Source organism: Dermacentor variabilis, chromosome 9 (genome assembly GCF_050947875.1).
Source record: "Dermacentor variabilis isolate Ectoservices chromosome 9, ASM5094787v1, whole genome shotgun sequence".
NCBI classification, from domain to species: domain Eukaryota; kingdom Metazoa; phylum Arthropoda; class Arachnida; order Ixodida; family Ixodidae; genus Dermacentor; species Dermacentor variabilis.
In genome coordinates, this window is record NC_134576.1 from 129,725,715 (window position 1) to 129,869,893 (window position 144,179).

Here is a 144,179-nt window from a genome sequence, read left to right on the forward strand (position 1 = left end):
TTGCGAAGACAAGGAGGTCGTCGACGCTGTCTGCTTTGGTAAGAATTGTGACTCTAGCTGTCCTCCTGAAATGTTGAAGCACTGGCACATCCGTCTGCTTTCGTAAGCATTGTGACTCTAGCTGTCTTCCTGAAATGTTGAAGCGCTGGCACATCCGTATGCTTTGGTAAGCATTGGGGCACCAGCTGTCCTCCTGAAATGTTGAAGCACTGGCACACCCGTCTGCTTTCGTAAGCATTGTGACTCTAGCTGTCTTCCTGAAATGTTGAAGCGCTGGCACATCCGTCTGCTTTGGTAAGCATTGTGACTCTAGCTGTCTTCATGAAATGTTGAAGCGCTGGCACATCCGTCTGCTTTGGTAAGCATTGGGGCACCAGCTGTCCTCCTGAAATGTTGAAGCACTGGCACATCCGTCTGCTTTCGTAAGCATTGTGACTCTAGCTGTCTTCCTGAAATGTTGAAGCGCTGGCACATCCATCTGCTTTGGTAAGCATTGTGACTCTAGTGGTCTTCCTGAAATGTTGAAGCGCTGGCACATCCGTCTGCTTTGGTAAGCATTGGGGCACCAGCTGCCCTCCTGAAATGTTGAAGCACTGGCACATCCGTCTGCTTTCGTAAGCATTGTGACTCTAGCTGTCTTCCTGAAATGTTGAAGCGCTGGCACATCCATCTGCTTTGGTAAGCATTGTGACTCTAGTGGTCTTCCTGAAATGTTGAAGCGCTGGCACATCCGTCTGCTTTGGTAAGCATTGGGGCACCAGCTGCCCTCCTGAAATGTTGAAGCACTGGCACATCCGTCTGCTTTCGTAAGCATTGTGACTCTAGCTGTCTTCCTGAAATGTTGAAGCGCTGGCACATCCATCTGCTTTGGTAAGCATTGTGACTCTAGTGGTCTTCCTGAAATGTTGAAGCGCTGGCACATCCGTCTGCTTTGGTAAGCATTGGGGCACCAGCTGCCCTCCTGAAATGTTGAAGCGCTGGAACATCCGTCTGCTTTCGTAAGCATTGTGACTCTAGCTGTCTTCCTGAAATGTTGAAGCGCTGGCACATCTGTCTGCTTTGGTAAGCATTGTGACTCTAGCTGTCTTCCTGAAATGTTGAAGCGCTGGCACATCCGTCTGCTTTGGTAAGCATTGGGACACCAGCTGTCCTCCTGAAATGTTGAAGTGCTGACACATATGTTTGATGCCGTATAAACATTTTGACATGCTTGTATAACAGAAAAGCACTTAGCACGTATGAAGGTTGGGAAACATAATATATTTTATTATGATATTCGAAGTTGGTCTCAAAAGGCCAGCCAGATGTCATCGACTTTATAACGACGTCATGACAGAGCGAAATTTGCTGATGTTGTGTAGCAATAATGTTAGGCACCTGCCACGTTGGCACAGTGGCTTTGGTGTTGTGTTGCCATGCATGGGATCGAATCCCGGCCTTGGCAGCCCTGTTTTGGCAGAGGCAAAATGCAAAAAAATCCCAAGTACCATGCATTGGGTGTATGTTAAAGAACACCTGCTGATCATAATGTGTGGTCTCCCACTATGGTGTGCGTTATAAAGAGATCATGGTTTTGGCTTGTAAAACTCCAAAGGTTGCAAATGAAAATTTTTTTTTGGTAAAATACAATGACGGTACAATGGTGTATCTCATAAAAGAATATCAACAAGAGGGCCTGCGTGCATTTATTCCAGATGCACTTGTGTGCAGCAGCCACACCGATCGCGAGTACGAAGCGAGCGAGCATATCGTGACGTCACGACCTACCCACCTCCTGTGTACCGAAACTAAAGCTAGTTAGTAGAAATAGGTGTCATAGTAAATTATTTAGGACGCTCTTGTGCTTGCCCGTAACTTTTTATAGGGTTTAAAGTGCTTAAACATCCATGTAATTCAATAAGAGGTCTAGTCAAAAATGTCGCGTCAGCACTAATTTAAGTCTTAGGACATAGCCAGATATCAGCTTGGAACTTCAGGTTTTGTTGACTTATCTAGCACACTGGCAGACAAGTAATTCACTCTTGCACACTTATGCTGCTGATGTAGGTGCGAATGTTCCTTTATGCTAGTTCACAATGTAGTTGAACCTCAATATAACAAAGTAGCATTTTGAGCAAAATTTTGTTTGTTATATCCGTTAGTGATTAAAAAATAATGAAGGTCGCCAGCAGATCTGCAGCTTGGGCCATACCACAGAATTAAGCAAACCAAGCCAGTCTGAGCTGAGTTTTTGGCCAACACAATCTCTGTGCGCTTTTCATTGACGGTGCCAATGACTAAAGTGCGTCTTTTTGCGTCTAATGACTTAAACGTACTGAGGAGCACATTTACAAGGGTTTTATTTTTTTATACTGTTGGCTTGTTTAGTAACGTTTTGAGCTATGTGCCAACAAACGCTTTCTTTGCTATGACTGATACCACTTCACATTGTGCATTCTTGGTTTTGTCGTCATAGTAGAGTACTCATTGAAATAAACCACAGCCAGCCAAATTCTAGATTTACATGTATACTTGTGCAAATACCGGACTTCTTTTTCACAATTTTGGTGAAGTTTGGCCGTTACACAAACGCAGGCTATCTTGGTCCTAGTTTTCCTGTCATATGAGATACCTGTGATCTCCCTGTACCAGAAGATCGAGCACTATTGTTTTCATAACGAATTTATTTGTTCCTGCGAGGTCCTATTTCTGGATGGGCCACCGAAGTGTGCAGTTTTTCGCAACGCCAAAGTTGTGCTCGGCTGCACACTTGGCGCGCTGCTTGTCATACACCACAAAGTTTAGCTTGACTGCAGCACCGTACGCCATCAGGCACTTTCTTCTGGCAGCTTCACATAAAAATACGGCTGGCTGCACTAGGTCTAATCGAAATGTGTGCTCCTCTTTTTTAATGTTCTTTTCCACTTTTCTTTTTTGGAATTTTGGGCTGAGAAGTTGGGGATGCGGCTCTTACTCAAGTATATACAGTGCCCATTATATCTGGCAAGTCATTACATTTGTATTCGTTGTGTTGAGGTTCAACTGTCATATGTATGAAGGGCTGGTGACATGTGAAGCAGGCTTTAACATCAATATCAAGAAACTAAAGGAACTGAACACAGTGCACAGATTACTTAAATTAGGCAAGCACCCTCTCTGTGTACACATATGCTGCAGCGAACTAAAATCCTGTATCCTCCAAGAAAAAAATCTGCGCATTGTGTGAATGAAACCTCGACTTGCATCTTGCACGTGAAACTCACTCACGTTTTGAGAAGCAAGCAAAAAGAAAAAAGACATCGTGTGCTTTTTCTTAACTGCGTTTTTGTGCACTTTCAAAAACCAGGTCATGCTCTGTTTGAAATGGCTGCCGGCTACGAAATGTCCACAACGAAGCCTACAGACAAAAACTATGCTGATGTTGAACACTGCCCCGAAGTGTATCAGGTTTGTGCTACCTTTTTGTTATTTCACCTTTCTTAAAGGCCTCAGACCTGCTCAGTTTGTTTCCGGTCAAAGCCGTGTTAGTATTCACTTTTGACGAGCCTGCCTCATAGAGTATATTAGAACACTGTTGCCAAGGTATCGGATGAACCAAGTGCGTATAAACGTCTCATATTTACCATTGCATGCAACAGATTGCAGTACAGATCTGTACTAGAGGTGTGAGAATGTTCGAAATGTAAGTATAGCAAATTGAATATTACCGTATTTGATTTGCTCTTCAAATCAAGTTGTCATTATATTCATAAATACGAATATCTGTAGTTCGAGTAGTTCTCGAATATTTCAAATCACATTCGTGTTTTTAATAGACAATGCTTCGTAATGTCCAGTGTAATGGCTGAAACTTGCTAGCGCTGTGAATGTACTAGGATGTAAAAATCGTTTTATAATGGTGAGAACAGTTGTTCATTATGCAACAATTATTCAAAAAGCATTAAGTATCTCATTCGAATGCCATTCGGTCTCAAACAATTACTATATTTGCATGCTACAGTCGACTCCCGTTAATACGAAGTTCACGGGGACCGCAAAAAACTTCGAATTAAACGAACTTCCAATTAAGCACAAAACACAAAAAACAGCACTTTATTTGTGGCGAAATCCAGTATTTTCTCTAAGAAAAATAGTCGGTCATCTTGCTTTGCTTCTTCTTGCCGAATCGCGCTGCTGAAAGCAAGTTCTGCAGGCTGTAGATGTGGCGGAACGCTTCTTCCGCGTTACCTTCAGCGGCAAAGAAGCGCCCTGCAAGAGCAAGGCCCGCAGCTACATCGGCAGCCTTAGGTTGCGGCTCGCCTTCAACGTCATCGTCGCTTTCGTGGGTCGCTTCCTGGGGCCGAATAATCTCTACAATTTCGCTATCCGTCAGCGCACCGCACGTTTCGACCGCCTTGTCTACGGCGACGTAATCTTCAAAATTGACGTCCCCGAGAGCATCACCAAAATCAGTGCCGTCAAGCTCGCTTGTTGACGCTTCCTCCGCTGAATTTTCAGAGGCATCCTCCGAAGAAGCTGCCACAAAACTGCAAGCCCTGAAGCAGTTTGCGATTGTTTCTTGCCTCACACGATCCCATGCTCGCGCCAACATGTGGATGGCACTAAGCAGGCTCACCTCGTACTTTGTGGAGCTATCCATACACAAAATCATGCGCTCGAGGAGGTGCCGCCTGTACAGGACTTTAACATTCTTGATGATGCCTTGGTCCATTGGCTGCAAAACAGCCGTTGTATTTGCAGGCAAAAATGCGAGGCGTATTGCACTCAAGGCTGGCACATTCACGTGAGCACTGCAGTGATCGACAAGGAACAACACCTTGCGGTTCGAAGCAGCAAACTTGCGGTCCAATTTGCTTATCCAGCTCTTGAAGCTTTCGGCCGTCATCCACGCTTTTTTGTTCGCCTCATAGTCCACAGGCAGCGTCTTCACGCCTTTAAAACATCTCGGCTTCGCGGCTTTCCCGATCACAAGTAACCGACATCGTTCCGTGCCAGTCATGTTTGCCGCGATCAGCACCGACACTCTCTCCTTGCTGCGTTTGCCCCCAGCACAGTCGTCGTCCTTGAATGTCAGGGTCTTCTCTGGTAGAAGCCGATAGAATAGTACAGTCTCATCTGCATTGAAGATGTCTTCCGGTCTGTATTCGGCGAGATATTCACGCAGCTTTCCGTCCTTCCACGTGGCGCATGTTTCCTGTTTAACGGACGCCTTTTCACCACACGCGCTCTTGAAAACCAGGTCATGGCGATCTTTAAAGCGCGTCAGCCATCCATCTGACGAAACGAAGTCATCGATCCCCAACATTGCTGCACGCGTTCGGGCTTTCATCGCAACGATGTCTCCGCTGAGAAGAAGTTTGTTGCTCCTGGCCTCCCTAATCCAAACCAGCAGAGCCTTCTCCAACTCTGGGTAAGCGCCGGTGCGCATTCGCTTCCGAGAAGTCTTGAACTTGTCGTTCTCAAATGCATCCATTATTGTGCGCTTGTTCTTGATGTAGTTAGAGAGTGTGTTCGGCTTGATCCCGTACTTCCGCGCTATGTCTTGTTTGGCGGCACCTCCCTTCTCAACTTCCTTGAAAACCTCGACTTTCGTTGCCAGGTCGAGCGTGCGATAAGAGCCACGGTTTGCCATGGCTATAAACTGCGCGACTAGGTACAGTCAATTCCGAATCACTCGTGGAACAACCTAGCCTACGGGCTTCCCGCACAAAGGCGCTCGACCAACACACGCCTATACGCTGCGCACGCTGCAAGACTAATCTCGCACAATCTCGCCACTGCCAGTATGCAGCGCTACGTGCACCTATGGCACCCGCGTGGCCTCCGCGATCAGCTCCGGCCATGCGCGGCAGCCGTGCGTGGCCTCCGGCGGGGGCCGCTTCGCCCCCCACCAGAGTTGATTGCGGAGGCCACGGCAGCCGTAGCAATGAATAATCGCACCGCTCCAAGAAGGATGGCGTTGCGGGCGGCTGCGGTGGCGATGACACCAACGTGGAGCACGGAACTGTTGCAACACTTGAAAAATTGCACATTCTACCAAAGAATGATGGTCACCTCGAGGATCCCGGCTGAAAATTAACTTCCAATTAAACAATATTACTGGATGAGGACTTCGAATTATCGAGCGATTTCTTCTATAGGATTACATGCAAAACTGACGGGACCAGCACTTCACTTCTAATTAACCGAAAATTCCAATTAAGCGGCTTCGAATTATCGGGAGTCGACTGTACTAGTTTATACCTGTTGAACTTGAAATGGTCTGTAGAGGGAGCTTATAGGGAGGCATAAATTATATAGCTTGAAGTCATAAACACCGATGATATTTTGGCGCTGTTTTTGTTGGCCATTACAAGGTTTGCATTTTAGCTTTAATGCTCTTCAGTTCAAGAGTGAGAGGAGCTCTTTAGCGAAAACTGGAGAGATTTGCCTGCCGTCACGCTAAGCATGCTTCTCCAAGCGAATGCACATAAATGAAATGATACACGCAGGACACACGGCAGACACCCAACACGCACAAAACATGTAACGCACAACATACAGGACGGGGAATCTCGGAGTAATGTGCGCGCTTGCTTCTCATGGGAGGTGTTGCCCCGCTGTAGCACCATCTGCAATGAAACCATCGCTGTCGGCATCAGTGGCAGTCAGCATACCAAATGGGGGAGGGAGAAATGTTTATTAAAAATAAATAAGAAGCAACCTCTGTAGTGCTTCAGTTGAAGGGCCTAGAGTTTAAATAGGTTGTATTGCTCCTCAGTAGGTATAACAGCACACTAGGGCAAGCAAGTAATGCATATATGACGGTATGCTTAACAGTGTGTGATAACGACGGAGTGCATGCTTCAGTGATAAACTTAAAGCACAAGCCGTTGAGCAGCCAGAACATCCTTGGTGGTGATTCTTAAGTGCATATCAGTGCCACACAATGGAGCTGAAATTATCAAGTGTTTCAGTGTGATACATCTAATAGATAAAATATTACGCGTTCATGTTCAACTCGTATCAGCCATGTATCATCACTGTGACATGTAGATTAGCTGTTTTCGATTAGCTTCTTTCATTTTGCCGACTTTCACATTCCTTCCTTAGTTTTGTTAACAGCTTTTTCATGAGGTAATACTGTTGTTAAAGAGAAGAAATGCGACTTCTTATGTCAAGGTGTTGATAATAAATTACCTGTGCTTCTCAATTAAAGAGTTCAAATTATGTGTATCTAACTTCATGCAATGTGCTCAAATGCATTGTTTTAGCTATGTTTTGCTTGTATGCTGAATCATCTGCCAAGATTGTACTTTAACATGGCATTCTCCTTGTCTTCTCATTTAACATATAGGTTTTGAGGTTCATCTTTGAGAATGAAAATCACCACTATCCAACTCTAGAAGAGGTAAGTTTCTGCATTTTTTCTGTGACAACTGTGTTACAAACTGCGAACATTAGTTTGTAATGTTCACAGTTTTTACTATCATGTTAACCTCAGGAATATATATGGACAGAAAATCCTGTCATGTTGCTAACATGGATCAGTGAAAACATGAGTAGTAGGCAGCTGTGGCGGCAGGGAATAAAAGGCTGTTATGGCTTCATCTATGGGAACATTCCTGTGGAAGACAGTGGATAAGTGGTTTCGTGCGGCCCATTATGTGTTGCTTTCTTTTTTAATGAGGACTATGCATGAATGAAATCTGGATGCAACTTTGTGTTGCCAGGCTCCTTTGATAACTTTGTATGTGGTCACGAAACTTCTGTGAGATGACTCACTATGCCGTCCAAAGTAGGCACAACATGGTAGTATCGTATTGTTTAGAGGACAGTAGCCATCTGAAGAGGAGGTTTAGTTGCGCGGTTATTTGGACCAGCTGCATAAAGTTTCTATACAGCAGCGTTAAAGAAGGTGAAAAAAAAGCATTTTGTTCGCTCAGTGATCACAAGAGGCACAATTATTGAAATCCAAGACTGCTAGAATTTCACTAAATTGTAGATTTTACTTCAATCATAAAGACTGCTGAACTGGTGCCATGTTGCTAGAACTTTTCAGTGGTGGTAACTGTGTCAATTAAAGGATGGGCCATATGTTTGATTACTACAAATAGTAACTGAATTGAAACCTTTGCCTGTAGTGCAGTTTTTTATTTCAGAAACGCTAGGCCACTTGTGGCCATTACTTGAATGCAACACTTTTTTTTGTGCCGACTTTTAAAGGGACACTGAACCACTCTTTACTGAAGTGGAGAAAGGCATCTGAAGTGAAAAATAGGCTATTTCAGAAATACTTTGCCGCAAAAAGTACTTCAATGTGTTCAGCAGAAGCGGAGTTATTGGCAATCAAACACAGTCTCTGCTGTGCTCTCTTTCATTCTTCAATGCCTTGCACTGCGAAGGCTGCAGCGCATTGGGACGTGCCCACAACACTCCACCTTTGAAATATTACCGTGGCGCGCAGTTCACATTTCATTTTGGATGTTAGCGTAGACACCACGACTTCCGCTTTGGGTGCCTACGACACACCAAACATATGCCAAACGCAGTGGTCCTCAGCAAGCCGCAGTGCACTTAGCCAGTGAACCCGTGGCGGCACTCCACGGTGACTGTGGTATCTACAACATGTAGCCGACTGCAGCTTTATATCAGCTATCAGCCAATAGCAGTTGTCTAAGGGAATGAAGAAATAAAGCATCCAGAAGAGAGTGAGGACAGGGCCTTCTGTTGAAGTTGGAGCGTTTGAGAGAAAGATGACTTCACGATCCACTTGCGAGTTCCACGCACCGCGTACGACAGCAAAACTTGGCCGAGATATTCACAGCAGCGTAGGATACCCGCTGACTATGTTGTCTCACCAAGCTCGAGGGGTAGTTCAGGGCCCCCTTTAACACAACAGTATTGAAACATTACATAACTTTTACAGTAGGTGCGCATCGTCACCTCCTCATGCTGACATCTAGTTCCTTCTGAAAGGCTACTTTCAGAAGGAACATGGCTACTTTCGGCAGCATAGTTAACTATCACACAGATGTTTTATGAACAGCAGAAAAAAAAGATGTTGTCAGAGGACTCTGGTGTTGTGTTGGCATGTGAATCAAGCACTCCTGTTCTTTTGCAGGTTGCCACGCTGGATTTTTTCCGCAATATCGACCTGCGCGAGCTCACATCTCACACTGTGCCTGTGAGTAATGGGATAATGTTATTACACTCAACCAGTCCTTCTAGGCACTGTTATGGTACTCCTAGCAAGACTGAGACAATGCCGTTTCTCTTTCACGTTTAGCAGGCAGCACCGTGGAAGCTGTGCAAATAGTGCAGTCTCGAAAGTCTTGCTATACACATTTTGCAATGCAGTTACTTTTGATCTGCAATGGTTACAATGGAATACTTGATATATTAAAACTAAATCTTGTGGGTGTGAGGATGTTTCAAATTGGTTTGAAACAGGTCCTTGAAATCCTTGAATACCCTTGAAATTGCAAATTGTGTTTTCAAAACCTTCAGGTACCAGATTTTCTAGAAAATGAGTGACTTTATTTCACACGGGGCCAAAAGGGGTATGCCTTATTCCCGGATCGGCACTTTTGGGGATTCCTTCAATTACACATCGCTGGCGCAAGACACATCGGCATCTATGAGCAGCAGTATTCTTGGCACAGTGCGAAGCACGCTATTTTATCACAGTGCAGGAGTGCAGCCGCCTGTCAACGAATCCAGTGCTAGTCATACAGGAAGCAAAAGTATCTTTGGAAGCAATGACTGGAAAACATGGCCCAAGTTTGTCAGCGCTTGCACGCACATGTGCGCTTCCCTTTGACCCAAGTAGTCCGCGATTTCCTAGCGATGCATATTGTGCTATTCTTTTTCACACTTTTCGTGACTCATCAGTGGTCAGAGCAACACTCCACCCACGTTATCAGCAGGATCAGCCGGCCATGAATGGTGGATGATAAGAGTGGAATGAAACTCGCACACAAATCGGGCAAATTGCGAATGCAGCTTTTACAACTTCGTGGCTTGACTTTTACTCTGGTTTGAGCGAAGTCAGCGACTAGTACATCATCTATGCCTTTATTTTTGGCTCCCCCTTGGGCTAGCAACCCATTAAGTCCCTTCGATTTGCCTGCGCCAATGTAAAGCAGCTCACGGCGGTGCACAACAACTTCAGAAATTGTGGAACTTGATTTCCGTGGTGCAGGCACAATGAGACACTCAAAACAAATGCCAAGGTGCACAGAAGGTGCTAGCATTATCTTTGGCTTGTTTTACTAATGTTTTGTCCTACTAATGTTCGCTGTGTGCATAAGTTTGAGAGGTCCTAAACCACAGGTATGGTCAGCTTCTGAAGCGCAAGCGGGGTTTGAGTGACGCGTGCGCTCGTGTGCAGCGTCATCTGTCGCGCTGCTGCTTAGCACATGCAAGTCTGCACCAAGTCGACACCGACAGTAGAGAGGGTGTAGCAAAATCGTTAACCAGCCCAGCACGTTTACTGCACCTTTTGAAACGAATGGCGTGGATCAGAGGGCGCCGTTGCTGTGCCATTGAAGTGAATGGCAGGGTGCAGCACCTCGCAAACTGGTTCAGGTGGTGCAAGAAAATCGAACAGACCTGTTAAAAAAGATAAAATCTTAACAGCATGAGCATCAGCTGCTGGCCACATTGTGCATATCCGATCCGGGTTGTAAGTGTTTTTTTCCTTGCGTGTTGGCTATGGTGTTGCAGCGCACATAGTTAGCAAGTGATGCGCACAGCCTTTTCTTCCACGCATACAGCTGGCAGGCTTGAGAAAAGTAGTAATCTAAAATTTTACGCGTGCGCTGCCGTGGTATTCGCAAAATTTCTTCAAAGGTCCTTGAAAAGTCCTTGAATTTTGTCTCGGGAACCTGTACGATCCCTGACATTATTTGTGCAGCTATGAGATTCTAGTATGCGACATGCCATGTTTCGGTCGTAGGCTCTAATGGTGCACTGTAGCCTCTGGTTGCAGAGACATGTCACTTCAAACATAGAGCAACACATTAAATCAATCAGTCACACACTAAATGTGTGATTGATTGATTGACTGACTGAAAAGTGGCTTAGTAAGAGGATGTTTTAAGACGTGAATTTGTGAGAACATGACAACATTTAGTGCCGCACCTACATCTTTTTATTTTTTGCTGATGAATATTTTTCAGCAGATTCTCACTGTCATTAGTTTATCACTTGGTGCAACCTGCTGCATCTGAAATTTCTTGGATGTTGTCACTAATTCACAAGCAAAACAGTGTTTTCTAATCGTTTAAACGTGCAACATAAATAGTGTTGCACATTTTCACATGTGCGTACGCGAGCACCGGTGATTACTTGGGAATATTCAGTGCAACTTTTATAAATAGTGTTCATACTTAAGCTGCCAGTTTAATTTTGATGATCGTGCTCGCTGCTATCATTGTACTTTGAGTGTAGGTTGTTTTTGAAATCACGAGTTAACGCAATAAAAAGTTAGAGTCTGAACTAACAGTTTTGGCTCTGTTCACTTCTTCATCGTCCCTATGAGGTGACGTAAGGTGGAGGTGCCATGCTCAACAACATAACGACAATGTGACGCTATCAAAGTAATTGTGTTAGCCAACAGGCACTAGTACGAGCAGGAGCTGCATATTTAGTCACACGCATGCAGCTCTAATGTCCTGGTTATGAATGTATGAAGTTATTTTTTCAGATTGTTTTTGAATAGGACGGCCAGTCGCTCACTTTATTTCTTGTCCCTAATTTAAACAAACGCCTGCATCCCTTTGTGTTTCAAATTAACGCAGTGAAATGTACATACGAGTTCAAATTCCAACTTTATTTTCCTTGATTTGTGTTACCCATGGTATTGCATGTTGTTACTATAAGCCCCTTTTGTCCGGTGACTACATTTCAGCCCATCCTAAGGACCAACCTGAGCTCAACTGCCAAACACCTCCTACGAGATGTTCAAAAGTTCTATCGCAATAAAGGGTATGTTAATAGCTTTTGTACACTTGCAAATCCGTGCTGAAAACTGCTGTGACATTCATTGAAGAACGAAATTTCCGTGAAGGACACCACGCGTCTTGCACACAATGCCATGGCTTGTCACAGAAAGTCTACGGCAGCTTGCTGTTCTAGGAGATGCTCCTCTGCTGCTGAGAGTTTTCTGAACTTCAGGGATCATTATATGCGGGGACATTTTGATGAGATGAAAAAATTATTATTATTGTTGTTGTTGTAACAAAAACTAACACTGTTTCATGCAGCTGTAACTTAACACCATCATCATTGAAAATACCTTATAAAAGATGGTGTGCCATATGGACAAGGAGCAAGAGAAGCGCACATTCCTGTCTGTAAGGTCTTGAGAAAGTAAGGCGGCTTGAGAAATGTGTGGTCACTGGTGTAAACAGTTTCAATTAATTTACTTATGAAGGAAGGAGGTTTTCTTCGTGAAAAGAAAATGACACATAGAAAATTCTTGCCCTCTAGTTCTGCTGCAGATTTTGTGAAGAGATATTGATCTCTTTTCTGAACATACTAATTTTTCTGTACTTCGAGCTGCAGGTGTATTCTCCCGAGGATGTCGAGAGGTTGGCTTTTTTTGCTAGTATCAATCGCATAGTGGCAGAGCATGCCTTATATTGAAGTGAGAAAGGAAGGACACATTATATGTGGAGCCTGGTTCCAAATGTAATGCGATGTGCTTTCCCAAGTTGGTAATTATAGTAAATGGTAAGTTCATGTTATATTTGTGAAAGTAAACTGTAATAAATGGCAAGTGGCCATACTGACAAAACATTACTCAAGTTGAAAGGCAGTGGGCTCACTTATTGGGCAGCTATAACAACTGTTATTTATGAAAGTTTCGTTAATAAAATATGAGATTAAACCAGCCTGCATACGTTTTGTATGTTACGAACAGTCAGCCCACAGCATTTATGTTTTTATGAATTTCAAGGAAAGCTTGTTTGCTTATCAGAAGCATAAAAACAGATATTTATACCAAACTAGAATGTTTCGAAAACCTAGAAAAAAAAAAGAAAAAGGTTGTTGATGATTCATTGTCTTTCAGGCATACTCCTCACACATGGTCGTTTTCTTTTTCAGAAAACTCAAGACGTCACGATCTATATCAGTGTCTTCGTGTGATGGTGGAGAGTCTTCTGACAGCGAAAAAGCGTAAGCCTGCGACATTCTTTTTCTTTTCCATGTGCCTATCTAGTACCATTCTAAAAGGAAAAAGAAAGGAAAGGAGCTGAGTTGAACTAACTTTAGCTAATTTGCTGCACTTCTAGAGTATGTTACCGTTTCCAGCAACACCTAGACTCACCTTGTTGCAGTGCTTTGTGTTTTGTCTAGCAGGGTCACCATAGAGCAATGTAAATGTGCACATTACGTGTCTGGCTGTGTTTGGCACATCACTGCAGAGGCCTGTTGCCGCGTGGCATTCGGGCCAAGCGGCGACCGCCGATGAGCCCCAGCCAGGCACCACTGGTGCTCAAGAAACCGTGTCCGCCGCCACCGTGTTCTTCAGAGCTGCTGTCTCCGCCTGCCGGCTCCTCTTCTTCTCCACCTCCCGAGTTTTCCTCGTCCCCTCCGCAAGCGGAGACTCCACCTCCCGAGGGCACGTCAACGTTCCCGCCCTCGAAAGCCTCGGACACGTCCCCTGTCGACACCGAGGCCACGTCTCCTCTTGGCCCTGTGGCCACGACCCCTCATGAGCCTGAGGCAACGCCTGCTCACAACGGCGTCGGTGATGCTGGTGTCACGGTCACCACCTTCATGACGCCTCTTGTTGACACCCCGCCTCCCAAGGTTCCGCCCCGTCCACCTGTATGGGTCCAGTCGCAGTCCAGCGTGAGCACTTGCGGCTCGCTTGAATTTTGCACACCACCGTCCAGTCCGCAGATTGACAGTGCCGAATGGTGTAGTTCGGAGTGCATTACGTGATCCTCTGTGCCATAACTACATAGTTAAAGCAATTCAAAGCAGTTTTCTAATTCTTCTTGCACACTGAGGTCACACCTGCGAATGATGGCGCTTAGTTACTCTTGCAGGGAAGTATATATATGCAGTGTTCACGTTGGCCTTGCTGTCAGATAGTGGCACGTTGAGTGCAATTAACAATTGGCCTTGGTTTCAGTGTAGATGTGAGCTGGCATTCATTCATCCCAGAAGTGCATATGGGACGAGCATGGGCCAAAGATGGTGCACTTATCTGTACAGTGATCACCAGTCCAATGCCACAGCTGAATGACACTCACACACAACACACACGTGCGCACACACACACGCACACACTCTCTCTTGTGCCTCTGCTGTTCGCTATTACTGTGGTCTGAACTTCCTGCATCAATTAGAGGGTCCCTGCAACATGTTTTATGAAAGGCACAGAAAGTGTGCGGAATCAAAAGGTATCTCCTAACGAACCGTTTTGAACAAAGGGTTCTTTAGTGTACCTTGTATGAGCAGTGTTGTCGGCAGTCACAATGCTGCCGCTACCACACACTCACGACCTATTCCTCCCTTTTTCCTCATTCGAACTGTGTTCAAGTTGAGCCATTATGCCATTGTAGAGTGATGCCCGCTGTGCTTCGCCCATGAACATTCCAAGCATTTGTATCAGCGTGACCTCGAGATTGTGTCGTACAGCCCTACACAGCTTGCACTGTCTTGGAGGACAAAGTGTCAGCGTGGCGGTATCGTTCTTCTCCACCAGATGACGCCACTGCTATATCGGTGGTGCGATTTTTCTGCTTTTGCCTTTGCCAGAGGTAGTGCAGATTCGTGATGTAACAAAATCTGGCCAATTAGCATCACTTCTAAATTTGTGTAGGAATGCACATGAAGAGTACTAGAGATGTTAGAAAGTTGGAGGAAATAGCAGGTGGAGGTCATTTGGACCAAATGGTAGACTGTCTGCTGCACTTACAGGAACAATGCAGTCGAATGTGATTTAACAAAGTTGCTTCCAACACAAAAATACCTTCGTTATATCTGATATGTGTTATAAGTATATATTTCTTACATGCTGATATCTGCGATAAACATTGTAGATAATTCATTACATTGATGTTTATTATGTTGAGGTTCTACTGTACTGTACAGGCCCAGATGTTCATGGTAGTATTGTCCAGTGAACTGGGTACTGGAACTGTCCACTGGGTTCAAAAAGTGTTGCAGACCCTTTCAAACAACCGAAATGCTAACAAAAATTCCTCCACTTGCTCTCTTCAGAGACGCTGGCATTATCCGTTTCTTCTTCAAAGTACGTTACATACTGGCAACACAAAGCAAGCTTTCCTTGTCACCAAGCTTTCAGCTTTGCCGTTGACCGTTGCGGGCAACTTTTGCGGACAGGAAAATTTGTATGAATATTGAATGTCTGTACAATAGCAGAGTTACATTTAAGACGAAGGTAAGGCTTCTCTCCCACTCTAGAGGTAGTATCACACTTTGGATTAACATTAATACAAATTCCAATGTTTTGACTGGAACCTTGTCTGAATGTTGATGCCAGTCACACTTCCGTGCCTGTAATTTTGAGAGAGCCAGCTAGTCTGGTCGGCAGCCCCTGCACAGTCCCCTGATTTCGCTGTTGGCCAGCTCAGATGCCTGGCAATTAGCAGAGGGATGTAGCTACGAGACAACCTTATTTAGGTTTCTCATACGGCCTTATACAAAGTAATTAGAAGTTGGCATCTTTCTCAGAGGGTCTGCAGTGTTGCTGACATACACAGAGGGTTCACTGGAAGATGACTTGAAGTGGCCAATAGTGAGCAAACAATGGAGGCCTCAGCTTGGAGCCAACATTTCAACAGAGAAATTTGCCCTTGTAGGTCGCCAGGGTAAGCGGATACTCGCACTCACTCAGAAATATTTTTGCAGGCTATGTTGTCACTCAAGTTTCTGCTCACACCTGCTCGCCAATGCTCACACTTGTTCAGAGTCACTTCCATTCACATCAACACCCACTCACACTCATGCTAGCATCCACTCCCACTCCCCGACAGTAACTCAGGTTCATACTTACATCCACTCAAAGTCACTGTCACTGACTTTTTTTTTTCTACTCGCGTTATCCAGCACTCACCCTTCTTCATGATCATGTTCACTCAATGTCGCCGACACTCAGTCCTGTTCATTGCTCACTTTCACCCACACCCTTCAACCCTCACTAATGCTCTATTTTTCACCTGCGAAATGAGTGTGGAGCAAGTACGAATCACTGTGCTCGTGACTGAGCGTGCTGACCTATGCCTGTCTTCGCCAGGACCCAAACTAAAGCAGGTGTCTCTTGTAAAAGATGTTGGCTCTGGCCTGAAGCTTCCCTTGTTGTCCTGCTGTTGATCATGACTGCACATGTGCCATTGACTCCTGCTTTATTGTCACTTTAGGTGTCAATCTGTGGACTTGCACCCGCATTTATTGAGCATTGAATTGTTCGTTGAATGTAGTAACTTTCCTGCGCAATGCTAGGTATCACACTATTGTGTGAGAAGGCCTTCTGTTCTTTCAGTGCACGTAATCTAGCAGACGCAAATTGTGAGAATTTTCTATTTTTTTGGAAAGACGGACTTGTAATGTTTATGATGTCGTCGAAGTGGATGTTAACAATCTCGTCGTGGGTGGCTAATCGAACAACCTGCCTTGATGTCCCCAAGTGCCCGTGAACACTTCAGCCAGGAAATTGAGATTGTTATGGGTGTCAGGGCCAATCTGCTTTTCCACTGGCATAGAAACAACTGTAAAGTGTGCTGTGACTTTCCAGAAAGTTCGAATTAATTGTGGTATCTATACAGTAATCTCTCTCTCTCTCTCTCTCTTGCTTGTTTGTTTGTGTTTTGGCATTTATATTACTGTCACTGAAAGGTGCAAAATTTTTCAGTCCTTACTTGGCAAGTCCTTTGAAAGGAAAGCACACTTAGGTCCAGACCACACATATGTTTGCAGAAGCGTGCCAGCTTACGTCTATGCGCCTGCCGTGCTGTCGACGCAAGGGACACACGACATCACATGCTTACTGGGCTCACTCATAGATATCCTGGCAAGCGCCACTTCATACTTCATTATTGATTGCGTTTCAAAGCGCTTCAAATATCTTTAAATGTAATTGTTATATTTTTAGAGCTGTTGGATAAGCACAAAAAAAGTAAAGAAAAAGCAATTTCTCACATCATATAACTCTGCCTCACTGAGAGTTGATTGTACCATGCCATAGCTGCGTAGCCAGACGTGAGGCAGCCCAAGCGTGCGATAACAGAGAGGCGCTGTTCACTGGGATTGTGCTGCGTTTTGATGTTTTTGATGCATGCGAGCCGGGCCGCACCATCTTTGCATGCGTGGCTGTGCGGACGCAAGCTTGTATGCATCCGCAACCGTACGTGTGGTCTAGGCTTTATTCAATCCATAACTCCGGAGGCAGCAGAATGAGTGCCAAAATAAAGTTATGTGAGCTTTTCCAGCACTCACATTATGAAAACAAAAAGAAGAAAAGAAAGAAAAAAGACATTTCCACAATTCAGAAATTCCGCTTGCCTGCCGTTTGGAAAAACATATGGCGATATTTTATAGCCTTTTCCGAGTGCACGACTCTTGGAATTTCTGGTCCTTTATTTAGATGTGGTCTCAGTGGTATCTCGATCAGTCTCTGTTTGCATCAATTTTTACCATTGTTGTTGTTGCAACAAGTTGCTAATCTGTTACTGAAACAAGGTTAGGTACTACAGAAGTCATTAACGTAATGCTGCAGAGAAGTAGCTGTTCTACAATGCTCACACATTGGCTGTGTTTCATTTATTGGGATTAATTCAGTCCCAATAATGATCCTTATCATTACTGGGACGAAATCATAATAAGAACAACTTTGTCAAGAGTCTCTTCAACTGTCTGCAGTAATACTCGTGCCTCTATCGAATTGCTTGTGGCAGGAATCAAGTTAAAAAATATCAGACTTCGGGTTCAGTGATTAAGCTTTGAGTAGCCCCCGACTGTGAATGATATTTTGAGAGAATAAACCCACTAAAGTGGCACATGAAAGCAAATGTGCACTACTAACTGTTAAAGAGCTGGGCTGCAGGAACCAAGTAGTTAACTAGTTGAGTTGGTGCCTGTTCAAAGATAGGATTCCAGAGTATCAAGGGTGATTATGCACAGTGCTTTGTCTGTTATGCTAACACTTGGGCTGAGTCATGCTATTCTGATATTCTGTCCTTGGTCGAGGTGAGTCTCAACTACTGACACTTCTAAATGCTTTTTTTTCTAAGAGCCATTATTAAGCTTAAAAATTTAGAGAAGCTGGGCTGCACCCCTCAATGGTCCACTTCACAGGAAGTAGCCAAAGTGTTGAGCAAATAACACGCTTGTAGTAGTGCTGTAATATGTCAAGGCTCTGCATCGATAGAAGACACTTCAAGATGGATTGTAGCTAGCCAGCATGTTTTGCCAATGCAATAAGGCTTGCATGCACTCCGATGATAGCAGGATTCACTCATACACTCTTCTGTTTGGCCATGCTTCAATAGAACAGGAACTTCTCAGTGGACTTGCAATTAGTGGCTGGTGGAAGGGTAAAGCAGTGTGCTTGAGTAGAAGCTGTAGTTGGGCTAGTTGGAGCACATCTGCTTCCAACGAGTTTAGTGCAAAGCAGACGACCACATATACAAAGGCACACAAGATGAGTGCTGGTAGGGCTCATCTTGTGCTTTTGTATATGTGGTCCTTTGCTTCACATGAAATAGCTATTGTAGATGTTGTAGGGGTGAAGCATGTCTAAAAATTATTGTAGTTTTTCTGTCCTATCTCATTATAATGAAGTCACATCTGACATAATGGTCCTTCGTTATATCCAATATTCATTTTAAGTGCACATGCTGGTAAAATTATAAAAACTCACTACATTGGGTCCATGCGAAATAGATGCAAAGGTGATCCCTCCCACTGGCCAAGATTTTGGCAATTCGTCAGCAACATGCCAAACCAATGTGTGGCATGTGAACAAAGTTAAATTACGTATGCATGCTTCACACCATCATTAATATGCAAACGTGCAGTAAGATCTTGTTGGCTTGCCAGCTGCAGGCCAGTCAAGCCAAGCTGCTAGCTAAAACATTCACGCATATTTAGGATTTGTCGTTTCAAGTTTCTCTTGCTCATTATTTGACATTTTCACTACCAGAATAAATATATTTAGCTGCAAGAGAACAAATATTTGCTTTGCTGTAACCAGTATTATCTTGGATCTTGCATTTGTGCTTTTGTTTTTGGCTGTAGGATACTCGTTGAATTAAGGCATGGCCAACCAAATTTTGGATTTAGTAACTTTCCTTCATTCATTAACTTCATTATATATCTACGTTCGTTACATCAAAGTTCAACCTAAAGGTGAATGGCAGGCATACCAAAAGCAATGCAGAGGCTTTTGTAAATAGTAAGCTAAAGGCAGTAAGAGATAAGCAGAAGCTTGCCGAATACATTCAAAGAGTACATTCTGTGGCCAGGTTACAGAAAGTTTTGAAGTGCTGTTGGCTATTGTCTGTCCATTGTATCGCACAGCGCTGATAAGAAGCTGCAAATTTATTTCCCGGGGGTGCACAGAGAAGCGCTCCGCTTTCCAAAGTAGAATTATCGGTGGCACACCTTTGCAAGCGTGGGTTACATTCGTAAGTGAAGAACAACTCCATCCTCCATAAGCACAGGAAACGTCTTCTTGTTTTTCAACCTCCCCGCAGAAGTGTCTGGACTATAACCGCAACGAAGGATGTCCTCCGGGGTGTCATTTCATGGCTGTAGAAAACTGATGAGAGTCTTTGGTGCTAAACCTGTGGCTTTCCTTAACACCGGCCACAGAAGCTGAAGATAAGTATGTGCAGTGTGGTCCAATATTAAAGGGAACACATGAGCTTAAAGCATGTGCGAATTCATCCTTCTGCCAAGTGTACAATTGTCCGACTTTGCAGAAGATTACTTTCGGCTAGCTGACACGGGCAACTTTCGACACACCTATGCAGTGCGTGTGTCATGGCTTCAGCTGGCACTCGCAGCTAGAGTGCCGGTGATAGCCAAACACTAGAATGTTCCTTTTACCAGTGGGCTGCACTGTACAGTGTATTTTATTTCTAGACGTAGTGCCGTAGAACCATCTCTAAGCATTCACAGTTTTGTGTGACTTTCCTTGTTTAAACATTTGCACCCTGTGAACATTTAAAACGACCTATTCTGATTGCGAAGTTTCCCAGACTGTTGCTTTCTTTCTGTCAATTTTTTTCTTCTGCTAAACGTATCGACATTTGTACGACATATATTCAAGCAACATTTCCGCTTTTTTCCTAAAGAGGTCAAGGTGGCCTATTGGCAAAGAATCTATGAAAGACTAGCTGGCAGACTTTTTTATCTAGTCCTAGCTATGGTCAGTGCTGAAAGACTCTTCAAGGTGCCTCCCCCCACAAGATACATTGTGTGTTGTTGACTTTCCAGAAGCTTAAGAGCTCAGATTGGAGATTTTGGGAGCTGCTGTCCTCATATTCCATCCTTACTGAGCGAGTGAAACAATCTGGAGCTGTTGTTGGAGGTCACTCTATGTGGGTGTGCTTTATTAATGAGCAGCTGTTTTCTTCTGAATCCAGAAACCCCAAACACTTTTTCATGGTGCTAGATTACTGGTATGTGATAGTGCCGTGTGCTTGCCATCACAAGTGGCATGTTCTGATGTCTGTAGGTGTAGAGATTGCTACAAAAATTTCTATAGGGAACTCTGGGTGCTGCCATTGTTCGCCTACCATCAGAATGATGGTTAGTACACGTATTTGTCTAATCATCATAATTTTGGCTTCCGACATTCTTTTGGCATCATCTATTGCAACTGTATCCTTTCTAAATTTCCAGACGGTCATACTTTTCTTTAAATGCACGAAGGTTTCTGTGCACAGGTATGATCATTACAAAGTGCTGCATTTATAATGCAATATGAAAATGGGCGATTTGCATACTCATGAACCACTTTAAGCCAGAAAGATTAAATTTAGGCAAATCTATGTACTACTCGTATTCCCTTGCTGACTGAACCACCGTTCTTGCAGCTTCCAGACACACAGTGCCAGAATGCCCTCTAGTAATTTTAGTAGTAAACTCGAAGTCTGTATGTTCGACTCAACACACGTAGTTTGCCATGTACACTTTGCAATTGTGTGCAAGTTTACTTTCTCCCCTACTTCTGCTGGTCATATGTTCAGTGTTAAAGGAGTCCTGAAGAGAAATATCATAGTCAAGCTGACCTTAAGATTCAGTTTCCCCATTTCAGTCTACGCTGTTGCCTTAAAACGCGCTTATTTGATATTGTAGATTGTGTGACTGGTCAGCGTGAGAGTCCATGTGGTGACGTAATGACTTGGGCGGAAGTCTGTGAAATGGTGGGACATGCACATTTTGATTGACATCTTCAATTAGTGGAAGTAGCTGACGAAAAGCTATGCACTGATCTTGGGCACTAATGAGCTGGAAGATTGCAAAAGCACCCTGTGCCTCCAGTATCAGAATTGTCAGCAGACATGCGACACATAAAACATGGCAAGCAAGATGCCATTACAGTGAAAAAGACAGCTCAACCAAGAATGTGACACCACGTGGCATCACACTCTCCTGGCAATCAAAATTGAAACTTATTTTTTGCAAACAGTGTCAGAATCACCATAGTGATGCTTCTTCTGTCGCATTGATTTGGTGGTGAGGATTTTGTGTCCCAATGACATCTGACAAATTGAAAGGGCGCCTCAAGAGTAACTGTCAGGACTCCTTTAACATAAACAAGTTTGTTGTGCTGACATTGCTGTGCTTGCCATACCACAAGTGATCTTAGCACTATTTTATGCATGGCTGCATATTGACGGGAGGCAGCTGTAGGCAAATTAAGACATGTACTAGTAGCAGCATAAATTCAAATGCAAACAACTGTGAAACTACTCCATTGTGTTGTTTTGTTTCCAGGTTTTAAGGCTTAATTCAGATTCCAAATTGTACTTCCAGTTACTCTCAGCTTAGAAATCTTCTACAAAGCAATTAGACATCACACTTCCATATACTTACGTTTAACAGGCATTTTGATCAGTTATATTGATTTTGCATTTCAATATATGCTGGTGGTACAGTACTGTCCTCTTTAAAGTGAATGTCCAGCAGGTATTGAAACTAATATAACAGATACACATCTAGTTCATCGAGAGAAAAAAAGAAACATCTATGCACTAAAATATAGTCTGCATAACTTCATGTTATAATTCAACTGTAGTTCGCAGCCAAGTACTAAGTTGTTGTTCCCTTTAACAATGGGCCATACTGTACAGCTGTACTTTGAAGCCACAGAGATCAAGGGAGCCATGAGTTTGTGCCCCCTTAGTAACTATCAGTGGATTAATTGCATTTTTTTTTTCGTTTTTTCCAGGCAGTTGCAAGTTATTCAGTTAAGAGCTTGGCTGTATCCCCTGCACACATTTGCCTTTTACACAAAGGAGCCCTTTGTGTATTGCTGCAGAACATTGTGCATGGAAGGTTACAAAAGACAGTGTTAGGTTGGGATAAAATAGTAGACTAGGCTTGTGAGATAGTGAATTGGACACTTTCACTGTGGTCCTGCTACATAGCACGGGGTCACGGTTTCTGTTCCCAGCCATCACTGCTGTATTCTAGTGGGTATGAAATGCAGAAACGCTCACGCAATTATGCAGATTTAGAAAGAAGAAATCCCGACTTGTCTGAATGGATCTAGGGCACTTCACTGCACTGCGTCTCATAGCCGCATTGTTGCTTCTGGATATCAAATGCCACAAATTAATCAACTACTTTTAGTGAGAGCGGAAGCTTGACATGCCAGAATAAGGTGGTATAGTGAAATACTGACGGCAATATTACTTTCCAACTCCCGAGGGAACTTTCTGAATTGTCATAAATTCTGGAAATGGTTGTTCAAGGTGATTTAATTTGTTGATGCTGAAGCTTGGTTCAAGCAACTTGATTGTTTAATACTCTAAAACTTTATTAGCATTCTGTAGTTTTACTGAAAAGCCAAACAGTTAATCAGCTGAGATGCATGCTGTGGTAAGGAGCCTTAAGATACACTGTAAACACAGAACGGCAGCCAAAATCTTGAGATTAGCTTGAATTATATCGGAAGTCTGTAGCAGCCTATCAGTTTACCCTCACTTAGCACTTGTCCTTTGTGCCTCTAAGATTTGAATGCATTGCTGTGCAACACCCATTGCATTCCTTTAGGCCTGAGCATGGATGTGGTATTTTTACCACACGAAATCTTGGGGTGTTTGAGTGGGAGAGAAAGGTGCTGGCTTAAGTGAGAAACTGGATGTGTTAACCTTAAATACTACAGCCAATTTCTCGTGCATTGCTGTATGGAGCTGATCTTCAAAGGCATACAGTATGCACCTTTATAGTAAAGCACTTGGGCTGAGCCTTTTGTAGTGCAACTGTGGTTGTAACCAGTACCACTTGAAAACTGTTGCAATGACATTGTTTCCTCTGAGGATTGAAACACAAGTTTACACATTGTTGACAAATGGAGTGGATTCATGAGCATCGATAGCTTAGCTAATATGAGTCAAATGTGCCTGTTGATGTATGTGTATTCGGAAATCAACAAAGTGCGCAACCTGGAGCTGAATGTTGTAAGAATTCTTTTCCTTTTGTTCTAGCATATTATTCATTGCACAAAGTGACTCATCCCCATGACAGCAGGAGCCCTTAATGATGTAAAGGGCAAATAGAATGGAAAACGGATATAATTGTTGCAGAATGCTGCCCCTGGAGATGTCAGCTTTCCGCAACATCTGAAATGTGAAGTTTCCTCACAGAAATGTCATGACATATATTATTGGTGCACCAGCAGCTAGTGCTTAGAGTCTGGGTGCCGGCAGCACAGTTGCTTCATGGGTGGTGCATTTTTGTTGTGTAATAGACCCACTAAATCCATTCGTGTACGCTGTGATTTGGCAATGGATTTATGCTGTGATTTGGCAATGGATTTGTGGGGCTTGGCTGATCAATATGTCAAGCTTCTTGCTGTGGATGTTGCAGGAACTCAATCAAGACTTGCCGCACGCTGTGTTTACTCTAAGCAGAGTCGCTGTGATGAGTTTCAATAGTGGACTGTGATGCTCTGTAAGGAACACTGCACTGAAATTATTGTCATGGAACAATACCAGCAGCTGTTGTTATGTCAATGTTTTTCCCCTTAATTATGCACACTGCAAGCTCGTTCCTTTTGCATTGCTGGCACCATGCGAACAAGGGTGTGATCGCAATGTAATGAGATTGCTGTTAATTACCACCAAAAGGAAATTTGTCTGGGATCCAATGATGTTTCTAGGCTTGTGATAGAAGCGGACCAACACACTTGCTTTAATGTCGGAAAAAATCTGAGAGAAACGTTTGTGGAGTGGATAGAAATGTCGATGTTTTAGATTGAACTGCAGTTTCAGCATGTCGTGGCTTGGAGGTTACAACAACAGAGCATTGTCACTTGTACAGACACGCTCCGGTTTTACAATACTCAAGGCCTAAACTAGTTCACTTCGCCCATTGCCCGAAGCACAGCTATTTCTACAGTTCCCTACGAGCTCTCAAGTTCCGTGCATATGCCCCGCCTGTAGTGTAGTTGAGTTGAACGCCTCTTCTATGACACGAGCTCTCTACGATGTTTCAATACGCTCACCTTGCCTTGTCAGACACAGTAGGGAAGTTCTTTCCGTAATGAAGTGACCTCTATACAAAGCCTTTGCTGTTTTTTTGCTTGTGTTTTGTTATAGTACGAGCATTTAACTGCGCAAGGCAGAAAAAGAAGTTGCTCCAAGATGGGTGCGTTGCTGGCACCAGCCAGTTTGTGCTAAGCCTTTTTTTCTCATCTGATGTAGTTGTGCATTCATACTATGTAGTACAGTGGGATAGAACGCCACACGATTTCCTTTGCAAGTGTCATGCAGTGATCGAGATGCCTCTCTCACATGCTTGGTGTGCCCTGCAGAATGCAATAGTTCATGGAAATTGGCGATTGGAATTGACCAGGGGCAGTATTCTCAAGCAGTTTCTTTCGGGGATACGATCATCACTGCGAGATTTCATGTGACTTGGCATTGAACACGTTGGAATACAAGTCGCATGAAATCTCGCAAAAGGTATTTGTATCCCCGACAATGATGGCTTGTGACACAGCTCCTAGAATGGGTGCATTCCAGCAAATAGCATAACAGCATGCCGCTACTTCAGCCATGGAAAATGGGTGGTGTTTCGTTTTGTTCACCACCAGCTGAGTCTGTGTCTCTCTTTATCACGGTGCATTTTCGTTTATTTTTGGCTTGTCTACTTATGCAGTTAAAATGGAACCTCGTTACAACGAATTCGCATCCAACAAGCAAATACTTTCGTTATGTAGAATTTTCATTGTAAGCATACATACCAATAGTAAATTTTAGACTTTGTTATACCTGTAATGAAGAAACCAGAGGCCGTCCCTCCGAACGCCTGGTTTGGTTTTTCTCTCTCACTCCCACATGCTGCCATGCATATTTTGTTTTTACATAACTGATAATTTGTTGTGTCCATGTTTGTTATGTTATCGAGGTACGAGTGTGCTGCAATCCCTTGACAAGTTTTCCAACCCTCACAGCGTGTGCCTCACACAGAAAGATTCACACAAGTGCTAGTTATGCTCATGAGAAATTTTTATCATTAAAGCAAATAAATTCCGTGGAAGTCCATAAGGTAGAAAAAGTTTCACATAGTGGGGGGGGGGAGGGGGGAGGGGGGTTTGTTGTCCACCCAAAAGTAGTGCAAGGTTATCAAGATTAAAAACACAGTGTTTTCTTTCTGAGAAACCGGTATGGATTTCTCTGTAGGTTTGTGCTATCCTCGCGTGGATGACTTTATAAAAGATAATGGCATTCCTTTGGCTCACTTGCACATTGGGTCAAACAACCTTTTCCTAGCCAGAATCTGTAATCGGCAATAGACAGATGCAAAGTGTCGAAAGCCCAGAAGTTGGATAAAGGATGCGTATGTCCTGCTACAATCCTGGACTGCCCACAACAGTCCTGTTACACTTGATGCAATACAGTAGAATGCGTTAACCGTCTTCAGCAGAAAGCTGCATCAACCGTGGAAAGTAGCCTTTCGTGACAAAGCTACACCTATTTTGGTGTAACAATTCCTTGTAGGATAGTCTACTGATGCCTCTCCTCACTGCCTTTACTTACACAGTGTGGATCATCAATATGGCATGGAAAGCCTAATTATTTATTCAAGCAATGATTTTTTTTACTGCTAACGGCATTTATGCACTAAGAAATGGCTTGACTGTGTTCAACATTTATTCCACACAGTTTGGTTGAGGCTTGCCTTCACATAACACAATAAATTATGTCTGAGCAGGTGTATGTCTGATTGTGAACCAGCGATGATGTTGTGGTTTCGAGCCTAGCGTTGCCAACACTGCGATGCAGCTGTAGGCAAACAGATGATACCTGCTTTGTTAAATCACTCTTCATTGATGGAAATTACCAGAAACAGTGAAGTCAACAGTGTTTTGAAATTCGGCTTGCCTATACAGTTTGTGCGAATGAAATTGTGTGGATGGCACAGCCATGAAGAAATCTGCTCGGAAAACAAAAACTTGCACTCGGTATCATATAGATTTAAGGCATTGCTCAGTAAAAAAGGAGTAAAGTGGGTAGAAGTTTAAAAAAAGCTTTGTGTGTAACCGTTTGTCGTACTAATCGAGGCATCAAAGAGTCTCTACAGTCTCGGGCTTCTTTTTTTCTCCAAAACGAGGCAACCATTGCTTGGTTATCCACGTGTGTAGCTTCCCCACTCAAAAAGTAACTCAAAAAGCTTCCCCACGTAAAAAGTAACACTCAAAAAGTAACTCGCACGGTCGTCTCTTCAAGTTCAAAGCAGCGCCAGGGAGCTTTTGAATTCTAACCTCAGCATTGCCCGTCATATTGCACTTCACTGTACAGTGCTTTCAAGGGAGAATGCCCGTCCATGAACCAACGTAACTTGCATTTTATCTAGTCATAATATATATATATATGCCACCTTGGAACAGCCACTTGCATCGCCCTACTACTGCTAGGCTCTTCTTTTTCTTCGCAGTTTTTCACATTGTACAACAAAACTCTATTGCCTTAGTGGCTCACTTTTTGCCCGAGTCGTGCTAGTCATGTTTTTCCACCTCTTGTACAAGTTTCTTTTTTTGCTAATAAAAATGTTTCAAAAAAAAAAAAAAAGGAATCGGGTTTCCATTGTTTCATGAACCTTGGCTGCTTGGGTTTGAATATTTTGTTGCTAAAATGATATTGCCTATGTCATACCATCATCATCATCATCAGCCTGTCGTACCATATTAGGCCACGTATCAGCATGAAATCGAGTGCTAAGCTTTATGCTTTTCAGAAATTTGGCAACACATAATTGACACGGACCTTGCCGATGTCGTACCATTTTAGGTTGCATATCGGTGCTAAAGTGTGCTCCAAATTTGATGCTTTTCAGAATTATGCGACAAATTATTGACATGTAGTTTGGTCATGTCGTACCACGCAAGGTGGTTTCCATTGACTTTTTTTTTTTACTGTGATGCCCACCTTACCCACTGCCTCATAGGAGGCCTGTAAGGAATTTTAAACAAGTAATAAATAGCGTTAAACTGGATACTAAATTCAATACTATTCAGAAATTAGGTGATACAATTTGTTTGAAGCTTGCTCTCGTAATTTCCTATTAGGTTGCATATCTGCTGCATCCAATAGGGCACTACGTCTGCTGGAACATGAAGAAGGCATGTACGCCAGCTTTATCCAGTACACAGATGTTGAGCAGGCATTAGTCAATTACGACAGCTGCCAGCATGAATGTGCTCTTCAGGATGAGCATTCTCCATTGCCGCAGCATCGGCAGAGTGGCCAAAAGGTAGAATCCTGGGTTGCCTGTCTTTGGTCGTTAAGTTTGAATCCTCACAAATCCTCGCAACACAAGGAGAATTTTTTTCATTCTCCGTAATTTTCTCGCGAAGGATTTTGGGGATTCCAGTGACAGCACTGATGGACATAAAGATGACCTGAAGCTCGAGCCAATAACAGCTACTGCTGCGAAACAAACAAAAGGAAACCCCAGTGGTGCTAGTGGCAAATTGCCTAGATTAGGCCGATTGCGTCACTCCTCAACAGCAGCAAGCTATCGTATACAGCTTTCTAGTGGTCGGGGGTTCCTCTTGTAAAGATCCAGTCATCTAACGTAATGACTGGGCATTGTAGCCCAGCAAGACGGGCTTTTCACAGTGCAAATGGGCCGGCTTGTCCATGGCAGTTGGTGCTCTGTGGTTCGGTTCACCTGTGACGAAAATATGCCAATTTCTACAGTAGGAGCAGAGTTAAAAACATTCATTTCCACTCATGCACTTGAAAACACAACGGCATTCTTATTTATCTTTATTTATCAGTACCTCAGATTCCCCGGAAACGGGGTCCTGCATGAGGGATGGGCCATTATTTAATGATAGAATGATTCAATGGCAACGTTATGGCAGTCTTGAAAGCATGTGGGTCGAAGTGGAGCACAGCGTCTTGGGGAGGAGTGTTCCAGTCAACTGCAGTCTTCAAAAAAAAAAAAAAAAAAACGGAATGCAGGCGAGCTGGTCTGCGTCATCAGGGGGTAGACTGCCTTTGCATGGTTCACGCAACAGGAGGGATGGTGAGCAAGTAAAATTACCCAGGGGCTAGATTAATTTTCTTTAGAAATGAGAAGATATTTGGTAATTTATTCTATATTCAAAGTCTAGGTTAGGAAGATCCGCTTCCATTTAATTTAGCGACGCTGGTGTGACGGAAGTAACCAGAGTAAACGTAGGGAGCTGCGGGATTTAGGACCGATTCGAGTGAATTAGGTTAGATTGGTGCGAACACCAAACAAAGCATGCATATTCCATCTTAAAGGGGCAGCGCAGGACGACGAAGACAAAAGGCAGGAAGCACGCAGGACAGCGCTGTCCTGTGAGTTTCCTGCCTTTCGGTTTCGTCGTCTTGTGCCGTCTCTTAAAGATGTTGAACAAGTACCAACTCGCCCAAATGTCGATTCTTCAACATGCATATCCCAACTTGGCCCGGACAGGTTGATAACCTGCTAGTTTTATGGGGGGAGGAGCAAGATGCAAGTACCATCGAAGGTATACAAGGGTGCAGTTGGCTTTGTAAGAGATATTTGCTATACAAGAGGACCAAGACAGATTACTTGAAGGGGTGACAACAAGGTACTTGCATGTGTCAACAGAAGAAATCTGTGTTCCGGATGACATAGTTTGGTTGATGGAAATCCTTTCTGAAGGTAAAAGAAACTAGTAATGTTTTAGTAGCGCTCATTGACATTAACCATTGACTGCACCAAGCAGTTAACTTATTGAGATCCTCTTGAGTGATTGGGAGTCATTGTCATAGTTGATGGGACACTAAATCACACAATTGTCTGCAAACAAAGGTATGTTAGAAGAGATGTCAGTAAGATTGTTAATGTAAATTAGAAAAAGGAGGAGTCCCATGCCAGTGCCTTGAAGTACCCTGGAGAGAACAGGACTTCTAACAGAGGAATAATCGTTAGCATAAACAAACTGCTATTAGTCAGGAAATTATGGATCCAGTCTAAAACAAAAGGGCTAAGGTTTAAATGAGAAAGCTTCAGGTGAAGCCATTGATGTAGGAATTCGTCAAAAGCTTTTTCGAAATAGAACAGGGCGTTGAGTGGAATGCTTAGGTCAAGGTTGGAGCTTATGTTAATTAAGAGCATTGTGGGTCACAACATAAACGTTGCGGAAAACACGCAGAGATTAGGAGTGAAAAAGTTAAAGATTTTATAGTACACGAGTAAATTACATGTTCCACTATTTATAACACATGCTGCTTAGGGAGAGGGGGCAGTAACATCAGCACGATGACTGTGCATTCTTCTTTTGTACTGGAATAATCTTGCACACCTTTTGATCGTCTGGCACCACTCCTAATGACGATGACTGCTGAAACAGATGACATAGGATTCCGCTGCACGTGTTTTGTGTTTCTTAGAACACTTCAATTAATGCCTCTGATGAAACTGATAATGAACATGATTAGCTTTATGGTCAGGTTCATTAGTAAAACATGCAAATGAACGGTTAAGTGCTTTGGAAGTTTGACAGACTCAAGAAAGCGCTGGTTTTGGTCATCATATTGGACCAGTGGTGGTGAGCGACAGAGATCAAAAGCTTCTAAAAACTGTTTTGGGTGAAGAAGCATGTCTGGAAGAGTCGACGAGAAAAATAGAGTGCGTTTAGTTACCCTGGAAAGCCATTCGAATGTTTTTTCCACAGCGTGATATTTCTGCCACGCGCTCTCGTTAAAGCGTTCAGCAGTGCAGAATGGTCTTTTCTCTTTTGTTATTCGACCACTTTGTTCACCTCGGCACTGCCCTCAAGGTTTCCACGAAACCGAAACAACAGAAAATATGGTTGGCTTCCACAAGGCAAGTCCATGCATGTCTGGAACGTAGAGCGATCCTATCCTTGCTCATAGCATGGAGCTTGTATCAGATGCATAAAAATAGGCGGTGCGCAAATTTTTCACATTCGAATAAGAAGCGAATAGTACCACGAATTCACTACGGTTCGAATATATACCTTGTAACGAAATCACATAAACATGAAGATACAATTACATCCTATATCTGTTGTACACGTTTTTGTTACATGCTTGAACCAGCAAGAAACATTCTAGAATTACTTTGTTATATCAGAGTTATAACTATGTTCAAATGTGTAAGGAATAACATGTACTGGAGTCTACCGTGAGAAATTCAGATGCAAATGGGCGACCGTTTCCAACAATTCTGCTGCAGGGAAATAATCGTTCTTGGGAAAAGGCACCAGTTTCCGAGTAAACGAAAACAGTAGCTAACCGTCGCTCAATAATTTCTGGTCATTCAGTGGGTTTGCCTTGTCTTTAGGCAAACCTGGAATTCTTTAAAATTTTATTTAGGCAATGCAATTTGTTATTTCTACATGTCGCCATGTTTGCATCACATTAAAGCAACGTGCAGTGCTGTAGTGCTGCTGGTTATCTGCTGTTCCTGCGTTTTATTACTGTCATCATCATGGTGCACTAGGTTTGGTCATGTTTTTAGTTTCTCATTCACAAGTTCCTCTGTTGACCCAAAGTTTTGGTGTGAACATCATTACAGGCATCAAATGACGTAAATAAAAGCTTATATATACTTTTTCCCCAGATGTACTTTGTGCAACCTTAAATTCACCTTGTTTAGAAATGAGAAGATATTTGGCAATTGATTCCATATTCAAAAGTTGTTTTTCTCTTATAATCGTATTTCATTTGATCTGAAATTTTCACTACAATCGAACCCACTTAAAATGCTGCCGGTTTTAACCGTATATCAGTTACAACAATGAGAAGCTGCTGCACTGTCAACTAAAGATAACCCACTTACTACAATGCCCTGGTGCCGCATTATCGGTTATAACTATGAATTCTGGCTCCTGGGTGTCCATGCTGAAGGGTAGTGAAATGTGGAATCCTTGAAAAGAAAGGAAATGAGAAATTCTAGCCGCTGAATGATGACCCGCTGCCCGAACAACCGCCGGGCACTCGTTTTCCAGCCTTCTCCACGTGCCCCTCTCCCATTGCCCTTCCACCTCCCTGAACACGAATGGGCTTCGCCCATAGCTCTACGCCACACCACCGTCTGAAAACGTGAATGGACGACGCCAACTGCGCTGCTCCCAAGATTGTTCGCTGGCTCCTTACTCAGCGCAGTTCTGCAAACCAGCTTAATCGCTCGCGTTCGTCTTTGTTGGTTGCGTCGAAATCGTTCCTGGCCATGTGATCTCTCAGCCTTGTCTGACTTGCCGCTAAAGTGGAAAATGGCTGATCCCCCCACCGATCATCAGCAATGCACAACGTTGCCGGTGAAAAGAAAGCCCACGGCTATAGATTTGGAAACTGGGTGCTTCTAACCGACAAAGCAATCGTCGCGAACGTGCCTGCACCGGATAGCAATGGCAACGATGACCCGGTAGGGCAGACTGCCTCAACGTTGTCCTCACAGGAGGCCCGGAAGTTGATTCAGTCCCTCCAATGCTTTGTTTCTGTGAGGAACTTCCCGCCGCACTACGTGGAGCACCTGGATGCCTTGAAGGTTTTCGGCAACCTTCGTGCAAAGCCTGCAAGGTTGACGGACACGGGGTTTTCTGCAAGCCAGTGAGAAGTATGTGGCGAGATGCTTGTGCCAATCTCGCCTCGGCATTTCTTCTGGATTTTTCAAGCTGACAGGCTATCGCGGCAACCTTCTCGCATTTTTTAAAAAGCCCCTTTTAGGGCTGCCAAAGCGATGCCTCGGCAGAGCTTGCATAGCGCTTGCCGCCCGCGACCCCTCTTTGCAGTTGTTATAGCAGTGATTTCTTTAAAGGGCACCTCACCAGGTCTGACCATTTTGAGCTGACAAGCGCAGAGCACACATTGCGCCATAACAGTCGTGTCTGCAAAGTATTACATTGCTACGCGTCATGGAAAGATCTTAAATTTCAAACCGAACGTCATTTTTCCTCCTCGTGGCCGCTGCGCTCCAAGCCGGAGGATGACGTACTCGTGTACCTGCACCTATGTAGTCATGTCCGCAGTGTGACATCGCTGGAGGTGACACGCGACTTCAAGAATTATGCAAGATATCTGCTATCTGTGTGATCTGTGGCTTGAATTGACGAATTCAAGTTTAGAGAAATAATAAAACACACAAACGGAATGTCTGCGTGTTTTTTGCTTTACTTCCCACCGAAGCAAGAGAGATCTACTTCCGCTTCGTCTGCTTGTTTCCACGGTCATGCGGTCATGTGCGCAGGTACAGAAACTGTGCCATTTTTTATCCGTGTTCCAGCGCACGTGATCATGCTCTGCAATCCGCTTGTTCTGCCCAAGTATTCGTGTAGCACTGAATTACACCACTAGTCATGTGTCCTTGTGCACAGTGCGCAAAATCGTGCGCTGCACGAAACGATAACAGCTCGCACACAACGCCGCCAGCAGAAGTGTGCATCGCCGAAAAACAAAAAGCAAGGAGAAAAAAAAAAAGGTGATGGCGGGGCCCGTGACGTATGTGTCACGTGATCCTCGAGGTCCAGCATGGGAGAGCACAGGGAAGGAATTTCACTTGCGGAGGCTAGATGGGGCGAGGGGAGAGAGCTTCACTATGCAGCGGAGCTCGCCTACTGAAATAATGGGTTCGCAGCACTGAAATATTTATATCGGCTATTAACGAGCGGATTTGAAAAAATTTTGCGGCAGAACGCTCCCTAGAGGACACGTAACAACTTCCAGCATATAACCAAAATTTGCAATGGGGACTGGTGAGGGGCCCTTTAACGCAGTCAGCCGCAGCTTGTTACAAGCGATAGGAGTGCCCAAGTAGCAGTTAAATGAATTAACACAGTCAGCAGCCAGATGGAGGAAGGTGGTGGGGAGGGGCACTGGCCTCCCCACCATTACACTTTTCTCACAACAGCTCTGCCATTCCCCTATTTTGATTTTTTTCATGCAACCTAGCAATAACAATTATTGGTTATGACAATGCAATTTTTATGGCACTTGAATATTGTTATAAGTGGGTCCGACTGTACTTTAATGCCCCTGACCAAATTAAAAAACTTCAGCTGTTGTGGACTTCACAGTGCGTATCTGTGTACCATTTCACACATGAACGGACAAGAATTTCAAAGCATGCAAGTTCCAAAAGGAGCGACACATCTTTCCTTGCAGCTAACTCTTTTACAGCACACAAATTCCTATTTACATTGCGGAGTTGCATGGGATTTTCCGACTGCTGTGAGCAGCTGCAAAGACCACATTTCGTTTCCAAGTTCTTTTGTTTTAGCAGCTGTTCTTGCACACATTCCAACACAACGTATGCTATCATCTAAGAGCTCCAGTTGCATAAGTTCACACCATATCGCTGTTATTGTCCCAAATGTAGCCATGCCCAGGCTTTGCGTGCACATGCCACGAACGTACAGCATACCTTTGCGTTTCAATTTGCACCAATCGTCAAGTCACAACAATAGATACTTTTGTTTGTGTTCACAAGGTGGTCTTTTGTCCGTCGTCAGTCTATGGGCACTATGTACAAGCCACCCAAACAGCAAATGCTTTACAACAAAACTTTGTGCGTCATCTTTTTGTCCGTCATCAGTCTATGGATGCTATGTACAACTCACCCAAACAGTGAATGCTTGACAACAATGAAACTTTGTGCATGGAAAAATAAAACACACTGTCACCATTTTAAAAATAAAACCGTGATGACAAATACAACCTTCAACAGTTCCAACTATGTCATACACAAGATGGCAATGAGGTAAAGGATGAAGACAAATTAACAGATTTGAACTGCCTTGTTTTTGTTTGCAACAGGTCATCTTTTCGAATCACAGATTCGTTCTTGTGCATGTGTGTGCAGGATGCAACAGCCACTGTTCTGTCTCACTGGCGCTTCAATGTGTCGGAATGCTCCCACCGGCTTTCATATCTCTATTAATACAGCTACCATGCACTGCAATTTCATGCCCTAAGCCTCGCACAAGTCAGAATTCACTTGAAAGAAAAGCACGCTCGTCCAAGAGAAAGTCACATTCTTTGGCAAAGTCTGCAATTGTTCTACTAGAAGCATAAAACAGAAGTCTTTTGAAAGAAGTTACTCAAGTTCGCAAAGCCCCTTACAATGGTCATTTCCAGCATGTCCTTCCAAGTGTAGGGCGGCATTTGAGGTCCTTCACGAAAGAACTACGATGCGTTTTAAGAGAAAGGTTCTTGCATGTGTAATAGAGAAAATGTACTGCAAAGCGCTGCTTTCACCAAGACAATGGCACCAATGAGCAACATGCACCATAGAATGATACAGCTCTTTTAATGCGCACTCACTGGCTCCAGCAAGGAAGCTGTGGCTCCCCTTCACATATGCAGTGGCGTCATGAATCAATGAAAACCTCTGACATACAGCTCTTGGTGTGTGCTCACTGGCTGTAGTAAGGAAATTGTGGCTCCGCACATGTCCGCTGCTGCATCATGGCTCCTGGAGGTGTCGACGGAGGTGGTGGCCCGGTGATGGGCCGAGGCGGCATGACTGACGAGGGCCTCGGAGGTGGCATGCTGGTTGTGTTGCTCCAGTGAAATGTGGGCGGGTGGCTCTGCTCCTCGTAAGACATGGCCGTTGTGAATCGTGGTGGCTGCGGGGGCGGCGGGTGCGCAAATTGGGGTGGTGGCTGGTGCACAAACTGTGGCGGAAGCGGACGAGCCGGGGGTGGCGGAGGTGGTGGTGCCGAGGCATTGTACGTGGCAGGCGGGGGCAGGCCTTGGGTGTACGGAGGCTGCGAAGGATTGTAGGCCATGGGTGGAGCCGCAGGAGCCTGCGGTGGCGGGTAAGACTGCTGAGGCGGGGGTGGTTGGCTCATGTGCGGTGGCTGTGGGGCATACTGCGGTGGCGGGGGAGGCATCTGCGGAGGCGGCATGTTTGTTGTTGCGGCGCTTGCCGCTGCAGCCACCGCGGCTGCTGCAGCAGCCCTCTTGTGGCTGTCGTCCTGAATCTGGACGGTGATGAGGTTTGGTCGGCTGACGGTGGGGTTCTGCTGGTTCTGGTATGCCCGGGGTGGCGGTGCCACCATCTGCTGCGGTGGCGGCTGCTGGCTCGCCATCACGGGTGGCGGCATGTCTCGGTACTCGGGTGGCAGGGCCTTCTGGGGGGGTGGGGGTGGTGCCTGCTGCTGAGGCTGTTGCTGTGGCTGCTGCAGGACGCTGGTGCGGGACACTTCGAGGGGCGGGGGCGGGTGCTGTGACACCGGTGGCGGGTGCTGCCGGGGGTCGCGAACCATGAGATGCTGCGGCGGCGGCGGGTGGCTCGCCACCATTGCTGCCATCTGCTGCTGCTGCTGCTGAGAGGGCAGGCCGTGCGACAACGCAGACGACTGTGAGGCCGCTGCAGCGACAGCTGCTGCCGAGGCTGCGCCCTTGAGGTGGCGATGGGTGATGTGGGCCTGCAGTTACACCATAACGGCACTACAGCTGACCGACCGGAGCAGCACTAATGCAATTCACGCTGCCTTACAGCCAATCTGAGAGTGAGCGGCCCACCACAGTGTAAGAGCCACATAATCTAGCTTGTGGTTATAGGTAGAGCTTACCATAGCGCAACCTGCAGTTTACCAGTGTCACTCATTATCTGTTACACATCACTGCACGATAGCTGCAATTCATCTAAGCAGGCTATTCACGCAGAACTTGATAAAAGTTATTTCCTGACAGCTCAAGCAGATGTTAACCACTTCAGTTGCTCGGCATTCGTGCCAGAGCGTCATTTCGAAACAAGTAAGTATAATTTAACATTAGCTACTGTACTTAACCATACAGAACTGATGAAACCCAATAATGACAAGATTAAGTACAACCCTGCTTTCATGTGTGAAAGTAAGGCAACACATAACCATAAATTGTTGAGGTCAGGCCCAAAGAAGCTAATTGTGCACATCATGTCCTAGTGAATTTTTCCACTGAAGCATGTGTCAGAATGGAGTAAACGTGGTACACATTATGAAGCAGTGAAAAGGAAGATCAGGCAACAAACTTTATGCCAACTCGGCAAACAAGCAATCACCTGCAGGTCCCGTTGGCTAAGGTATGTCCGTCGACAAGAATCCTTGCCCTGGCGACTCCCACCATAGGTACACATGAACACTGTCCCAAGGTTGCTCTGCTCGAGGCGCTGAACTTTGTCGTTGCACCTGTAGATGAACAATAGCCAATGGGCTCTGAAGGGCAGCTCACCATCTTTTGGCATGGCAAACAAACAAACACTGTATGTAGAAGCCACATTACCTGCTGCGTGACCTGGTAATGTGGGCAGTCACGCACACTAGCTTGGAAACTGACGTACCTGTAACACGTCTTGTCAGCCTTTTTAGCACAGTCATAGCAAAACACATGTTTACACGGTATCTGAAAGAGAAGGGAAGTGCTGTAAGTTCATCTGGTATTGGCTGCAGGTTTGCATTGCACTGGCATGAATGATTTTTTTTTGCTTCAAGTACACAAGGAAATGTGAAACAATTGCTAACTGTAAGACTAACTGAATTTTCTTCCAAGCACATGCAGATGTCTTTTCATGGTATGCTTGTGTAACTGTTCTTCCGGTGACAAAGTATGCTCATTGTTCTCATCAAAACATGTAGGTGCGGCATTGCACTCGCATTAATTGCCATTCATCACATGGTGAACATTAAACAATCACATGGTGAGCCGACATTGGCTGCCTTCAATTTTGACATGCTACACGACTTTCACATGACTGGTTGCATTCAATGTTGTCACATGATGCGTCATCTGCTTTATTTCCTTCCTCTGTAAGACAAGTGCTCCTGCTATTTCGCACTCACGGAAGAGTTACTGCTCTGAAATCGCTTACCATCCGACCGTAAGTCAAAATGGGCAGGGTGCATTTGTCACAGCAGTGGATCATTGGGTTGATGAGCTTCTCACCAATTAGATTCACCTGCAACAGAACCGAGGCAATGAGCACGAAAGGCACAGTGATCCCTTACACAAGGTATAGAGAGATGCTATCAACTACATGTGGTGGACAGGGCATGAACGCGCAACCTCATACTAAAGGATAAATCGCAACATTATATGCAAGAAAGTTCACTCCAACAAGAACATTAACCTTAGCACTTCACGACAGGCTACATAAACTGCGACCTGATACTGTTTAACAAAGCGATCGGCTGCGGTGGTTCAGGGCTTTGGCATGTCGCCTGCAAGCACGGGGGTCGAAGGCATGATTCTTTGCTATGGAACCTGGAAGCAAAAATGCTGTTGTAGTTAGATTTAGGTACACATTAAATAATCCTAGCTAGCTGAAATTACGCTGAGCACACCGCAATGGCATCTCTCATAACCTGTGCTCTGCTGATGGGTGTTAAACCCCATAATTATGGGTGTGCATTTTGTGTTCCACCAGTGCGAGCAGGCAGGCAGGCACACCACCTTTCCATGGTTTCACTTCCCCACGCATTTAGACCAGCACACACTTGGTGCCAGGAGCTTCATGCAAGAACTCTTTGCATCCACAAAAATATAAGGCCGATTCAGGACCTTCAGCACATTGCAAGTTCACCAACGCGGGCATCAGCATTTCACTCCTTATGGCTTTTCTCAAAAATTCATTTCCCGCACCTTGTGGTCCCATCTGAGCTTCTTGTTCTGGTGCAATGGCTCCGGTGGCCCCGTTCGACCCAACGGTGAGAACGTTGGGGGCTCAATCGTGTCGGCCAACAGGCTTCGCTCCTCATCTTCCTCCTCAAACTCTGCAAGAGTGTTCAGGGAAGACCCATGTCTCATGCAACAAACAGCACAATGACACATATTTTTTCGAGCACAACGTACAAAATGGGCATGCTATGACTGATGCCCAACCCAACCTCACTCACCCCTGCGATGCGGTCGGTTTATGATCACGCCAAAGCAGTTTCGCAATCGCTTGAAAGGATCGGGAGCACTCGCGGCGCTCGTACCGTGGTGGTAACGGGCAAGTATCGAACTCGTTCTAGTCGCGTCGCCGTTCGGCAGCCCGCTAATGAGGTGCCTGTTCGGGCTCGCGGTGGCGAACTGGTAAACATCGCGAGTTTGACCTCTGGACGCCGAACTCTCGCGAAACAAGAACCTGCGCGGCGGCGGCGTGCGGTACAAGTACATCGTAGGCCGTCAATACCTGCTGCGGTCCCTGGAGCCAACGCGGCACGCGTTTACAGCACAACACTTCATAGCGCGGGCCGGCCCGTTCAAAGCGAGCAAGATCGCCGTAACTACGCGGCGTTCGACATTCACGCGTGATGCACAGAAGAAGAAAAGGGGGCAGAGCTGAAAGCGCGTGCACGTTTAAAACACCAATGCGTCTGCTCGTACCGAAGAGGCTCCGTGGCGCGCGCAAGAGCGGCACGAGCAGCACGCGCCAGACCACGAACACGACGCGCACAACGCTCGAGAAGTGAGCGACACTCGGGCCCGACACATTTCGTGCGCGGAGTACGCGAATGATCGGTGATGAGACAGCGATGAACATACTGGTGCACCGGGAGGGCTCGCCTTTTGCGTTGTTCTCGACGTCGTCTTCGGCGGCCGACAGATTGTGCTCGAGTTCTTCCTCCTCTTCGATGGCGGCGGTGGTCTTTTTGCCAGCAGTGGACGAGGCTTTGCGGCCGCGCGCGCTCTTGCGACCGCGCCCGCGGCCCTTGGATTTGCCCGTTTTCTTCGCCGTTGTTGCTGGAAATCGTGGCAAGCGCTGGTTACTAGGCGAGCAGCGATCGCTGGATTTTCGAGCAGCTGCGGCCAGCTTTTACGTCTACAAGAAAGAACGCGCCGCACGGCGCGGCGACGTGGAAGGCAAAAAAAAAAGTGCGCCGTTGTTTGACAGCTGCGGTTCACGTAAGGGAACAGCAGCAGCTTCGCAATGAGTCTGGGAAAATATGAAATCGTTGCTACTACGTACGAACTGGCGAGCGCGCTCGAAAGTGACTTCGCAATTAGTAGACAAAAAATATTTATGTGTAAGAGAGAGGAAAAGCTGGCAGGCTCTTTGGGAGGCCCTACAATACCGTCGTCTGTAAATAGATTATGTAAATAAAGCAAAGAAACAAGCGATTTCGGCACATGTTAGCTGTTTGGGTACCTGCGTCCGCCATCTTGTGCCGGTCAGAGACGTAATGAAAGAGGCGGTTTCATTGGACGTGCATTAAACCCTCCCCACCATTGGCTCACAATCGATCACGTGAACACATTGCTTTTGTCTTGAGGGTCTTGAGTGAGTGAAACCGATCGTATTTGATCGTATTTGTATTCATTTATTGACTTGCAAGTCGCGGGAACGTATTTTGCGCGCAGAAGTTCTTTGCCCCGAGGCCCTGATAACCAATCAGCAATAAGTACAATAATAAATTTGGCCCGAGGTGACCCTGATATTCTCTGCAGAGCGTGGAGTGTGCGCTGTGGTCACATGGTCAGTTCCGATTCTCATTGAAGTCGATCGATGTACCCGAACATGCGTGAGCGAGCTTGGAAGTGATCGTGAGGCTTGATCTGCATTGAGTTAGATCTGCACTGACAAAAGCACGCTTTCGAATGCCCCTGTAAATGAAACTCATAGACAGACACGCTCCAGGAACCTCATGCGCTTTTGGGTATTCATCGTAGAATTCCACATGCCCTTTAGAAATGAATAAATCAGTTTCTTGTGGAGTAAACATAAAAGTGGCGGTCCATGCATCTCGGCTTGTGGTCGCTTTTCTGCGATCGGTACTGGTATCGTCACACGAGTTGAAACGAGGTCCTTTCGAAGATGCCCAAGTCAACGATAAACAGTCAACTACAAGCACGTGGGGCACACTTTGTGTTTCCGATGTGGAATAGACCTATCTCCTGCAGTTCTCACCAAAGGTTATCACAGCAGTCCGCGCACCCGTAGAAACTACGCGCGGGTGGATGTGGGACGCGAACGATGCTAACATCTTCCTGTGTCCGGGTGCACGTTTCATCGAGAGACGCGTGAAATCGCAACGAACCGATAGTGTTCCTGCCTTCTAAAGCTGAAATACGATCGGCAGCCTCTCTTCGTCCTGTGTTAGAACGACTCGAGCTGGTTTGCTAGATCGTGAACGTTATTTTGGACCCACGGCCATGCCCACGACTGCTTAGACAATAGTCAGGCTCTCGGAGGCCGTCTCTGCTTATGCTTTCACCATCATCATCACCACCTGCCGCCGAGTTTCGCTCACTCTACGATAGACTAGTACAGAATCATATGGTCGTTCGTCGGCGTTGTGCATGGTGTTGTGTCTAACGAAAGCAAGCTAAAAAAAAAAAAATTGCCTTCTTGTGATTTATTCGAGAATCTTCTGGACCTCCGATCATTAGTCGAACAAATGAGCCAGCCTCTGGCCGACTCCGTCGATTTACGGGTCACGTATTTGCACATAGATTAGATTTTTTTTCCTCTTAAAGTTTGGCCGAGAGATAATAACTGCAGCAGTCGGTGCGTTCGAACAACGTCGCGCAGGCGTCTCAAGCGGATTCGATGCAACATGGAAGCGAAGCGACTTGAGAACAAGCGGCGAAAGGAAAAAGAAAACTCCGGCAAGGAAGTCGACAGTCGAGCCGAGAAGAAGCGTGAGTTTTCTATCTGGTTGCGCCGTAGTACAACCTCTCCGGGAGTCTAGTAAAGTGCACCTTTCTTTGTGCCGAGTCCGCCGTGACGTAAACGTGCTTTTTGTTGACATACGGCTTCTACTAGCTCAACAGCTGTATCTTGCAACTACCCTTCGTATCGAGTGCAGCAGGCGGCGTTTCAACGTGGGCGCACGCGTTTCTTCTCGCGAATGAATGGCCAGAGCCCGCGGTTGCACTGAAAACAAACGGGCCATGTGTTGACATTATCTACAGTTACAGGAGCCCGTTTCCAAGTGCAGGAGTCTAAATGTGCGCATGTTTGGCTTGTTCAAGGTCTCCTGAAACACGACTGGAGTCAGACGCATGCTGAAGTGAGCGCTACGTTGGATGTTGGCTTTCCCGTGGATTCCAACCAAGTGAGCCTCGAATGCACGGACTGCCAATGTTCCGTCACACTGCCTGGTGAGTCAGCGTTTTACTTCACGCATTCTCGAGCCCCGGACAGCGGGCCTTGTTGAATAAAGTTTTTTTCTTTTTCCTCTCTCTCTCTCTCACACACAAGACTTTTGTGCGATGTCGCGTGGGGTGGCCTTTTGGAGCGAATTAATAAATGAGGCAGGCGCAGTTCTTAGTGTTACTTCCGCGGTTATCGCACTTCCTGCTTGCACGTTTTTACAAGGACCATCTCTAATTTCGCCATTCACATACATTTGAAACTCCGAAATGCTCCCATCAGACAACCACCGAACATGGTTTTATTAACTTGATTGCATTTGAGAGAGGAGGATAATTTCACAGGCTGTAAAGAGCAGAACCTTGACTTGAATCGACAAGCTTTGCTTTTTAAACATTACCGAAGATGGTAAATTCCAAGGAAATCGAAGCATAAAAGCAGGTATCACAATTATGTAAAATGCAGCTGTTGGCATGTCTGAAATGGACAAAGGTAATGTGTCAATTGTGAGCTTATGTGAAATTATTACATTATTCATGTGTTATTTCAGAGCGGTGTGCACCACATCATTTTGTTTCGGACGAATGAAGTGTTTTGCACAAAAGCAAGAATGACTTCAAAATGAGACGGGACACAATGCACAAAGTGTGCAGCATGCGTCCTGTCCCATTTTCGAACCCGTTCTTAGTTTTGTGTAATACAGCTCTTACACAGCGTACTGTCGTTCGTGACCAAGCTTGATTGCGATCGAATTTCTTGCATGCAATTGGCTCCTTTGTGCAAGCTGTGGGAGAGAACCAATCATCATTGAGAATTTTGATCCAGGTCAGGCATGATTGCAATTGAGAGTGGCTGTGTGACACTGGTATGAAATGGTGCATTTATCCGAAACAATGTAAAACTAACTGGCCCCAATTGCAGCTTTACTATGCCACTTCATTTCTGCGTGCTTGCAGAATTGTGATATCTTTTATTGCTGAGTTAGTGATGTAAACCTGATGACCATTAGTGCCCTTGAATTTTAAGATTTTCAGCGATTTCTCGCTTTAGCAGTTGACGGCATAAGTAATTATTAACATTGCTGAAATGATAGTGCTAGTGATAATGTAGGCTTCGGCACATTATTCGTTGGGACGCTAACGTATTTGTTCAGAATAAGCATTTTAGCTCTCGGAACTGTTCTTGGCAAATCAGTTCTGCGGGAGCCCGCAAGGTGGAGGAAAGTACATGGAAGAAAAAGAATTGGCACCCACCCGAATTGTAGCATGAAGCTACTAAGGAAACTCATACAGTTTTCTCAGAAAGAAAGCCTCGCAGTTGAAGAAAAATTCATCCGGCTCCGAGACTCGAACCCGGGACCAACATCTTTCTGGGGCGGTCGCACTACCATCTGAGCTAACCTGGAGGCTAGTTGATCGCAGACCGAGGGCGAATTAATCGACCACTCGAGCCACAAGGAGATTGAACTTGGCAAATCAGTTCTGCAGCAGCCCGCAAGTTGAAGGAAAGTGCATGATAGGTAAAAATTGGCATTCACCCGAATTGTACCATGAGGCTACAAAGGAAATCCATACATGTCTCTTAGTAAGAAAGCCTCACAGTCGAAGAAAGAACTGTTCTTGTACCTCGTATAATCTAAAATAAATTTCAGAAGAATATTATCACTCTACAGCTTCTCAATGGCATAACCTTCTTTCATCCATAATGTACATGTGCCCATGCCCATTGCTTCACTACTCCAGAAGTTTGCGCCCTTCTTCGTTTGATAGCAGCAGCCTTAAAGGAGCACTGGAATGGATTCTTCAACTTGTCTTTTTTATATTAATTATATGAAGGTCCAAACGTTAGAAAAATTACTTGCAAGCATCACAGCGTTTAAAATACTTTGCTGTGGTCCTTCTTTCTACAAACCAGTTCAGTACCCTGGGGGTAGATGCAGCATTGGCTAGTTCAATGCCTATGATTGCTGCGGCTGTCACACATGAGCGCAGCCTTGAAAAACACGCAGCATTTTTGTTTATCTTTTTATCAGTAACACTATCATGCTTGGCCTTATCGCAACACAGCATCAGCAAATTTGGTTCGCATGTCATCATAATTATAGAGTTTACTACAACAATTACTAGAGGGAACTCTGGCGCTGTGAGCATTCAACCACCACAGGAATGATGGTGAGCACATTGATTTGACTTGTCTTAGTGCTTGTGGCTTTAGACATTCTTGTCTCTTCGTTTATTATGTTTCATCTGTCTTCATTGGCCTAATTTCTAAGTACTCGATCCTTTCTTTAAATACAAAAGTCAATAATACTCGGCGAACACGCATAATCGCTGCTAATTGCAGTGCTTCTGCTTGTTCGTGCGTACGTGGCGTAATGGTTTCACTATCGGGCTTCTGTGCTAGAAATCATGTGTTCCATTTCTGCCATCGGACAATTTTAATAATGTTTACTTAATTATTAATGCAGTACTTTCTTGAAGTTAAGTTTCCAAAGTGTCGAAGCTGTTTAAAGCCACAAGGATGAAGTTTAGATAAATTCGTGTACTAACCATCGTTCCCATGCCAGCTGAACCCCCAACTTCCGTAGACACTAACACCACAGGTACCTCTAGCTAATTGCATGAAACTGTGGTCATAACGTCAATGACACCAGACTGGTATTTCAAGACCAGACTTTAATACCAAATTAAAATTCCTATAAGTATTTCTCAACCTTCACTTTTGCTAAGCATCATTCCTTTATGCATAAGAAACATGTGGTGGACATCCCGCAACTATGAAAAAGTGTGTCCGTAGTCTTCCTAAGCGCGCATTCTCTTGCAGATGGCCGTCAGTGGCAGTGTGAGCTGTACGCGCCTGTGGTAGCCGAGTGCACCAGTCTGGTTCAGAAAGCCAAAAGAGTGGTGGTGAAAATGGTCAAGCAGGATCCCAACATCGACTGGCAGCAACTTGAGGTAAGCACGGAGCACTCCAAAGAAGAGTTCCCAAGAGCTTCTTCAACTTCACTCCATTGTCTGTTAACTTGTGTCACGCCTCCACTTTTGGGCATTCAATCCTTTCTCGACAGCATAATCATGCCTGTACTTGATGTATACATCTCAAAGCTTACTCGACCATATGTCTGCATTGCTGCCCAGGAAGGACAGCATGTTCAAAAACCAGAACATACTAAGTGGTTGTAAAGTGAATGGCAGAGGATGTTACTGTTGGCCGACATACCTGACATAGTATTGGATCCAAGTTCAAACTGGCCAGGAGTCTCAACTGAATGGCCCAAGCAGTAGGCAGACTCTTGCATTTTGTGTTGTGTAATTGTGCTGAATTGGTGCCACTTTGCACAGCAGCCAAGCATTCTTGATTATACTAATTATTTAATTATTTATTGTGTACATATTGTCTATCCCATATTACATAACAACATACCTGCCAATGCTCCCGGATTTTTAATAGAGTTTACGAATTTGGGCTTACTCTACACTATTACTAACATTTCATAAATTTTTATGAGAATAAGTTATGTTGCAAAAAGGTTTTGCTTGTTTGTCTTTGAGCCGTCTGATGGAAGTCTTCTGATGGTGAAAGCACGATGAAGTACTCGCTTTTGTTTATTTGGACTCAAGTTCGTGAAGCAGCCAAAATCTGCAACAGCAAAGTTGCCAAGAAAGTAACTGTAATCTAAAAACAGTGTCGTGGTTGCTTGCCAGCTTTTTGCTGTCCCTAGTTTGCTGTTGTTGCTCGCGCACTGCATCGAAAGGTAAATGTGTTAATAAAGTGTGTATGTATGCCACAAAAGGCAGCATATGCTCAGGCCAAGCTATAAAGAAAAATTAAATCTACTCCCCTCACCCTTATTGCCGTCGATATTGTGTCCTCAGGATTGTTGCAGATTCTAAAGTTCGCATGTTGACAAATATGTAATAGGAGAAACGAAAAGTAAAAGAAAAGTATAATTACAAAGTCAACAAAGGCATTGCATAATTGAAGTAATGCAGTTTTCTTGTAGGCATGAAGAAAAAGATTCCGGCTAACACCTAAAGTAACACATTGATCAATGCCGTAACACACTCGTGTGAAAAAATTTGCTTGTAAGCTTGGGGAGACACTACAAGACACAGGCATTCAATTCCCTCCCTGCTGCAAGGCATCCAAGTCATCTTCAGTTTACAAAAAAAGTAGCCACTCAAAACACCAAGCCACTGCTAATAGAAAATATAGAACATAAAAGACAATAATGAAATTTCAACAAAAGGATAACTTTCTGTTTGTGTTTGCAAGGCAAGTGAATTGATCTCAACTATACCCCACATCATACCTAGCGGGCAGCACTACGAAGGCTTGAGAAACGTTTCTCACAGCTTGAATTCATGACCGAAAGTAGTGCGTCTTAAAGATATAGGTGTGTACCATATAACTTGATATAAAATAAAGTCTCATACTTTTATGAGACAAAATGTGATGTGCCTTATTGATTCTACTACACGGCAGTCACGATTCTAAGGAGGATGCGCTTGGGGGACCCAAGAAAAAAAGACTTAAGTATGCACATTAATATAGGGTGATTTAGAGTAGCCGATGGATTATTCAGACTCGGCGGGGATTGCCTGAAATACTGAAATGACACAGCCAATGGCAAAATGGCAACCATGAAATAGGGGTAAAGGAGCTTCAACACATGGAATGCGGGTTAGATGTGAATTTCGCCTTATAGTGTGGCTTCACGCCGTTGCGGCAGGTGCTGCTGCAGTGACACAATAAAGCGAAATTTCCGCTCTGTCAAGGCACACCTAAAGGCAAAAGCAGCACATAACCCGCACTCTGCCTTTATACTGTTCTTGGCATATAAGGCAGGGGGTGACTTCGAGACTAAGGATGCTGGGAAAGAACCTCGCCTTATATTCAAATAAATTCAATAAATAGATGTCGTGAAGCTGAACTTAACTACCACCGAACGAGCAGAGGACCGTGTTTCTGCAACCAGTGGCCACAATATAAACACAGTGTGTGTTATATTGTAAGTGCAAATGCGCATAAATAATACACCATTTGATGCAACTTCAAATTGTAACGTTGAGTTATTGCAATATATGAAGCAGTTATTCCGTAGAAAGCGTTACAGAGAAGAAAACAAGTGCACTGTGAAACATGTGGTGTGAAACTTCTATGACTGCATTACTCGCATAGCATCCACCGCGATGCCTGATAATGATAGGCAATGATAAACAAATTGTAAAGGTGCGTATTCAACAGTTCAGCAGGTAGCGTCGGGCATAACTGAGAAGTCGAGCAACGCAGAGCAGGGACAGCTGGATGCCCAAGTGGCTTACACTCATGCCAAACACTGGCGATCTGGCCGGTTCGGTGGCTGCACTTCATACATCGAATAGGTGATCCGGCTGGCCTTGTTCGTGTGCCCTTCTTCTTCATTACAAAATAAATAAATAATCTACATGGATAATGAAAACCGGCCTATAAGGGCACTATTGGTACTAATGCATGGAGCCAGGGCATCCTGTTCTCCTCTAGCGAAACTTAAAAAAAGCTACTACTTGAATGCAGCCGTGTGGCATGACTCAAAAATGAGTATGGGAGCATGTGGCTGCCCCATTGTTCACAAGTGGAAATGTACGTTGACGCTCATTCTCACCTTTGTTTTTGTTTCCACCTTGCAGAAAGTGGACGGGGCGCCGCCGTCGCTGCCGTCTTCTGAAGAAGAGTCAAAAGATGAGAATCCACCTGTGGAACTTGTCAGTCCCAAGTACGACTACTACGAGAGTGGGGTGAGCCTGTGCTATGTTTTCTCGCCGTGCGCTTTGTGGGGAAGAGCGAATCAATTACGACGGAAAGTCGGGCTAGTTTGTCTTGGACAAATGCAGGAAAATCACGGGGCGCATTGTAGACTAGGGACGACAGCAGAAACCGAGAAGCACACTGCCCTGCTTGTCTCGTTTCTGCTGTCGTCCCTCATCTGCAATGCACTGCGATTTGCCTGTATTTGAGTAAGTTGAGAGGCTGTGAAGTACGTTGGGGACGTGGCTTGCTATGTTTGGCAGAACTGTTTTGACAACATGGACTGTGCCAAAATGTAACGCGAGTGAACATCATAAAAAACGAACAAAAAAAAAACAAAGGCTTTGGTTTCAATGAAAAACATGGCACCGAACAGCAGGAAGCTTGGTAGCGAATGTCAAAGCAGCATGGCCTAGCAATGCCATGGTGGTGGCTACAGCTGCCAGCAGATCGGCTTGCGAAAGTGCTGGTTTGAGGCTGTGAGATCATAAAAATGGTGGCGATGGTGGCTTCAGTCAATGCTGTTTCAGATCTGCAGTCCTGGCAGAAAGTCGGGAAAATCAGATGGCGAAGGGTTTTGCGTCCGAAATTTCAGACATACATTGGTTCTATGGAGTACGTGGCCGTGGGCGTCTGTAAAATTGGGCATCCAAAAAACTGGTTAAGTGTACTGAGGAAATCTTGACTGATTATGTTGCCTTTTAATGACACCTAGGTAGATGACACATGCACTTGGTGGTTAGGATGTGAATCCCAGATTTTCAATACACCAACGGGAAATTTCCGATCTCAGAGTCATGTCCGGGTGCAGCGCTGTTTTGCAGTGTCGTATTCTGGGTCATTTCTGGTGAAAGGTATGTTGCTGGTCATTTCTGGAAAGAGATGCGTGGAGCAAGACGTTTATGACTGCCTAATTTGAATAGCTTCTACAGCCTCGCCTGCTATGTATAGAACAGAGTACAGGCCTGTTACATTGTCCACCATTTTTTGTAGCTGGCTTTAAGGGGTTATATAATGCTACCCTTGACAGCAATTTACTGAGCTTACTGATAAAATTGAGAGTGCAAGTATTGATGTTGGCATGTCACTGTTGCCGTGCTGGTCGATTTCTTTTGCAGGCAAATGGCGACACAGTCACAGTCACACTGTTTGTCAAGAGCATCTCCAAGGAGGCATTGGCTGTGGACTTTGATGAAAAGGGCTTCCTGGTGAAGTTTCACACCAAGTATGTGTAGTTTGGTTTACTGCGCACCTAGTAATGCTGTACTCACATACAGAGTATGATGAGCACAAAGTTTTCAAGAGATTTCTGTGTTGCGAGGAAATTGTTAGCACAGGACTTTTTCAAGGAATTTTGTGTGAAAATGGTTTTCTTATATGTAATTGGTGAAATTGAAATTGTCCTGACACCTTTAGTCACTCGCTAATTTCAAGCTTTTAATTTTCTGTTGTAGGATTACCAATGTACAAAAAATGCACTGTCCTAATTAGCCCTGCAATCTTCAAACACATTTCGACATCAAGAAAAAATTTGAAGAACTTGTTTACCTTTATTTCTAGCCATGAATAGCACACTTGTAGAAAAGAACAATAAAATGTTATTTGAGCGTAAGTTTTTTAAATAGTGTAGTAAATAATTATTCATTGTTTCTGAGCTGTGTAACTCGCTCCAGTGAATTAAAAACACTAGTAAATACACTACTGTAAGCTATGCATTAAGTTACCTGCTCTTTACTCAAAATTTTGAGGTATCAAGTTCAGCGTAACAAATACGTAGTGGGCATTAGAGGGTTGAGAAAATAATAAAGGTTAAAGCAGCGAGTAGGGCTAATTATCTAAAACAATGTATAGCAAGTTTTCCCAGGACGTATCAACAAAACCTTGTGTTGTATCTGGATAGCTGGCTTGCAATTTCTCTCTGTGTTGTCTAAATTTTTCCTTTATAAATTCGGATGTGCACAGTGGTCAGCACATTCAGCCTCACAATAGAAACCTTGCAAAATCATAACGCAGTTTCCAGTTATTCCCTACCAAGTTAGTTGCTAGTTCAGCATTGTCCTGTGTGTTTCCTGCCTTCTGTCTTTCCCGTCTTGCGCTGCCCCTAAAATGTTATACCCCACCAAAATGGATAATTTCCCACAATGCACCTAATTAAGTTCTGTACGTTTAGTTTTGCCCCCATATCAGCGATGCCGCCCCCCTACATACGCTCTATTTTTAGCAAGCTACGAATTTCAGGTCCTTGGATAGGTGGAGTTTTCAAATGTCGGACTTTTGGCATTCACATTTTCAGCATTTATGTGAAATTTCTGGGCAGTTATAACGCAATAACGTCTTCACTGTTAGATGGGCTCGCACTGCTCGGTGATTGCCTTGCATCGATTCACCTGTTTCAGGAACACCAACACTGAGTTTTTGGAGCAGCATGGCGCGTCAGAGGAGACAACGTTCACGTGGCGCGTCAACGTTAAGTGAGTGCACGTTTTTGGTATGCTCTTGGCAAATTTGTGGCACGAGTTATGCTTTCGCGGACTGAAAATGAGACTCGTTGCAGTGACATTACAATAACCAATTGTATAGTTGTCCTGTAAATGATGTGTCATTGTGACATAGTAATGATATAAATAAGGACATGGTTGACGACAGTTAATGGTCATTGCGATGCCGTAATTTCAGTAATAAAATGTCTACAAAGAGGTTGGATTAAAAGAGTACATCTCAGCTGGTATTAAACCTGTGATCTTCATTTCCGAACAGTAGTTCTCCCTGACCAGCTGTATCACTGTGACATTGATTGAAATTACAGAGGCAGGGAAATTGCCATATTCGGTAGTGCATGCTGCTGGGCTAGTCGGTTTCTACTGGACAATTTCTGCACTCACCTTGTCCTCTCCCCTCTTTATTTCCATTTTGCGCCAAGTCTTAAGGCCTGCAATTGATATTTGCCCACTTGTATTGCAGGGAAGCCATACGGCCAGAGGATTGCCGGTATCGGCTAAGCCCATGCAAGCTGGAGCTTGTTCTCAAGAAGAAGGTGGCATCGCGGTGGTCATCACTTGAGCCGACCCCTCCTCCCAAGAAAATTGGTGAGTGCACAAACTAGTACAGCGAGGTCCTACTTCTGGGACAGTAACCTAGAACAATAGCCTGAATTTCCCGACACACAGTTGATAATTGCTGTACCAGAGGTGTAAACGAGAGAACGAGGTTTTGCATGACTGTCCTGGCTGCGTTCTGTTGTTCGGCAAACATTGTGTCGTGGCAAAAGCGAAGAAACATACAAAGGAAATGATCAAACTAGCTCTGACAGACAGACTTAGCAAGGAATCTAACCAGCCCTTCCATCCTTGACAAGAAAAAGGCCTTTCTGTGGAACCAACAAAAAAAAAGGCGATAGGACAACAATGTCTTACTTGTGTCTTGTGTCTGTCTTGTTTGTGCTTCAATGGCTCTCCCGAGTATTAATCGCCTTGCCTGACCACTACTTCTGTTCGTGTGTCCTGTGGCTTTCCGTCGTCTTCTAGCAGAGCCAGTGGCGGCTCCCAGCAACACATGGGTACCTGTGTCGAGGAACGTGCAAGGGAGGACGCCACTGACCAACGTGGCCCCTGTGCACCAGCTGTCGCCGAACCCGCAGCCCAGTGTCCAGCCCGCTGTGCTGGACTCCTGCGCTGGAGATGCATCGACTGCCTCTGCCGCTCATGTTGACCCACTCTCAAAGGTACGGAGAGAAAGGGAGCTATTTTTCAGCATTGTGGTCTTAGCCAAGGAATAAAGGAGGCAGGCCACAAATACCGTATTCACTTGATTCTAACACATCCTCGATTGTAATGTGCATCCGTATTCCGTGAAGAAAAAGGGGGGGGGGAAAAACCTCCCTAGATTGCAACGCACACCTGCTTGTCGGGACCTAACAAAGGAAAAATCCTTTACAGTACCGCGCACCTCATTCTTTCATACAGAAAAACAACTTTCTCTCATTTAGAAAAACATGTTCACTCCCAATACATTAACGTTGCAGTTTCGCCCAAAAAGTGAACCATCGATTGTGGTAGCAAATTAGTAGACAGCTGTATGAAAAGTAAGGATAGTAGTTTTATCGGCCATATAAACTTTTAAACACTCTCTTACTAAGTAAATTAGCAATCGTGGCGTCATGCGCGCAAGCAAACATGAACACGTCTCACTCAGTGACCACGGAAACTCTTTTATCAAAATGCTGGAGTCAGAAAGTGCTCTAGCAGGAGCGAGCGAATTTACCTTTGTGCAACCTCTCGCTTCAATGCGAACTAAGCGATGAGAATGCAGCTCGGTGCGCCTAGATGCATAGTCTCTTTCTCCGTCACAGATCGATTTCAAGATAGGGGCCGTGCAGCTGCGCCATATGGGGAAGCTACTGGAGTAGAATGCTTCTTCTGTTTGCGCCAGTCCTGCACACAAGTTTCAGGAACTCTGAACGCCCGTGGTGCAACCCAATTTTCGTTCCTCTCCGCGCACGTGATCACTTTCCTTTTAATTGTGGCATCGCGTGTCTTCACATTCGACACTTCCATGCTCACAGAGCAAACGCAGAAAAAGAGAAGACAGACGGTGTATTAACCTTAAGCACACATACTGCAGCACCTGGAGGAAGCTACGGCAGCTAGGCTCAAAGCATATACGAAGCGGCCATCTTGAAATGTGATGGTGGTGTGGTAACGCAGATGTAGGGTCGTACTCGATTCTATTGCGCACGCGATTTTCGGACCCATTTTATCGGAAAAAAAAGTGTGTGCTGGATTCGAGTAAATACGGTAAAGCCAGTTATAACCTTCATCGTCATCTTTCTTGCTGCTTGCCGTCTCCGCAGAAGGTCATCAACAAGCTGGAGACGCGGCCGCCCCCGGCTCCTCCAGCTGTGGTTGCCCATGGCTACACGGGCCTGGACAACTTGGGCAACACCTGCTTCATGAACGCTGTGCTGCAGTGCCTGGCCAACACCCGGGAGTTTCGAGACTACTTCCTCAGTGCGTGCAGCTCTACAGTTCACTAGTAAATTTAACTAATCCTTGGTCACTCGCAGTGAGCCACCAGTCTGAGTACCAGGCTGTGGTTGTTGAAGTGTTGGTTTTAGAATCATTGTTTTCCTGTTTTAGTAATACATTTTACAGCAGTAGCTGTTACAGGATGACTCTCCTGTACGCCGCTTCAAACTTAGCGGGCAACGTTGTGGAAGCTGCGTAAGGATATATGCCAACTAGCCTGTTTCGTAAGGCTTGCAAATTTTGGCTCTTACCGCTTTACGCGTTGTATCAAGCTCTTTGAAAAATACATTCGGATCATGAATAAGTTTTGCTTGTCGTTCTCCAGACCTTCCATTGAGTCCTCTGATTGTGAAGGCACGGCAGAGTGGTAATTGCTTTGAGCAAGCTTATGCAGACGAGTTCCTTGTGAAACTGGCAACAGCAAGTTGCCGATCTAAAAAACAGTGTGACCCACTGTGGTGGTACATTGGCTCAGACATGTTGCGTGTTTGCTGCAGCCTAAAGTGTCTAAAGGTATATTATCTAATCATCGTCAATAAAAAATGTGTTAAAAATGCATGGCATCCACCTCCCCCCTTGTCTCTTTTCATCATCATCTGCATAATTTTTAATAAAGTTTAATGTTCACAGGTTGGAAGGTATGCACAAGTACTGCAGTCGTAGGAGCCCCACTCTGCACATTTTGAAGTGAAAGTTGTTTTTGGACTGTATTGCTTTCTGAAGGGTAACTATTAATTTGTATACTACAAATACAACTTGTGGGTGCAAGGTTACTTCAAGGCACGCTTTATTTGTGCACCTCTGAGCTTCCATTATAGGACGTACTATGTTTCGGCTGTGAGTACAAGCAGTGCGCTGTGTCCGCCAGTTGCAGAAACAGGTCGCTCTGCTTGTAAGTTGGGAAAAAAAAGGGGTTAAGATCTGCGATGCCTTCTGTGTAATGATTTTGTCATATGTTGCAACATAAAAGGATCAGTTGTTATGTCACATCCAGTTACATGACACATGCATGGAATGACAGAAGGCCGAGCTACTTGGTAGGGATTCACAATGGGAAAAAAGTTGGGCATAAAGAAACAGAAAATGCGAGCACAGTCCATTTCGCTCGTGTTGTGTCAGTGTCTGTACGTCTTTTTTTCTGGTATGGACACACGCTTGCATCTTTTCTTCGCATGTGATGCACTAATTTTTGGTCCTGAAAGCAACCAGTGAGATGCCTCTCTAGCCTTCGTAGTGTAACGTGCTACGCAGGAAGCAGAGTGTAGTGGCGGGAATGTGTAATGGGTCGATGCGGCGCTGTTGCAGGCGCCACCTTCCAGGGCGAGCTGAACCGGGACAACCCCCTTGGCATGCATGGAGAGCTGGCCGTGGCGTTTGCCGTCCTTGCCTCGTGGCTGTGGTCGGGCAAGCAGCGCTCGTTTGCGCCCTCCCGCCTCAAGAGCCTCATCAGCATCAAGGCGCCCCAGTTCACGGGCTTTGCACAGCACGATGCCCAGGAGTTCATGGCGTTCCTCCTGGACGGACTGCACGAGGTTAGCCTTCCTCTCCTGACCGTCTCTTTTAAGAGGACGTCTTGCCTCGTGGCCAACCCGCTGCAGTAATCCAGTGGCTATGACATTGTGCTGCTGAGCTCGATGTTTCGGCTTCGGCCCCAGCCGTGGTGGCCATGTTTCGAAGGGGGCAAAATGCAAGAACACTCACATGCGCATTAAAGAGCCCCTGGTGGTCAGAATTAGATCTGGAGTCCCCCACTATGGTGTGCCTCGTAATCAGGTCATGGTCTTGGCACGTAAGATACCAGAATTTAATTTTGCCTCGAAGGCCAACTGTGATCTTATTCTCAAACATGTGTGAAATGCAGAATACCTTCTCATTCGTCAACCGCTGAATCAATTTGAATGAAATTTGTTGCATTTAAAGGAAAAAAAACTGAATCCGTAACTCAGCACCAAAACCAGATATCCCAGTTTTGTAAGCTCGCATTTGTTAATGCACTTTAAGCATTACAAATGTAGTATATGGGCTTACAGCTTGCCTGAAATTGCTACGTTCATGAGAGTTTTGCAAAAGTCCTATGCAGAAATTTGTGGTACAATACAGAGCAGTGTACTCAATCAATTTTGTCCACTTTAGTTGTCCCCATATTACAGTTTACAAATTTGTGATGTCATTTTTGGCTACTGAGTATAGTCGTGAACTTCACCCTTCAGTTAATATTGATGGCCTGACTAGAAAAACCTGTTTTCTACAGTCATTGGATTTTGAGCTTTTCTTTCAAAAGCAACAAACCTCACGAATCCAGTGCAGTGAATGTAGAGAAAAGCTTTATTCATTCTCATGTGTTTAGATAATAGCTCCTATATGTAAAAAGAAGGAAGTGAATGGATATGCCTGAAGTGGCAATAACAGCTTGTCAGTGAGTCTCTGTATACACCTGCATGCAACCTGGTCAGTCTGTATTTCATCTACCGTATTGCCATGCTTTCGCTATAACTGGCCAAAATACAATCAATGCTTGTACTAAATCTTCATGCTATAGAAGCGTCCAACAAAGGTTGACCACGTTTTACTAGTCAAACAATCTGGGATTTTTTTCACAGCTGTCATTGTCCAGCACTAGCCTTGCTTCACCAGTGCCCTTGTTAGTGCCAACATGAAGGATGGAGTTGGCACCATTCGAAGCTGCTTGCCGATTCTAAGTAACAAAAATTTGTAACAACAGACAGCAAAGTTGCTTGAGACTGTGTTACTATTTAACACGTAAGGTGCAAATGCTGGACATGCAAAACGCACGACAGACGTACAAATTTGCAAGTGCAGTCTTGACAACTTGATGGCTTAGCTTGGCTTATCCCATGGTTCGAGCATGGTCTGCGAATACTGAAATGACTACACTATTTTCACTTTTGAGGAAGTGTGCTGACGACATAAAAAAGTAGCACTTATCTTGGTTGCTGAAACAGCACGTGGTTGTGCTGGCAGAGTGAGAAGTATGGAATGGCACATTGTAAGCTGCTGGAAATTTCTGTTGTCCCTGCACATTACTACATCTGTGGGAACAGTGGCAGTCTGACAAAACTGTCCACATATAAATAAGCATGTCCGAATTATTGATAAGCAACTGGATATCCCCTTCAGGCACGGATAAAATCTTTGCAATAAAGAAAATATATGAGCATCATTTTGTGCTCTTCACGCTTCAAATGACGAGTCTTGAAGAGACTACAACAAAAATTTTATTCTTTCATTGTATTTTGCGCTGCCCCCGTTCGGGGACAGGACGCCTCAATACAGAAAAAATAAAGTACAGCATTAACAGAATGTGCCGTAGTGTTCTTAGCGAGATATTTGGAACAGAATGCAATTAATTAATTATGATTTGATCGGTAAATTAAAGCAAAGCCTACTTGGCGTGAAAAAGGTAAAAACAATTGTTGTGTGCCGACACGCACAAAAACACATGGCATTTTCGAGAGCGAATCTGGCACTTCGCTTTGCATCCCTCAAAGTGACAGCGTTGCGAGTTCGGTGTGCTGACATACTCCGGCCAGTGATTGTAGCCATCATACCTGATGGTTACGGTCGGTAGCAAATGCGGGCTTGCGTTCTTCACAAGAGGCTCGGAGTATTCACTGCTTGGCCGACCACGCTTTTTTGGAGGAGCTCTGCTGCATGCGATTAGGCTGTTAGCAATGTCTGTTTGGAAAGCCATCATGTCCAAAGTACTTTTCTGTGCAAGGTTCTCGACACTTGCGTCTCTCAGGTATTCTATCCAGCTGTTGCACAGCGCAAAAGACACAAAGTGAGACATGACCCTCACTGGCCACTTTCTGGTCCTTGCCGTAAGGGGGTACAGCGACATTAGGAAGTCGAGTTTATCGACCCCTCCCATGTACGAGTTGTACTTTAAAATCACTTCTGGGCAGTAAATTTCAATATGCTGCTTTGTTGCCTCGCTCAATCGTTTGACTTTTCCAACATTACCAATTCCAATTTGTGGTGATGCCATGTTTACGACTCCGTTATCTTGCCATCTCACAATAGCAATGTCTCTTTTCGTGGAAACCTTCTCATCCATGCTTCCCCGACCTTCTTTCTTCAGTTCTTTGTCACTTTTTAAGCAACTTTTGAGCAGTCGGTTGGCTCGTATCGTACCGCTGGCAAGAATGCCCATTTCCTTCAGCTGCAGGATGAGTGGCACTGAGGTGATATAGTTGTCGATGAAGCACTTCAGGTTCCTTTCTTTAGGCATTGCCTCGACGAGACGCATGACGACTGACCCGACAAGTCCGAGATGTGCATGTTGCGCACTGACTCCTGTTCCCTTACCCTGGTACAGCTCAAGGTCATGAGCTAAGCCATCGGCGCTGCAGCGGAGGAACACCTTCACCCCTTCTGGCTGTGGCTTTCCCTTCACAAACTGTTTTGCAGGGACACGGCCTGTGAAAGGAATCATTTGCTCATCTATACTATTGTGCTCCAAGGGTTCCAGCTGCAAGAATCGTGACCTGACGGCTTCTATGACAGTGCGCACTTTCTAGAACTTGTCCTGGCTGGCTGGGTCACGAGGATCGTTTGAGTCCGTAATGTGCAGCGCGGCTCTAATTCTAAAAAATCGCTTTGCTGTCATAGATTCCGCTATTGCTGGAATTCTTGTCGAGGCTTGCCAATACATGCGAATTCTCGGGAATTTTAGAATTCCCATCAGCATGACAATTCCACAAAAAACTTTGATTTCTTCTGCAGAAGTTCCTAGCCTGTTTCCATCTGTCTGGAGCACGTACATGTTAGTGAATGTTGCTAGATCACTAAAAAGCATGGGTGAAAAATACCGGGTGAAGTACGCCATGGGCTGCTCAGGTACTGATCCACCTTGAGGCTTGTAGGTGCAGTCGGTGTTCTTAGGCTGAAAAGCTTGGGCCACCCAATTCAACGCATTCATCTTCTTTGATGATGCATCTGGCACTTGCTTGTCCTGCGTGCAAGGTGCTCCAGGCGATGCTCCTGCACTCTGCACAGTGCTATCTGTAGCAGAAGTCTGAAAAGAAGCACAAAATTATTTCTAAACCTGGGATCACAAAACATGCACCATTACCGTATGCAGTGTCTTTTGCTCGGTGTGCTCGTCATCAGAGAGATCTGCGTCAGAAATATCGCCGTTTTGAATTCTTGGAAATATTTTTCAGCTGTGTCGTCATCCAGCTTCTTTCTTTCTAAAGCGTGCTTGGAAATGCCTGGAAAAATGAGAGGTTTTCTTCATGTCAATGAGAGAGCGACGCCACGCACTGAGAAAAGGAGCATGTTGGCAAAGGCGGGTTTGAGGCGCCATGTCCCCGGGGGAGGACGCCAATATTCGGAAGCACGTGCAAGGCTGAATATGTTGACGATAAGAATGACAACGGTTATATCGCATTCACGGGACCTTATTATAGTAAATAATTGTCAATGCGTCACTCAGCGTACACTCTTAACAGTGAAAAAATGAAAGAAAACAAGAAGCACTTAGGGTTCGATCCATAGAAGATAGGCGCATCCATTTTTCCCGCGCTTCTCCGGCAGCATTTTGTTCACTTGGCGTGGGATGGCGCCACTTGTCCATTAAAGTGGCTCGGGGGGCGTGTTCCGGCACATTCACGATGACGTTTTCCTTTGCACTTTTACTCAACTGGGCGTGCGAAGTTCACGTCCCCGCGTGGGGACATGGCGCCCGAAGGGGATATAGACTAAAGATGTCTTCGAATTAGAAACAAGTTGAGCTAGCCTGTGCTCAATCAGTTTACCGTTTGATTTAAAATTTACGGGACATGCAAATTGTGAAAGAACAACAAAAAAAGAATGAGAAAAACTAATCGGGCTCGAATTTGATAAGCTGTAGTTCTTTTTTGCTTGGCCTGCACAATTATCCGATAAATTAGAAGCCTCATGCCTGGAAAGTTTACCAAACAGCATCTGTTCAATAGCATGGTTTTACACATTCAAAGTAACTTCGTATATTTGAACGTCAAATCACAATAATGCTAGAAAAATTTGTGTCCATGTATATTTTCTGTTGGAACTAACTACTGATTTAGGTTTCCTTGATTGCTTTGCACGTTTTCCTTGCAGCTTTTTAGTGATTTAGAGCTTTATTTTTTATTGCTTTTTCTCCATTTTCTATGACATGTATGTCTTATGTTCTGTTTTAAATAACCATTTCATTTGTGCACCTTCTTTGTGTGATTGTTTGCAATATTCTAATACCTACTTCTTAACATCTACGGACTTGTTGCACAACTCTGAGAGAAGTTCTGGGTTCCTGCTTGTATATAATCTTTTTGTAATAACTTATGATTAATAAAGATTTTATTTGACTTGGCAGAGCAGAAATTCACATGTCATTGAGCCCATTTCTCATAAACATTTATAGCTGACTGTATGTGCTGTTGAAAGAAATTGATAACGGCATTTCCTGTTTCTGCACCTAGGACCTCAACCGCATTCACAACAAGCCTTACGTGGAGAGGGTGGAGTCAAATGGCCGACCAGACAGCGTGAGTAACTTTTGCTGCTCTACCAGCGCCGAGCTGCTTCATAGTAGGAGCTGCAACTAGGCGTTTATTTAAAATATATATTTAGAGGCTCCTTTGCTGTTCCTATTCACATAAAACGCTGTACTCCCTTGGGTGTTATGAAAGGGAGCACCCATGAAATTCTCCTAAGCACCTTTGGAAAGACGATGTAAGGGCAAAACGCATCTATCCCGCATAAAAGTTTTCAATTTGACTAAATGTTAAACTGGAACGCTTTCTATTGGATATTAATTGGCTGTATTCGCACATCATGAGCAATCGTTACCGTAATAAAAAAATTGCCGACGATTACGTTACTTCCTAATGCGAAATTTGAGCGCAGCAAATAAGCTGTTTCACCTTTTCGATAGATTGAGGCAAAGAAATCGAGCAACACATGTATGCGCTATCACAGAATTTTTTTTTTATTTTTCACACGTATTTCTTTAACAAAGACTCCACTAACAGTTCTTGACAGTCATGAAGGAAGCTTTGTGGTCGGAGAAATAGACTGATATATGTTCGACTTGGTACACCAATGCTTGATTCTCAAAGACGAGATCTATACAAGTGCCTCGCGAGGTTGTCACAGCCGTGGGACGCGTTACAAGCGAGAGGAACGGGATGTTCTCCCGCATAAGTGTTAGGAAATTGCTGTTTGTCTTTATGTCAAGCCGCCACCGATCTGGCTCTCTGATTGCCACCGCACAGGGCGAACGGCAGCGGCAATTTCGGCTCGGGCGGTGCACATATACACATCCGCCGCCACCGATCTGGCTCTCTGATTGCCACCGCACAGGGGTTGCATTGGAGGAGGAGCGAAGAAAGGAATTAAGTTCGAGCCGGCGCTTTGACAACCGGAGACTCGCAGGAAGAGGGGGGAGGGGGGCGGCGTGTACACCCAGCGGCAAACGATGGGGGCAGAAGCGCGCGCAGCAAGCGGACAACACGATAAAGGGAGGAGGGAAGAGATAGCAGCGACTGACTGATGCCGCTGACGCCGATAGTGAGTCAACCCCAGCTGCGGAGTTGGTTTCAGGGACAACGAATAACCGGCGCATCGGCAACTGAAGAGCACCCTATCCGCCACACAAGAACAGGGGGGGGGGGGACCCTTTCCTCCTCTTTCTGCATGGCGGCGACGGTGTTCTATGCAGTCACGTTATCTTGACTCTCTAGCGGCGTCAGCGGCATCCAGCGGTATCAGTCGGTCGCTGCTAGCGCTGGGGGGATGAAAGGGGGGGCGGAGCTGGTTACGAGGCCGACGACGACGCCGACGCGAAACCCAGGAACGGACGCCAAAGAGCTGCGCTCTAAAATAAAGTGTTCACTTTCGTATTGGTCACAACTGTCTTGCACAGTTATCGCATTTATGCTCCTTTACTGAAACTGTAATTAATTCTTTGTATGAGAGGATGTCACAGGAGCGCTAGAAATTGTGTTTGACATCTTAAACTCTGAAGTGGAAGGGCAGCAAATCGGAGAGCATTTGGAGACTGCCTCTTTAAAGGGAATCGCCTTGAGCTACTTAAATATATCCCAGAATCATGTTAGCACTGGTCTACAAAAGTGAAGTATTGGCTGTATTGCAGTCAGTTGAATGCAGGCAATTGAAACTGAGCAATGGTGAGACACTGCACAACCTCATTTGTTGTCCGGATCCTGTTTTTTTTTCTCCAGGTGGTTGCCGACGAATCTTGGAGCAACTACAAACTCCGCAACGACTCCATTGTGGTGGATCTCTTTCAGGGCCAGTATAAGTCCACAGTCATCTGTCCGAAATGTAACAAGGTATGCGGGGCGCAACTCTTTTGGACAACTTTCCAGAATTCACAATCCATTTATTAGTTGTCATGTGTAACACATATATGTGTGCGTGCTGACCTACGCAGCACTTTTGTACTATGGACAGGCTTTTAAAAACATGTATTCTTTCTAGCCACATTGCTTTTATGTGATTTGTGACTCGCACAAGACTTTCAGATTGATCATATTGCTTATGTTTGAGTCCACTGCTGTCCCCTTCTTAGCTCCTAAGGGCTATGCTTTACTTTTTTTTTACTATTATAGCTTATACATTTTGTTCTTTTGTATTGGATTAGCAGAAATGGATACCTTCAAGAAACTGGTAAATCACGAGGTTTAGATTACGTATGTTTGACAAAGAATTATTCTTCACAGACACAAGGGTAGCATTTCGAACACTTTCTGTAATTTCTTCTTGTGCATCATGTGAAATTTCGCACAGGATGCACAACATGCGGGAGTGGGAATTCTGCGCCGATTGCGCTGTTTCGACACTGGGTATTCCCAGTTTCGGTGGCCGCACATCGTTGAGGGTAAAGTGTAAAAGCGTTTGGGTGCTTAGGTTTAGGTGTCTGTTAAAGACAACCCGGATTGTTGAAATTTGTCGGGCACCCTCCACTGTGACTGACATCCCTTATAACCTTACTGTGCAGTTTTGAGATGTGGAACATCGCAATTTGATCTTGGCAAAAATGCTCCGCTTTGTTTGCAGGTGTCTATTAGCTTCGATCCTTTCCTGTACCTGACAGTGCCATTGCCAAAGAGACAGCGAGTATTTGTGGTGCACTTTTTTGCCCTCGACCCGCAGTCCATTCCGGTCAAGGTTGGTGGTCACCTTGTAGCCTGTAGAGTTCCCTGCTCGACAGGCCTAACTGCTTCCTTATTTACAGCTTCGGGTAAGGCTCAACCAGGACGCCAAGATCCAAGACCTCAAAGAGGAGATCTTCAAGAAGACAAAGGTTTCCCCAAAGAATGTATGTCCACGACATGCTTTGCTGCCTATTGTTGTACTGACTCGGGCAGTTGAAATACGATTAAGTTGGAGCTAACTAGAATGCATTCTTTTGTCTCTGCTTTCGCCAAGTTGTGTAATGTTGGCATGATTTTGGTTTGTACACTTAGTGTGAGGTCAATGCTATCTTTGGCCTTCAGATAAGTAGCAGTGCGAGATTCTGTTCTCTGGTTAATATTTGCAAGGATGTTCCACATTATTATTATTAATTTTTTTTAATGTTCTCATTCATCCTTTATTTGTCTATGATTGTATAGCTAACAAATGTTCCCTTGTGCCAGTGATGGTTGTTGGACATAGCGGGCCAACATTGACCAGTGTTGCTCCTGTGCAAGCATTTGGGTCAGTGGCTGCTGCAGTGTCGTTCTGTTTCAAAGGTCTTGACTGCTGGCAGATCATTCGTTTCATTTCGCTGACGGCATTGTAAAATAGCCATTTGAAGCTTGAACGTAGCCTGAGCCCCACATGATTGGAGTGAAACTTTGCTGAAATTGAGAGCATATAGCACCAACCAGTAGAAACGAAAGCTAAAGTAAATGCTTCAATTTGCTTGAATTGAAACATTTCTTAAAATTTTGTGAAGCCAGTGGACAATGCAGCCAAGGAAAGCATAGAGGGAAATAACTGTTTCTTAATTGACACATAAAAGTAATCAGGAAATAGAATGTCTGTCGCCGTGGCCGTGAGTCGTGCAGGCTAACGCTATCATGGCTAGATGGGTGGGTGGCATTAGAAGTGGTTGTAGACTAGAACAAAGACATACGAGGTGAAATAGTTTTTTCTATCCTTCTTTATTGTGAACACAAATCCATTACATGCAACTGGAACCCAACTGCATTATTTCAATGGTGGTTTCAGCTACGCTTACTGGAGGTCTACAACCGGAGAATTTACAAAGTGTACGGCAGGGAAGAAAGCCTCATTGGTGTGACCCCGAAAGACCAAATCTTTGCGTAAGTGTCCCAAAGTCTTGCTTGTAAGTGAAATGAAGTGCACGCCCATCTCAATTTTCAACTGTTGGGCGAGTGTAGTGAATACTGGGATAAATAAATAATTATTTTGTTTTCCATTTGTAATGCAGCTTACACAAAATTTTACTTATGCTAAATTGTGTATAAATCGGTGGTATATATTACTGAAGCAATCTTGGCAATGCTGTAGAGCTGGTAGTTGTGAAATTCTTTTTTTTTTTATTAAGAGCTTTTAAAAACACTGCTATAGAGGACTCAGATGTGTAGTAAATATGATGCAGATATGATGCAGGTCTTAAAACATGGCCTCCGAGATGTGCAGTACACCGCAGGCATTGCCCGGTCTCCGAGTTCGTGCCGAAGTACTGCACTGCTTCTTAACATTTCGTCATTTCTGATGAGCAATAATGGTGAATGGTTTCACTATTAGTATCTTTTGTCAGTTTATCAGTTATATCAGTCATATATCAGTTATCAGTTTTATCAGTTTATCAGTTAGTATCAGTTTCAGTATCTATTTTTCCTAGCTTTTCATGACTTCCAATTCTTACTTAAATTTTGCACAGAGGCTGCAACTTATCTACACAATCTGAAACTAGAGAGAGAGAAAACATTTATTCGGACCATCGAGGTGGTTGCTCTTAAATTTTTTTTTTTTCAGTCCAAAATTTTGTTGCAGTTGGCCTTTAAAAAGCCCCTCACCAGGCCACACAGCAAATTGAGGTTATATGCTGTAATTTGTTACGTACCCTCTAGGGAGCGTTCTACCGCAAAAATTTTTCAAATTGGTTCATTAATAGCCGAAATTGAAATATTTCAATGCTGCAAACCCGTTCAGGAGGCGAACTTCACTAATGTAGACACTCTCTCCATCTGCCACCGTCTAGCCTCCAAATTTTTCCATCCCTGTGTTCTCCCATACCGAAGCCGAAGGATTGTGCGATGCATATGTCATACGCCTTCTCTGCCTTCCTCCCTCTGCATGAGGGAGAAAGGCGGGGCAAAAATGCGCCATCTGTCGCACGCTAGGCCCGGGCGGGCGGCCGGGGGTGGGGGGTGAGGCAAAACAGAGGGGTTCTACTCCAGTGGCTGCTGCTTACAGCGCGGCCGCCATATCTTGAAAGCGATCTGCAATGTGGACAAAGTGTGCCCAGTGCCGGTAGCTTCCTGTGCAGTGTGCTTTTGATGTTTAGTTTGCATTGAAAGGAGAGACAGCACGAAGGTCAATTCACTCGTTGCTGCTGCCACGCTTATCTTCATTTGCTATCACAATCGACGCTTTGCCTTTCGGGCGAAACTGCGACTTGTTTTTTCTTGGTTTTTTTTTTACTTTGTACGTTTGTCACTCACTCTTTGAAGTATATTTGGTAAGACATCACGACGAACGTTTTCGAAGTGAGGCGTTTCAGATATTACGGACTTCGGATAAAACGGACATTTTCTGTCGGATTATCAGGGCCCATTGTAACAAGAGTCAACTTTCTCCACACTTTTGAATGACCACTGTCTCCGACTACAAACATTTCTTACCTAAATTAAACAGGTGCTGGTTATATGGTTAATGTGTCACAAAAGCTGTGGGTTCACCCATGTAACTGTAGCACACATTGAAGTGACTTGTGGTACATCTGTGACAAAGACTGACACGGGACTTCAGTGCTGGACATTATTCTCTAAACGCTTGGTTAGAACTTTTTGTTGGGCTAGTTGTTGCATGTTACTGAAGTACTAAAACTCCAGACAGACGACACAAGAAGAGACACGGATGAGCGCTCGACCGTGTCTCTTCTTGTGTCGTCTGTATGGCGCTTTAGTACTTCAATAACAAGCACTTGCTTAGGTTTGGTTAGGGCCAATTGTGGCATCTGTGCTGTTTAGAAAGCTTGGCGTGCCATGTAACGTACAAAACACTGCAGAGTGTTCTTAGATTGCTCTGTTGTTGCGCCTCTTCACCAGGTTCGAGGTTCTGGACAAGGAAGCGGTGCGGGAGCGAGTGGTGGAGGTGGCTGTTGTGCAGGCAAGTATTATTTTTTCTTAGGGCAGCAAGTGAGGATTGCCACATCAAAAAGATTTGGTTTTGCTTATCCTTTCCCATTCATTTTGATGGGAGTGGAATGCAAAAACATTTAGCGGACTCAGATTTAGGTGCTAATCTGGAGCTCCGCCATTTCGGTGTCTCTCGTAGCCTAAGTGTTGCTTTATGCTGTTAAGCCCCATTGGCCAATGATTAATTAATCAGTACTGTTTACTAATTTTGATAGTACTAGTACTACAGTCAAAGCTAGATTATCATACATATAACGAAATAAAGTTAGTATGTTTCTCGCCGATGTCTGCGTCTTATAAATGTATGCTTAAGCTTAAAACAAAGTTTTACTGTATTGTTATGTTCTAGCCTAATCACGGTGTTGCTTTGTTGTTTCTATATGCTTCTAAGGCTTCAGCATTTACTTGCACACTGTAAGCCCTTCATGCAATACTCCAATACTCAAACAACTGGAGCCAGTAGGGTACTTGTAGTAATAAGAAATAAAAAAAAAAGCTTCTAGAAGCTTGCAAAGTATATGTGGTTCCCACTCCTGACCAGTGTCTTGACTTGCGAGGAACAAGAAGCATTTGCTAATATTTGACCTTAGATGCACGCTGCCATTATGGCCTGGATGTCAGCATGCCTCGCTAGCTTGGACAAGCTGCAACGACGTCTTCGTCTTCTGTATGCAGAGAGCGCTGATGCCTCCCCTGGCGAACACCTGCTCATCCTGCGGCAAGGAGTGCGTGGCTGAAGAGGACAAACTGAAGCGTTGCACCCGGTGCTTCCGTGTGGGCTACTGTAATCGGTGAGGAGTAGGGCACGTTAAACCATCGGTTGCCGGCACTTTATTAAAGTTATTCCTATCCTATGCTAGGGCACGTAGTTGTCAAACTTTTCTCTGCAGAAAGTTAGGAGGGGGTCTGACTTGGAGGAGCGGACATTGAGATGAAATTTTCATATTACCGTATTACTTGATTCTAAAGTACATACTTTTTTTTAGAAAACCAAAGTATGACATGCAAGTTAGAATCGAGTATGAAACCAAAACTGCAATAGGTGATGTCTATATCTCATCCCCCAGTCTTGGATACCACCTTCAAATATCGAAGGCCATTATTTGCCGTACTGTGAGTGCCAAAAGCTTTCCTGCAAGCACTGGCAGTTTGTCATCACTGGACACCACGCACATAGCTCCACGCACCACGCAAATCGCATCTCCAGCAGGGTTGCCATTGGGTACCCAAAGAAAAGGAGCCAGCACGGCACTCGAAAGCAGCCAATTTGTGTATTTTCGTGCCAAATTTGTTGCCAGCATCAAAAAATACAGTAACTCTAAAATAAAGGATGACAATGCACATACCTTATGGTCCAGAATTTCCGCCACATCATCAGTTTTAATGAGAAGGCTTTTTTTCTTTATCTAGAGTTTGGAGGGCACGTCGAAGCTCAACTGGTTACAAAGTAATGAGTGTATCACTCCTTACAACCACAGCCCTACTTAATAAGAACCGCTGTTAGGACGTCCAGCGCTGCCTTGTTCCTAAGCTACGTCTTGGTTGAAGATACTCGTGAAAAAGAAATTCGCTCGGGCTCGGTGCTTCAAATGAGGATACAGTTTTCAAGACACATTCCATAAGGTGGGGTGAGCATGCGTCGGTGCCCGAAGTTTACACTTGCCTGATCAAACGTACTGGCAGCCATTTGTAAATGCCGAATTCCAGACTCGAGCACAAGATGGGAGCATTTGAAGAAATGAAGTGGCATTGCCATTATATCAGTATGTCTCTTTGTATGCACTTCCTTTAGCTTCTCAGTTGATGGCATTCAACCTCTGAAGTGCCAACAAAGCATTTGGCATCTTCATTTACAGTTGTACTTCCATTTACTACAGGAACTAGAAGAAGCTCTTTTGGATGCTCCTTTGATCTTCAGCACGAAGGTTTATGAGCTTCTCACTGACATCTCCGAGATCTAGAGCTCAAGAAGCCTGATGTCATGTTTGTTTGCCTATACACAGCTTATCGCCCTGTTTCTCATGGTATAACCGTGGGATTTCACCCTTAGCAACACAGTGATAGTGATGAAGTGCTGCTTCTACTTTTAATTTATTGTGCTGCCTTTTCACATCAGCTCTTTTTGAAAGGGTTACTCTAAAAAGGTAGTTGGTCTTTAGAACTAGCATTTGTCAGTTGTGTCCCTGTGCCTTTTTTAAAGCGAGGCTTTCCTAGCATCACTCTCACACTTTGGTGTCCGTTTCTCCTTCTAACCCCTATCGATTGTGCAGCTGCACACCGAGGTCTGACACGCTGATCTTCTATTGGCTTACACACTGCCTAATTCCGACCACACATCCTGCACTCTTTTCGTGCCCTTACCATTCATGAATACGTAACCAGCGGTGGCCGACTGTGGTGTTTGAGTAAAGGTTGTGCGCTACATATGTTCTCTTAGTTCACTCAATGTGATTTATGATGCATGCAAAAAGTAGCAAGCAATTTAAATGCATGGAAATCATCACCACAACTTCATTTTGCAGTAGCAAGACCAGTTGCACTTTGCAAATGACTGGTTGAAGGTACTCTGAACTACTGACCAATCAGAAAGAGGCAACTGACTTCATCAGACTGCAGAATACCTTTTCTCTCAGTTGTGAATGGCACCCCCTTGTAAGATCCAGACGGTTGCAGAACCAGAAGGAATGACCTTAAACCATGAGCAGGCCCTAATCTGTACATACATATTGAGGAGACTTGTACATTGTACACACCAGGCGTTTTGTTTCAATGCCCCGTTTTGCAAAACTAAGGAAGCTTTGCTTACATGGACAGACATCAGGGACGTTTTCCACCCAATTTTGTTTTCTGCTAAACAACCTCTCGGCAATTTAGGAGAAGTGCAGTGAACATCTTAATGTACCGGTGTGCAGGACGTGCCAGACCAACCACTGGCAGCAGCATAAGAGTGCCTGCAAGTTCTACCCAGAGCTGGTAGGCCTGCCTTTCGTGCTGAGCATGCCTGCATCCCAGGCGACGTACCAAAACCTCTGCCGTCTCATGGAGGCTCATTCGAGGTACGTTTTTACCCAATTTTCATGCGTTTTCACAACCAGCGTGTTTGTGAACAAAGAGCACTGAGATGTGTAGTGCTAGAAAAAGAGTAACAGACAACACTTTTTACTTTTCCTGTTTGACCACGTTTGTCGATGGTCGTTGCCCAGCAACATTTGAAAACTTGGCCACGTGTCTCAATCTTGCCTTCCGAGGTGATTGTTGTCAGCGGAATTTGGTGAAGTTTTCTTTTTCGCTTGCACTGAATGTGACAGGAGCCATGCCACACTTCCGTGACATCATGCTATGCAGCTAATCTGCAAGTTTTATTTCTCCAATTTGTCAGAGTAGCTGTGCAATGCGCTGACCTTTACTCTTCTTCTTCTTTTTTTTTTTTTTTTTTTTTGTTCTAGCAATTTTAAGGCGGATTTCCAGCATATTACTATTTTGGTTTCTTTCATTACAAATAATTTTTTTTAACATCTTCATTCAGTAGAACGCTTGGCATCCTTGTTTCCTTGACCCGTCATAGCGGCTCAGTGACTGTGGCATTCTTCCGCTAAGCATGAGGTCGCAGGTTCAATCCCAGGCACTTGGGCGGCATTCTGAAGGGGGCAGAATGCAAGAACACACATGCACCCAGACTTACATACACATTAAAGAACCCCAGGTGGTTGATATTAATCTGGCTCCCCGCCCACTATGGCATCTTTCATAGCCTCAGTGTTGCTTTCGGACATTAAACCGCACTATAAAAAATATATTTGTTTCTTGCTTGGTTTTTTTTAGAAGTAATAAAATCTAACCATCATAAGTGCGGCTAGTCAACAGAGCAGTGAGTTTCTGTACAGTCTTAAGCCGGTTTCAGTGGCTGTCGTCGACAAGAAGTCTGGACTAACCAGCAGACAACCTTGCTCAGTGTAAACAATGTGGATCCAAAGATGCGACATTGCTGTGAAACTTTAATTAAAAAAGAGTGGCTGTAACTGCAAAATCATTTTGTGAAGTTAGAACAACAATGCAAGTACTATGCTCGTGGAATTTATGCCTAATCATTATGCATCCTTTTGTTTCCCTCGTCTCCAATTTGTGTTACATCGGCGCAGTTTTCGCTCTTGTGCTTGGATCAGTTGTCCATGCCACCTTTGTAGACCAAATGCGTAGCAGAGTGACATTGCACTCTCAAGTAACTGCATTCGATGTCCTACTTCAAAATTTCCCTGTCACATTTCATTCCGTGAGCACTGTTACATGCATAATGCAGTTTTGCTACTCTGTGCAGCCTATATTGACCAATTATTATTTGCTTTTATTTGTTTTACTCTTTTTGTTCAGGCATTCTGTGAATGTCTTCCAACCACCCGTGGAGTCTAGCAAGCGCACGTTGGACGCAGCCACGGCCGCAGCTGCCTGCAACAATGAGGTGGCTGACACTAACCAGGAAGTTGAGATTCACGTGAGTGCTCGGCTCGGCTTGAATATCACTTGCCTGTATTCTACCCTCGCCGAGCAACCAAGATGTGTCATTAGGCATGGGGACATTTGTGGAACTTCAGGGAGAACCAGTGATGATCTGTGGCACTATATACATAAGTAGAGTTTTGTAGTTTACACAAAGTTCTCATGTATGCTATATAAAATAGCGGGTCCAAAATGCATATGCACAGATTGCATGATCAGCTTTGCGGTCTATGCATGCACTGTCTTTGGGATTTAGCATTACATCTTTTGCCTGGCTAGTATTAACAACGTAATGGGCCAAGATTGCCTGCTTTGAACCAAAATCAGCCTAGTTACTTGCTTTTTGTCACAGCAGCAAAACATAGATGGTAAAACTAGCCTTTGCTTGGTTTAGTCTCTCATTGAGGACAAAGTACTGGCACCATTTTGTCATCATTATTGAGTTGAGCCATCTGTTCTGATGCTGCCAGACCTAACAAAAGATGCCACCATTGCTGCAAAAGTGCTTTGATTTCTATATACCAGATGGCTTCAGGGCATTTGGCAATGGCCATACATTTATCATGCGGAATGCTCTACTAAATGTCTCCTCGCCCGCTGTAGTTTCTTAGTGGTTTTGGTGTTGCGCTGCTAAGCACGAGATGGCGGAATTTAATCCCAGCTGCAGCGGCTGCACTTTGATAGGAGCGAAATGCAAAAACACGTGTGTGCTATACCTTGGATACACGTTAAGAAACCCCGGGTGGTCGAAATTAATCCGGAGTCCCCCACTATAGTGTGCCTCATAATCATATCGTGGTTTTGGCACACGAATCCATATTATGAAATTTCAAATTAAGTCTCCTTCAAGACATGCATAATAGCGTAGCCATAATAGCCTTTTCGATTGCTTCTACTTAAAAGCCTGGAACGCTATACTAGAGCTGACTAATTATGTAACTAGAGATACTGGAACTGTGGCTTGTTACATTAGTTCTCACTTGTGGTTTTATGTGTGCCTGATGTTCCTTGTGAAGCATGGCAGTTCCTATGGGGATCATCGAACCAGAAAGCACTAAATGCTCTTTCTTTCCTCTCTAAATGCCGACTAACCCTAAACACCAGCTTGGCCAAGGATAAGTTCTTCTGGTAGTCTTCATATTTTCGTGTACTATTGTTTATTTCTTGTGGCTTGTGGCAAAATCTGGCTTTTCGTGTTGTCAATACTTGGAGGGATTTTGGGCGGTATTTCGAAGTTTGCTAGCATAGTCACGTGACCTGAGCTATATTAAAAGTAGCCGTAACTTGGACACAGGCCGATGCCGTGAGCCAAGGTGCCGGAGACAGCAGTGGAGCCATGTTCACGGTGACCAGTGTGAACACCGAAAACATCGCCAGTAAAACTGACTTTGTCCTTGAAGATGAAGGTGAGCATTGCGAGGTTTCCAGTGCCTTTATTGTCACTGAAACAAATGGAGGTGACCCTAACTTACTTTCGCCTGAGCTACTTTTTTTTTTTTTTTTACTCGTTGTAGCAAGTTGGCACATGACGTTCGCACTGGTTCCTAAACCCTCTTGTGGCATTTGTGCCTCCAGCATGTGTAATCACACAAAATTTTACTCATAATAGCAAGGTATACTTTGGCAATTTATTTTTTGGTACGACAGAAGCAGCAAGGTGAATAAAAGATTCCAAAGACTGCCATGACGAAACAGCAAAAGGGAGGGTTTGTGGAGGCGATTTATTGGCGCCGGCCAGCCATAGTGCCAAAGGCTCTTCTGAGCAGTGGTTAGATGCAGTCGCTCGTGCCAGGCATGCTAGCATGTTATTTATCTCTCTATACATGCTTGTGAGCCGTTGTCGTCATCACCAGAGCAGGAGGTAGCGGTCATGCTGCCACACGTTAAAGGGACACTGCAGAGAAACAAGTCAGTGTTGACTGGTAAAGTAAAATTTAAAAGCTCTATTTTTTTGTATATTTGGTGGCAATAGGCTGGTTATTAGAAGAGAAAATGAAAGTCATAAATTTCTATTCCTTGAATTTGGCGCCAAAATCCCGTAATTGGCATACGTCAGTCTGATGTCACAAATTTCAAAGTAATATTTTTTGTTTTTTTTGGTTGGCAACTGTGGTGCAGCAAAAGCTCGTGAAACTCTTTTAAGTTTAACTGTCAACTTTTTTTGAATTCAGTGTAGTCCATGTTTACCAATAAAAATATAAGTAGGCCCGTGCAGATGCCATTAAAATTAGTGATGGCATGACAACCTGGTGCGAGACGTTCAAGGCTGCATTACCACCAGTTTTCGTTTTGATGCATTAGCATCGGGCGTGTCAAAGTAGACAAAAGTGTACTGTGTGTGAAGCCGGTCACAAGGCAGCGGTAGAAAGATGATGAAAGAGCTTAGAAGCTTGGCAACTCTCCTGCTAGCTTAGAAGAGCGTGGGTAGTTTAAAAGCCAGTCAGAGCTGGGAAGAAGGGAAGGAGAGCAGCACAGCTGCAAATGGGCCTACGAGGGAGGGAAAGGGTGGTGGAACTGAAGCATCGTCACGTCAGTCTGCTCCAGACCCGTGTCAGTTTCACTGAGCTCCTTGAAGAAGCAGGACGTGTGTCAAGTGAGCTAAAATGATCTGCGAAGCTAAAGGGGTGCGGTGTAACGCAAACATTTACCGCCAAATCGCTACTGGACGGGCAATTTTCTCTTGTGAAAGCTTAGAGAAGGCTTAGAGCTAATGCAAAGTTTCTGTTTTGCCGCTGTTTTGCCGGAGTTTTCGGGCCATGCCAATGAGCTTTCTATATCTTTTTCTCTCCCCGATCTCCGGTTAGGGAATGAGCCTTTGGACTTCAGCGGAGTGATCCGTTTGGCTATGGACTGGAAGAACGACCAGCGTCAAGGCAACTACGTCCTTGTCGAGTCTAAGGAAGTGGTAAGCAATTGGCTGAGAGACCTGGACCTGCATTTTTGACCAATCAGTGGACCACTCTGAGTATGCTTTGATTATAAGCCAATTATTTTCTTGTCAGATACTTTTGACTACATTGACAGCTTCCTGACTGCTCTAGTGCAGCAACGTGGAATGTACGTAGAGACTGGAATCTATGCCTGGAGGTTGTTGACTGGTACTGTAGCCCCTGCGAGTGAAGTCTCATGACCGATGTGCTTTGGAAATTCCCTTACACTTGATTTAGCTTTCAGCTTGCTTGTGCAGAGGACAAACGAAGTAGTAAGAAGTTAACGAGGTGGTAGCTGTGAGTGGATGAGTTTCCCTCCATTTCAGACTGCGCTTTGCTCTGCTTTCGAGGCTATTGGCTGCACCATTAAACTTTGATATAACGAAGTCAGTAAAAACTGCAGTTGTCTTTGTTATATAGAAATTTCGTTTCATTGAAATTTGATCTTTCATGCAAATAAGTTCACTTGCCGTCGCTGATCGAGTTTTTTTTTTCTTACACGGAAGGGGCTGCAAAATTTTCTGGACTAATTCGGCAGTCGGAAGAAGCTAATTGGAATGAGAAAAATGATCATTGTTGAATTTGAGAGTGGCTTCATGTGTACACTTGATCACGTTACTGCGAGCTTGCTCCCCCTGCCCCCCTCCCCTTTCCCCTTGCTTGCGCGGGAAGATGGCGCTCCTCAAGCTGCCATCATTCTCAGCTCGCCCTTGCACGCTTTCACTCGCACCTAAAGCATACAGTGCAAGGGGTGCGATAAGATCTTATCGCACTTGGACTTTGTGCGGAACATGACGCCGCTTCGCCTTGGTGGCGCAATGTGATATTTGAGAGCTGCTTTCTCAAGCAGTCGCATGTAATTAAATCATTTGCCGATCTGTAGCTGTGGAACTTTCCATTTATTGTCTCAGTATTTCATTGTAGTGGCAATGAAATTTCGTTATATCAAAATAGTGTATAAACACTTTGCCATATTGAGGTTCAAAATACACGGGTGTTCTGTGGACAAGGGGTTATAAAGAGATAGATACTTCATTATATTGAGGCTTAACTGTGTGTATATTTTGGGGACCTTTGTCTAACATACATCTGCAAGTGCTAAAGCTAACAACTTTCGGAAGGTAATCCTGCTGTAACATTGTGCTCGCTCATTTGCAATTTTACAGGAGTACTCAATGTCCAACGACGACCGCGACATGTCTGTTTATGGTGAGCCTGCATTTGTTTTCCTACATTACATGTGTAGCTGTTCAGTTAAACACCGCACCACTCACTCTACAATGCACAGTTTTGTCACATGTTAATGCAATGCCAGTGGGCTGCTACATGTCAAAGACAAAGAGGTCTTTGCTCAGTGTGTGCTGGTTTCATTCGTACGTCTGTGGTATAAGGGCTAAGTGTAGGGCTAATAAGTAATTTGTGATGTGCAGTGGAGCACAAGGGCAGCACGATGAATGGATAGAAGTGATGTAAACACAGCGCTTCATCACTTCTCCTCTGTTGTTGTGCTACTGTATTGCTCTAGCTGTAGATAGAATCAAACGGACCTGTTGTATCTGCTAATAACCAGGTCCACATGTCGTCTGCATACGTAGGTGCTGTTTGGAAGTCTGCTAAGACAATTAGACAGTCACCAGCCCTGCAGCTTTGCCGACGTTGCTTCAGTAGTAAACACTAGTCATTTATGCTCAGATTAGGCAGTGTAAGATTTCTTACAGTTCGCCTTTAAGTTTCCTTTAAGTCATTTAGCAGCTTCCTACAGTCGAACTTCATTATAACGAAGTCTTATCAGCCGCAAACATAGGTTTGTTATATCCAATATTCTTGATAAGCATATATTTTTTTGCACACTGGCATGAGTGAGACTATTTTAGATTTACTTTGTTGTATCTGATAATTTGTTAAATCCGTGTTCGTTATATTAAGGTTCAGTTGTATAATCGGGGCTGCCGTGGTTGCTGAGTGACACCTGTTGCCGGCATGTTTCCGTGTCCTGCTCGCAGAGGAAGATGGCATCACGCTAGACCAGTGCCTGCGGCTGTTCACGGAGCCCGAGGTGCTGGACCCGCAGGAGGCGTGGTACTGCCCGGGCTGCCGTGAGCATCGCCAGGCTACCAAGGAGTTTTCCCTGTGGCGGTTGCCCGTCGTGCTCGTCATCCAGCTCAAGCGCTTCTCCTTTACCCGTTCCATCTTCCGCGACAAGATTGACAAGATGGTGGAGTTCCCCGTCTAGTGAGTGCTCTCTTGCTCTCGTCTCGCATCGTCGAGGGCATGCCGAGACTAGCCAACCTCAGGATTTCGAAAAATACAGTCGCCAAATGATGATTCGGACACGACAGGGACCGCCAGAACGTCTGAATAATTGGGAGTCCGGAATAACGAATTAGCCCGAATAACGAATTAACAAAATGTGTTATAACTGTAAAACAAGATTCTCTACACGTCAATGAGAATTACTCTAAAAATGATCACAAACTTAACTAGAATGGCGTAAACAAGCTAAATAACTACACAATGTACATTTAACTATACAATAACTATACATATTAAAGAACACACAGTATTAGATGTTACAAAATGTAGTTTCCTTATACAGTCTTATGTCTGTTTTTAATCCTCTTTGTGCTGTGTATGACTACATTATTATTATTTTTTTTTCAATTAGCACCAAGGACGAGTCTCGCTCATCCACATGTTTAGGCGCTCTTTCTAACAGCTGGTCGAATCCATTTTGACATTCTTGCAAGTTGCCCCTAAAGTTTTTTTGAGTTTTCCCCACACCTGCTCTCTTTTTCTTGCTAGTGGTCTCAACATGAGCCCTTACTACTGTGGTCCCGGGAGCAGCGAGGGTCCCCCTCCCATATATGACCTTTTTGCTGTCACCAACCATCATGGTGGCATGCTCGGTGGCCACTACACGGCATTCGCACGCTGTGTCGACCCTGTGGACACACGCCTGAGCGAGATCGGTCAGTATTGTTTTCCATCTTTCAGTGCAGCATGTTTAGCGCAAGCATAAGGAGACCTTAAAGATTTGTCAGCTTTGGTGGAACTTCAAAACTTGATATATATATATATATATATATATATATTCGTTAAATGAAGGTTTAAGCCCTCTAAAGCATAGGAAAAATATTGCCAAGAGCCAAGGCCTACCTAAATAATTTACGTACTGTTATACTTGCCTGTGTGAAGCAGTTTCTGTTCCAGTACACTGGAGGTGTACATCGCGAATGAATGAACGAATGAATGAATGAATCCTTTATTTGTCCCAGTCACTTAGGAAATGGATTGGGACTTAGAAAATAAATACAGTAGAACCTCGTTAATTTGAACTATAAGGGGGACTGGAAATTTACTAGAACAAAACGGAGTTTGAACTAAGAAGAGTCTCTTTAAATATTGTGCCCAGTCAGTTGTGCAATACAGCGCGCAAAACCAAAGCTACCACTGGGCTCGCATTGAAAAAGTTTATCCATCAGCATGCGAAGACATGTGCTGGATAAAGCCTAGGTTCCGTATAAAGTCCAAGTATGATAAGATTGTGCCTTGCTTGCCGTTTGTTGTGGATGTGAGCAAAAATGTTCGACAGTGAGCCGAGAAAGATGGTGGCTTGATGAGCGTTGTCCTCCCGCATGCCCAGTGTTGCAGATGACGTGATCGATCGTGCCCTAGGAGAGGGGCGTAGTTGAGGGAGCAGTAATGTGATCAAATGTGTTGTTCTAGGAAGGAGGGAGGGAGGGAGTGGGGCAAGGGGAGTGCGTGTGCATAAACTTACGCACGCTGGGGGCTCTTTGCTGCTTCGTTTAAACTGGAGCGGAAAAGAGATCATGTGCCACTCTTCTTGCTTCAGTTCGGTCTCAACTTCCCGTGCTTCTTTCCTCAACGGCAGCTAGCAACAGATCAAACCTTTGCCTTTGTTTGAAGTAACCGTTAAGCGTTTTTTGGAGTTTGAACTCGCTGGAGTTTTTCGCTATTCAAATACATAGGACTTTGCCGGGACCAACAGAGCGGTTTGAACTATTTGTCAATTTAAATTTAAAGAGATCTTGAATTTTGGGGTTTTCACTGTACAAGCACTCATCACACAGGGGTGGCACGCAGGCACTATTGACGTCATGATACATTAGCAAACCTGCTAACTCTCCTGAATTTCCCATAAGTATCTTGAATCGAGGCTCATTCTACAACTTTACAAATCTTTCGTCAAGCTTTACGAAATATAAGTTTTGTTTGTGAAGAAGTCTTACTTCTTGATCTCCGATCTCCCACCATACCATCGGAAATCTTCCGATTCTCGAAGCACACTAAAGGGCACTTACATTGGGCAAATTTATTCAGTCATGTTCCTGAAACCTGTGAAGTCGGCAACAGTAAGGTCGCTAAAAAAGTCGCTGTTATCTAAAAACATTGTGTTGCTTGTCAATTAGTGCTTTTCCTCATTTGTTGCAGCTTGGGTTCTGCGTCTAAACTTAAACCATAGTTAATAAAGTGCCTGTGTGTTCTGCAAAAATGTGCATGCTCAGCACAAGCTTCGAAAACCTTCAACTATTGGCCAATAGCAGCCGCATATGGGAATCCGCTTCATTGCGAAATAAAGCATCCAGAAGAGAATGAGGAGCAGGCTTCTGCTTTGTAGAGAGCGCTTAAGAGATAGGTTACCTCGTGTTCCGCTTGCAAGCTCCATGCGCCACGTACAACAGCAAAATTGGCTGAGATGTTCACAGTAGCGTATGCTATCCGCAGACTGTTTTTTCACCAAGCCTGAGCAGTGGTTCAAGACCCCTTTAAAGAGTCCCAATTGATCAAAGGCAATATGAAGCTCATCACTACAGCATCTCTCATAGCCTATGTACCGTTTCAAGACAATAAACCCCACAGCTTGATTTGAAACTTCAGATTGCAGGCGCATGGGTGTCTTACAGTGAGCAGCTAGAGGACAAAGGTAGACCAACCAAGTCTCACCGCAATTTCCTTGCTGAAAAATGATAACTGTTCCACAATACAGCGTTGGGTTTAGCGTTGCAGTTGCAGTTAGCTGGCATGCTCTTTCAGGCTGGAGGCTGTTTGACGACAGCCGCGTCGTCGACGTGTCAGACCCTCGCGTCGTGACTTCATCGGCGTACATGCTGTTCTACCGACGCCGGGGCGTCCCGTTCGAGCTGCCAGCCATGGTGCCTCGTGCCTCGCCCTCCGCCTCAAGGCTCGTGCCCGTGCAGTCGCAGAAGCTCGTCAAAGATCAGGAGAACTTGCTGGGCCAGGAGCTGGCCTGCCTCAACGACAGCAACAACAACAGGCACACCTGTGAGACGTCCGACGACTCGGCGATGGACGAGGAGGAAGACATGAACTGCCCTGACTGATCACTGGGGCTTGGGACGTTAGTGACCTCTCCCCCTCCCCAACTTTAGGTGGTCTTGAAATTGTTACTTTTCTTCTCCTCTATGGGGTGTGTTTTGTTTAATTTCTTGTTCTTTTTCTAAAACACCTGCTTTCTGCAAGCAACGTTTTCTTACTGGAAATGTACGTAAGGCCTAAACAAGCCCCGGTGGTGCTGCGAATTCAGCGTGGTGTGAATTATGTACAACCAGTCAGTGCAGGGAGGCGGGGTAGTTGGTTGCTGGAACTTGCTATCATGTGTGCGGCACAGACTTGATACATAACACACGGAAAGGAACTAGTAGACTGGACGAGCTCTAGTCAAGGCTGGAGGAGCACTCTTCCAGCCTTCTTGTTTCCTTTTGCGTGTGTGTAATCAAGTCCACGCTGCAAACATGAGTGCAAGCTATCTTCTACAACCGGCTCCCTCTTGGGCTGGTTTCAGACGACAGGCAATTCACAGTATGTGAATGGGGGCTACATCGAGGTCTCCCAGCAAGCTTTTCCGAGCACAGCATGGCGTCAAAAAGACGGTGGATCCCTGCCTTGTGAAAGAGACTTCGAGAGATTGTTGGTACAATTTTATTGGCAATGTAGCACCTCCTGTTATGTTGTAGTAAAAGTAAAACTTCACAGTTAATTCATGACAGAAGGCCATACTGGCTTTGTTCAATATACTCGTGAGGTAGAAAAAGCCCTCATACCTGCTCAGAGCAACAACATACATTTTTGCTGGCAAAATCTTGCGGGCAAGATGTTTTTTATTATTATTATTATTATTCCGATGCAAGGCACCACCACGCCACGACTGTGATAAAGATTTGCTTGCAGAATTTTACATATTCTTTCATTTGTATGCTGTTAAAATTGCTGCCTTCTTTTTCTTTTCTTTTTTTTTTTTACAAAGCATGTATGGTTAGGTGAGCAGCTTCGTGTACTCTTTCCATTTATGCAACCACCTCATTGCTTGCCACAAAAGTCTTGGAAGGCCAGAACAAGTCCGGGTCCTACGTGTTTATTTATAAAGAAGTTCAGGCTGGGGGGGGGGGGGGGGGGAGGGGTCATATGTGACTTCATGCTCCAGAGAGATCCCTTGTGAGCTGTATAGCATTCAAGAAGAAAACGCACAGCTTTGAAAATGCTGCATAGTTTTTTACTAACTATTAAAGAATGCTGTGCCATCATTTTTAATATAGTCATCACTTGCTGATTTAGCAGTGACAAGAGGCATTGCGTTGAGACATTTTTTCAGCTCATCAGCTGAAAAACATCATCATCATTGTATCATTGGCGTTCCTTCTTATGCACAAAGCAGCCCTTGCTGCTAAGCATAGTAGGAGTTGATGAATTTATTTTCATTATATGTAAAGATTGAAGTAACACTCTCGTCTTATTTTGTGATGAACGCAGCGTGACACTTGTGGAAAATGTGCTCATGCAGTTTCATGTCAATTGGCATTGTTTGCTGGAAGGGTAGGAACTGGTTTGGAAGCTTACTAACTGCATGCTTTCATAACAGGAGGGGGGGGGGGGTGAGAAAACTAAAACAAAAAAGAGACGAAAGATCAGTCTTTTCAACTGTTACACCAGTGCCACATGGGGCACTTTAGATCGCATTCGAGCCCGATAGGTATCGAATTTCACAATCACTATTGGCTCCTTTGTATAAACGGCAGAAGGGAGCTAATCACAATCAAGAAAATCAATCCTGATCTTAAGTGTCCCATGTGACTGGAGTATTACAGTGCTACCTTGTTGTTTGGTCGTGGAAAGTAATAAAGAAACAATGTTTCTTTATTATTCATTCTTTCTTTTTCGACAAATTATCATTTCTTTTGATACTTGTTTCATTATTGATGAGGGAAATGATGACACTGAGTCTTCCTTAGCCAGAAAATAACTGCTCCTGTTTTATGTGAATTGGTTTTTTGTATGTCTGTAGTGTTAAGGTAGGAAGCGTCTCTGCATTCATGTATACCCTTCAATTTCAATGACATGATAGCCCTGCGGCAGTATTCTTGCCTGAACACTTTTGATGCTGTCACTTTTGCCAGTGTATAACTGCTCCCATTTATGCAAATTAGTTTCTTAACCCACTGGTGCTGGGGCAGGGAACATCCCTCAATCATGCTGGACTTGCGTCAATTCGACTCTGGTTAATTTCATCTTTTGGTTATTTCGATCCCAACCAGAGGCCCTGACCTGTGCCCATGTATTTCTATGGGCCCAAACTTAACGTATTTCTTTTCTAAAATTGACCTTCCCCGAATAATTCGAACTTGAACAAACACTAGTGGCAACCCCTTTAGTGGCAGCGTCCATCTCGGCCTAGCGTAACAGACAGCGAATGCGTTGCGCACATGTCATCTACCGTCAAAAGCAATTATTTTCCGCCTGCCCTATGAAAATTCTCAAGCAATAACCGTAACTCACAACCTATGGTGATGATATTTACCCGATTCTAACGTACACATTTTGTTTTCAAGACAAGTAGGCCGAAAATTGCCTGTGCGGTGCAGTCGGATGCAATATCAAAACCGCCTTCGCAGCGTTCGTATGCTATACTGCATAGCAAGTATGTTGTGCGGAGAAGCTGACTTTAGGAAACCGGCTGCCATTATGCAACACTTATGAGGCCTTCTGCCATTTTTCTCGCTAAAATGTCTAGTGCGCGTTAGATTTCTGCTTTGTTTAGGGGCTTTAATGTCACCTATGTGTTAGTCATCTCCATTGGACACATGAAAAGTGGGCAAGCATTTTATTCGGGAGCATGTTACTATTGGGAGAACACTGCCAAATGAATCAGTGGTGTTTTTTGGTGTGTTTTTCCTGCATCTAGCTTAATTCGACCTGCCAGATTAGCCGATCAAGTTCATTGGTCCTGCCAGGTTCGAATTAATGGAAGTCGACTGATGCAAGTTCTCCAAAATTATTGAGGTGATGACGCTGGCACCGTATTAAGACGAACACATTCGCCGATGTCATTCTTTGCAACATCACTTTAGGCAGTGCAATGTTCCTGCACTTGTTGATGTAACTTTTTTTTGTGCACCTCTGGTGTTTAAAGCAGGGAGCATCTCCCACCTCCAACACCAGTGAGTTATAACACTGGGGGCTGTATTCTGTAAACACTTTGTGTAATGCCACTGTTGGTGATGTCATTTATGGTGGTATATAACTGCTACTGTTTGTCAAAATTTGTTTTTATATGGCTTTGAATTTTTAGGCCAGAGAGCATCTCCCACTCTCACATATTCTCCAACACCAATGCTCACATCACTGGTGCTGTATTCTCTACTGAATACATCTGCTGCTATCAATCTCGCCGAAGCCACTTTTGGTCTCGTCAGCTTTTGTAGGTGTCTGCTATGTCACCCTTTGCAATGTCACTTTCAGTGTGGTTTAGTTCGTTAGCTCATCAAAGGCCTTGTCCTCGAAAATATTTCACGAATGCGCACATCTCCTGCTTCCTCATTATTTCTCATGCCGCCTGCTTCTCAAATTCATCATGCAGGACTTCCTGTCACTACTGTGAGGCTTTGTGCTTCTTGTTGTATCAGGTAAAAGTTCAAGTTATCTATGGAAGTCTTCCATGCAAAGCACGGTCATTGGCTGTAGCCTGTGATTGCCGGGTTGCATGCTGACATGTATTGGTGGGTTGTGAGAGGTAAGATAAGCTTTTGGCTTCTGTTAGCGACCTATAAGTCACGAATTCACGGTGTTTAATTAAAGTGCGTGTGGGCTGCATGCTAGGTACATTATTGAAGCCTTCGTGGATCTGATTGTTACTCATTTCAAGCAGTATTCTTTTTCTTGGGGAATTCCTTTAATGCACATGGTTGGTAGCTTAACATTTGGCGTCCTGGTAATTCGATAACCTCATGTTCTTGCATTGCATTTCAGTGCTTCCTAATATGAGCTCACTAGCGAAGTATCACTTGTGGCTGGAGATTTTCATCGGCACATGCTTGCCACTTTTGGTAGACAGACTCAGATAGATTTCAAAACATAGTACTGTGTTAAGAGCCCCCAATAAATTGTGGGCTCTTAACAGGTGGTGAACAGTATTCTCATTTTTAGAAAGTGTTTTCTTGATTTTGTATGACAGGAGTTCCACCGTTTATAAGAGACAGAGGCAATTTGTGGCGCTGTTGCCATCGTAGGTTGAGAGCGGCACCGAGTTGTTGAGGCATGATGCTTAGTCTGTGATGGAGGGCTGCATGCTCAAGCAAAGTTTCAAGTGTCAGGTTGGCATGTTCTGTTTTAGAGTAGATGTGATCATGGCTGAGGTAGAAGATAAGCTTAAGACCCTCTCGGTTCTCCATGCATATTTCTCTGTTGATCAGCTTTGTTGAAATTATTTTGAGGTGCGAGTGCTAGCAGGTCGGCAGGCCAGAAATTGTAGGCACTCGCACTGCGTTTGAAGTACCGAAGAATTGTATTGATAAGGAAGGGTCCTTCGAGCGCTTTCTTTTGCAAATCTACTGACTGAATACTTCTAGTTAGCAAAATGAAATGCCATACTACACTGCCTCTTATCTAACCTAGTGTATGATAACCAGGAGAGTTGCCGACTTCGGCCTTTTTCTGTCTTGGCTTGCAGTGCTGGTCTTGCTCGCTTTGATTGACAGCCATGCAAGGCATTTTACGCTAAGACATTTCTCATGAAACGTGTTCTGCAAGGTTTACTTTGTGCCTGAATGCGTGTCTAACTTCTTGTGTAACTGCAGCTGGCTAGTTAGGTCTGACACTTCATTTTTAGTTGTCTTCTTTCTTTGAAGTTGGTGTAATTTTTAAGCCACATGTTAAAAGCTGCTAATTACAGTGAAACCTCATTATAAGAAAGTCATATTCCGCACGAAAAGACCTCCGCTACTCCGATATTTGTTACAAGTATACACACAGATGTCGGTAGAAAAAAATTCACGAATTTTAGTTTTACCTCATTGTATCAGATAATTTGTTATATTTGTTTTTGTTATATTGAAGTTCTAGTATATAAGGCTAAGTGAAGACATCTAAAGTGGCAGTAAGCTCTGTACTTTCTCGATGGCCATTTCCTATGCATGAAGAAGCAAGACATCACTTAATAAACGAAAAGAATATTGCTTACAGTATAGAGTTATATACAAGTTTGTTTCTCCTCAATGTCCCCTGGGCTGCGCCGACAAATGTATTTAAGCTTTGGAATAAATATAATTAAAGTGCAGACACATTGTTCAGAAATTTATGTTGATCAGTAATATGTAGAATATCTATCAAATGGGTGTCATGAAAAGGCTTAGGAAACCTGGAAGCGGATGCCGCTGTCAAAGAATTTTGAGATTATTGATGGCCATCTTGTCATTAGTAAGGCAGAGTTTGTGTACACATGCATTTGTGCCAAGGTCATTCTGGTTTTGATCACACTTGCAGACATATTTCTTGAGGCACATAAATGCTTTGTCCTCTCAAAATCCCAAGTGAACGACCCTGCAACAGGCTAGTGTAGTATTAGGAACATCCCACTTTTATTGATGTAGTCTCTGTTCTAGCCACTTTAGGTGCTTCCCAAGCCAGTAAATCATGGATTTTAATTGTTATGCTCCTTGCCACTTAACCCGCCTTAGTTAAATGCTAGGTAGTAGCGAACATGTTCATTGCCCTCTGTGAATTGTACTTCTGTTTCACTTTTTGTGATGGTTTCGATGTCTTGCTTTCTCTTGCTCCTTTCTTGATATTCATTTTTGACAACAGTGTTGTCTTTTTACAACAACAATGTTGCTTCTTTGCTTTGTTAGTGTTGACTAGCATTCAAGTCGCAAGCTCGACGTACATCATTGTTTGCACAGGCCTGCCTTGTACCAAAGCTGTATATATTTTTACCCAAGCGGTGAAACTTGTTGTTTTGTCAATAAAATCCAGTGTATGGTCATTGGATTTGGTTGTATGCAGTGGATCATTTGGATAAACTGAGCTGCTTATGCAAGTCTAGTTGGCTTCCTATATTTGGAAGGACTCTCTACCGCGGACAAACGGGAAAAAAACCCTATGAAGCCCGCTACTCCAAGACCAGCAATGGGTCGTCCAGCAAGCTCGCGCAGCGGCCGCCAGGTCCTCCCTGTTATTCCCTACGTGGGAGACGCCCACTGCGTGCTGAAGTGCGTCCTGCAGGACCTTCAATAGAGTTTATCCAATTAAAATCTTCAGTGCTTCAATTAGAGGAACACTAAATCCTGCTAAACCGATAGAATATTTTCTATTCATGTTTTTGATTGTGATTGGGGGGAGGGGGGCAGGAAGAAGCTATTACTAACTCATTGCTTGAACTAGGAATGCCGCATCATGTGTCAATGTCACATGAATACTGATGCAACACAGGACACAGTCATCAACCTCCCTGCCAGAGGCCAGAAACAAAAATCGGGTGCAAAGGTGGCTGGAAAAGGCAGAGCGCTTTGCATCAAAATTAGTGTGGTGGCCATCTATGAGGCCCTACTGTCATATAGAGGCAAGAAACTAAGCCAAGTACAGAGTCGAGGAAACTAGGCAGATATAAGCTTTCGCTTTAATACAACACAATACCACTGTTGCCACACTTTGTCAGTTCCACCTGATTCGTGGCCAATTCTAAATCTGTATAAGTCATGGACCTTCATGTCGACAATAGTTCCCCATGGTGCACCAAATTACGCACACATGTTGTCCTTGTGGCAAATCAGTTGTGTTTGGAAGCCTGCAAGTTGGAGAAAGGATGAGAATTTTCCTTTTTAAGTTATCCTTGTGCTCCAAATTTGAAGACACCTTGTCCTGTCCTATGCCAAGTTTTCTTCTCACTGATTTCACGCTGCAGCCATTTTTTAAGGCAAGAGTCTTGAGTGGCTCACTGCAATGGCTTATAAACGAAAAAAGCGGCATCTAGTCGAGTGGTAAAAAAAGTGGTCCAAAAATAAAGTTGAGTGGTACAAAAAAATATCGTCAGCAATGGCTGATAGAAAAAAAAAAAAACTGGAATGGCTCAAACCCCCATAAGCAAGTGAAGCTGAAATGGCTGAATATGAATGAAGACACAAAAGAAAAAGAAAACAAAGGAATGAAGGAACAAAAGAAGGAACCAACCAATGAAAGAAAAAGACGGAAAGAAATAACATACGAAAGAACCTTTAGTTAGTGCATTAGGTGCTCGCATGTGTCGTTGACGAAATCGACCTACAGCGCTGTATGTTTACTTCACACTGCAACTCATTGTCTTGCAAGAAGTCTGACCCCTCCAATCGGATAACTTAACGCATTACCGCGTGCACTGCAGGCTTCTGCCTTCACGTGTTACGGGAGTGTAACATGTTGTCAATTTTTTTATTGCTCATTTTCAATAAACCAGGTGGATATATTAGTGGCACCAGTATTCTCTTCATGTATGAACAACATTGCTTAGCTGTAATGTGTCACTGGTTTCTCTGGAATGGTTTGTCCTAAAAACATAGCCGCCACTACACAGGTAGATGTTATTTAGTGCAAAACAAATGTAGTTGAATGCCCTCCTGTAAACATTTATGACTGCTTCCTCAATCTCTTTCGAACGTTATAATTTCAAATATTGCTTACTTCCTTCTTGTTTATGAGCTTTGATTGTTGAGTGAATTCTATCCGATCTCTTGAGTTCGACACTTTCATGCTTTCTTGTTTATTTCGGCCTTTACCTACTGGTCGCCTTGATGCCTTACCTCCCACTTCAATTGCTGCTTCAGAAGTCAGAGCTAGTTACGGTTTCATTAATTCTACGTTATCTTCGTCTTCCTGTTCTAAAGCTGCATATTTGCTTGTGAGCACCAGCCTCAATTTGTCTGATATTACTCTTGCTGCGTCTAGTTTCGCCGGTTTCTTCTTGACTAATTTTGCTCTTTCTGTTTTCAAATTGAAAGCAGTCCTCGACCTCACTAACCTATAATTACTGCCATTAATCCTGCCTACTTGCAGATGCAAGTTAGACCGGGCTAGCGCAGGATGGGGGTAATTGGAGGTGCAAGTTCGATTCAGCTAGCACAAGACTGGGGTAAGTGGAGCTTGCTGCGAGAGGCCTTTATCCTGCAGTGGACATAAAGAATTTAGGATGATGGCAATGACGAAGGGTCACTGTCACCTGAAGTTTGTGACATTTCATTATCGATCTGCTTCACGCACTTGCCTTGGAGAAACGGGAATGATTATGGTGCTTTGCGCTCTTCCACAGTGAACGTTTCTAGAGGTGCCACCATGTTCACAGACGACCTGGAAGATAGGCTCACAACATAACTGATTTTTGCACCATTGAATTTAGACAAATTCGCCAATATTCCCGGCAATTTACATACCTCGCTCAACTTGTTCAGGGTAAGGCTCAATACTTATCAGCATCAGCTCGTGACTGGTGCCTGAGCGGTCATATCTGCTTATTTTCATTTGCGTGGCCAATCCCCCTTCTAGGGATGTTCCATGATGGTAAAGAACGTACGAGCGAACGAAAGAACGAGTGAGAGGGAGAGAGTGAACGAACGCTTTCCTTGCCGAGTCCGACCATCACGGGCCTCCAATCACGAATTCGGCCGAAAGATCAAAAGAAATCTTATCGGCTTTAAAGGGCCCCTCACCAGGCCCCATAGCGAATTTTGGTTGTACGCTGGAAGTTGTCACGTGTCATCTAGGGAGCTTTCTGCCGCAAAAATTTTTCAAATCGGCTCATTAATAGCCGAGATAGAAATCCCGCGAACCCATGATTTCAGCAGGGGGGCTCCACTGCCAAACAAGACCCTCTCTCCACTCGCCCCGTCTAGCCAACGCAAGCGAAATTCCTTCCCTGCGTTCTCCCATAACGGACGTCGAGGATCGCGTGACGCATACGTCACAGACCACGCCTTCATTTTCTTTTTTTTTTTGCTCCTTTCTTTTTTGTTTTTCGGCGCTACGCGCTTCCGCCGACGGCGTCGCGCGCGAGCTCTTGTCTTGTTCGCGCAGCACAAGATTTTGCGCGCTGTGCACAAGGAAACATGACGCGGTATAATTCAGTGCTACACGAATACTGAGGCAGAACAAGCGGATTGCAGGGCGTGATCATGCACTGGAACACGGTAGAAAACGGCATAGTTTCGGTACTTGCGGACGTGACCGCACGACCGTCTGAACAAGCAGACGAAGCAGAAGTACATCTATCTTGCTTCGGTGCGAAGTAAAACGGAAAACACGCAGACATTCCGTTTGTGTGTTTTATTATTTCTCTAAACTTCATTTCGTCAATTCAAGCAACAGATCGCTCAGATAACAGATGTCTTGAATAATTCTCGAAGTCACGTGTCACCACGAGCGACGTCACACTGCGGACACGATTACATAGGCGCAGGGGCACGATTACGTCACCGTCCGGCTTGGAGCGCGGCGGCCGCGCGTGAAAAGGGAAACGACATTCGGATTGAAATTTCAGATCTTTCCGCGGCGCGTAGCGATGTAATACTTTGCAGACACGATTGTTATCGCGCAATGTATGCTCTGCACTTGTCAGCTCAAAATGGCCAGACCTGGTGATCGGTCCTTTAAATGATCAGCCGGGGTGAGTCAGGGGCGTGTTCGTGGCCGGTGTCGATCTGCGAGCACACGCATCGAGATGCCCTATGCGGAGTGCAGGTGTTCTCCAGAACAGTCTTGGTATGATCGCCCGAGTCATCACCGTCAAATGAGGCTCAGTAGCCCGTGCCGCGTCTGTGCACGTACGTACGTTCCATATCTCCAGGCGACGGTGCCTAGACCAAGGCCGTGGCTTGGAAATATTTGCTCACGTCAGGCAAGGCGCGCCGGACAAGATGTTATCCATCCATGCAAGGCCAAAATGTAATCCATCTCAGTGGTACAGCTTGTGGTGCAATAATGAATTAAGCTCCATTTTCCGCTTTGTTCATTTTGTCGCGCGAACCTAGAATACGCGTTACTCACAAGTTTGGGGGGCTGAGCAGTTTAACTTGCAGGACCCAGATGCAAAATATATTTTTTTTGTTCACCACTGTATACGTCGGCCGAACATGAAGCGAGCGAGATCGGCGCTTGATGAAGGCGCTCGTCTCATGGAAGGCAGTCACTCACGGGCGTAATTTAATTACGTCGGGCGCGCCGTTTTTTTTTTTTTTTTGCGCTTTTGGCACTTCTCTTTCGGTTTTGTGTAGGTGAAGTTGGGCCGAAATTCATCCCGCCGCGGAAATTACAGCAGCGTCAGCTTTTAGAGTGTGTCTTGGAACAGTTGGTTACAGTGTACACTCGGTGAACGCCTGTCTGACGGCCGGCTTCAAGTCTTGCATTATATTGAAAGTTCATTAGCGAAATTTTCACAATTGTCTAATTGGTATTGCTAGAGTCTTCTTAAAAACACAGTTACAGATAAATACTTAGCATTTGTGCGCATGATGTCCTGCGTTTGTGTTCACATGCTTCCGCATGCTCCTTTCGTAGATCTAGCACAAATTTAGGAACGTTTCATTATGGACACCGTGAGAACTGCCTTTTGGATTGCTCCGATTATTTGAGTGTGAACAACGATTACGTGATTATACGTCAGATTGTTTAACGGTACCCAAACAAAGTTGTTGTGTATGTCTAATTACGCCAGGTACCATTCATAGGAACGACAGAGGGGTTGTACCAAGTTGGTTCTTCTATGCTGTACCTTCGGGACAAGAACATCCATATAGACTGCTTACAGCGGTTAGTTTGCGGAGCGCGAATGAGATGGCGCTACCGGTTCTGACGCCATACGATGCCTTCGGAGTGCAGCAATGCATGATTCCTCGCAAAAGGGGAATGGGCTTCTATTGACTGTACTGGATATGTTAACAGATAATGCACATAATAAGCAAAATGTGTCTTGGTGCACCCGAAAAAGTATCGTTGGACACTATGCGATATCAGCATATTCGGATGTCGCGTGGACAGTGCCTTTTAGCAAATAAATGATTGCCGGTCATACATGAATGAATATTTTTACCTGATTTTTACAGATTAGTTTACATGAACTTAAAAAAAGGATTATCTCTGATATGCATGCGTTGTGAACAGTTTATACGAGTGTCAGTGAGCGCTTAGACGGCGCAGTTCGCGGTTTTGAAACTGGTCTGGGCACAGCATGGTACACTGGCCTGTTCAATAATAGAATTATTCTTTTTGTAACGCTTGGGTCGACGCTTACGCTTTCCGTTTCGCGTCGTGGGCCTTGTTTACACGGCAGCCCTCAAATCGCCGGCGATCTGCGTTTTCGGTGCTCGTACGTCGACATTCTCAATGGAAACTCCGGACTTCGTGTCGTTCTTTTGCCGGTCCGTAGAGATGTCCTTGGTTAAGATGTACTCGTCGCCACGTTAGGGCGAGAAAATTGTTTAACTAATCGAGCTTCACGTGCGCGTGTCTTCTCTAAATGGTTGCTCCGGGCGATCTGGTATGCCTCGCTCGGTTCCTCCGCCGCTGCTTCGTGGGCTACATCGCTACACTGCTGTTGGGATAGCGGTCAGGGCAGGCATGCGCCTGGGAGGTGCTGTTTACGTGGAGCTGCGGTGTCTTGCTAAACACACTGTTTTACTTCGATTTGCAACACGAGACGAGTTAATTCCGTATATATTTTTAACCTACCTTTGGCTAGCGTGCTGCCTATCGCTGACTTGCGATATAACAATAATGCGTCAGTAGGGCGACCCGCATTAGGAAAATCGGGATTTATGCCTACCTTAGCGCGCCCCCAAATCTTAGTTTTCCATTTCGCACGCTGCCGAGTGTGGCCCCTGTAGCAGTGATCCAGCGATATGCATTGACATTTCACTGGTATGAATACAAGGGACACACTTCATCGTTGCCTCTGTACATTAGCTCGAGAAGCGGCTAATCGCTTTGAGCACGCTAAAGTAAGCGAAAACGGATGGATCGCAGGAGCGTCGAAACAGTGCCCAACGGAGCGAGATACTCGAATACCGAGCCAAATCGTGCTCGCGGACTCTATGATGAATTGAAGCTAAACATTCCGACAGAATTGCTTGTCAGGTTGGGAAATTGATTAGGACTTTCGGACTGACTCCAACCAAATAACCAAATATTTGTTTGGAGTCAGTATGAAAGTCCTAATCTATATTGAATTGCTATGTGAAAGCATAACTTCATATACGGAATGGCGACGCTCGAAGAAAAAAAATTGACGCGTTCTTTCGCGCCGAGAACGTGTCCAGCGTCATACAACATATGCCGTAGATGGAAGTGAATAATTTCGCTATTGGCTTGAAGTCACAAGGCGAATATTCGCGCCATTTCTGTTGCTCTACAAGAGCGCGTGTGCAGTTTCGTCGGCGCTAGCACAACGCTAGGAAACCGGTCCCTCCGTTACAACCCTTCTAGTGCACTGTACCAACCAAGGTTTTTAGATTCTAAAACGTTGGTACCAACTGTACCGCCGTGCCAGTTTAAACTTGCCGCGCGAGGCGCTGATATGGATGGATGAGCGTCGCCTTTGGAAAGGGGGGGGGGGGAGGCACTAAGCAATCCTTTTCTCTTTCTTTTTTTTTGTTTCTCTCTTTTTTTATAGAGTGAGGAGGAATCTACTCGGCGAGTACCCTTCACATGACCTAGCAATCGCAGTCACATTACAGAACTAATCTTTGCGTAAGCAATACTTCTCATTTCGTTGGAAAGAAAAACAAAAATGTTTTAATTCGACGCGCGTGGGAATCAAAGTTCTGCGAAGCGTTTTTGCAGGTAGCTGGCTAGCTATGGCGCCGACCCTGTGGCGGTGCGCTTCGACCAGCCGAGCTCGAGCAGGCACTCGTGCATTGTGGAGCTCTGAATAAAAGTTTCTACTACTACTACTACTGACTTGCTGAGGGTAAGAAAGGGCGTGGGCTTGCCTAGCTGTTCGATCACTGCGGACACGCCCGTCTTCCTCTGTGCCCAGTAGTATACTCCAGCGCTACGCCATCCTCGAGCTGCTCAAGTAAACCCCCGAAGGAACGCAAAGTCCGAGTTGACGCACTTCTCGACCAATTAGCTGCGGTCTTCCAAGAGCTTCTTTGTGAGCGTCGGCAGCCGGCTTGGGTGCAAGGGGTCGTCGATCCGAGTCGCTGTGATGACGCATGCCACGCTGGAGTTGGGCGCAGCGTTGTCGTATACTCTGACTCTACGCGCAGCCGTAAAAAGCAGGCCACAATGCCGCCTGGTAACGACGACAAGGGCAGTGAAAGTCCGGTACGTGCGACCGTACGTGGGGAGGAACGAGGAGATGGCACGTTGTTGTTCCGGCGTTCGGAAGTAAACCATCGTGGGAAATCGCTTTTGGATCGCTGTTCGTATGCGTAGGCAACCACCACCACGGCGTTGCGCTGCCCAGATGCCCGGATCTTCTCGCGCGCGCCACCTGGCTCGAGCACAGACGGTAAGTGAGAATCGGAGGCAAGAGTCGGATGACGGAGCCGAATGAATGGTCCGAATGGAGCGCACTCGAGTCCGGACAGCGTGGCCCCAGACTATTTCGCATGCAGCGACGTGCCAGCTGAGCTCTTTAGCGAAGTGGTCACTGCGTAAGCACACAGCAGCCTGGAGAGATGTTCGTCCTGCAGTCTGCTTCTCCCGCGGCTTACCATTTGTGCAGAAGGGGGCCATACGTGATTGAATTGTCTGGTCAGGTCTCCGCCAGAACATTTTTTTTCTTGAGGATGTTACGCTGAAGCGTATACCGGTGATCAACTCTTGGCGGACGTAGGCTCGGAGTTCGGAGCTGTGAAAGGTGGGTGCCCAATCTTACTTTCTCCGGAAGACCATGCCTCAGTTCAAATCGGTCTTTAAAAAAATGTTGTCACGTGGCTGGATGCCTGAGAGAGCACGGCGGCCATCTCCACAAATTTGGACAGGTGGTCAAGAGTAATCGGGATGTAGCAGTTGGGCCAGCCGCTGTCCGGTATGGGGCCAACATGGTCGATTCCAACCGTGTGAAATAGCGGGTGGTGGAATGAATGGGGATGATGATGATGACCTCGATGAATGGTGGCGGACCAAAAGCGCTCCTGTATCCTTTCTTTGTCGGCGTCGCTCGCTGACCTCTATGTGTCCGCCTTCGGGTGGGTCGTGGACATGGTGAAGAATGCCAGGCCGCAAAAAAAAAGGAAAAAAAAGCAGGGTGTTCAACTTGCTTCTTGTTATTCCAGAGACAACGATGTATGGAGTCGAGTCGCGCATTACTAGTTTGCTGCTGACTTGCGCGTCCGCAAGTGCAGCTATACGATAGCCGACACATCAGCATGTTCGCTTTGGGCCTTGCTGATATGTCCTGGAGTGGAATCAATATCCAGCTTTTCCTTCGTTCCAAACGAGTTCTGCCAGTTCGATCCGATGCTCAATTGGCGAATTTTTTTTTATTAATTGAGCGCGTATGTGCAGCGATCGAATATTCGGGTGATGGGGGTCACGTTAGAATAGAAGAAGGAGAAGAAGACGAAAACGAGGCCCCGGTGAGGCTCATTCGGCTCTTTCGCAAAATTCGAGGCGGCAACAACAAAATTCGCGTCCGCGGTCTCCCTCAAGGCAGGTCGGCAGTTACACACTTTTCTCCGACAAAATCGCCCCGAGCGCGTCGGAAGCGCCCGCTCCCCGACTGCAGCACGTCTTCCACCGGAGGACCGCCTGCTCCCCACAGTCGTGCGCGTCTTCCACTCGCCGGGCCGTGGTCGGCGGTGTTCTGCAGCTCTCTTCCGACGACGGTGCTCCACGCTTTCTCGAAGGCCGCCATTCGAGCGAGAGACGTGTGCGAGACCTGCGGCCACACATCGTATACCCGTTGACAACAACAACAGAACAAAAGTCGCTGCTGTTACGTTGCCCAGGCGAACGACGGTGACGTCATGCCCCTCCCGCGGCGCGAAAAGACAGCGTACAACGACATCCGGCAGCCCGCCACAGACGAGGTGCCGCACATCCCGAGACTGCCGCAGGGCCCGGTGTGCATCAAGCAGTCCGTCAAGAAGTACAGAGACCGCGTGATGCCCGATTGGTTCCAAAAGGTGAGCCTCCTCTCTCTTCCACGGCCGATTCTTGTGGACTGCGTCGAGCAACCGCCGCTGCAGCTTTGCGCATGCTGACATGATCGCCCCGAAGCACAGGTCTTGCGAACGGAGGAAGCAGCCTTGAGAGCTGACGGGCGCTCCGCAAAAGTGTTGCCGGCAGTGTCCAATGATTGGCTGACTGGTGTCACCTTACGGGGCGTCACTGCTCCTTGTTCTTTCGCCAGGCAATGGCGGCAGGACAGAGAACCCATGTTAGGATACAAGAAAAGCCTGCCGGCTGCTGGTACAATGTCGATTTTGTAACATTATGCCAGAAAGCATATACGGTCACGTATTTGCTGCCTGCCAGTGAGGGTGAAAGCGCCGGCAACGTTTTGTCAGCGCTATTCTGCCGACGACCGGCACAAAAGACTCGATTATAGAACCTCGAGGAAGGAAAATAGCTGTGGATGAAGCGGCGTCACGTGACAATTTTGAACTCTATCGCAAAGAATACAGAGGAAAGGGCGCTTTTGGGAAATTAGCATTCACCACGTGGTGCACGCAAGCGGAAGTTTCCAGCCCCCGAGCTCGCGGAGGTTACGTGGGAAGTAGAGCGGAGAGAAAAAGGCGTTAGGCGATGAACTTGAAGCCTGAAAAGGTCGGCCCAGAACGTGATCATGTAGCGGATTCTTTTTTTTTTTTTTTACGTGCTTCCACCGGATCCGTACGGAAATACGCACCTTCCTTGGTGTATACCGTGCGCTTGCCTCGCTGTCGCAACGCGCTGTCATGCCCGCTGCTGGTTGACGTAAGTAGAACGTCACCTCGATGGACGCAGCTTTGCGCTCGCTGGAGGCTGCCTCCGGGTTTCGGTTTTGCGCGCTTTGATTGCCGAAATTTTATCGTGCCGCATTTCCAAGGGTAATCGCATTTCTCCAGATCCAAAAGTTGACATGGCTTGTACGCGGTTGAGCTCGCTTCAATTTCCCAATTACGGGGAGCCCGCTGAACCTAATAGATTGAAAAAAAAATTAATGGATTTGTGTTGATTAGCGACTAATTCCGCGTATCACCCGTCACCCCCCGATCGACACCGCTCACGCCATGTCTCAGAAGGAACCATCCTTTTTATTTCAGAACGGCTATTTTAATATATTACTTAAAGTATTCGGAGAAACACCGAGTATATACAAAATGAGGCCCCGTATTTGGAAACTGAATCAGCATCCTGGCTTAAGGCAGCGATGTACATGATGGCAATAATTATTTAGGCATAGTAGCAGTGACAACATACGGAACTTAATTATAAAATGTTATAACATACGAATTATCAAAACACAGCGAATGACTGTGAATATTATTGGTAGCAATGAAAAAAACTTCAAATGTACAATTTTCAGTAGCCCAAAAAAATTCACCGACGATTACGACACTCCCTATATAATGGGAAATTTGAGCGCAGCCGTATACATGTTTTCATTTCGCGATATATACTGGCTGGCGCGGGCAATCGTTCTCGTGCGGCACGTTGCAAACGAAGCGAAGTGTGGCTTGTCTGCCTCGCTCTGGAGATTGCGAGAGCCAGCGTGTGAATGACGCGCGGGCGCGATTCACAGCGGCCGCCGCCGACAGACCTCCGCTCATGCAGCGCTTTGTTGCCATGCAGACGACGCGCGCTACACTGGCGCCATCTCGCGGCCGTCGTCGCCGCACTGCGCTTCTCTCCTCGCCCTTTAGCCACACCCCCTCCTCCGCTTTTCGCCTCGTGGTTCCGCTGTACCCTCCTCCCCGCATCTTTCATCCTCCGCTGCCGTCCACGTTTGCTCTTTCATCTTTTGCTGTGCTCGATCGCTCGGTTACGCCGACGCTCGCCGCAGCAACGGGCGCCTAAGAGCTGCGTTCTACCAAAAAACCTACGCAACGTACAGGAAAATTAAAAAGAAATTTAGACGGAACGATTTGAGCGTACTACTCAAAAACAGAGAATACAATGGTATCGAAAGTTAAAATTGGTTCGAAGTCGCTGAAACAAAGCTTTCTAGTTCTGTTACATCTCAAAATTTCCTAATGTCATCACACCATTTAGCTCTCTGCCGTCCTCGACTGCGCTTACCGTCTCATGCCACATATTCTGTAAGTGTGACAGTTTGTGACATTATGTTACAGTTTAGGACGGTCCTTTGAAAAGTGGGACAGTTAGGGTACCCGCGGTCCATAACTTGATTTAGTTCTTTTTATTCTTTCCTAAATGAGAACAATCTACCACCACTGCTCAATGCCTAGGTCACGGAGGAAGCTGACAAGTGCCAGAAGCTCAAGATGGGGCGGGCTCGCTACGCCAAGGACGACGGGGGCCCGTCGGCAGGACCCAAGGAAAAATCAAAGGACAGTGTACGTACACACCTTCGCTTTTACTGCGTGAGGCAGTAACAGAGAGCTTTAGTAGTGTAACATATCGCCACTTACGGAATACCGGTCTACCGTACACTCGAACGGCGTTAGCAACACTGGTAGTGACATCTTGTGCCGCTTTTTCCGACTAAAGTGTGGTACACATTTTTTGTTAAGTTGGTGTTTCCGTGAAATGACAAAAAAATTTAGAAAGGCAGCACTTTAGCGATTATGTTGCTACCTATACTTTACAACAGCGGGCAGAATGTGGGTGGTCACAGCAATAATAGCTCTGTGTCATCTCTGATTAAACTGTGCGCCAGAAGATGGCGCGACCAGCGTTGTTACCGTTGTCTGCGTCACCGGTAGCCCGTTATTCCTGAAACGGCGGTGCATTCTGCGGACAAGCTGGCACGTTCCATTAGCTGTGCGGGGACGTGGGTTGTCGGAATCATGAACGCTCGAAGCTGTTTCCGTATTGTCTGGTATTGGTAGCGTATTGTCTGATAAACAGATTTGAATTGTGGAATCCCGGAACACAAGAGGCCTAGACGACTGCAGCGCTATTAGCGACTTCTTAATTCTGACACTTTCTGAAATACTAACGCCTGAGGACGTTACTGTGTTGCATAAGCTTCCCATCAAAAGAAGTCAACCCAGCCGCACCAATTGCCAGCAAACGGTTTCAAGCAGTGGGACATGGGGGGGGGGCGTCGTCGGCAGCATTAATTAGTCACACGGTGTACTTCTTTTTGTCCCTATTGACTTCTTTTGATGGGACGCTTACGCAACACAGTAACGCTCCTCAGGCGTGGCAGCGTTAATTAGTCGCACGGTGTACTTCTTTTTGTCCCTGTTGACTTCTTTTGACGGGACGCTTACGCAACACAGTAACTCTCCTCAGGCGTTAGTATTTCAGACACAGTTATAGTTTTTTGTGCACATGGAGGAAGGAAAAAAAAAACTGAGCAGAGGCCCTACCCAATTCACGCCCTAGGAGAAAAGTGTGGAGGAAGCCACGTGGTATTTTTCCCTGTAGCGGCCATGCTGTCGGGGCACAATGGCGGTTTCGTTTTGTGGTGCGTGCTAATGCGTGTGCTGCCCCGTAGGTCTCGCACCGTGGCAAAGGCGTCGTGTGCGCCGGTTTGCGTTAATCTACACGCGTCTATACGACCTTAGTAACTTGCGATTCGCTGATGATATTGCCTTGCTTAGTAACACAGGAGACCAATTGCAATGCAAGTTCACTGACCTGGAGAGGCAAAGCAAAAGGGTGGGTCTAAAAATTAATCTGCAGAAAACTAAAGTAATGTTTAACAGTCTCGGTAGAGAACAGCAGTTTACGATAGGTAGCGAGGCACTGGAAGTGGTAAGGGAATAGACCTACTTAGGGCAGGTAGTGACCATGGATCCGGATCACGAGACAGAAATAATCAGAAGAATAAGAATTGGCTGGGGTGCGTTTACAGGCATTCTCAGATTCTGAACAGTAGGTTGCCATTATCCCTCAAGAGAAAAGTGTATAACCAGCTGTGTCTTACCAGTACTCACGTACGGGGCAGAAATTTGGAGGCTTACGAAAAGGGTTCTACTTAAATTGAGGACGACGCAACGAGCTATGGAAAGAAGAATGATAGGTGTAACGTTAAGAATATAAGAAAAGAGCAGATTGGGTGAGGGAACAAACGCGAGTTAATAACATCTTAGTTGAAATCAAGAAAAGAAAATGAGGGGGGGGAGGCATGGGGAGGACATGTAATGAGGAGGGAAGATAACCGATGGCCATTAAGCGTTACGGACTGGATTCCTAGGGAAGGGAAGCGTAGCAGGGGACGGCAGAAGGTTAGGTGGGCGGATGGGATTAACAAGTTTGCAGGGTCAACATGGGCACAATTAGTACATGACCGGGGTAGTTGGAGAAGTATGGGAGAGGCCATTGCCCTGCAGTGGGCGTAACCAGGCTGATGATGATGATGATGATGATGATGATGATGATACGTGTTTTGTTCCGCTTTGTTATCTAAGACCATGCTCTCCCGGCTGTTGTTGTGGCCACGTGGGACGGGAAGAAGTAAAAAGCCTGAAACGAGCGCGCACGCAACGCCGTACACCACCTATATACCACGTCACGGACGAAGGACAATCTGGGAATATATTTGTCTTCTTCGGTGGATTCATGCTAACGTGTAATAACAGACTGAAACCACTGTGCTTCAAGATATGCACGATAAACGCCTTGCAGGTCAGTGCACAACTGCGCAGTGTGACCTGCTTTTGATGGCGGATGATGCATTTGCGGCACGTAAAACAGCCATTGTAAGAATGGAGAGAAACGGCTGCTGTGAGTAATTAAAGGACGAGACCTCCTATACCGGCATATATGTTATCTGTGTGCACGAAGGGCGCAGGTGAGTGAAGGTTGGCGGATGCGGTGCAAGAGTGAAAAGTCGCAGCTTCGCCCGAAGGGCGACACATCGATTGCAATAGCAAATTAGCAGACGGCTATACGAAGTAAGGATACAGTAGTTTTATCGGCCGCTAAACTTGTAAAAATTCGCTTACGAATTAAATTAACAAGCACGGTGTCACGCCCGCACAAGCACACGTGAACACATATCTCACTCGATGACCGCGGAAACTCGCTGTCAAAACGCTGGAGTGAGGAAGTGCGGCAGCAGCAGCGAGCGAATTGACCTTCGTGCTACCTCTCGCTTCAACGCGAACTGAGCGGTGAAAACAGACCGCACACGAAGCTATCAGCCCTCGGTGCACCTGCTCTGTACTCATCGCAGATCGCTTTCCGGCTAGGGCCCTGGCGGTCGCGCCATATATACGTAGCCGACGCCGCAGTAAAACGCCCCCACCCTCCCTCCCCTCCTTCCCGTGCCTTGCGCGCAACGGGAGACGGCGCGCTTCCTCTCCGCTTTTTTCCCATGCGCGCGTGAGGTTGAGCCACCATCGTCGGCTCACCATCGCAAGCTTTCACTCACACATACAGCATACGGCGACGATGCCATCGCCCTTGGACTTTATACAGAACATCACGACGACGGCGATGGCAGAAATGAGCTGGAAGTGTCCATATAATTGATAATGAAGCCCGCCAGAATAACGCACGCCTGCGCGCACATCAAACGATGATGGTCGCACGTAGGCCCGGTCAACGCGCCAGCCGCACACATACGCGGGTACTGTTCGGCACCACGCGGGAGATACCACAGAACTTTGTTTCCGTGAAGCTTAACTTAGGTGCGTGAGAACAGTATAGCTGTTCAGTGTACTGGTATACTACAGTCAGTCAGTGTATTTGCCTAATGAATGAATGAATGAATGAATGAATGAATGAATGTTTTATTTAGACAATACATTGTCTGGGATCTAGGGGCTAAAGGCAGATGCAACTGTCTGACAAAGGCCCCCCTACCCGTACTACATTGCTCAGTGGGTGGAACATCATGAAAGTACAGTGGAACAATGTACAAACAAGAAAAAGAACAAAATGTATGCGACAAGCAATCGAGTATACAAAGAAGTAAGATTGCTACACTTTATACATAATATATCACCAGTAATGCGCGAGAACATGGAAATATTTAAACAAGCAGATAATACGTATGTGTGTTACAAAACATTATATAGCAAATATGAGAAGAAATGTAAGAGAAAGAAACGACTAAAATAAAAAGTTATCGAGACCGCAAGGACAGTCAAGTACCATTAGGAACTAAGCATAAGATAATTCCTAGTGACGTTCTCTTCTGCTGGCCTCTTTGTCGGCGCGCTGTGGCTCCATATCTCCGCTGCCGCCCGAAACTTGTCCAATAAAGCAAAACGACTGCTAGAAAGCCACGGCCAGCATACATGTTTGTTCTCATAAACTGCAGATGGGCTAGCCATAGGTCGTGATGTGCGTAGTGTGTGCTACCAATCATCACCTGTGCATTCTAGAAGTGCAGCGAGAATGCACAGATTTATTTTCATAAAACCCCGGAAAAAAGTAGCGGAGTTATTCGCGGAGTTCATTACGAACGCCTTCCAACGCTAGATAGCAATACTCGGACGAATTGACGGAGGCAACAGTATCGCGAATGCATACACCGCGAGATCCGTCGATCGGATCACTACTGTGCGCGCACCTCCGCGCCGCACTGCCTTGCGCACCGAAGGCGATAAATCTGCCCCGACGAGATGGCGGAGCGACGTCAACTTCCCGCGTCACTGAGCTTCGCAAAGAGCGACGTCAGGGTACAGTGGCTGGAATATATTCCAGCCACTGTAGTCAGGGCCTCTCCTCAGTTTTTCCTTCCTCCGTGCTTGTGCGTTAGTTGACGTCAGCGTCATGAGGTGGCGCCACCTGCATTGCAGCATTCGTCTGTCTCTGTCTCTAACCTCTCCCGACAAGTGAAGCTTTTTGTTTGTAGGCTTCGTGCGTAGCCGACATTATTTTGCTCATCTCTCAAGGACAGCTTTACGCTGTCGTAGATGTCGTAAGTCAAGAAGTGTCATCGTCGTGGCGTCGTCGCGTCGCAGTCGTCGTCGCTATGGTCGTCGAGCCATCGTCGTCGTTAGTCATTGTGCTTTCTGTGTGGTGAAGGACTTGCGTCGTCGTATTAAATATGAAAGTAGAGTTCTGACGTACGCTATACCACTACAAACCCGGCAGTTTTTCCAATTTAGGTCCCTTTAATAGGGAGGTTGAGAAATAGGAATTTCAAGGTTGCGAGACGTTGCAGTCCGTAGTGGGCAAAGTGAATGGAAATTAGAGCGTACAATGAATGAAAGGGGTGAGGGTTCTGCGCTCGTGCTTGAGTTGTCGCTAACGCTGTACTTTTGGGGCACGCTAAGCCATTTGCGTGCGCTATTTGGAAAACTTCGTTAGAGCTGTGATTACGTGCTTTACTGAATTTCCCTATAATGTACCTTTAGAATATTTCGCAGTTTCTGACTAGAGGCTTTCCAAAGGGACATTGAAACCAAACATTATATCAAGCTAGGCTGATACGGCGTTCAAGATCTTCCAAACTCTCTAATAGGGAGTTTTATAAAACACTGGTTATGGTATACTTGTAGAGCTCCCTTTTACGGCGTTTCAGAAAACTTGTAAAACTCCACATTAGGTAGTTTTGTAAACGGCGCACCCAACAAGGAGTTCTAAATGTTACCAAAAACTTCCCAATAGGGATGAAGTCACTGAGCACGTGCTGGTGGGCGAGTTGGTTATACATGATTACAACGAAGGCGCCAAATAAAACAACGGACGAAGGAAGAAGACACGAGGCAACCACGTAGGCGCATATCGTGTCTCCTTCCTTCGTCGGTTGTTTTATTTGGCGCCTTCGTTGTAATCCCAATAGGGAGTTTTCGAATATAGCGCACCTAAGCGTTTTCGAAAACTCTCCGCTAGGGAATTTCGAATAGCGGACGCGAAAACGCACGGCCGGTGAAACTCCCTTACTCTGGACTCCTTTTTCTAAAGCGCCCTAAAAACGTCACCATCGGGACGGCTGCCTCGGAGGTCGCTAGCGGTGCCCTCCTGTGCCGGCAGTGTCTGGGCCCGGGAGCGGCGGAAAGCCCCTACCGGGGTCCGCTGCTTAGCTGCTACTACCGACAGTACGCGCGTGACTCAGGCGTGTGCCAGTCTTTCGTGCCGCTGCTGCACACGATGCGGCTCAGCGAGGCGCTCAGGGCGCCCCAGCTGAGCCCCGTGCAACAGCGGAGCAGGCGCCCTCTCCCGCGCGCCGCTTGCGCTATCAGGTAACGGATGCTCTATAGCGACGTGTAGTGCTTCACTGAATGCTTTATTTGTATCTCGACAGACCGGGTTATATTCAAGCCCCTTAAACTTCGTAAAGTAGCGACATTCTCATCCTCCGCCTGCATTCCTCCTCATTTCTCCTCTCTTTCACGCTCCCTCCTCGACCGCGGCGCCACCTACACTGCTCGAGCGTAGCAACGGCGCCAACATGCGCTCCTCGCCACTCCGTAGACGCTTATCGGGCAAAAATGGCGCTGAAGCACGGCGCGAGGGCCCACGTGATGCTATTAGGCCAATAGCGGCGGGGCGGCGGCCTCGGCCATAGCGCGCGAGGAGGAGGCGGCATTCTTCAAAGCGTGGCACTACTTTACGAAGTTTAAGGGAATTTAGGTTATATGTCCCGAAGGCGTGTGGTCCCTGCGAGAGGCGTCGGAGCTAATGGCTCCGGGTTAATTTCTAACACAAAGAGCTCATTAAAGGGGCTATGAAAGCAGACATCAGGCCGAATCTAGATCGGCATTATAGGTCGGTACTTAAAACTCATGCTCAGTCACCAATCTTTTCACAGGCTGTGCACTTGCTCACACTCAAGTGCATTGACACTCGTCAACTCACTCACATTTCAGTACTCACGCTCACTCATATATAGTCACTCACCCATGCTCGTATAGTCACCTCCTCCTGACTTACCGGGACCCACTCACGTTCGTACTATTGTCAACTCACTCTCACCGGCACTCTCTCACATACTCACGTGAAGTCACGCTCGCTGAGAGTCACTCGCGTTCACGCTCACGTCCAGTCAATATCACCGTCATTGACTTTCGTTTGTACACGCGTTAACCGTAGCTGGCTGATGTTTATGCCCAGGTCCACTCACACCTTTCGTCCCTCGCTAACGATGTATCTCAAGCCTGTGAAATCACTGTATAGTAAGTGTGAGTCAGTACACTCTTGAGTGAGCGTGCCAACCTATGGGTTCATCAGTTGAACTTATAGCGTTGCAACGCATGCAGTCAAGGCAGTCACATTTACCGAGCACTTCGCCTGTAGTCGCCGGACCTCTATACCTTTTAGAGCGCAGCCTTTTAGGCGCCCGTTCCTGCGGCGAGCGTCGGCGTTGCCGGCGTAACCGAGCGAACGAGCACAGCGAAAGATGAGCGCGAACGCGGTTCGCAGCGGGGGATGAAAAACACGGCGAGAGAGGTGAGAGGAGGAAAGTGGAGAGGGGGTACAGCGGTACAATGAGGCGGAAAGCGGAGGAGAGTATGGTGAAAGCGTGAGAAGAAAAGCGTAGTGCAGCGACGGTGGCTCCGAGATGGCGCCAGTCGTCTGGGAGGTTTGTCGGAGGCGGTTTCTACGAATCGCGCCCACGCGACACCCACGCGCTGGCTCTCGCGATCTCCAGATTAGCATGGCATTGACGCCACACTTCGCTCTTTCCGACGTGCTGCACGTTAGCGATTGTCCACGCTAGCCAGTATATCGCGAAATGAAAACATGTATAGGGCTACACTCAAATTTCGCATTAGGGTGTATCATATCGTCGGTGAAGTTTTTTGCACGTCTGTGCTCCCTGCAGGTGCAGTACAGTACACGTGTAACGTGTATTATATATATATTTCAGTATACGTATATGCCAGAATGCATAATAGGTTAAGGCTATTACATGTTAGCTGTATGTTTCATTCAGGCACAAAAGTTGGTGAATAATTCAATATGGCCGCTGTCGCCGAAAGCCCCTCCCTAAAATAATTCCTGCGTATGGCCCTGGAATAGCAAGCCTATACGTGGGTCAACAAATGCGCCGCCTGTCATGCATGCGAAAAGAAGATACTGCGCTTCAGTACAGTGCTTCTCGATGATAACGCTTCTAGGGTTGCATTACAAACGCACCTTCACTACATTGCATTCGAGCAGCAAAAGCTCCATCGCGCCGGGTAACGAAATGTTACTAAGATATCGCCGTTGATTGCTATTGAAGCGCGCTGACAACTTCGTTCTAAGGGTGACGCTGCCGTGCATTATACCGTAAGGCCCGTTAAACTTCGTAAAGTAGTGCCACGCTTTGAAGAATGCCGCCTCCTCCTCGCGCGCTCTGGCCGAGGCCGACGCTGCGTCGCTACTGGCCTAACAGCATCACGTGGGCCCTCGCGCCGTGCATCGGCGCCACTTTTGCTCGAGAAGCGTCTACGGAGTGGCGAGGAGCGCATGTTGGCGCCGTTGCTACGCTCGAGCAGTGTAGGCGGCGCCCCAGTCGAGGAGGGAGGAGGAAAGAGAGGAGAAACGAGGAGGAGTGAAGGCGGAGGAGGAGAGCGTTGCTACTTTACAAAGTTTGAGGGGATTCATTAAACCGGTGTCACCAAAAAGGAAGTGAGAGAAACAGAGGCGGCAAATTTGATGCAAAGCACGGAAGCGAGAAATGGCCGTGGAGTTTTACGAGGAGGGCAAGGAAGAAACCGGGAAACGAAATTTGTGCGCTAGCGCATGAACAGCGCCTTGCTTCTTGTGGCCCGAACTGGCTGACTGAGAACAGAAACATATACTGAAGAAAATATTCGCAATAGGGTGAGAAGTCTGCTTTCTGAAAGAGAGAGAGAGAAAATGAGAATCTGGATACGATTCGGAACATCGTAATGAAATGCCACGATAATTCATACAGCCTGAACTGCAGGGTATAGGTCCGCGCCTTCGAGTTACGCAGGGTTTCAAAGCTGAATGCTCCGTCAGAGATCGAGATTAGCAAGAGACGTTTAGAGCAATTGGTAAAAAGAAAATAGATTGCGAGAGAATCAATTTCACGATGAATGTCGACGTTAATGCAAACCGTTTGTTTTTATTCATATACCCTAAAGTCCCTTTTACAGGCATTACATAGGGGGTTACACAACATTACATAACATATTGCAGTGAATAAACAATGAAAACGAGCTCCATTTGATGAGAACAGAACTTGATAAAACATACTGAAAAACACCCTGCAAGCACTGGAAAAAGTAGAACTAAAATGGTAGTGGCAACAATAGAGAATAATACAATTCTAAGCAGTCGGCACAATACAATTCTAGCGGTCGGCGCGCAATAAGCACTACGGTTTGCAAACGAAAGCGTCGTGGTTATTGACAGAACCGATTTCCGCAGGCAGCTTATTCCAATGGCAAATGGCAAGGAACAATGGAGAATGACGCATAAGCTTGGTACGAGCGATCTTTGGCTGTACTTTAAAGCTGTTAAAGCAATTGCAGCGACACAGCATATTGCAACCTCCGAAACGCGTCGTGTATAAGGCAGCCGCGTATGCAGCCAGGTTCCTCCGCACTGAACACGCTGCGCCATCTAGCGGTGCCGCCGCAAAATGCGCGCGTGGCGCTTGTGAGATTTCATATTCAGACAAGATTGTCTCAACATATATATCTCGGTGGTTCTATTCCGCCCAGCATTAAATAAATTTTAAGTGATTTCGCTGTCGCTGATGAGCGGCACATTCCCAATAGCACATACTCATTGACCCAAGTTGGCGTCAAACAGGATCATTTCATTTCATTTATTAATACCCTCGAGAGCCGAGGGCATCACAGACGGGAGTGGTAGTACAGAAATATTTTAAATTCCTGGTTATACAATATTAGCCAATTATTCACAACTAATCTCTTGCACGAAGTTCTCGGTTGTACGTGAAAATTGCTGGTTATACAATGTTAGCTAATGATTCATGAAAAACGAACAATGTCTTTGTTCACGAATAAAATGAAAAATGGTTCATTGAGGAACGGCGCGTACCCAATGGTCCAAGTTGGAGTGAAAGAGATTCATTGTAGAGTGGCAGATACCCAGTGACCCAACTTGGTCCAACGGTTGATTTCGAACACTTTCCCTCTGCACAGCAGCCCCGATGCTGTACCCATTATACCATGAACCACTCAGTGACCCAGTGACTAATCGCATTAAAAACATGGAAGAGAGGAGGACAGGATCGTCACTGGCATTGCTAATTTTACAAGGTCAAGTAGAGATAGGCAAACGCTATAGACTGCAGTAGATGCGACGTAGAACTCAATTTGATCAAGCAGGCTCACCATCGCGTTTCAAAAGGGACACCATTAGCGATCATCATCACCGTTTATTGAAAAGGAAGTGCCGTGTGGAGAAACGTTCTAGAATACAAGGCAAGTTTCGTTCTCTATCGGAGGTGTAGCAATAGTAGGACGAGTAAGCACTTAGCCGCATTTGGTTTCAATGGCTCCATGACTAACAGTTTGGCTCAAGACCACGGTCGCGGGTTCGACTCGTGGCAGTATGGCCGCATTCCCATAAGGCCTACGGTTTACGGAATACCGGAGACGTAAACGTGAACGGACGAGTTGGAGGCGCCATCTCGGATAAATAATGAAAACACACCTTTAATGCAGCGATCAAGAGCATACTTAACTGTTGCTGTGAAGCGCCGGCAGTCACATAATTGCCAAAATGCGGTCCTTTTTCTTTTTGTTATCCTTCAATGAGGACAACCTTGTAACACAAAAACGCTTCCAACGCGAAGTAGTTGAACAAAACGTCACGAGATGTCGCTTCTGCCGTTTTTCCTGCAACAGCGACATCTACGGTAAAATCGCAAATCAGGCAGTGTAGGTTGACATGGGTTGCGCCTCATTTGAAGTCAGAGAAGTGCAGATCAAAATTAGTTTTGAAGACTCGGGAACATGGAACAACATAAATAGGCGGCTAAAGTACATAAGTATCTGTACCTGAAAAGCGTGGACACAAAGTGGAGGAAGAGGTAAAGAAAGTTGGCAGCCAAGTACAGGGCAATTGAAAACGTAAATAGAACACCAGGAGTCATCAGAAAGAAAGTCAGAGGAACAAAGACAGTGAATTTGACGCAAAGAATGGAAACAAAAACGACCATGGAGGTTTACAAAGATGCATGGGAAGACAGAAATTAGAAGGGAAACGGTGTGCAATAACAACATAAAGTGCAGTGGCTTGCTATTTGGGTCTCGAACTGGTTGCCTAAGGACAAGAACATACCGAAGCAAATATTCGCAACAACATGAGGCGTGTGTATACTGCAGCAAAAATCCACAGACCACTCAGCATAACCTAACGGAATGCGAAGTGATTAATTCAGTGAGACCTGTAGGTAACGCGCACCTTCCAAAAGCGCTTGGATTTGAATTGGATGGAAGCATCAACCGGTCAGCAGTCGAGATAAGCAAAAGACGTTTAGATAACTCGCGTAAAAAAATACAGGGAAGATCCGTTATAGTAGGCTGCGATACAAGGTACATAGGGAAGCTTTGAGAAAAAAAAAAGGCTATGCATGGACACAAGAATGCTAGAATGAAAGACATATATAACATACCTTATTAAATCAAGCAAGCTAGGTGAGTATTGTCATCGCCCGTTTCAAAGGGGATGCCAATGAATCGTCATTATCATCTACCACACCCATAATCGGTAACCCGGTGTTCCGTGAAGGGTAATACATTATACGGACAAGCTTTGAAACTTTCAGATGTTGCTCTGGGACATTAAGGCTCGTGAGTCAATCAATCCCGTGGTCCATATATCATTGCGCAGCATGGCCCTGAATGAGAGAGTGGAAACCGTCGCTTTCCTGTAATTAAGAAAACTTGCGTATTGTGACGTCGAATCTGAGTTACTTTCTTGGCCCTGAGCCAAGCTCTGCTGCTTGAAATACCTCATTTAGCCAGCTATCATGCAACGGAGAAAAAAATTGCTCTTCACAGGGGTGTAACTTCCGAGAGTCAGTCCCTTAGACCAGCGTATTTAATCCATCAGGAGTTAGTCCCCATAGCGTCTCACCCCCCCCCCCCCCCAAATGAGGAATCGTCACACCTCATATTCAATAGTTCCATGTCAACATATGGGGGCCCATATAACAACCTATCATATGAAGGCATGTCTTATATGATATATGAATCATACGGGTTTTATGTGGAATTCCCCTATGAGGCGCGCAGCAAGATCTAATGGGACATTTCCCATTTCATATATGGGAACATACGGGTTTTCACACGGGACCCCCATATTGTCATATGCCATTATTAGATACGGGACAAATTGGTTTTTCTCCGTATGGAAGGGCTAATCTCGAGTCCCGTATTTTAGCAACTTTTCCTCTTACAAGTCGTGTACGTGTGCGTGTCTGACAGTGTGCGTTTTGCAAAGTCAACCGTGTGCTATAGACATGCCGCACGCGTTTCGATGCAGGTAAAATCTGATAGCCAAGACGAATCGTTGCCAGCACCAAAGGGAAGAAAATCCTCGAGAAGCAAAAGGAAACCGAAAGCTGACAAAGAGGCGATGGAGAACGAGGTAGAAGAAAGCAAGTGAATCTATAAAGTGCTTGCCGGGGCCCCGAGAGCTTGCTCTGACTGTCGTCACATTAATTAATTGATTCGTTAGTTAGTTACTTAGTCGGTTAGTTAGTTAGTTATTTAGTTAGTTAGTTAGTTAGTTATTTAGTTAGTTAGTTAGTTAGTTAGTTAGTTAGTTAGTTAGTTAGTTAGTTAGTTAGGTAGTTAGTTAGTTAGTTAGTTAGTTAGTTAGTTAGTTAGTTAGTTAGTTAGTTAGTTAGTTAGTTATAGTTAGTTGATTCATTCATCACAATGCCATCGTTAGTGTCTCGCTGAAAGTCGGCACCTCGCTTCTGGCGCGAATGTCAGAAAGCGATGTTCCGGGTTAATTTATTTCGCCAGTTATGGAAAATTTTCGCACAGTGAATTGTAAATAGAGGTTTTCTAAATACACTGAACTTTTTCACAGCGTCGATAACTGTTAACTGAAACGTACGCTGAGCACGTGTTATTCGAAACTTGTGAAGAGCTCACGACTTCTGCATATATATGTATACATGAAGATGACTTCATTACTCGTCACGTTTCTGTTGTGCAATGGGGCTGTACGCCGAACGGCGAATCATCACAAAGTTAATTAGTGAAAATTAGTTAACTTGACACTGCGAGTTCAAGTAATACGACTGATGGGACAGAACTTATCGTTAGCTGCCACGGTAGATTTCTAGCGATTCTGCTTTCTATATTAGAACCACAAGTGATGCGGTGCAATCGACCGCATGCCGGTAATTATTGCAGGCATAGGTAACATTTTGAAGAGATCTTGTATGTAATATGCATCATAAGTGACAATAAACGATTGCTTTTATTCGGTTTCCAGGGCTGACTCGATCACTATACAGCAGCGCCTATACACTGTAAAGTAATTTACACCCTTAAAAGTGAAAAGGGTGTAAATATGTCTATAACTCACACCCTTATAGGGTGTGATTTATATAACCGATACCCTAGGGTGCGAGTTATAGACACATTTACACCATTTTTCACTTTTAAGGGTGTAAATTATTTCACAGTGTACTCAGCAATGCTGCTTAGACGACTGTGCCTGTGTAGCTGCTAATGCGCCTTCCTATACATATGTCTAAGTGAATTTTCATCTGGCGCCTACGACTCGTATGTTAGTTCCGTTATAGAAATGAATTTGGTTTATTAATCGTTCAGTAAATATACCTTCAATGGTGTATCAACAGTCACTTAACTATACTTAATTCAAACGAGTTGCTGTTGAACATTTCACAATAAAAAAAGCGATTGACAATATAGCGTTGACTAACTGTTGCGTAGTTATTGCGTGCAAGCATGCACACGCGCACGTAATATATGTATATTACATACTTTAATCGAAACGGAGGCTGCTTTTCCTCAAACTTCGTCCGTTCAACACGGCAGCGCGTGCTGGAAACGCTGTATGCCATTCACTCAGACATGACTCCTTCCAAAAGAAAAAAGAAAGGAAACACGGATTCCAGGGGCCCCCACTGTTTTACAAGCGCTGTTTAGAGGCGGTCACATGAGGCTAATGTAATTCCAGCCGCCTTGTTTCAGTTCCATGCATCCATCGCATTTGTATGCCGCAGCATCGATGCGACGGTCCGCGGGGGCGCGCCGGGATCATCGATTCTCGGTGGTAGCCAGCGGACGCTTCACTTTCCGGTCTCGTATGCAGGTTCTCTTTTGTGTCTTTTACCTCTGCGGCACGAAATCTAGAAGTACTCTCTCGCTTAAATCGGGTCGACGGCCCGCTATGAGTCAAAACAGTGGAAACGGTTGCCAGGCGACCGGTCCTGTGTGCGTGTTCGCAGTCGTGTCGCGCCGACGAAATGTGCGGCGACGCGCTGTTTCGCAGCAGCTCACGTCTGCGTCAAATTGATCGCTTCGGCCGAGCGCTGCTGTAAGCCCCATCTCTTCTTCCCCGGGCGCTTCGGATGCCCGGGACATACACGTGCTTCTTTTTCCTTGGCATTCACGTAGCGCCGCTGGCGTCGGTTTGGGCGTCCATCAAAACCTGTCCATCACTCTATTCCGTGCGCCGTCCTAATTTGATCGCTCCCTCTACAGTACGGCCGTGCTGCTGGATCGCCACACGACCCAGAGGCAGCGTCTGCTCTTCTGCAACTTCGTCGCGTTCGTCTGCTAACTGCCGCCTGTTCGCGCTGTTGTCGGAAGCAGAATAACAAAACAAGTAGAAAAAAACTGTGACTGCTTTCCTGGCTGCGGATTTGAGTTGGACGACGCCACGGACTGTGACCAATGGGCGGCGCGAACCGGTCGCCCCTTTTGCGACGCGTCGCCTCACAGCCGCGTGACGTCACGAATTTCTCTCTCCGAAACCGGGCCAATCGTGACTCTCGACGCTGGCGCCGCTCCACGGCTCGCAGCGTGAGCGCCGCCGGCCGTGTGCGGCACGTGGGAGTAGGGGTACTTGTATTGCGCGCGGCACGCGAAGCGTGCGCGGCGCGTCATTGGAGATTTTGGTTTCGAATGCGCAGTACGTGATGGTGTTACAGGAAGCCGGTCGGCCGCTGCCGCCGGACTTGAGTTTCGCTACAAGCACCTTTCCGGTATCTGTGCAATCCCGTCGTTGTCGGCAGCAGCAGGTGTGGGCGGTCCCGTGCCAGGCTAATCAACGTATCGGCCAGGTACTGTTTCGCTAGCCGGAGCGGTTTCGTCTGTCCAGAGTTTTCCTCCCGTCTTCTACCGGCGTCTTCCCGCCACTGTCGTCTGCTAAGTCGCACCGCAGTGGACGTCGCCAGTCTCCGCCGAGAGGAAGGAGCAACACACTTTGGCCGCTGCCTCTACGCAACCAGGTAAGCGATGCGTGTAGCGGATGAAAAGGCGATCGTTGCCCGATAGGCCGCCTTCTCAGCACTCGCCCCTCGTCCTCTAATTCCGATGCGGCACACATCGTGTTACGCGTTCATTAAGCCGGCGGCGCGCATCAGCCGACGCGAAGTCAGCTGCCGCCGCGCGCTATCTCATGTATTATGCGCGCCGTCTGTTACGAGGCGAAAGCTGGGAACTTCGTGGAGGGAAAAACAGTGGGCGACGTAAATTAAACAAGAGACAACAAAGAAATGGCCGATAAAGCGAGTAAAATGCCCGGATGTCCGGCCGACCGCCTCCCTCCACGCCACCTGGTTTTTGGAGCGCCATGCCGAGAGTTGTCTGTTCGGGGGCCCCTTCCGAGCAGTTTGTGCTTGCTTGTTGCCGGCATGTGAGCAAGCGGCATGGCGACAGTGGCACAAACAGCGCGCGCGTAGCAGACGAACAACTGCCCCGATGCAGACGACAGAACGCGTATAGCAGACGAACAACAGCTTTGCTTTGCTGCATGCAGCAGACGTTTCGCATCAGTGCCGCCTTTGGCGGTTGAGAGAGCGGCTTTTGTTTCTCTTTGCTTTTCTTTTGTCATTCGCGCCCGTCTCCTGTGGGAGAGGGTGTGTCGCTTAACGCGGCGACGTCGCTGTGACCGTGCGTTAGCGGAAGCGCGTACAAAGCGGAGTTGCGCTCTAAGCCGTGACGGGGCGAGATAATGTGGACACCACCGAAGAGAACGCAGGTAACACACTTCTGCCGCCGCTGCCAAGGGAGGAGGGAGGGGGGGGGGTCGGCAGTCATGAAAGCGTAATGGATGTGTCAGCGACCCCGTCGTATACCCGGCCATTACAGGGTACGCGTCGACATTGGCTCCGTAATATGTGCACCTCTCCCCTCATTCTCTCTCTTCGTGTCGTATCGTTCACCGAAGCTCGCTTACCTGCGCGACTTCGAATGTAGTCACAAACCTCAGCCCGTTGTTTGTTCTTCGGAATGCTCTTGTTTTGCCGACCTAACCTTAAGGTCGTAATACGTGCAAGTCTAGATAGCAAAACTTAAGATGGATTCACTGCTCAATTTGAATTCGAGATTGCAATCGGACAGGTATAGTGGACATCTATGCTTCCACAGGAATAATTAATATAGCTTCGACGAGCCGAACAGTCAATGGCAGCGCGCTTTTATGATTGATGCGGCTTTTAATACAAACTTCCGTGCACCTTGAATGCATGCGTATACCTTGCACACGACGTCGTGATTGACGATCGACGTAAAGTGAGGTACGATATCGAAGCGCACTGTCGAATACTGCACGTGATCAGGCACATCTACCAGCGCCTTCAGCAAAGCTCGTGCGGTTGGTTTTCTGGAGTCAACAAATATGTACAAAAAAACGCGCGCTCTTTTGCGGCCATGCATGCATGCGACGACTGGCGGCGGTGCGACTCTTCAAAGCCAGTGCTCGCAAGCACACCCTTATTAACCGGTTTTGTTTTGTTTTTCCTTCTTTTTTTTTTCTTTGCTTCATAATGCTAACCTCTCTGCCGCCGTTTCACTCTCCTATTGCGGGGCCGTTCTGATTTTTTTTTTTTTCTTTTTGTACTCGCTCATTGTGCCGACGCCGGCAGCTAGCGAGTCTTGGAGGAAAGAAAAGGCGTTCTACGGCCGTCTGCAATCAAATTCGCATCAGCGGACTGACTCGTGAACGAGTAGTTTCGTTTCATCCTCTCAGGCTTGGCCTCCTTTCCCGCCATTTCTGTGTTTTTCTCTTCTACTTACTCCTTCCTACTTGTCTTTTTCTTTCTTTCTTCAAAAACGTCCCGTATCCGCGTGATTCCCAGTGCGAATCATTATTTTTTTTTCTTGTCGTCTGCATCATCACGACGCTGACGTTTTTCTTTTTTGGTCTGCTAGATCTGTTTTCCTGGCTCGCAGCGCTGTCTGCTCCTTGCTGGTCGTCTGCTTCCTTCCCTCCGTTGCAGCGCGTTTTTCTCCATATCACCGTATTGCGGCTTGCTGGTTCCATTTGGCTTCACTTTGGCGCCTTTTATTTGGCTGTATATACTCGTGGAGTTTGCCGCTGCATTCTCTTCGCAGACGCGTTGTATTTTGGATTTTGCGGAATGCCGGCCTTTATAAGAGTCTGTTTTCTCGGTTCTATATTCCCCCTCCTTACCCTTTTTTTTTCTCTTCCTTATTTTTTAAAATTTTGTTTCTTTTGCTTTCGTCTTCCGTAAGCGTAATTTTCTCCTATCCGGTTGAGAGTCGCTCGATGGAGCCGGCTGAGGCGTTTACGCATACCATGCGGGGCGTAATAACAATCGAGTGTGCGTATCGTGACGTGGCTACGGAACCACGCTCTCAAGAGAGTGGAACGCTGAGGGGGAAGTAGCAGGTCGCTGGCGCCTGAGGCCGGTTGTTGGAGCAACGACGGGAAAGTATACCTGCGGCGGCGAGCGAACCAGGCAAAAGAAACAAAACGAATGAAAAACAAAACAAAAAGCGGCGGCGCTAGGCACGCTCGCCCCCTTCCCTCCCCCCTACAACAATGGCGGCCCTCATCAAAAGCAGACGAACCAGTCAAACAGAACGGAACGTCGCTCTTGACGCCCGCTAGCTCGCCGCGGGCACGCTGCAGGTAGTCGCGTTTTTCCCCCCGCAGTTTTTGCTTCCTCGTTGTTCGGCGTTTCATTCCTTCACTTTTATTTCTCTCGAATACTCTCGTCCTTGCACTACGTGCGTTACGTTGTGCCTGTTTCGATGTGGCGCAAACGTTACCTGTATTTTGTTTACTTTTATTTTCTCTCTTCGCGACGCACGCGCATGTGTGAACAACCGCGCGTCCATCTGTCGTCCGATTGTTCCACGCGCATCACCGTCTCACGCCTTCATTCCCGCGCTCTGCAGGAGCTGGAGCAATAGCAGCAGGCCAAAGTGTCGTTTCGTATGTTACAATTTGAACAGACGACAGAATCGCACCAGACGGGCGGCACAAACGGACGACGCGAAAGGTGCGCGAAAGCCCCGCGTTTGAGGTCCGTCAAACGGTCCGACAGAGGGCGCCGCGGGGCACTTCACGAAGGACGATGACGTCATCGCGTTGCGTCACGACGAGCTGCCACCTTTCGGCAGGAGGGCGTGGTTGACGTTTGGAACGCTATAGTTTTATGCCTACTTGGCTGGGGCGCGCGTGTTCCTTTTCTTTCTTTCTTTCTATCTGCTCCGTGTGTTGTTTTTCGAAATTGCCCTTGTACCGCGGCAAGCCTGGTCGCTCGCATCGCCCCCTTTACTGCTATACGCGCGGTGGTTCAACCGCCTTTCTGGGGTTGCTGTTACACGGCGGCGAACCACTCGTCGCCCGTGTCTTTATTTTTTTCTTCTTCGTAGTTTATGGCGCGTTCGCGCGCGTACGTCAGGTTCTGCCGCACTTCCTTCTTTCAGCGTTGTTTTCTGCGTTCTCCCCCCTCCCCACCCCCACACCCCTCGTCTCTGTCTTGTGCGTGCGTGCGTGCGTGCGTGCGTACCCTGCGGCCAGAGCGCGCGCGGTCGGCTTTTTCACCTGGCTTCTCGCTTCGGAGTCGCTGCGTGTGTTTTTTTGCCCTCTCCGTTGTACTGTGCTGACTTATCGGTCCGGAGAACCGAACCGAACAGATCGGCCGCGGCGGCCCGAGGCAAACAGCTTCCGTTCCTCTTTCTTTCTTTCTTTCTTTCCTTCTCTTCTCTCTTTTCTTTTTCTTTTTCTTTTTTTTTTTTTTTTTTTTTCCCCTGAATGCACACCCGCACGGTGCGCTGTCCCGTGGGGTTCCGTCCGGAGGAAAACGCTGTATACCTTGTCGGCCGGTTTTTTTCTCGTGTGATTCTCGGGGCTTCGTGTGTATAAGTTCGCTGCGGGCCGAGCAGCGCGCAGTTGCGTCAGCGAGCACGACACCCGAGAGCGGTGGTGGTGGCGCGCCTCGGGACGTTTCGGCGAGGGAGAGCAGGACAGGTGACGGAAGCAAGAGGGAGGGAGAGAGAACCTTCGAGCGAACGCTGATGACCGCTCCGTGTGAGCACTCCGCGGTGGTCGAGTGAAAGCAATGAGGAAAACCAGAAAAAAAAAAAGGGGGGGGGGAACGGGGCAGCGGACTCGGGTGGGAACGACGCCGTAGAGTTGCACATTGCAGAGCCAGAGCTGACGAACTGTGCGAAGTATTGTGGAGCTTATGCGGTAGCTTGCGTGTTGACAGAATCATCTGGTCGATCGCGGTCCAGGTTTTTTTATTTCTTTTTTTCCGCTCCCGTAGCTGTCATGGGTGTGCCCTTGGCTATAACTTGCGTGAGTCCGCGGTCATCGGCGTCCGTCCTATCACGTAATGTACACGGATTTTCCCACCGGCTCGCAAAGGGTCTACCAGAGAACACTGTTGAAAGATTTTGGTTTGATTTATTGATTGCGTATTGGTACTGTTCAAGGTGACATGCTGTAGCCTAATGGCCGCATTTTATAGCGATCTAAGTTTTAGCCTCCTGAAGTCGTATCTTGTACCCATCTGTGTTATATCCTCCTAGGGCCTTATCTTGTGCCTGTCGATGTTATAGCCCCCTGTGACTGTATTCTGTACTGATGCATGCACTATCATTCTGGGACCGTAGTTTGTACCGATCCATCTTTTATGCATAGCTTCATTGGTCCGTATTTTGCACCGATCCATCTTCTATGTATAGACTCCTGGTTCCATATTTTCGTTTGTATTTCGAACGAATTTATGCTCTACACATGTATCATCATCATCAGCCTGGTTACGCCCACTGCAGGGCAATGGCCTCTCCCATACTTCTCCAACTACCCCGGTCATGTACTAATTGTGGCCATGTTGACCCTGCAAACTTGTTAATCCCATCCCCCCACCTAACTTTCTGCCGTCCCCTGCTACGCTTCCCTTCCTTAGGAATCCAGTCCGTAACGCTTAATGGCCATCGGTTATCTTCCCTCCTCATTACATGTCCTCCCCATGCCCCTCCCCCTTTTCCTTTTCTTGATTTCAACTAAGATGTCATTAACTCGCGTTTGTTCCCTCACCCAACCTGGTCTTATCCCTTAACCTTACACCCATAATTCTTCTTTCCATAGCTCGTTGCGTCGTCCTCAATTTAAGTAGAACCCTTTTCGTAAGCCTCCAGGTTTCTGCCCCGTACGTGAATACTGGTAAGACACAACTGTTATACACTTTTCCCTTGAGTGATAATGGCAACCTGCTGTTCATGATCTGAGAATGCCTGCCAAACGCACCCCAGCTCATTCTTATTCTGATTATTTCAGTCTCATGATCCGGATCTGCGGTCACTACCTGTCTTAAGTAGATGTATTCCCTTACCACTTCCACTGCGCCGCTACCTATCGTAAACTGCTGTTCTCTTCAGAGACTGTTAAACATTACTTTAGTTTTCTGCAGATTAATTTTTAGACTCACTCTTCTTCGCCTCACCAGGTCAGTGAGCATGCATTGCAATTGGTCCCCTGAGCTACTAAGCAAGGCAATATCTATCATCAGCGAATCGCAAGTTACTAAGGTATTCTCCATTAACTTTTATCCCCAATTCTTCCCAATCCAGGTCTCTGAATACCTCCTGTATACACGCTGTGAATAGCATTGGAGAGATCGTATCTCCCTGCCTGACGCCTTTCTTTATTGAGATTTTGTTGCTTTCTTTATGAAGGACTATGGTGGCTGTGGAGCCGCTATAGATATTTTTCGGTATTTTCACATATACGGTTCGTCTACACCCTGATTCCGTAATGACTCCATGACTGCTGAGGTTTCGACTGAATCAAACGCTGTCTCGTAATCAATGAAAGCTCTATATAAGGGTTGGCTATATTCCGCACATTTCTCTATCACCTGATTGATAGTGTGAATATGGTCTATTGTTGAGTAACCTTTACGGAATCCTGCCTGTTCCTTTGGTTGACAGAAGTCTAAGGTGTTCCTGATTTTATTTCCGATTACCTTAGTAAATACTTTGTAGGCAACGGACAGTAAGCTCATCGGTCTATAATTTTTCAAGTCTTTGGCGTCCCGTTTCTTGTGGATTAGGATTACGTTAGCGTTCTTCCAAGATTCTGGTACGCTCGAAGTCATGAGGCATTGCGTATAGAGGGTGGCCAGTTTTTCTAGAACAATCTGCCCACCATCCTTCAACAAATCTGCTGTAACGTGATCCTCCCCAGCTGCCTTCCCCCTTTGCGTAGCGCCGAAGGCTTTCTTTACTTCTTCCGGTTTTACTTGTGGGATTTCAAGTTCCTCTAGACCATTCTCTCTTCCATTATCGTCGTGGGTGCCACTGGTGCTGTACAAATCTCTACAGAACTGCTCCGCCACTTGAGCTATCTCATTCATATTAGAAATGATATTGCCGGCTTTGTCTCTTACCGCATACATCTGATTCTTGCCTATTCATAGTTTCTTCTTCACTGCTTTTAGGCTTCCTCCGTTCCTGACAGCATGTTCAATTCTATCCATATTATACTGCCTTATGTCAGCTGTCTTACGCAAGTTGTATAACATATGTATAACCTCCTGTTACTATGTGGTAACGATCCATGCTCTATAGCTTTCCGCGGTCCGTGTCTTGCACCGATCCATTTTTTCCCCGTTCTTATCATTTCTCGAGCCCTACCTGTGTTGTACCGATCGTGGAGATAGCGGAGTGTTTCACATGTCCCTCCGTTGCTGTGCGACATTAAAAATCCATCGATCGTTCAGTCAGCCTATATACAGTACGAACGAGTGACGTCGCAGTGACGTTAAACTCCGCTGCGTGACGTCACAACGCCCGTCGGCGCTGCCAGTTCCGCGGAGGAGCGCCAAAGGCGTCACTGGAGCTCCGCGGGGCGCGTCATTCGGTCATGTGACTTTTATTTCTCCGAAGGGTTGCGCTTGTATGAGCATAGGTTGCACTATACGCGAGAGTCACGTGCCGTTTGTCTTGCACGTACACGCTTCGTTGCAGCTTACCCTCTGCATGCGCCGCTCTGCACCTCGGTGGCACGCGATGTTTCGCAAAGAGAACGAATTATCGCAGCACCATGGCACCATAGCAGGGAAGCCAAACTAAATCACGGCCTCGTTCCTCTGGCGCCGAGGCCAAGCTACGGAAGCGCTGATGCTTTCTTTATTTTCATTCCTTTCTTTTTTAGGCAACCGGCTTTCGCGAAGCTTTGTAACCGAATTTCATTTGTTTGAAAACGTCTTCATTATGCTATTGTTTATTTTTTACCGGATGATGCCGTTTCGCTCTATTCGCTCGCCGCTTGAAGAGAATGGAAAGTGAAAGAATGCGTTTGGGCATGTTGGTATTCCATTTATCGTTTTAGCGCACATAAATGCAGTGGGATAGTGTATTGAGTGTTGGAAGTGAGCGCTTTGGCTACGTCTTATATACGGACACTGTGTATTTTTGTGCGCTATAATGATAAGCAGGAAGTGGGGTGCTATAGGTCGTATGGGAAGGTATAGTGAAGTTTGTCCCTGATGGTTATGAGACGTTATGAGATGGTTATCTTCCCAGATCGAAATCCCAGACGGATACCTTCACGGGGACTCATGATCTTGGATCCAAGTTAGGAGGTTCGGCCACAGCAACGTGCGTTTTTGGTAACTTTCACTTAAAGGTAAACTGGCACCGAAATTTCACTTTGGCTAAATTTGCTATAAATGAGTGCAGTGTACATACGTCTGAAGTAATGTTAGCAAAGCCGCAGGGCTGATAATTTTATTGTTTTCTTGCTACAGCAGCCTTTAAACAGACGACGCGTACGCCTGGTGGTTGTCACTAAATGACGTAAGACCCAGTATACGTTGCCTCCGAGATGTTTTCGGCGCGCCACTGCCGCCTTATCTTGGAGGTCATTCGTTCTTGGTCTTGCGTCACTTCCGTATGGCGGCGTTTATGGTGTCGGTATCAAAAGCCGCTATATTTTATTGCGAGCTTTTCTTGACGCTTCCGCTCGTATCTCAAGCGTCATATCTCGAACTGTGGCTTCTGTGTATCTACTGTATCTTAAGCTAGCTAGGCTTTTTACACGCTCCAAAATTTCGTTGCACTTTGCCTTTAATGAGGAACTCTTGCACGCTCCGACCGTCGACTCGCAGTTCTGTCACCTCTTCCAGCTCTCCCAGTTTAGGGTAGCCGGTCGTGGCTCAGAATACTGACGCGCATTTTAGAGGTCAATTGTATAAACTCTATATTATACACTTCGCGAAAGTAAAACAGTGACAGTTTGCGAGTATTATTGGCTGATGAGCACCTATAAAGTATTTTAATTTAATGTTAAAATTATTCTCCGAATGGCGGACTTAGCGTCATCGACAACATCGTGAAATCACGGCAAAATTTGCTCACCTTACGCAGCAATAAGGCTAGGTATGATGACGTTGCCCATAAAAAAAGAAAGAAACGACAAGTCTGCGTCCGTTTAGTCCGGTGCCTCTCGCACGTGGCAGTCTCGGTGATCGCAGGGACTTAGCGAGCCGGTGAATCATGACGTCATGACGCATCCCCTTCCTGGTGCCGACATTGGTTTTAAGTACATGCTGGAATTGGGGTCTCTGTCATTCTGACGCTTACCAGTATAGAGTATATTCTCCCGCAAGTATTATTAGTTATGCGTAAAAGTCCGCGCGAGCCATCGTTGTCAGTCTATTTATGTCCACATGCAGGACTAAGTGACACCCAATTGCCCCTGTAGCTGACCCTCATGTGTCTGCAAGTTTCCTAATTTCATCACACCACCGTCATCGACTTCCATTCTCTTGGCGCCCATTCTGCAGCCGTAATAGTACACCACCGGTTATCTGATCTACACGTTGCTTGCCTTGCCCAACCCCATTTATTCCTCTTATCAACTGGAATATCTAGCTGTTACGCTCGCTTTTTTTTTCTCTTTGTAATCCACACCGTCTACCTGTCTCCTATATGACGTTACGCCTAACGTTTCTTTTTTCTTTCAATCGCTCGTTCCACGGTCTGCGAGTATTAGTCACCAAGTGCGCGAGGCACAGCCCGTCTGTGCGCGCATGCGCAGATGACGGCGTGAGCTCGTGCCACGCGCCACGAAGGCGTTGCCTGTGTGGCTGTCGGCGTAATTACCGCGCCCGCTGCCGCTCCTCGCGGGTCTCTCAGTGGGTGGGCTGCGAGCCCCGCGAACGCATCTCCCGGACCCCCATCTTTGGTCTTCTCTCTCTCTCTTTTCAATGTGTCCAATTTGTGGTCTCCCTTCGCTGTAATGAGCACTCCAGCGGGCTCATTTTTTGTCGCGCGAGTAAGCACCGGTGATAGCGTGCGGCGTTTAATTGGCAAGCCGTCGATTCCGAACGAATATTGCCTTCGCCGGAGCCTCCTCAGACGTTTCTGGAATCGGCTTGCGCCAACGGCAGCGTTGGATTTTCTTGCGCTTCAAATTGTTTTTTGTCGTTTTCGTTTATTAAAGACGATAAAGCTTATCTGAAACCTAGCTAACCCACATTCATTGTTTCGTACCTTTCAATAGCGAAAGGCAATTAACTTATATGACGCTTTTCTTGGTTGCATAGTCTGTTTCTTCCATGTTGATCGCATAGTATCGCTGGGCTTGCATCTAAAAAATACATACATACATACATACATACATACATACATACATACATACATACATACATACATACATACATACATACATAAGCATCTTATTTACTATATAGTTATGTTAATGTAAGACATAAAATATGCAACCTGAACTCGCGCTAAACCATGCCCGGCGAGAACCACGACAGACGGTGAGAGCGAGGAGAGCGCGAGGAGGAAAGCCGAGAAGGAGAGTATGTGGTGAAAGGGTGAGGATGAAAGCGGAGTGCTGCACGAGACGCGTGATCCACGGCGGCGACCAATGCGATGGCATAGGCTTCGGGCACCCACTGCGCATGCGCTACTTTGCCTGCGCCGCCACCGCTATAGAATTCGCTCCGCGCGAGCCACGCATTCCCGCATTTACGCCTCTTTCTGAACGATGAGCAGCGCAACCGGTGGAAATGCTTCGTAATGCCACTGCTGCTGAACGAGCTGCCCAAGCAGAGGCTCAGCGCCGTCGCCGAGAGGACCCTGTCGTTCAGAGTCAAATTATTGGGTACAGCTTATCGCGAATTCAAAACACCTAACCAGCTGCGCTCAAAATTCGCATTAGCGAGTATATAGTAATCGTCGGTGTTTCCATAGCGAAAGCTACATAAGGCTAGCCGGTTCGTCTGTCGCCTGTACGCCGAAAATTCCCCCGGCGCAACCCCATGCGAATACACGAAAAAAAAATTGCGAAAGAGAGGTGCGCGATTGGCTGCGCCAGTAGTGGCGTCGTTGCTCTCCGTCGCAGCCGAGTGGGTGCGCAGCAGTTTCACTCCGGCTCCGAAATGGGTAGCCCAGGCGTCGTATACGTACTCCTGAGGAGCAGGCAGCTTTCGATCAGCAACGCCGCGAGCAGAACCGGGAACGAGCCCGTCTACGCCGTGCCGATGCTGCAGCCCGGGCACCAGAACAGGCTCGTGCAGCCGAGCGCAAGCAGCAACTGCATACCCAGGATCGGGCAGCCTACCAAGCAATCGTTTAATGAGTCGTCGAGATTAACCCAATGATAAACACCGGGGCCGCACGTTTCAGCTTCGCTGGTTAACCTTCTGTGCGGAGTGCTTGGGCGGTGACTTCTTTAGTCCTGTCACGTCGCGATTTACATGAAATTTGTAGTAGTTGGCTGGCTGACACAGCTATCAATGTATATTGTTTGAACGGTTGGGGTCTGCAATGCAACTATAGAAACACGACACAAACGAAACCGTCTTGTCGTTTATGACAATGCGACAGGTGAAATGAGACGACTGTGCAACCGAACTGTCAGAAAAAGGAAATGTGGCAACTGATTATTGTTGAGCAGAAAGAAAAAGCTAAAGTCGAGACATCAGGCCGTCCCGACTGGGTCAAGTCACGGCTCGGGACATTTACTCAGAAGTCGGTACGGTGGACAACCCTATATGGCTATATATATGCAAGGTACGTAGATATGAAAGGGAACAGCTTATCCGTGCTCAAACAGCGGTTATACTGAGTGACTGCATGCCCTGTAGTGTAAGCTCACACCTTTATCGCTCAAATTTGCTTAGCATATCTATACCGCCGAAGAACCTGATGCATTGTACTCCTCGTTTTTTATCACAAAGACAAGGACTACTGAAGGCATGCATAAAAACCTTATTTTTTCGCGAAAAGAAGTACAAACAAAATCGTGCCGCTTCCAGTCTCTCCATCTATTCCCAGTTAAGCATATACATATCTATATATACCACACTGCCTGAATGCAAATCGGGCGTTCTCTTATATATATATATATATATATATATATATATATATATATATATATACACACACACACACACACACACAGGTCCACCACTGTTGCGGCGGCCTAGAAACACTACGGACGTTTCCACCGAGCAAGGTCTGTCCGAGGCCTTGCGCGAGCAGCCCGCAGAATTCCCAAACGTCACGCAGCCGATCGGGGCAGCGGCAATGCTGCGCAGGCAACAGCAAGCAATCGGCGTTTGCTGCCGGCGGCGGCGTCCTTGTCGGTGCTCCTCCTTCCTAATGAGCTCGATCAGCGTAATGGGCCGCAATCGCGGTCGCGCGCCAGCTACCCGGCGTGCGCGACGTGTCCGTGCATGCATGCTCATCGGTCGGCTGGTCCGCTTTCGCTTTCCGAACGGCGACGCGACGCGGCCCGCTCGTCGCGTCTCCGCCGCCAGCGCCCTCTGCAGTGTATGCACCCTCTCGTCGGTCGGCTCTTGCATTGCCTAGGGGGCGCTGCGAAAATGGGGCTAAAAAGCGCCCTCTGTCCTGATCTGGGTAGTACCAAGCTCGGTCGTCTGCTTCGGAAAGCGCGTTTACAATATGGACCCGCCACTTTCGGTTGCGTTGTACCACGGCTTGCAGCGAAAATCGGGCGCCGAATATTTTTTTCAGGGGTGGCACGCTGCGTAATGGCAAGAAATTCCGCAACGCCGAATACGTGTACGCCGTTCAAGAAATAGGCGGCGAAGTTTTAGCGCGGTGTCAATCGCAAGTGAAGCGAGTCGCGTACGAAGTTGAACTTCAGGTAAGGTTTGCACAGTGCTAGATTCAGGCGCACAAACGCGAGGAAATGCTTGCTGTTAATGAATTCACAGCATCGATAAGCAGACATCATGTGTACGGAACTGCTCGAGCTCACGACGGTACGCGCCGCGACGGCAACGGTCTTTCGACATGCCGCGAAACGGCGGGCCTCCTGCAATCTTTGTTGACTGCATGCCGCTAGAAAAGTAGTTACGCCTGCACTGTAGTAGCGGCCATCTGTCCCTTTAGCAACTGATAAATAACTTGTGCAATGCATATGAGCTCGCAGTAACGTACGTGCGAGTCGCGCCGCAACACGAGCTCGTGCGCTGCTCGCTTGATGTAGCTTTTAATGGTAGCGCTCGAACATCGATGTGCTGCAATCAATACTACCTTGCTGCGCTGCCTCAACGTGCTGGCTTGAGGTCAAGGATGAGCACATTTAGCTCTCTAACCTGTGCTGCTCGTATAGTGGGGTAGTGAATTGTCACCGAATCAACCCGACCATTCGTGCCTATTTGCATACACCTGGTCACTTCACCACTTCGCACCAGTCGAATTGTTAATTGTCGCTGTGGCCGGGACTCGAATCGTGAATCACCAGCCATGCCTGCTGCTATGTCGGTCTGCCGTCGGAACTGTAGGTGCAAAAGACCGAATTTTAGGACGCAGATAATCAAGCAAGCTTCAAGACAGGCGAAGCAGTCAGCATGGCGCGAAGTTTCGCTTGCCCAGCGCGACGAACTGCTGCTGTCCAGCGCGTCCGACGCTCCGCTTCTTGAGGCCTTGAAGGAAAACGGTAGAATCTGATGTTGGGATTCAGGCCTTCATGTTCATGGCAGCCCACGACGCAGAAGTAACGACGGTGACGCTTTTTCGAGGCTGAGCTAGGCCTCTCCGGAACGGCGCCGCCGATTCCTTCTGCTTCCAGCATTAAGTCTCACGGAGAGTCCGTTTTCGTTAAACTATAGGCTGCGGCGAGCTCGCAGCGTGGTCTGTGAGAAGTGACGAGCTTTTTCGCGCTCGCAACAGGGCAGAAAAAAAGCGCGAATTGAAGCAAAACTCGGGCTGTAAACGTGCTTCGCCACAGCCAGGGCTCAATACTACCCAAGCCGGTACTACCCAGATAACGTTTCGCGCGCCGCCACCAGGCGCCGCTGCTATACCTCAAACTCCAGCGCAAGAAGCCCATCGGTAAAACCGCGGACAGCGCTGTGCGAAGCTGCGAAAGAAGCGCGGAGTACTAGAATGTTCTATAGTACAGCAGGGTTGAACTGTGAAATAATTTTAACATTCTTCACGATAGACGGCACCATCGTTCTTTTTACTGGGAAAAGGTTCTTGTCAATGTACACCACACGCCCTCAGTCGGCTCCAGAGGCGTCGTACTGAGGGCGTGTTGTGGCCAGCATCGAAGTCGGTGTACGTTGACCGCTGAGAGAGAGAGAGAGAGAGAGAGAGAGAGAGAGAGAGAGAGAGAGAGAGAGAGAGGGTGCATAGAAAGGCAGGGAGGTTAACTTTCCGATTGGCTACCCTCTGCGGGGGAAGGTTAAAGGGGTATAAAAAGAGAAAGGCAGCAGAACGAGGAGATAGAGATAGAGAGAAATAGAGACGAGCACGAACAAACTGCGTACGCTACAGAGCGGTAGGGGGCGGCATTCTTAAAGTCCAATCGTGAAGCCCCGTAGACCGCAGGAACATTAATAACGCGAGTAGGGCCTTCAGCGCGGATGAGAAGACAGCGTCGAGCCAAATAAGTACGAGGGAACGACGTACGTGCCACTATATAGAGACCACCTCGCGTCGACGAGGGAAAGCACGTGTTGTACTTGTATGTGAAGATTTCGCACGAGCCTGGGAAAAACATGACGTTGCTTATATCAACTTCACAAAAATAAAGAAATACAGCGACTACGTACACGTCGAGCTCGACGATGTTTTTGTAGAGTGCAGAGACACCCAGTGCAGTATGTCACGCCAACAAAGTAAACGTGTATCTAGGTTAGACCATTTGCTTGTTCGCACTCAAATTTCCTCACAGGCGTATAACATTCTGTACACGAGTATATCTGTACACGATTTTTGTCTAGAATGAAAGCAAATGTGCGAGTCGTCGGCAGTCATGCTGGAGCGAGAAAAGTATTTTCTTTTTCTGTGCAGGGAACAGTGGCGCCGTCTGCAGAGGACGAACCATATATATACCGAAAATACGAGAAAAAGAAAGCGTAGAGTACTAGAATGTTCTATACTACAGCAGAGCTGAACTGTGGAATAATTTTAACGTTCTTCACTATAGACGGCGCCATTGCTCCTTTTACTGGGAAAATGTTCTCATGACATTGCCATAAATGACCGTACAGTAGCGAGTGGTCCATAGCTTAAACCGCGACCTGCTATATACCGGCTTGTAACTTATCGACGCTACATTCGTTGCTAATCGTGTTTCTGGTCAGCTGCGTGAACACGTGTGCCCGTACCTTCGATAGCGCTGCACTGCTAAAGTGAGACGGCCCACGCGCGCGGACTGACTACTGATTTTGTTGCGTGCACGGTTGCGCCACCTACACGGTATATCACGCGGCGCATGAGGCGCACTTGTGTCGCATGCGAATTAGTGTGGTGTGACACCTAAATTAGAACTCCGCGCTCCTTTTCGGCATCGACGCAGTCTCTCGCCGTTTCACGCAGTTAGGCTTAGCAGTGCGAAACTATAGATACGCCAGACCGTTTAGTTGGTATAACTGGGCCAAACATGTTCCGCATGCTGAAGCATTTGGACAACCGGGTTTCGTTCGTTGTATTTTCACAGCTAGAGCTGCCGGGAGTCAAATCCGCGACCCCACCGAAGTGTCATGCATCGCTCTCATATATTATGTATGGCAGCGACACACTAAGTGTACTTAATGAAGAGATACCCTTAGTGGAAGTTTCCTTCGGAGCCATGGAGTAACCACGGTTTTCTAGAATCCGTATATTGTGCCGCTTGCATATTTTCCGTATAGTGATGGACGCAACAGGAAGCCTGCACTCTTCATAGTTTTATGAAGCTATTGCATCAAGTTTTTACAAAAATACGTATTATGTTGAATGAAGGGTCCTATAAGTGTTGCACACTCCAGGTGAAGTTGATGTTTCAAAGAGGATTTTTAGGTCATTCGTTATGTTTCTTTTTTATTTTGAAATTCTCTCGAATGGGCGAAATCTCCAGGCATGTTGAAAAGCAGCCCGATATCTCTGTTGTTTCTATGTACGGGATTGGCAACACGCCTCTATTAGCTTGGAACCTGCGGGCCACTGCGAATGGTTGTGCTACTCGTTTTGGCCTGGTAATTTGGAACATTTCTTTCTGGGGAGTAGTGTTATGCGGTCGATTTTGAACCCTTTGTATCATACATGCTGGACTAGTTCCGCTAGCATACATATGCTGCGCTGAGTTTGATACCTCAGAAATCTTTTCGATGAGTGTGATGCGACAACTGACAAAAGAAAAAAAAGAAAAAAAAAGGAGGCGGGACATGTACCGCATACCCTGTGGTAGTATTTACTACAATAGTAGTGAATACATAATTCGGCGAGCCAATTACAAAGTGTCTATTTGCTATGCTAAGTTTTCTTTTTAATAGCATACACCATATCGTTGATTTTTTGTGCGAGCGCCCTCTATGGCAAGAAATTAAAGTGAACTAGTTTTAAGATTACTTGATGTGGTGTATTTTCGGGCATAACAGGATAAAAAAATTTAATTGTAACTGATGAAGATCAACTGCAATAAAATTACACTTTCATTAAATCGGTTGTTAATATCACTAGTGTATACTACCGAACAAATATATATATAATGCGGGCCTGTTTATTGTCCGGTTTTCTGATTAGCACTCTTTAACGAGCATCTAAGGGGATGACACGGGTACCTGGCGGTTAGCGCATACGACACAAATACCGCGGAGCGTGGCCTCCGAGAGTTTCAGCACGCCACGTGCTCCATCTGATCTCTGAGGACATGTCCAGGTGCCGTTCTTGTTCTCGAGGTTCCGGGTTCTGCGTCATTTTCAGGCGAGGAGTCCTGATGATGTGTATTGTCTTTCTTTATTTCTCGCTTTCGGTGTAACACACACACACACACACACACACACACACACACACACACACACACACACGCATATATATATATATATATATATATATATATATATATATATATATATATAGGTACACGCGTATATTCTCCCGAGCCTTTCGTGATGTATCCACGCGTATGTCAATGTCGTACTTATGCGCGGTGCCTATAATTGCACCACCCGAAACTATAGCCTTTCACGTAGTCCAAAACTTTGTAGCATTTAGCCTTAAAGCGACACGCAAGCGTTGTTGTAATCAGTGGTAGCATGCTTCTCCGACTAAAGCAGCGGACAGGTTTTACAGCGGGAGACAAAACGCTCGTATTGGCGCTGCTGTTGCCGGAATTCTGGTCCCATAACGCTCTTTTCAAGCTCTGGCGGCCCAACATGACGGTGAAATGGTACGAGTATGTGAGAGCTCTGTTCAAAAGGATGTTGAAACAGCTTACAAGCTATGCTGAACTGACATAGAGGCACCCCGTACGCACGATGATTTATAACAGCACGGTATACGTAACTGCGTGACGAAGTGTACAGATAAGCAATTAAAATGGCGTTGCGTAGCCCCATATACGGCGACGAAGAACTTTTCGCAAGAGCAGATGTTGCCCTTCCTCGCTGTCCGTGGAAAATCGCCGTTGTTGCCAGTTCCGCGCAGCTGCTTCCACATACCGCGCGCGCGGTCTCTTTCCCGCTCGGCGCTGTCGGATCGACGCAATATCGCGTGCAGAGCGAAATTTCGAGAGAAAAGAGAAGCAGAAAGTAAAATCGAAGCGACTAATTCGAGATGCGGCAGCAGGCGACGCCCGCAGCTCGACCGTCTGCGTGTGTCGCCGTCAGATACAGAGTTGCCCTGCATGCAGGCGGGCGCGTGGCAGACGACTCTGGAAAAGCCATGCAGGAGCAGACCACCATCTGCTTTCGACCTACAGACGTTGTTTTACTTAGTGCTGCTGCTTTCTTTTTTTCTTTAGGTAGCGGCATCAGAGGGAGGGGGGGGGGGGAGCGCGGAGTGTATTAGCTTTGTACACTTTGGAGTAGTCGTGCGGATTCTTCTCGCATCCTCCTTCTCTGCACGCTCATATGAGGGGGAGGCTGTTTCACGTTGCCGATGTGTGTATGTGTTCGCTATATCACCTGCTCATGCTTCTTTTTTTTTTTTTTTTTTTTTTGCGGTAGCAGACGACAGGCACGCAGCTTAGAAAAAACGGCGCATCACACTTCTGCAGGCCTAGCGGCCTACCTGTTTTCTTTTCTTTTCTTTCTCGGTAGCGGACGATACAGCGTGTACAATAACGGCACGTCACACTTCTGCAAGGACGCGAAGGGAGTGTTCTGTGCGAATGCCAACGGAAAGTAAATTTTTTAAAGCCTTACTCCCGTTTCGTGCCCTCTCCCCCCCCCCCCCCCCCCCCCGCCTCCTGCACTGTTTTAGAGTCGGTAATTTGGCTGCGACTGCTCGCTCAGCCCGCTGCGTGTTTTGTGCACGAACTTTTCCTTGGCAACAGCTTTAGTCAATTCGCAGCAAGTAAAACTGCCCCTTTATCTGCTCATTCCTCTTTTCGCGTCACCTGTTATAAATCCACTGGCGAGGTTGGAGTCAATCGATAGGTGCGAAATGAATTGTACTTTCGACTTTTGTTGCCATAGGAAGCGATGTCGGTAATCACCAGCTGCAGTACGGTAAATAATAGGTGTAGTTAACCACTTTCACATGTGACCTTGGTGTGTAAAATATTTCGACAGATATAAGGCGGAAACCTGTGCGACGTACCCGCTGCACGCAGTAGGCCAGGGAGGAGGGCGAAGGGGGAGGCAGGGATGGTTTCAAGCGTCACTAAAGGCTCACTGCCTGATGGGGTCCACTCTCCTGGTGATTGACAGCGTATTTGGCTCATTGTCACGAAGGCGCTAAAACGTTGTAAGAAGCAAAATGAAAACCGTTTACGTGTAGCCCGTAGAGAATACCAAAACTTTTTCAATAACTGACTCGTAACTTTCACTGAGACGCAAATCCTGGAAATAAACAGACAAATAAATAAATAAATAAATAAATAAATAAATAAATAAATAAAGCTCATCGTGCGGAAAATTTTTAAAAAGCCCATAATATTAATTTTAAGTAAGATATCCAAGCCCAAATAATTCGCATTCACTTCGGTGTTTCACTGCGCTTCTCCGATGTATATATATACGCCTGCAAGTTTCATAACCTCATCACTTCGTCTGATTAAAAAACTAAACGACATGGCCGTCCAAGTATTCTATCATCGAGCAGAGTGTCCATTATGTAATAAGCAAACAACCAAACAAACTGGAGTAGAGAAATAAAGAAAAAAAAACGAGTTCTTTACATTATGCCCGCAAATTCTTTCACTCATGTGATAGAAAAGAGCACAAACCGCGGGGAACGCCTGTATCTCGGGATGACAGCCGCAATGCGTGCGTGGGACCGAAACCGACCGGTCAGGGGTGCTATTTCGCCACATATTGCCAAATTCCGTAATGACGGAATTCTGAGCCAATCAGCTGGAGGCGCCGTAACAGACCCGCGGACCAACCAGAGCTGACAAGATGCCGAATTCGACAACATGGTGCAATTAGGCAATGTCCAGAATAGCACCCCAGAATGCACTTCATTTCACCACTCGCAAGTGTTTCCAGACTAGTGTGCGGTATCGACTGCAATATGATAAAAAAAATTCACGGAATTTATTTTTAAACCGCGCAGAATGCGTCCAAATCTTGCCAGTTATATGCCGTAGGCCGCGAAGGATTTAACATGCAGTTCGTAATTCAAGCACCTGAATGTCTGGTGTCATGGCGCCTGTACCTGCCATGTATGATTATACGTTTGCCTTCCCTCGGAATCCGCTCATTAAGAGACCGCCGGTTATGGACTCTGCGCACCACTTGTCCACGGCTAAGTTCACCTCTTACTTGGAATTTGAAGCAGGTAATGTCACCAATTTGCGTTTGTTATCTGATTTCCGATTGTCCATTTAGATTTACCAACTACTACACCTGCCATTTTTCGTCTTGCTTTCAATCGCCTCCTACCTTGCCTTAAAGCGACGGACAACCAATTTTCACGGTACCTATTTTCTTTAACGCAGTGGTAAGCTTACCGGCGGGAATGTCTAATCATAAAGTGGTAACGCGGAAAACGCCGTGTACCATTTTCTTTATCAGAATTTTCGATCTGCAGGGAGGATGCAGTCGTTCACTGGAAGCATGCTGAAAACGGTGATCGGCGAGCGCGATATATAGCGTTGACACGCCGGCATTAGTGGGAGGCAGAGAAGCGCGGTCGTAGCTGCGAGAAAGTATTATTCTCTTTATCAAGCCGATGTTCCTGCTGTTAAGGTTTTTCCAAATTGTTAAGGTATTTCTGCGATAATAGGCACGGTGTTTTCGTGGGTTCCTCTCCAATTGCTTTGGTATTTAACCAGTCAAAACGAAACAAATCTGATCGAAACCGAAACGACGCTTTTACACGTGATACGCAGTTCGGCGTGTTGGCGTAACAATGCATGCCCTTTTGATTTCCCAAGCATATAGACTAAAGCGCAAGTATATAATAATATAGCAAATGCTGGTTTAACAAATAAGTATGTTGTACTTAACAACAGCAGACTTACGTACAGTAACATCGTAGACTGCATCCAAAGTACTTTATAGATTTCACCGCCAGGCCTCGCCACTTACTGGTTTTTGAGACTTTGCCAATTTGAAATCATAATCTTTACTTGAATCGCGAACACCGTGAACCATAGATCACTATATCACTACTAGTGTAAATCATGCTCATTTAATTTCCATCAACGTCTGGCAACACACTCTGGCAGTTGTCGGTCCCTTTAGGTCGAACTTGCTAAGGAGAACGCCACGTTTGTACCTGCAAATAACAGCTCTTCATTATCTACCCCATGCACTATCTTAGAAACATCTTGGATCAGCGATGAAATCACTTCAAATTTATTGAATGAGGGGGAAGACCGCCGTCCTCTTCCATTTGCAGACCGCCGAATCTGACATTTCGGCTTCGAGACCCCTACGCTCTACCTATCACCACTCCCTGTCAGTCATCCATATTTCATTACACCCCATCTCGCTTCGCCGGTAGAGGTCTCCCGTGTGCATCGATCGGCAAGGAGCAAAATGTTCGACTACATCGCCACGGAAAGCGTAACCGGAGGTTTCTTTTCATCATCGGGCGTCTCACTAGTGGGTTATAACTGACGAACCGTATTGACATTGCCGACGTTATCGTGCACAAACTGCCGGTGGCACAAAAGATCGATTCTTATCGCGCGCCCTCTATCTAGCGTTACCGCGCCCCCGACTGTTGCGCCACCTATTTCATTACGAGGCGGCGCATGTTGTCAAATCAGTGAGTGAATCAATCAGCGAAGGAGAGGGGAGGAACTGTTAATCTATGTCATTCTCTCTTTGCTTCACCTTTTCATCGAGAACGCGACGCTGGCGCCCTCTGGCTTTCTGGCTTCGCGGCCTCGCTCCCCCGCACTGCTGCCTCCCTCTATATCGGCGATCCATCTTTCATTTTATCCCATCTCGGCCCGGCTCTTCGGTGCCTCCCGTGTGCATCGATTGGTCGGGAGGCAAGGGGATCGGGCGGCTGGCCCGCGCCGGTGAAATATACGGGCGGGTTTTTGGACGGAGGGGCCGGACCCCGCCGCCAGGGGGCACAGCTGGCGAGCTGAGCGCGCAGTAATTTACGCTCGTCCATTCTCCCCCGCTCGTGTGTATGATCGAGAGAGTGCGCTGGGACACCCTAACGAAAGGGTGAAGGAAGGACTACGCATAGAAGAAGGGGGGGGGGGGAATGAGGGTTGTCAGGGCGGCGGTTAGTGCCGGAAAGAGGGATTAACGTCGAGGGGGGCTGCCTCAGAATGAATAAGTGACTGCGGCGCGCGCGCCAGGCACGCCACAATGAAATCAACCCCGTGGTGGTGATTCTCCTCTATTATTAACTTTATTTTTTCAATGCTCCCCGTCCTCATTACTCCTCTCTTCTTTTCCTTTTCTTTCTTCGCCAAGGAGGATGAAGATTTTCATTCTGCTGGACGGTTGTACGGAGCGGGGAGTTTCTTGATATATCGGTGACCGGCACGGTCACTGCGCATGCGCGTGGTTGCTTCCGATACTTGTGAACATGCGCAGTTCAAATGTGCGTGTCGCACGGCGCGTGCAGTAATGGGACCGCGGCAGGCTGATGCGGAAGAGGGAACTGACCTCGTCAAAGACAGATGACGCAGTGTAACAGATTCTGTATGACGCTTTTACAACAAAGTGTCTGGGACCCCCGAAATCATTCGTTGTACAGGTACACTGCGTTGGGAGGGGGGGGGGGGGCGGTAAAAGTCGAGCGCCGCACAGCTCCCGATTGAACCGACACTGAATCATTCCTTCGTTATAAAGGTCACTTCGTTGTAGAGCCGTTCGTTGTATAGAGGCGTCCCACTGTAGTGTGCTAACGTTGATCTTGTCACTAGCTATGCCCAACAGTTCTCGGAGGTTCTTGCCGATTTCGTTAGGACCAGTGTGAGGACTGGTATCCTTCTTTTTATAGCTAAAGAGCTGCAGTTACGGGCAGTTATAGCTTTCCACATGCTTGGCTGTTCTATATCGCGTACAGTAGGCTAGCTATGTGCAGTGTATAAATTATGCTCATACATAAGCGTGCACTGATAATATGAGCGTACTTTTGTCATTGAGTGTGCGAGAAAATTCACCGCAGCCGGCAACAGTGTCAATCAGCGCTCAGGTGTCCCTATATACATAGTGGCTGAAGGTTTCTCGGGAGAGAGACGGCGATAAAAAACGTCTATTCAAAGAACAAAGAATTCACTAGAAAGAAATACACAAAAAGGCAAAGCTGTAATTCGGTTTTCAGTGTACTGCCTAATTAAATGTGTTGTCTTGCTCCTCACTGCAATATATAGGTCTCGTAGCAAGCTCATGTCAGTGGCATTTCGGTGGTCAGGGGACTGCCTCACTATAGGAATGACCCGATTGCGGCTAGTCGATCCTCCATCTTTTGGTTGCTTATAAAATTTCCAGCCGTAGGATGGGTTCGACATGTAGTATACAGGACTATAGTTGCGTTTGCGCCGTAAAACCCTGCATAATTAACTATCATACACGACAGCAGAGCCGGAGATCACGTCGTCCTGCAGGGGACTCAAATAGGCTGTGGTAAAATAATAATAATAATAATAATAATAATAATAATAATAATAATAATAATAATAATAATAATAATAATAATGTTCTATGCCTCAACGTTATGTCCAAAACATGGTGGCACTGACGTGTTTGCGGCTTTCGCAATTGCTTCTGCCGCTTGAAACACGCAACGTGCAGGCCGAAATATATATGTGAAGCGAGGCTTTCATGACTCGGTTAACTAAACGTTGTAAAACAACATGCGATGCAAGAAGTCGTCTTTATTGTCGACCTCTGCAAGGTGTAATGTCATGCAATGTTTGTTTCTGTACCACACACCGTTGATAGAAATTTTATGCCGAAATTGCTTCTGCCGCTTGAAACACCCAACGCGCAGGCCGAAATATATACGTGAAACGAGCTCGCTTTCATGACTCGGTTAACTAAACGTTGTAAAACAAAATGCGATGCATAAAGCAGTCTTTATTGTCGACCTCTGCAAGGTGTAATGTCATACAATGTTTGTTTGTGTACTGCACACCGTTGATGTAAACTTTATACCGAAATGAAAAGACCAGTGTATATATACACGCGTATGCACAATGCGAGACGTCGACGCTGAAGTGACGTGAACGAGAACGACGAAGGCGCGGCGTTTGACGTTTGTCGAGCGAGGGAAATGGAGCAGGAAGGGTGGTCGTATATATATGCAGGCAGAGAAAAACACAGCGCTGATCATGGTAATCTGCTCCCTCACGGGTTGCAGAATCAAGCGTCCTTCCTTTCTTTAGATCACTACCATCATCACTATCAAAACACAGCGCGAAAGGCAGTGAGTGGTAAGGTTCACTCATTTCAGTCTTGCTTCAATTGCCCATAATGCAGACTTGCGCACTTGCTATACGGGACTATTCGACAAGACAACAAGCAGCCATCATCAGCAAAGGGCGGGCGAAGTATATATACGCACAGAAGGCTTCGCTTTCAAAAGTATGAACGACCTTTGAGACTCGCTCCGGTATACGCAGAAAGGAGCCGTCGCTGTAGTTGTCATTCGGACGCCACCTCTTGGTCCGAAAACGCGGCTCGTGACATGGTGGAGCGGTACATCATCATCATCATCATAATCATCATCATCAGCCTGGTTACGCCCACTGCAGGGCAAAGGCCTCTCCCATACTTCTCCAACAACCCCGGTCTAACATAAGCCGGCAGAACTTTTCTCAGAGCACCCGTGCGATGACCCATGCGTCGTTTCTTGAGAGCTCTCTACGGACATTGCTAGAGAGAGCTCTGGCACTGAAGTTTCCTCCGGGAGCTGCAATCACGGCGGTTCGGGCATGCATGGAAATGATTGGCGGTATGCACGGACTTGCCTGCATCAACTTCGTCCGTCTGGCTTCGGACGGATTTGTGACTTTGCAGATGCATAATCTTTAGCAGCGCGTTCCGTTGTGAATAGCACGGATTCGTAAGTGATTGCGGGTATGTGCAGATAATAATTGCCTCGCTGTGTTTAGAAAACGAGAGCTTTAGAAATTCATAAAGGGTAAAGCGTAACATACGACATCACAAGAACTTTTGAAGTCACTATAGCGCGAAGATTAGACAAATTTACGCACTAACCACGAAGTGATATATTCTGGACATCGTCGAATTCCGCCATATTGTCGAGTTCTCTAACAGAGGATTTTTTAGCCAATCAGAGCTGCCGGGCAGCAGCCCTCTTGGCAAAAATCAGAGCTGGCAAGATGGCCAATCCGACAATACACGGCGCAATTCGACAATGTCCAGATTAGTTCCGCGCACGTGCATCATTCCTATGTCGCATAGCTGAACGATAGCAAGCGACAGTGTTCCCTCCAGTAATTTTTGTATAGGCAACTCTACGATCGTTTCCACAATCGAGGCCACTGTGACATCAACAAAAAAGTCGGCGCTCAGAACGCGCGACATCGTCACGCTTTGAGTTAAGGGGTGGGAGGTGGGGTTGGGGGGGAGGAGTATGAGACGCACCTCACAGCCGGCGAGTGTGTAACCTGGGGCTTCGCTGCCGTTGTCGGCGATTCGCCGCGGCACGCAAGTATACGCTTGGCGCGGGGAATGCGATTCGTGAGGAAGCCGGAGTGCGTGTGCCTGCGCATTAACCGTATATATACGTACAGGTAGACGGAGCGGGCGCCCCTTTCCACTCGCATATCCGACCGTCTAGAAAGGCGCCGGTGCGGGGTCGGGTGTATGTGGTATACGTCACCCAAGTGCCGTCACGCCAGCTCTCTTTATATAGTCGACCGAAACCAACGCACGGGCCGTATAAGAGATACCGCAATTGCGGAAAGGGGACAATTTCGGGCTACATGTATGTGGTCCTTATAAAGATGATGCACCCAAACCACGATAAACGTGCGTACTTTTTTTTTTTTCAGTTACGTTCCACCACCGTCGGAATGGGGCCGCCGTCGGTAGGGGATCGAACGCCCGACTTCGTGTTCAGAAGCTGTATACTATACTGTTATGTGTTATTGTTACTGTTGTGTTATATTACCTACGCGGCGCGTACCCCGGCAACATGCAGGTACCGGACATTATATACAAACAAGGAAGGAGCGATGGTCTGGGCAGGAGAGAACACTGAGTACGAATCCATGCGTCTTCTCTCTCTGGTTAGTTGACACCTTGGAAGCACGCGTTGACGAAAAGGGTACTGTCCTTAGTGTGACGTCGACAAAACGGGAGCTTATATATATATATATATATATATATATATATATATATATATATATATATATATATATATATATATATATATATATATATATATATATCACGAAATCTAGCAAATAAGGCGTAGACTTTTTTTCTTCAATCCCACATTACCATGCGGTTGGTCATGCAGAGAGAAATGTGTATTGATAAAAAGAGCAGAGAAGTCGACTTGAGGTGTAGTCGGCGTCTAAAGTTTACGGACAGCTGTATATAATAGAAAACGTTGAATTTCTCAGCACTTTGTGTCCTTGTATAGGCAGTAAAACCGTAGGACACTGTATAAGCTGTTCGCAGATAACCGTATGGGCTGTCAATTCGAATAACAAGCTGTGGACATATATAGCCTGCGGAAATATTCAATTTTTCCCCCTTCGGATGCCGCGGTACGCAAGCTTTTGTCGCCGACTGCACTATAAGCATAAACTCAAACGGGAACAATTCCGAAACTATACTCAAATGCGTTGTCTTTTTTCCAGGTTCACCTGCCTTTGTGACAACGGCTTAATTCAATCTCCGCATCGTGCACTTGCGAATAGTCTGCGTATAGTCGGGAGTATTATAGACGCGTAGACAAGCTATACAGAGCTGGTCTATTATGTAAAGCTTCCATGTTGTCCTGGGTAGTGTAGCAAGGCGCGCTCGGAGGTATGCCATTTTGGAAACTAGTGTATCGCAACACTCTTAAAAACGTTTGCACCCTTTGCGGCTTATATTTTCCCACAACAATAATCGTCGCCTGCCCTGCTTGCGTTTCCTTTCTTGAAAACTCGGCGCTCGCTATCTTTACTCTCGAAAGTGCAATGTCACGATGATAACACGCAAGCCGTTCGTGACTTGGAAGCACCGGGCTCGCAGCGTAATGGAAAGGAATTGCGGGCAAGACAGATGACGATTACCGTTGTGAAGCAAAACGAGGACACTTAATATGAACACATAGACACGCCGTTCTGATCAGTTATTTCGTGTTAACGTTTCAGTTTATGCTTGTGGAACGTTGCTCTATATAGCCACGCTATACTGGGCTCGGGGCGAAGAAAAAACGGGCAAGTATTCTTGTTGGCTGACGGTATTGTAATGATATGTAAAGGCAGGACACCATTTTCGATTGTTGAAGTGGAAGGGCGTTTTCAGCATGCTCGTGACTTCATTCTCTTCACTTACGAAACTTCATTCGCGGTAACGTTTTGGAGTGAACCGTTGGCGGACCTATAAAGGGGGGAGCAGGGTTCTGTCCCTTTTTTTCTCAACCTCTGGACATTTCGGCACTTCCTGCACTGACAAAAACTAGCGTGCAGCGAGAACCCCCTTCCTTTTGGAGGGTGATCGAGTGGCCCATTAATTCGGCCTTGCTTTGCGATCTGCTATATAGCCTCCTGGTTAGCTGAGACGGTAGAGGGACCGCCCCTTAAAGGCGTTGGTCCCCGAAAGCGTTGGTATACCGGGTTCAATCTCCGGGCTGTGCAGGTCAAATTTTTTTCTTCACCTGCCAGGGCTTTCTTTCAGAGCTCTGCGCTACAGCCGGGCAGACGGCAATTGTTTTCTGTCACGAACCTTCTTCCACCCTGTAAGCTTCTGTATAACTAATATTTTTTTTTTCCCAAAGTCGTGCCTTCATAACAAAGAGTCGTTGTCCATGAGTGTTGGCTGGCATGAGCACAGCAGCAGCGCCCACCGCCTTCGCAGCTCGGATATTGTGCCGCCATTTCTCTCCCAGAGCTCTTCTATGAAATAGTTTGTCCGTACGTGGTCCGCATACGTTTTGCCAGAGGCAAATAACGATATCACACGAAGTCAGCGAAACCAACAAAACGGCGCAAATGTGCTTTAGCATACCGTACCCGCGGGAACGAGGCCGTACGCGGGATGGATATCGAACCTATATAGCGCTCTGCATCGACGTATAGCACTGAGAGATACCGACACTTCTTCCTTAATGCACTGATGGGGGGAAAAAATAAAATTCGGCAGCCCAACCCATTTCTTTCCATCCTTTGTGCAAGTCTTTCCCCTCGCACCCTTCCACTCCGGGTGACAAGCGCCCCTTTTCGGGTGTACGATGACACGAATCCCGGGACTGCCCCGGTGCGGTGTCCAATGGAGTCCTGTCGAGGGGACACAATGAGGCGACGGGATGGGGGTTGGACACCCTTTTCTCTTGCCGTGGGTGCTCCTCCCTCTCTGCTCGAGGAAAGGCGGACCGCCGGCGGGGATCGAAATGTATTATTCACGACAGCGGGGTTCTGGGGGACGTTCGGGGTCCCGCAGCGGCGCGGTGAGCTCGCCACATCGACTCATCGCCATCGAATGGCGCCCAGCGCGGAGTCGAGTTGGACACAGCCCAGCTATCGTCGGTTCTTATCAATCAATAAGCTTTCGCGCTTTTTTTAGGTAGCGAACTTAAAGGGGCCACGGCACCGAAATTTACGAGCTTAAATTATGCCTTTACCCATACATACGCGCCCGACAGCGAGGTATCAAATTCCGAGCGCTGTTGGTACAGCAGAAAATATTTGAACTTTTTTTTTTTCTACACTGCAGTTAAACCGTGCAGCAGCAGCCTGGCAACTCTAACGGGTGACGAAATCGTATCGCACCCCCAGCGACGGCTCCCTCAGAGTATGGTAGAAGCCGATCTCGAAGGTCATGCTTTTGTGTGCCGCAAGCACCGGAAGCGATTGCAGGAGCCGGAAGCACGTCGCGGTCGCCACGCGTGGTTTCGCATTCGCATGTGCGTCTCGGTGGTCAGCCCGATCAATTCTGCATCTGTTCTGTGTTTTGTGCTGCTCACGTTGAAAAAAAATAATAATTATGGGGTTTTACGAACTAAAATCACGATCTGATTATGAGGCACGGCGTGGTGGGACACTCCGGAGGTTTGGACCACCTGGTGTTCTCTAACTGCATGCTCGTGTCACGTGGTTCAACGAATTTGGGACACTGCGCGCTGCCAAGAATCTCGCTCACTTCCAGGGGGAAGGTTTTTGCTGGAGCAATCGCAACTCTGGGCGTGAACCACCTCGATGCGGCGAGCACGTGGTTTCGGAATGTATTCGAGTAGCACAAAGCTCACCTCGCACTCTTTGACGTCACACACACACGTCACGCCAAAATGGCGGTCGGTATTGGTGGGAGCGGGCTTTTCAGAGATTTCAAATTGAAATTTCGGACTATAGAATGTGCGCGATTGCCCAGGTTTTTGTGTGACAGTATTGCTTACCATCAGTTATAATATAGTACAGGGGAGGTATTCTGTAAGAGTCCACCTAGTGGACTGTCCATTTCGGGCGCTGCTGATTGGATGCAGCTCTACGAGTGAGTAGGAGACGAGCGGCCATAGCCAATCAGCAGCGGCCGAAATGGACAATGCACTAGGTGGACTCCTACAGAATACCTCTTCAGGACTATAGGGGAGGGGGTTCATGGCCCCTTTATACCGAAGTTAGAGTTAGAGACATTATTATTCTATTTTAACAATAATAATAATGTTCCGATTAGTGGTTTGATTGCACAGGCGCAATTGAAAGAGACGTAAAGAATGGGCAAACCAGGCTAGCCACTTGAAGAAGTACGGTGCCTGCCTATTCTTGAGGGAGGAGGGGATCATCATCATCATCAGCCTGGTTACGCCCACTGCAGGGCAAAGGCCTCTCCCATACTTCTCCAACTACCCCGGTCATGTACTAATTGTGGCCATGTTGTCCCTGCAAACTTCTTAATGTCATCCGCCCACCTAACTTTCTGCCGCCTCCTGCTATGCTTCTCTTCCCTTGGAATCCAGTCCGTAACCCTTAATGACCGTCGGTTATCTTCCCTCCTCATTACATGCCCTGCCCATGCCCATTTCTTTTTCTTGATTTCAACTAAGATGTCATTAACTCGCGTTTGTTCCCTCACCCAATCTGCTCTTTTCTTATCCCTTAACGTTAGACCCATCATTCTTCTTTCCATAGCTCGTTGCGTCGTCCTCAATTTAAGCAGAACCCTTTCGTAAGCCTCCAGATTTCTGCCCCGTAGGTGAGTACTGGTAAGACCCAGCTGGTTATACACTTTTCTCTTGAGGGCTAATGGCGACCTGCTGTTCATGATCTGAGAATTCCTGCCAAACGCACCCCAGTCAATTCTTATTCTTCTGATTATTTCAGTCTCATGATCCGGATCCACGGTCACTACCTGCCCTAAGTAGATGTATTCCCTTGCCACTTCCAGTGCATCGCTACCTATTGTAGCGAAGTGACGCAGCCGTGAGATATCTGACGCATCAACTCACCAGGGAGACGGAAGATGAATGGGGATGAGCTCTGGCAGGGGTAAGTCCAAATCCGTAGGTACGACGACGAGAGTAGCATTTGAACAACTAGATTTATTCTCTTGGTATTTACCTTAAGTTTAAACTGTACAAAATATCTACAAGCAAAACGATGTCATACCCGTCGTCGTCGGCCTGCCTGACCGGCCTGGTCTCCCCTGGTGAAGATGCGCCGTCTGCTGCTGTCTACTTGCTCCCCCTAAACTACCCCAAACTATTTCTTAAATAAGTTTCCCCAGCATCCAAGAGACACTTTTCTCCACCAATGGGCTACTTCGTTACTCCGACCAATCAGGCAAGCCGACATCATCCAATAAGCGACAGAGTTCAAGGGGTCAAGAAATGGTCGCGTCAACACTCTGCACACAAAAGCACTCTGACCATAACTAATTGGCCTTTGACAGCCGAGCGTGAGAAGACGACGCGACATGTGCAGGTGCGACGTCAGGGGCGGCGGCCGCGCGGCAGCACTGTCCGCGGCGCCGTCGAGGTCTTTTGTGTACAATGGTTTGCCCCGCGTCAAGGACCCCACAAAATTCCCCGAAAGACAGCAAAGAGGGCCGCGGTACGCTCTCTTCGCGACACCTCCCCCCTACGAAAAAGAGTGTCCCACTCGTTACAAATCATTACTACAAAATAAAACATGGCTCAAGGAGTTAAACGCGCACATTAGGGATTCATATAAAAAACTGAAGTATCCGTAAGGAAGATTTAGCATCACGTAAAACAAAACAAACAAGTTTTGACAAAATGGAAACAAAATGCACAAGTCAAGAAACAAAGTTCATTCGCGCGCGCTACACAATAAAATTAACAATGAAGGTTATACGCTTGCGCTGTGATACACATCAGTGTCCGTGTCGTAAGCAGTGATAGTTCTCGGATCGGCCTCGTTGTGGAATGTCTTCCAGTCGGAGTAAAGTTCAGTCCCATCATCCGAGTCTTCTACGACGCGCACTCTTTCACAAGTCTCTGTCTTGTACACACAATCACTACGCGAACCGCACTCGCGCACACCACCATTCAAATCGCACTCGCGCACAGCACCACTTGGATCACACACCTTCTCTCGATGTCCGTCAACGGACTCGTCGTCCGCGTCGTCATTATCCGAGCACTGTCTGACGTGGCACGGTTTTAAGCGCGCAACATTAACAACGTCGCGTTTTTTGCCAGTTCTATCCACTACCTCCCAGTTGTTCTCGCCGATTCGCCTAACAAGACGGAAAGGCCCGTGGTACCGGTGAAGGAGTTTTGTTGTCTTTCCCCGAGCTCTGAAGGGAGTCCACAAATACACCAAGTCCCCCGCATGGTAGACTGCACTACGTCGTTTAGCGTCGTAACTACGTTTGTTCTTTACTTGCTGACGCCTCTCCCGTTCGGTCACTAGCTCGCGAGCACGCTGCAGCCGGAGGGCCACTTTCCTGGCGTCCAGTGTGCAGTCGAAACCGCGTTCCGCGCCTAGCGCTACATCTATAGGAAGTGTGGGCTCATGTCCGTGAAGAAGAAAGAATGGGGTGAACCCGGTGGTCTCGTGGGTAGAAGAATTGTATGCAAAGAGCACGTACGGAAGAAATTCGTCCCAGTCGCGATGGTGCGAAGAAACGTACATGCTGAGCATATCGGCCAACGTGCGGTTGAAGCGCTCGCACAAGCCGTTCGCTTGAGGATGGTACGCTGTAGTAGTGGCATGCTCGCTACCTACAAGTCGGAAAATTTCTTCAGTCAGGTTGGCGACAAAATGCTGCCCCCGATCTGTTATCACTTTTTCTGGTGCCCCATGGCGTAAGACAATTTGCTCGACGAAGGCTTTAGCAGCTTCTGCAGCAGTGGCCGCTGTACACGCGACAGCCTCGACCCATTTCGTGTGGTAGTCAGTAACCACGAGGATGTAGCGGTTTCCTGCTTTGCTTTTAGTGAAAGGGCCAAGAAAATCCATGCCCACTTGTTGGAAAGGGCGACCTGCAGGTGGGATCGGCTGGAGAAAACCGGTCGGCTTTCCGGGTGGTAGCTTTCTCGTCTGACAGTCAGGGCAGGTGAGGACATACTTGGTGACGTGGCAAAACATCTTTGGCCAGAAATAGCGGCTGCGAATTTTCTCCCATGTGCGCTTGACACCGAGGTGGCCTGCCGTGATGTCGTCATGGCAGTGCCTCAGAACCTCCGATCTCAAACACTTGGGGACAACGAGTGCTGCGCGATCTTCCTGAAAGCCTTTCGCTCTTCTGTACAATACACCGTCGACCAGCCGAAAGCTCCGTGCCGTTCTTTTCGTTTTTCTGACAACGGGCGCACTCGGCTGCTCTAGGTGCTGTATGATTTCTTGCATCCAGGAATCCTCTCTCTGCCTTTCCCCGATGTCCACATGATCCAGCGCGAGCAACGGTAATGGGTTTTCTTCGCTTGCTGGTGCGGGATCATGAGGAATGCGGGAAAGCGTGTCCGCATTTCCATTCTTCAGGCCAGGGCGATGTCGCAACGTTATGTCGAACTCCTGAAGCAACAGAGACCATCTCATAAGGCGACCATTCGGATTTCTCACTTTCATTAGCCAGGCCAGGCTAGCTTGGTCGGTCACGACTGTGAACTTAGACCCAAAAATGTACGGACGAAACTGTCCGCACGCGTACACGACAGCGAGACATTCTTTCTCAGTTGTGCTGTAGTTCATCTCAGCCTTATTAAGGTGTCGGCTAGCATAGGCAATTACTTTCTCTTCGGATCCGATTTTCTGAACTAGTACAGCACCAATCCCATAATCACAGGCATCAGTGTGCACCTCTATCGGCTTCCCGGGCTCAAACTGACGCAAAATGGGCGCCGTGATCAGCTTCTCTTTGAGGGATTGCATAGCCGCTTCGCAAGCTGCATCCCAGACGAAAGGGACATCCTTTCTAGTGAGGTTAGTGAGCGGCCGAGAAATACGAGAAAAATCCTTGATAAATCGCCGATAGTAATTGCAGATTCCGAGAAAGCTCTGTACACCTTTCTTGTTTTTTGGTGGGGAAAACTTTTCAATCGCGGCCACTTTGTCTGGGTCCGGTCGGATGTTCTCGCCAGTGAGAATGTGACCAAGGTACTTAATCTCCTGTCGCGCAAAGCTGCACTTTTCCGGCTTCAGCCGCAAGTTCGCCGCGTCCAAGGCCGAGAATACGCTTTTCAAATCTTGCAAATGAGCGGTCATGTCCTTAGAGAAAATTACAATGTCGTCCAAGTAAGCCAAGCATACCTTCCAAAGCAGACCACTGAGTACTTTGTTAATCATTCTCTGAAACGTGGCCGGGGCGTTACACAGACCAAAGGGAACAACATTGAACTCATACAAGCCGGGCCCACAGGCAAACGCGGTCTTCGGCTTATCTTCCTCCTTGATTTTCACTTGCCAATAGCCCGATGTAAGATCAAGTGTTGTGAAGTATTTTGAGCCCTGTAGCACGTCGAGAATGTCATCGATTCGCGGCAGTGGATGTACATCTTTCTTCGTAACTTCATTCACCCTTCGAAAGTCGACACAAAAACGCCATGACCCGTTCGGCTTTTTTACGAGGACGACAGGTGATGACCAGGGACTGCGAGATTCCCTTATTATCCCATCGCGCAGCATTTCCTCTACTTGCTTCTCAATCAGGTTCCTTTCAAAAGGGGAGTGACGGTAGGGATGCTGATGAATTGGTCGAGAATCGCCTGTGTCGATAACGTGTTCTGCCATAGACGTCTGCTGAATGGGGTTGTTATCGCCAGTGAATAGGTGGCGGAAGTTGTCAATGAGCGAAAGCAACTCAGCCCTTTCACCTGGACGTAAGTGGTCTCCAGTCTCCACGTCAAAATCCCGAGAGTCTTGCGTGTCTTCGGGGGCGATGACTGCCATTTGTGCATTGTGGATAGAAGTAGCCCATCCAAGCTTTGTTCCGCTGAGCAATTTTACTGGCGACATGGTGGGATTAGCGATCCGAATCACACCTGTCCCATGCACGACCTTGGTCACGGTACGAGCAACGTGAAGTCCGCTTTTGAGCGTGCTGTTCGGTTCGATGAGATGGACTCCGTCCCTTGCGACATTTACTTGGACAGCGATTTCAGTGCGAGGTTCAATGCGAATATGCTCGTGGCACCGCGCACTGAGTGCATCATTGTGTGCCAGGGTGCTCGAATTTACATGCAACCGAAAAGTTTCACCGTTGAGTTGGAGCTCACTCTTGGAGAAATCTATTAAAAGACGCACTGCTCGACAAAACGGGAGACCACCTAATAGCTCGTAGGGACAGTCCTTCACAATCAAAAACTTCTCGCGAACAGTTGTGGAGTCGAAATCAAGAGTTATTTCAGTTTCACCTTGGGGGGAGAGCAAGCTTCCGCCGATTCCTCTGATGAAGACATCTTTTCTTGATTTTGATGAAGCACATATTCTTTCAGCGAAATGCGACGAGATGACATTTACCGAGGAGCCAGTATCAATTACGAGTTTTGTGTCGGTACCATTTGCTCGTATCGGTACTGTTAAAAGCTGACTATCTGACATAGTGCATACGGGACGGCCGGACTGGCTCCCTAGGCCCGGCCGTTCTCGTTTCCCGAAGGGTTGGGTTGCCCACCCTG

At 46.3% G+C, this 144,179-nt stretch overlaps 4 protein-coding genes across 6 annotated transcripts in view; 3 read left to right on the forward strand and 1 right to left on the reverse strand.

The window, feature by feature from the left end:
* The window catches only part of Slob (Slowpoke binding protein), a 29,477-nt gene extending 10,529 nt beyond the window's left edge, over positions 1-18,948 (forward strand). The window contains exons 8-14 of the mRNA XM_075669385.1: positions 1-38; positions 3,326-3,426; positions 7,316-7,369; positions 9,083-9,145; positions 11,873-11,949; positions 13,072-13,143; positions 13,392-18,948. The exon at positions 1-38 is cut by the window's left edge and continues 69 nt beyond it. Of these exons, the coding sequence (XP_075525500.1) occupies positions 1-38; positions 3,326-3,426; positions 7,316-7,369; positions 9,083-9,145; positions 11,873-11,949; positions 13,072-13,143; positions 13,392-13,914 (928 nt within the window). The 3' untranslated portion in view covers positions 13,915-18,948. The remainder of the gene's footprint in view (positions 39-3,325; positions 3,427-7,315; positions 7,370-9,082; positions 9,146-11,872; positions 11,950-13,071; positions 13,144-13,391) is intronic.
* Positions 18,949-34,931: 15,983 nt separating this feature from the next.
* Positions 34,932-39,836, reverse strand: LOC142557493 (uncharacterized). Of its 3 annotated transcripts, none has more exons than XM_075669388.1 (7): positions 39,760-39,836; positions 39,177-39,353; positions 38,268-38,398; positions 37,498-37,584; positions 36,970-37,031; positions 36,691-36,817; positions 34,932-36,073 (listed from the first exon to the last, which is right to left on the reverse strand). In XM_075669388.1, exons 1-7 carry the CDS (start codon positions 39,770-39,772, stop codon positions 35,057-35,059), a joined length of 1,614 nt encoding a protein of 537 aa, XP_075525503.1. In that variant the 5' UTR covers positions 39,773-39,836; the 3' UTR covers positions 34,932-35,056. The 3 variants fall into 3 exon arrangements, with proteins under 3 accessions (XP_075525503.1, XP_075525502.1, XP_075525501.1); XM_075669387.1 differs by having other exon boundaries at positions 39,156-39,353; XM_075669386.1 differs by lacking the exons at positions 39,177-39,353; positions 39,760-39,836 and adding an exon at positions 38,522-38,796.
* Positions 39,837-40,799: 963 nt separating this feature from the next.
* Positions 40,800-78,753, forward strand: LOC142557494 (ubiquitin carboxyl-terminal hydrolase 19-like). Its single transcript, XM_075669389.1, has 25 exons — positions 40,800-41,252; positions 41,586-41,714; positions 44,530-44,660; positions 47,376-47,483; positions 48,612-48,718; positions 49,890-49,964; positions 50,455-50,579; positions 51,018-51,214; positions 52,343-52,499; positions 53,823-54,049; positions 58,982-59,047; positions 60,746-60,856; positions 61,584-61,694; positions 61,762-61,845; positions 62,742-62,836; positions 64,811-64,871; positions 65,576-65,691; positions 67,813-67,956; positions 69,269-69,389; positions 70,689-70,800; positions 72,199-72,299; positions 73,491-73,533; positions 74,328-74,556; positions 75,127-75,293; positions 77,380-78,753. The coding sequence occupies exons 1-25, from the start codon at positions 41,168-41,170 to the stop codon at positions 77,685-77,687; spliced, it is 3,210 nt and encodes a 1,069-aa protein (XP_075525504.1). The 5' UTR covers positions 40,800-41,167; the 3' UTR covers positions 77,688-78,753.
* Positions 78,754-92,071: 13,318 nt separating this feature from the next.
* Positions 92,072-107,714, forward strand: LOC142558185 (uncharacterized). The gene is made up of 3 exons (XM_075670341.1): positions 92,072-92,726; positions 94,995-95,102; positions 107,092-107,714. The coding sequence occupies exons 1-3, from the start codon at positions 92,568-92,570 to the stop codon at positions 107,212-107,214; spliced, it is 390 nt and encodes a 129-aa protein (XP_075526456.1). The 5' UTR covers positions 92,072-92,567; the 3' UTR covers positions 107,215-107,714.
* The last annotated feature ends 36,465 nt before the right edge of the window (positions 107,715-144,179 follow it).

Coding starts and splice junctions, on each gene's coding strand:
- LOC142557493 (XM_075669386.1), bottom strand. CDS start 38,786: ATGTACTTGTACCGCACGCCGCCGCCGCGCAGGTTCTTGTTTCGCGAG. Junction 38,399..38,521: donor AAACCGACCGCATCGCAGGG/GTGAGTGAGGTT, acceptor ACACTCTTGCAG/AGTTTGAGGAGGAAGATGAG. Junction 36,818..36,969: donor GCTGACAAGACGTGTTACAG/GTACGTCAGTTT, acceptor GTTCATCTACAG/GTGCAACGACAAAGTTCAGC.
- LOC142557494 (XM_075669389.1), top strand. CDS start 41,168: ATGGAAGCGAAGCGACTTGAGAACAAGCGGCGAAAGGAAAAAGAAAAC. Junction 41,253..41,585: donor CAGTCGAGCCGAGAAGAAGC/GTGAGTTTTCTA, acceptor GGCTTGTTCAAG/GTCTCCTGAAACACGACTGG. Junction 60,857..61,583: donor TCTGTCCGAAATGTAACAAG/GTATGCGGGGCG, acceptor CTTTGTTTGCAG/GTGTCTATTAGCTTCGATCC.
- LOC142558185 (XM_075670341.1), top strand. CDS start 92,568: ATGCCCCTCCCGCGGCGCGAAAAGACAGCGTACAACGACATCCGGCAG. Junction 92,727..94,994: donor TGCCCGATTGGTTCCAAAAG/GTGAGCCTCCTC, acceptor CTCAATGCCTAG/GTCACGGAGGAAGCTGACAA. Junction 95,103..107,091: donor AGGAAAAATCAAAGGACAGT/GTACGTACACAC, acceptor GTTTCGATGCAG/GTAAAATCTGATAGCCAAGA.